Raw genomic sequence first — 144,179 nt, forward strand, 5'->3', positions numbered from 1 at the left:
CATGATGTTAACTTCACATAACATGAATCCACAAGTAGCAATGAACACTTTGCAAACAACAAACTGATCTAGAAAAACATGAAGTATTTTTGGTTGATGCCAAATTGCTCCAAGACCCAAGATGCTCCTACATCACTAGAGTTTCCCTAGTTAATAAAATATGGTGTTACAAGTTACTTTTTTTTTGTGGCTATGTTTATTGTTCAGTATATTTAGCTTACTTTCTTATGCAAGTTATAAAGTTATTAAAGATATCTAGTTTTAGGAAAAAGTTTTTGAAATACTGATTCACCCTCCCACCCGTCTTAGTATTTCCTATTTCTAATAGGTTCATTAATATGATATCTCTTAAGAGTAATATCCTCATCATATGAGTCTTTAGGGGTTCCAAAAACAATAAAGTTCTTGGATCAATTTTATGCATTTTTTTTGTGTTCTGACCTTTATTTTTATGTTAGCCGCAATAGTGATCATTTTTCCACCACTTAGGTTTTACCTTAGGTTCATAAGGTCTAGAGTTGTATGGTAAAGTGATGATATTATTTATAACTAAGGTATTGAGTACCACATTATATTAGTCTCCCAAAGGTGTAAATTTACTCTTAGGTTTAAAGGAAGAAAATGAATGATTGCTTGAAGAGCTAGAATATGTAGACCTAGAAGAAGAGGATGAATGTGGTCTTGAAGAAGATGAGTCATGAGTATATTGAGGACTTGTGGAAAATTCATGTGATGTTTTCATTCATTTTTTTTTCACTTCTTTGAATTGTGCTTGTAAATTTATCATATTCTTGGTGAAATAAAGGAAATAAGGGCCATCTACCCTTGTCATCTCTTTTAATTCTTCATAATAGGAGCACAAGTCTTAAATATTCTTAAGGTCATCAAGGATTTGTAGATCATCTAGTCTTAGTTGAGGTTTGGTAGAAAAATAATTGAATCCCATAGTTTTGGATGAAAACTCAAACACAAAGGAGAATAGAAGAAGTTGATAGGAGAACTAGAGCATCCTTGATTTCCAAACAAGGTAAGCAAAGTGCCCACTTGTCCAAAGTGAAAAAACATGAAATAGATAACAAAGATAACTTGTCACAAGATGCCCAAGTTGTGGGCTAGAATTCCTTATGTATGACACCTGTGAACAAGAAAAGATAAGATAAAAAGTATCCAAAATAAATAATAATCCAAGATGGACAAGTGAGCAACTCACTTAGCAAGAGTGTAGTCAAGTAGCTCAAGCTAACTTTTTAGCAAAATATAATGCTAGCATGTTGAGACAAGACCAAAGGACAAAAAGAGCTAAGGATGTGGTGAAAAAGTTATGTTGACAATGTTTAAGCTCTGTTTGGGAAGTTTGACCCCAACGTTCATTTAACCTGTTGTTGTGATGGTTGACTATTTTAGACATCTTGAACAAGAGGAAAATGTTCAAATTTCTTTTGGTTTTTAAAATTTTATGGGATTTTTGGGTAAAAATACATAATGAAAACATGTAACGAGAAAATTCCTAGGCTCAATTTGGTTGATATGTCCCATTTTGTTCTAAGTGAGGAAGTGTTTAAACATTCAAGCATATCAAACACATCAACAACCTATTAGATTTCTACTAAGATGTATAAGCTCAACTAGGGGATGTCCTCAATATATACAAGGTACTTGAGGCCCAAATTCATAGATGAAAGAATACTGCCAAACAACTAGGAGAAAATAGCAACCCAATCTCCACATTCACTTCCCAAAGGTACAAAGTTCTTTGGGCCTTTCCCAAGATTGACAATATTACTACTTCCAAGAGGTTTGTCCTTAAATTCAAGCCCCTATACTTATACTCCATTGGAATATGGGAGGTGATGTCATCCCCTAGAGTGATCACTTCTCTAGGTAGGCCCCCTAAAAAGAAATGACAAGATCCCATATTTAAATTACCCTAAAATCCCTTTAAAAGGATGTAAGAAGAAAACATAAATAAGAAAACCTTGGGGATTAAAAGACAAATGGGTACCTAATTTGTAAGCCCAAATCCAAATGTGAATGGTTACTTTTAAGTCATTTTTCAATGTTGGGAAGACATACCATACAAGTTGACATTAAGAAAGATATCATTTTACAACAAAAAATAGACAATGATCACTATTTACAATACAAATAAGAATATTTTGAATGTGTGCACCTTGATTTCGTGCTTCCCATTTTTTCCCATTTTTTGCTCCCTTGACCTCCAAGTTGCCATTACAAACTATAATCAAGTGCATGAAATCATGAAAAAAGTGACAATTCAAACAAATACACTGAAATAGTTGATTCCATACAAAATGGCAATCCATATCATTCATTGGATCATGTGTAAATAAAGTGAAAGCTAATCACCAAATGATCTTTTTTTGTTTTTTTGCTTTTGACCCAATCAACAAGATTAGAATTGTATGATATGATTCAGCCCCTAAAAGGAAATGTTGAGAAGAAAGCCTTGTTAAAAATAGAGAGATTTCAAAAAATGCAGGAATTTTAGAATCTCTTGATTTGTGCCCCAGGGACCCATTTTTCCAAAATAGACTAGTTTTCCTAAATCAAGTTTTTGAGCTATATTATTGCATCTTAATTATAAAATCAAATAAGAAATCCTAATAGAATTCTCACAACTTTTCAAAAATGGAACATTTAAAAAGCAAATTGCTGATTTGTAACCAAAAATAAGTTTTTATGAAAAATAGAAAACACTATGACTCACAAAAAATAGATCAGAAAAATCTAAATTTTAGATTGAGTCATATGTTGAGATTATGTGTGTTGCACACATTTATAGTATTGTTATATTGTATTTTTTAATTTAATTGTATAATGTTGCATCTAGATGGATGTGCAACAAGTAAAGATTCCCATGGAATATAATTGTTGAGTTGTATTGTAACATTGTGATAATATTTGATGTAATTATTTAATATTGAAGAAAATATGAAATGTCCAATTTTAAATGTGGGGTCAATGGGTTACATAGCACATGGTTCTAGCACATGATTTATGTAATACCACTTGGTGGTTTTATGAGACTTTCTATTATATAAGCAATGGAAAAGATAGTTGTAGAGATAAGACAAAAAGACAAAAGACAAAAAGGCAAGAGTCGAGCAAAACAAGTCTTGACATTGTGATGTGAATATCAGGATTTAACTGTGTGATTTTTGAGTCAAACTCGATGACCCATGTTTCATGAGTAGTGATTCAACATGAATCCATCTCTCATGAGAATAAATGGAACACTTAACACTCATTGGATCTAGGTGATGCTCACAGGGGTGAAGCACCGGGACTTCCCGGGAGGTCACCCATCCCAGTACTACTCCAGCCTGAGCGCGCTTAACTACTTATCAATTGATGAGCTTAAGGGGCTTTCTAATGAATGGTTCATAAGGCACAACACTTGGTGAAGGTTTTGCAAATGGGGTTGCAAGCTTTGGGTTTAACTGTGAAGGAAACTCCGCAGTTAAGCGCGCTCAGGCTGGAGTAGTACTGGGATGGGTGACCTCCCGGGAAGTCCCGGTGCTTCACCCCTGTGAGCATCACCTAGATCCAATGAGTGTTAAGTGTTCCATTTATTCTCATGAGAGATGGATTCATGTTGAATCACTACTCATGAAACATGGGTCATCGAGTTTGACTCAAAAATCACACAGTTAAATCCTGATATTCACATCACAATTTGACTAGCTGTGGAAATCATCTCCTACTTATCAAGTCTTGACATGTTAACTAAGGGAGCATTTGTGAAGGTTGGAAGCATGATATGGGATGTGTGGATTCATGCTTGTTCACATGGATTGTTTGGTGGTGGTTATGGCTTTGAAGACTTCCATAGTTATATTACAATGGTGTTTTTGTTGAATAATGCATGGTGGTGGATGTTTTTGGAGGCTAGGTTTCCCAGAGTATATCTTGTGTCACATTTTTGTGGGTATATTATCTATTATCTTAATGTGGATTTCAATTGCGTATTTATTTTAGATATATTATGGGTATGATTATATTTTTTCTTGCAAGTTTTCTTATAATTGGTATCATAGTTATGGTTTTGTTGTTGTAACCTTAGGTTGAATTCATGGGAATGTATGAGAGGATAAAATAAAGGGCAATATATACGAGTTTTGTAAATTGTTTACTGCAAATTTAAAGGTTTTGGGTTTGTTGTTATGATGGGATGTTAGCAAATTTTGGGCATGTGAAATTGTTGGCCAAATAGATTTTTTGGATGTTTCATTTAAATGAGGGTTTTAAGGGGAGCTTGCAGAAATGACCTCTTGGACAAAAATAGACCTCACCATTGGATCTAGGTTGGCCTTTCCATAAATTTTGATATATAATGGGCCCTAGTTTGGCTATGTTGATAGAAGAATACAAAGGATTTTAGTTTCAACCTATGACAACTGTCAAATTTAATCCTGTTTGAATTTTCATCACCAAAAAAATCGTAGTGAAAATTGAAAATAATATTGCCTTGGTAAAATGACCATAACTTTCTTTCAGGATATCAGATTTTGGACTTCTTATAGTCATTGGAAAGCTAATTCATAGCACTACAACTTGGTGCAGGTTTGATTTTGTAATTGTGATAGTATATTAGGTTTTAAGAGCTCAAAAGTTAGATGTTGTTATTTTGAGCACTGACTAGGGCATAACTTGGGCATACAGAGTCAAGATTTGGACTTTGAGTAGTTAACATAAAGATATTGGAGAGCTTTATCCATTGGTTCAAATTTGGTATAGGTTTGAATGATTTATTTGATGATATATTGATCTAAATGGTTTAAGATATATATTGGCTATGGTAACATTGTGAGTTTATGACATTGTATATTTTGGAAATTTGAGATTTGATGTCATCGTATACTCGTCTTATATTTTAGATTGGTCTCATGATGATATGTTTATCAATGTTTGATTTGGATATGTATGATGTTTTGTTGGGCCTACAAGTTATGCAGTGTTGTAAGCGGTTTATACTTACAAGTTGCATTTATGGCTTGGATATGAGTTATCTTTTTCCATTAATCTTTCTTTATTGATGCATCTTCAGATTGGTGACTTAGAGTTGGGTTGTCTATGCCCTTAGTCACATGATTTGTTGATTTATCTTCATGTAGAAGGGATGAGATGTTGTTACTAGGTACAATCATGGTGGAGGATTGTGGTTGACTATTTTATGTTGACAAGTTGGACACTTTGAGAGTTAGTTGCTCAATTCATGGATGTGATCATGGTACCATGGATTTTGGCATGACATGATTGGATATACAAGTTCATCCTTGATGTCCATTGGTTTGGATTTTTGATTTGTTTATGATGATATAACTTTTTGGTTGAGGATCATTATCATTTGGTTTCTTTTTAAGAGATCATGATGTGCACTTTGATTTATTTTGATGCTTCGATGCATTAGTTGATTCTTATGGTTAGAGGATGGTTTTTCATCATGATGTCATAGATAACTTGGATACATGGTTTAGTGGGAACTTGTAACAATGATGAGGTGGCAGTGCAACATTAGTTTTTGGTTTGCTTTGTATCTTCTTGGTTTGGAGATCTTGGTTTCACTTGTTACTAACACTTTAGTTGTGTGTGTGTGTAGACCTAAATGATCTTCATGTAGGAGATGGATTTTATGATGTCATAGGTGACCCAGTCCCATTGTTGAGTGGGAGATCTTGGCATTGATATATTTATCGAGTGCTTGTAAATGTTGGAGGATGTCTTAGATCTTGTTGTTGTAGAAGCATCTTTGACATTTGTACTGTGCACTTGTTATCTTTGTGGTGTGTGGAGATGGTTCTTCATGGTGTATGGAGATGGTTGGATATTGAGGACTCATGGGGTTCTTGGTTATCTTCATGGCGTGTGGAGATGGTTTCACCTCGAGGACTCATGGGGTTCTTGGTAAAGATCTGATTTATGCTTTCATTTGACATGTTATCCTTGGTGGTAGGATAGTTTCATTGTTATATCATGGTGTACTCTTGATACACATTTAGAGTTTTGACATGTTATGGTATGCTCATATGGAGAATGTTATCTCTTTGGTCGAGATGGTTAGATCATGTTGTCATGTTTATGTTCCTAAGGCCATGGTTGGAGCTTTGACATTGATCTTGGCTTAGTTTCTTTGTATTGAGTACATTGATAATTTGCTAAATACTTCATGATATTGCTATGTTGCATTTGGAGTTGTCATATATTGATCTATTATAGGTGCTCGTGGATACTTAGAAATAGTGGTGATGTTGATTTCTCTTGGATTAGAGAAGTATTTGTCGAGACGGTTGACAATTTCAACAAGAACTTCAATGGGTATTCACCTAATATGGACTTGAGAGGAGATTGTTCTTAGATGAGTCTTGGTTGGAGAATTGGATATCTTCATGAGCATTCTCATTCCCCACTCTTGGTCTACTCGGCAATTTACTACTTGAGAGGTATAACCCATTCTTTCTCTCAAGTGCTTTATATTTATGCTTATCTTTCATGCATTTGGATCTCAAGTTACGATACATGGATTAGGTCTAAAGTGTTCATTTGAGAGATGGTTTAGCATTGGTTATCTCCTTGTGCATAGGTTGTTATGTTGATTGAGTTTAGGAGATGGTTTTATATTGGGCATATTCCTCAGATTAGGAATGGTTATTCCTTGAGTTGGGAATGATTTATAATTTTGATCTTCTTAGTACAAGCTTACATCCATAATTAGTTATATGGTATGGTATGGGTATTGTTGTGGCTTCTTGGTTGGGGTTTTATGAAGGAGATCTTACTTGGCACAATTTACATCTAGAGATGTGTGTGTAGAAGGACATGATACAAGTTATGATTTGCATGGTTTCTCTTTAGTTTTGGTTATTTTTTAGATGCTTGGTTTCACCTACGTTGGATTTGTGTTTGGTTGGAGATTGTGATCACTAGTCTGTGTTCATGTATGTCACATGAGAGATGGCACAATTATTCCTTTATCTCTTTTCTTTGTTGGTTATGGAGAACTTGGGAGAGTGTTGGAAATTTGTGACAAGAGTTATTCTTGTAGGTTATTGATTTATGTACTGTGGATGTCCTTGATACTACATGGATTCACTTCTTTGAGATGTTGTGAGTGGATTGGTTATAAATTTAACATTATCTTTTACAATGGGAGTTTCCTGGTGTATATGTGGCAGGTATTTCTCTTGAGACTTGTGATTGTATGTGTTAATGATGTGAGATTCACTTGGTATAACATTGGAGGTATGGATAGTTGGATGGGTTAACACTTACTATGTGTGTTATTTCAACTATGGAAACATGTGATTACCTTTGGATTAGATGTTTATGCTTGAGATTTTTAGTCGATACATGATTTTATGATCTTCTCATGTGACAGGTTGGATGACTCCTATGTACGTCTGGTGGTAGTGGCATAATAAGAGGTGTCTTCATTCATATTTGAGATGTTGGATACTTTGATTTTGTTGTAGGTATTAGGATGGAACACATGGTGTACTTTGATCCATGATGGTGGCTGTGCTACGAGAGATTGTTCCATTATTCATTTATGTGGCTATGGATTGACCCTATGCATTATATACAACAAGTGGGAGATTGTTGAGATTATGTGCATTGCACACATTGTATTATATTTTTATATTGTGTTATTTTATTTTATTATGTAATGTTGTATATAGATAGATATGCAACATGTAAAGATTCTCATGGAATATACTTGATGAGTTTTATTATAACATTGTGATAATATTTGATGTAATTATTTAATATTAGACATTTAATATGGAGAAAATATTAAATGTCCAATATTAAATGTGGGGTCAATGGGTTGGGTAGCACATGGTTTATGTGATACCATCTGGTGGTTTTGTGGGACTTGCTATTACGTAAGCAACCACAAAGGTAGTTGTAGATGTAAAACAAAATGACAAAAGGTGAAAAGGCAAGAGTCGAGTAAGACAAGGCTTGACAGGTTAGCAAAGAAAGCATTTGTGAAGGTTGGAAGCATGACATGGGATGTATGTATTCATGCTTGTTCACATGGATTGCTTAGTGGTGGCTATAGCTTTGAAGGCTTCCATGATTGTATTGCAATGGTGTTTTTGTTGAATAATACATGGTGATGGATGCTTTTGGAGGCTGCTTGTTTTCTCCTTCAATGAGGGTTTCCCAAGGTATATCTTGCATCACATTTTTGTGGGTATATTGTCTATTCTCTTGCATGTGGATTTCAATTTCTTATTTATTTCAGATATATTTTGGGTTATGTAGAAATGATTATATTCTTGGTTACAAGTTTCCTTACATCATATCCAGTCCATCTCCAACCTACAAAAAATATTTCAGACCCAATTACAAATATGTTTGGAAGATATGATCGATTCTTTCAAAACCTAAGGCTTTTGCCTTCAAGTCAATATGTACAAGAGTTAGCCTTAAAAATCAAAGTTAGAACCCTATAAAACTACTTTACTAGATCTAATAAGTGGTTGTGAAAAACAATACATGAGAAATTAAACTAACATGAAATCAAATTAAACTACTAAACTCAAAAAATGTATGCACAAAATATAATACACTTCTATAAATTCTTATACTCAAATGATCTCATGGAAAGAGAGACTTGAGAGGTGGGTTATAGTTTCCTATCTATGACATGCAAGAATCAAACATATGTGATGGGTCAACTCTCAAGATGAACCTAGTAGTGACTGTTGCAAGGTGCACCATAGACCAAAAGGTTCAACAACAAAAGCAATGATGCTAGTATCCAAGAATAAGTGAATGTAAATGCAATGCAAGGTAATCTAAGATGAGAATTCAAGATAATTTAAATGATATGAGAGTACAAGAAAATAAATCTAATGTAAGTACAATGAAAGTAAAAGACTAAACTACCATGTAAGAGCTAAGATATAATTATCACTAAACCAAGATTAGTGCAAAAATGCTTCAACAATGCAAGAATGCCAAGAGTGTGGTGAGTGCTCCAATGTAAATTCTGAAACATAACGATAACATGAGAGTCTAAGATTATGAAAGAGTCTCCTTATAAAGGAAAATTGATGATAAAGATTATGAGGCAAAATCCATGGTGGAGAACAAGTTTGATGTTGGCTTTGGTCCATAAGAATTTTGAGAGGAAAGATCACTAGTTATGTTTAAGAGGCAAAAGATGTATGGAGGAGAATAAGAGGGCAAAAGAAAGATTCCATTACCTTGGAAAATGCGCATTCATGTGTAGAAAATGCCTCTTCTTTTATTTTTAAGATAACTAATTCCTTTTATGTGCACACATAGGAGTAAAGTGAGATTTGTTAATTTTATTTAATTAAAAAGGGACACATTATTGTTATAAATAAAGACTTGGGATAAGAGGACCAAACCATAGATTTGATCAAAGATAAGTGATTGATAAATATGCAAAAATCGATAAAAATGGGTCTCATGTTCTAGATGGCCATTTTTGGGTGATTAGAATGATCAAATTAGACATAATAATTTATCTACATGCATATCCTACAATCACATCCTCTAACTCTCAAAATCCCACCTGAACCAAATTGATTTATCAAATTGCCATGTACTCTTCTTTCATACTTAGATAACTATACGCATTAGGTCTTCTAGTAAACTAAATTTAAAACATTTTCAAGAGTATATGAAGTAGTTACCATCAACGACAAGATACCATATCCTATCACTCTTGCCAACATGAATTATATGTTGTACATCTTGTACAGTATTCATAATGCATTACTTTGTTATTATGTGCATGATATTCCCAGGGCAACCTAGACGTATGTAAATATTTAGGAATATAATTTTAAGGGCCACTTCACATGTTGTACTGCAACATCGAAACTATATTCAATGTGGGATTCACATATTTTTTTGTAAGTGCCTAGTAAACTTTTTAAATGTGACTGGTGATACTGATATGATATGCCTTCAAAATCCACATGAGACACTTTTGGTCTAGAGCTATAAACTAGCGAGGCCACAAATGGTGGACATCATTCCCTCATTACAAAAAAATGTTCCTAATCACACTGGATCAACAAGGGCATAAGACTAGGGTGACAATGACCCAACGAGGGTTTGAACTTGGATGAGGACAACATCACCACCACTAGTTAACCAACACACTAAGTGATGAGCCCATGTGGGTTCAAAATTGGGATATTATATTGTATTGATTTATTATTAGGGAAAGTACCTTTATATAGTGAAAATCTATACCAAATATTAAATATGAGGTGGCAATAGTTTGTAATGCCATAGTACTAGTTAGTTAGTTTTATGTAAGACCACTTGTTTATTTTGTGGGAGTGTTTTTCTATAAAAGCAACCACAAGGGTAGTTGTTTAAGTTTGGTTAGTTGTTTATTTTATGTGCAAGGCTAAAAGCATCTATGAGGGTTTGAAGCATGACATGGGATGTTTGGTTACATGTTTGTTCACATGGAGTATTTGTTATTAAGAGATGTTCATGTCTCTATTGTAATCTTGCATTATTGAATAGTACATGGTGGATTAATACTTTTGGAGCTTGGATTTGTCCCTCAAGACAATTTCCAAGGGCATATCTTGTGTCACTTTTGATATGTATATTTTCTATTCTTTTGCATATAGATAACGAGCACTTTCGTGCTATTTTTCTCATTGCTTTTAACTAAATGTTCTTCTCATTATATGGTTACATATTTTCCATAGAGAGACCTTTTTATTTCTTTCCTCTCTCTCTTGATTTCTTTGTGTTTTTTTTGATAATTTTGTTTGCTCTTTTATAAATTATATTGAACATAAATATATATTAAATATTTATATAATAATTAATCTCATTCTAGATCAAAATATCATATGTAATAATAAATAAATACATTTAATTATTCACATTCAAATTCTAATATGATTTCATCAATTATTCTCAACCAATTGAACTATAATCATTTGCAACCAATTAAACTGTAATCGTTTCCTTTTTCTATGTTGTTCTCTACTAGCTTTATTTTCTACATTAGTTCCTCTTTTTTCCCCTTCTCCCTCTAAATTAATTTTAATGACATTCTTCTTCAAAATATTTATTACATGATATAAAATTGTATATAAAATAAATTGATAATAAAGAATCTAAAATAGAAAATACTATTGATAAACAAATACTAAAACTAATACATATTACCTAATAAAAAATATATTATTAAAATCAAAAGAAATAAGAGAAAAATAAATGTATATAAGAAAGAAGATTTTTTTTTTATAAAAATAATATATATTATATTCAATAAAAATAATATTATTAAAATTAACTCAAAGAAACAAATTATTTATAAATGTTTCTAAAAATGAACTAAAAAATATCAAGAAAATAGGAGATATCTTCCATAATATCAAATATTTATTAATTATATTAATAAGATATAAATATTTAATAATAAATGAAAGAGATCTATTCAATAATTAATAACATAATTGTGATAAAAAATAAATTATAATAAATTATATTAGATGTAAATTTTCAATAATAATAATAATATGGTTTTTGTGTTAGTTCAAATGATTGATAAGGTTGTGTAATAATGTGTAAGATTCAAATTCTAGTTTCAAAAGTCTATAAAATAATTTTAACCAATCAATTAAAGAAACTCTATGATCAAGAGTGTCTTAGTTGAAGTAATATTTAGATAGATGATCTTTCAAGAAGCTGGATGCTTCACTGTTGTGAGCATCACCTATATACAATTAGTAGAAAGTGTTTTGTTCATTCTCCTAAAGAGAGTTCTTCTAATGTACTATTCATGTCAATGAGTTTGCAAAGAGTGTTACATTCTATTCATTTTCATGAGATAAATTCTTGTGAACAATGATATGAATCAACATTTGATTAAAAAATTTCAAAATAATTTTTAGAATAAAACAACCATTGTTATAAAGTAGATTGAACCCAAGATCTCCCCATGAGAGGTTCTCAATTTACCAATGCATTCTAGGCTCTTGCCTTAAATAATAAATCTTTTAGCAATAAAACAATCATTAAATTATAACATCTTTGAATTTTATAAATTTTTTTTTTTTTGGGTAAATAATTAATGATGAAAATTAATATTAGGTCCTTCGAGGAGTAAAGGAAAACCGTGCAAACTCCGTGATTTTCCAAGGTACTAATAAAACCATGGAAAGAAAAAGATAAGGGCAGATAACATCTCTGTTCTTAATTATTGTCATGGTCGCTGACTCACATTCTTTCAAATTAGCTTTCGCTCGATTCTGGCTGGCCGACCAAACTATTCAGGCCTGCGGGTGGTTAAGCTACTTAAAAACTCTATTTCCAGCCACTGGGTTAATTTTATCCAAAGCCCTAGCTGCTAGGGTTTTAGTGTTGAAACCTAAATCAGTACAATGAGTGCTGCTTCACAAGATCCTATCTTGGAATTGCTTCAGCTTTTGCAGCCAAAGCTAGACGCCTTCAACAATTCTTTACCTGAACTTCGCAGAGAGAACAGCAACAAACCCGAAATCCTCGCGCTATGCAACGACATCCAAGCATACTTCAGTAAGCGCCACAAAGATCTTCTCTCCAGGTATGAAATCCTAAAGCCAAAAGAAAAAAATGAAAATACTATTAAAGAGGAACCCAGGATTGAGCCCAAGATGAAAGAACCAAGGAAGGAAGATGAAGACAATGAAGAAGCAAAGAAAGGAAAAGATGAATTTTGTGGATATTGGATACCTAAAATATTGCCAGTTACAGTCCCCAAAAAGATGCTTGCGCTCTGCAGGGGCTACGGGCAAGGGCTTCTAAAGTACCTCATCACCCACAAGAAAGAACACGGCAAGTTACGTAAACAGTTGCCCGCAGCCCTGGCCACGGTCAACCACGGAGCGTCTACTGTTCTTCGTGCAATGAAGGACTACGATTTCTCCAAGAGCGATACAATTCTCAATGATAGTAGGAAAACAATCAACAAAAAGATGTGCATTTCTATGTTGGAATGCCTTTTTCCTGTTTTGGGAAGCGACGAGAATGCGCCGGTTGGGACGTATGTCCAGGACATGGCGAGAGATATGGCCAAGGCATGGAGGGAAAAAATGGGGCTTGAGAAGAGCGTGGAGGGTGCGAGTAAGTTGGACATACAGGCATTTTTGCAGCTTTTGGCGACGTTTCGGATCGGAAAGGATTTTGAACAGGATGAGCTTTGTGAAATGTTGTTGCAGATTGTGTCCCTCAAAGAAAGTCCTGCGCTGGCATTGTTTCTTGGATTGTCTCCCAGAATGCCGGGTAAGTAGTAAAACTGCGCTCGATTTTGAACAAATTTTTTTATTTACAAGGGGTCTGATGGATGATCATGAAATAATGCACGTGAGATAGGTATGTCCTTGAGATTACTAATTTATAGTCCAACCCTCTCTTGGCCTTTCTGCCAAAATATCTGTAGACGTGGATCATGCTTCGTTGTACTCCATTGTATTATAACTTGACCTTACCTTTTCTTTGGATGGTTTGCAACCCTTTCTGTACAGTGTAGGTAATTTAAATTCATATGGATTAAGACAATTGTTAAATTGCAGCGTTCTTGGAAAAGTAATGGCTGTTTTTCAAGTCACATTGAAGCTAGATGCCGAAGTGGAGTATGGGATCCTTTTGATGTGTGCTTACAAGGGAGGGAAGATCCTTTCCAGTTACATTTTAGAATTTGTTTAAATTTTGTAATCTAAGATTTTATTCTTTTATCAATCTTGGGAGTATACCGACCTTGCCAATGTGAATATATCTGGAGTAAGTCAACCTTGTTATTAATGTTGGAGTTCACTGACCTTGCCTATCTACTTACAGTGCAATCGAAAAATCTGATTGATGTAGAGCACATTATGTTTGGTTACAAAATAATATTTGGCAACAATGATAGTCAAATGTTGAATAAATGAGTTATATTTGTCTTTTCCCGATTCATTTCTCTTGTGAGGTTAATGGCAGCCTTTGCTATAGTTTTGAGGAAGGCAAGATTATATTCACAAGACTTGTAAAGTCATGCCATTTTCCAATGTTATTCTAATGGTTATATGGAAACCTTGCTGCACATTTTGCCATTGCAAAATCTGGGCCTTTGCTATCTACTTTCTTTACAATGAGCCAGATTTGAACTTAGGTTTCTCTCTTTAGCCAAATAGGGAGTTACGACATATAGATGAGAACCCCATGATGGCCTATATTTTCACCATTCCAATTTTTTTGAAAAAATATTGTTAAAATCAGGTAGATATATGCAATTAGGGTTTTCATGTATTCTGTTGCAAAGTTTTTAGTAGAGAAACCCTAAATTGATTAGCCCATGCCTTAGGTTGTTTTAAAACTTGTATTCTTTTATGACTTAAGATTATGTTAAATGCTTGAACTATATTATTCAACTAGCCAAAAACATTTTATCCTATGGTTGACACTTTATCATTTCCTATGTCTTATATTTGAGCGGGAAGTCATAAGTCATAATAGGAATATTCCTTGTTCTTCCTTGATCTCCCGACTAAGTGTGAAGCGTAGAGTCGTAAAGGCTATGAACCACGTGTCTCAACTTTACACCTAAGACTCAAGCGTATCACCGCAAGTCTGTTTTGGTAAAGGTGGAAGTGTTTCCCGATCATACATTCCAAGAATTGAGCGTAAGGTCATAAGTCAAGATTCTTATGTCTATAAGTGAGTCCCGATAATACGAATAAAGGGAAAGTGTAAATACTTAAGTTGTGTTGCAAGAGTCATCCGATGATATGGCTAGGGTTAAAGCATAAATGTGTAAAAGGTAATTCTCATAGGGCATGAATTCATCTGATGTTACGATTAAAGGTTAAACGTAAGATCGTAAGGTAAATTTCAAGGTCTTTTGAAGCTATGACTAAAGTGAAGCATAAGATCAGAGGACCACTTTCAGGGGTAACATAAACAATTTTGATGCTACTATGAAATGATATTAACCGCTAATTGTAAGTTCGCGACTTCAAGGAAGATATTACAATTAGGGTCTCTGATTATAAGATAGACTGTGGAATGTAAGATCAGAAGGCTATGGTATCAAGGTTCATAGGGTTACGATGAAAGTAAGATTTCAATGAAGCGCAAGGTCAGAACCCTAACAAAACAAAAGTGCGTAAAGTGATTGCGCCAAATTGAGAAAGGACAAGGGTTTCTAACCAATCATAAATTTTGGCATAAAATAAGACGGCTTAGTTGGCTGTAAACATTGCCAAAATTCTGAAGTGACACTCCTATTGTAAATTTTGAATCCTCCTGCATCCAGACATTTAGTGGAGTAAAGGAAGTTGATGAAGCATGCGCATACATAAAGACATTCTCTGTGATCAAGAAAAATACTAGTTGTCGAAGTTAGAGAAATCGTTGAGTTGTAGAGTGTGTAGGCCATCAAATTGCTGAATTATTTCTTGTGAGTTTTAGAGTCCAAGGTTTATTTGTAGAAAAATTTTTGAAATGGGAGGTGAATAGGGACAATCCAAGGACGCGGAAGTAGTCCAAACATCAGCTTCAAAAACAGGCAAAACCAGATAGACAAAGTTGAACAAATATGTTGAAGAATGGGCTCAGTTATTACTTGTGTCATTGAATGCTATTTTAGAAAATGATCATGATTTCAGAGACCCATTTATGTATTGCAAAGATGCCATATGGTCAGACACAAATGGTACGAACTCTTCATGTTCTTTTACAGCAATAGATTTAAGAAGTTGCCAGCATCAAACCCATGGCAGAGGAATTTGGCAAAGCTCATATTCCTAGAGGCATATGTTGAGGTAGACTTGTTGAAGGCCCTTATAGCATCCTATAACCTTGCAACAAAATCCTTTCAAAAGCAGGATAGGAGCGTATTGAAGCTTTTGGGCTTGAAGGTTAGATGAATGTAGAGGTTGACATCCAAGATTTTCAGAAGAAGTTTGAAAGAAATGTTAGGTTTTATATTAGCAAAGTGATGATCCACCATATTCCATATGAGCTCAAGTCAGTTGGAGACATCCCAAATAAGGTGGATAAGATGCTACCAATAAACAAGTTTTGTAATTATATGCATAATACAATCTATGGCTTGCATAAGGCACTCGGGAGTGATGGTTCAGATATGGTGTATGTAGGACCTTACCTCATGGCTATGAATATTCAAGACCCATTCACAAATATTGAGTATGATTATGTGAAATATATCATTGAGAAAATGCAAGAACAAATTGGAGTTGCCCACAAGGGAGAATTTGGAAATTTCAAATTCCACCATTACTCACTGTTGATGCATATGATTCTATACAAGAACATTGGCTACTTTAGCACAAACTTCATGGATCAGGACTTCAGATTTTAATGGAGATTTGCCAGTGCAACTTTGGACCCAGGTATGGGACAGGCATTATCCTTACTCTAGCTCTCTGTCATTTTTCAATAATTTCAATTCTGTTGTTATGAAAATGTTAGGTGCCCAACAAGATAGGATTCCAAATAGTGTAAAGAGAGTATTGAGGCCTGCTTTTTCAAAGGATGATGCTAAATTAGATCATAATTGGTGAGATGCATTTTTAAATTTTTTTTTTTCTATTTTGAGACTTTATGATTGCCCCCAACCCCTACATATATTGGCAAGATATATACCTACTAGATTGGGGATAATGGAATTCTTGTGGTAACTCATCACGATGGATAGGGAGTATCTAGGCCCTAAGTTTCACAAAGGAACCTTCCTATGTAGATGTTTTAAGATTGGTGACTTTACAATTGGGAAGGAAGCCATTGACCAAATTCATGAATATTTGGGACATTATAATTTGTCTTCTGCTCCATATAGAATATATGCTCTTGAGAATGTAGTCAGGTCTGCCTTAAAGTAAATAAGAAATTACACTTTCCCTAACAACAAAGAAATGCCTCAGGAGGACATAATTAGAAATAATTTGATTGAGAGTGATGTAGAGGAGAGATTGAGAAAATTTGAAGATATTCAAAGGGTAGAGAGGGAGTTGAAGAAGAGTGACCTTGATTTTAAGGGTTTTTGCTTGGAAATTGCCTATCCTTTTAGGTTGAAAAGCTACTACAAAATTATTATTATATTATGTTTCAAATGCCACAGGACCCATTAGGAGAAGAAGACAGTAAACCTAGATTCTCCTGAGCCAGATGTAGTTCTAGAAGAAACAAAAGATCAGCCTGAGACATCTGTATGGGTAGCAAAGGGCAACAAGAGGCAAAAAATTGCCCATATGTGTGGAAAGATTAAAGACATGACATTGCAACTAATGCCTGGTAAGAGCCGATATTTTGCTGACATGAGGTAGAGTTTCCTACAAGAGAGAGTAAAGGCAGTTGAAAGTTCCTTGACAGAGTTGCAATTGGTTGTAGCAAGGTTGGATGATAGGATCATTCAAGTAGAAAAATCTTTAGAAGATGATGAATTTATAAATCAAAATAATTTAAAAGCTTTTGTACAAGGTTAAGCAAAGTGAATTGACACTTACATTGAAGCCAGGGGAGTCAGAGGAGAAAACCAAAGAACTCAATGAGAAATTGCTGGCATATGATCTTGACAGTGAAACCATGTCAGTAAGTGAGGCAAGAGACTTTGTACAAAGGAGTGGTATACTATTGGTGCTTGGATGGGATTTGGGAACAACATTTGTGTTGAATTAGATAAGAAGGTAGGAAAAATCAATTTCCTATGAAGCTTTTGGTGCACAGGGTTTACAAAGAGGCTTTGGTTTTAATATTGACAATAAGACTTTTAATATTGGCTGTGTGGAGCTTTGCTCTTGAAACAAATAAGCCTTGATTGATGGATGTACAAGATACAACTTAGGGCAGTGCAATAATATGGACATTGGATTCAACCATTGGTAGTGAGATCTCAAGTGCTTTGAAGCACTTTTGTTTCGTGGACGAGGCCAAGTTTGGACAGATTGAAGATCAACTTGCCCAAACTTTCAGAGAATACATTGATACTAGAAAATTGTAAAAAGAGTTGGAGGGCAGAGTACAAGAATTAGGAGAAAATTGCCTCTTTGAAGGAGCAACTCAAAGATCAAGAGGAAAGTAGAACTGAGATGAGGGCTGAAGATTTAGAAAAAAACAAATGAGCAAATTGCGCCAATGACTAAAGATAAAACAATAGAGATTGAACATGCAGTTGCTTTAGTGGAGACCGAAGCTCCACGATAGAATGATTTGTTGAAAGTGGACGTGCTGAAGGGAATGCTATACCACAGATTGGAAATATTGAAAAAGATATCCCAACAAGTTCACAGTGTTTTCATCTCCTTGCAAAGTGCAGAGTATGTGTGCAATGAAGCCTTGACATGGCTCTCCCCTATTTTTAATCAATGGGGTCCATACATCCAATTCTTTGATAGATTAATTATTTTGATGGCTAAAAAGTTAGAGTTCCTTGACAAATCTTAACAGTAAAAGAAGCCTTAGAAATGGTGAAAGAATTGATTGGTTTCTTTACAAGCAAGTCATAGGTAATCCAAGGTAAAGTGAAGATAATGAATGAAGGCATTGATATTTTAATTCTCCCCATTGATGATAATGAGAATAAGTTGAAGGATTGGCAAGAGTGGTCAACATCCTTTGTTCACATCATGACATTGGAAAAGGTTGCGACTATTTTTGATGGGGATGTGGATGACAACTTGTTCTATGATCTGATTGATTCTTTGTTCAAAATTGAAGTGGATATGAACATATTTGTAACAAAATCAAAGGCCATCACGAATGCCAGATGGAATAAATTTATTAATAATCTTGAAGTTGTTAGAGGAACTGAGTGGTCAACTAAGAGTGAAGTTTATGTGTGGGAAGCAGTTGTTAAAATCAAAGCCTTGCCCATGAGAAGTAGTTAGAACACAATTGATGAAGGTAGATAAAGATAAAATAGAGGAAGGACAAGAATCGTATCAGGGTATCTTACCTTTGCATTCACTTGTTGCGGATGCACCTACACTACAAACAAAGGCTATACCTGATAGGAAGATGCCAGCTGCCAAATTTTGAGCTACTTCCCAAATCAGTCTAGTTGTAGAGAATGTTTGTAAAACGGTATTTTGTCTTCTCAGTAACTTGTTTTTGAGTCATGTGATGACACGTGCCTTCCTAGATCTAAAGCTTGTTGCAATACTTATTCTATAAAAGGATTTCCAAGATTGGGAAGAAGGGTTTGAATTCTAACTATGTGGTAAATATTATCATTTTGAGTCGGTCTAGTATTCTGTGTTAAGTCTTGAAGTGTTTAAGCTTGTTTTCTATAGAAGTTTGGAGTTAATGAAAGACTGGTTTTAGTCTCACATTTTGTCATAAGTCTCATATGAGAAATATGTATCATTCTCAAAGAGATTAAAACAAGGAACGTTGTAGGATATCTATGTCGCAAAATTCTATCTCCATTTTCATGCTTTTATGATTTTGAGAATGAATGAACAAGTTTCATTTTATTCAAATGCAATTCAAGTGAGTTGTATATCATTTCAGTGTTGCTTTTAGTTCAAGGAATTAAGTAAATGCTTTTGTGGAATGATAGGTTCATTTTAAGTATGATAGGGATATCGTGAGTAGAGAATTTAGAGGTCAACTGTTGATACATTTAATTGCAATGGATTAAAGGCACTGGTCATTTAGTTGAAGAATCAAGCAAATCAGTTTTAGCTTAGCATGAATTAAATTTTACAAATCAAAATCATTAAATATTGTTGTTAAATCTTATTTGTTGTTCTCTCGTATTAATTTTAAATTTGTTAAATCAAAAACCAACACCCCATCTCAGTTCCATGAATTGAAAATTTATTGTTGTACACAAATGATTCTCATTTAGACACTTTCTTAAGATCTCTAAATTTGGGTAAAAGTCCAATTGTAATCATTAAACCACAACCTCACTACATGTTTGTTATACCGTGGAATTCATTAGAGTGAGAGGATCCGTATCTAGGTGCTAATGACTTAATTATATACCTTACCTCTACATAAAAGTAAGATGTTTCCAAAGATGCAATGTAAAAATACTGTGAACAATATTTTATAGCTGGCTTATTTGAATTGGCTATGCAATTCATGTTTGGTCACAAGGACAAGACATGGGGTACAAAATGTGATAGAAAGATATATATCTTTCTTGTTCTAACAAGGAGGTCTGAAATTGAGGAGCTCGTTGTGAGGTTTTTACACCATCGCTCCATTGGAGATGGGGACCCCTTGTTTTTTGTTTGGTATCAGTGGTAGCGGTCTTAATCGGCCTTGTTAGCGGTTCCTTGAATCTTTGAGCTAGAGAGAGGTAAGTTTGAGCAACTTTTGCCTTCTAATCAAACCAATGCATCTCCTAAGTGTAATATCCATTTCTTAGTCCTAGTAGCAAGAGGGTTTGAGATGGATATTTAGAGCTAGTTTGAGTTGTAAACCAAGGTCAACTATGTTGGTAAACATATTGTCCTTTTGATTTAACTCTTAAACGCCCAAATTTGTGAACAACATCTAGTTACAACAATCGAAAAGTTGTTTTAAAATGACTAACTTTCCTCTGAATTCCTAGGTAAAACTCCTTGTTGCATTGTGATTTGCAATGAATTTTGTTTTGCTTCTAAATATAAAATGGGGTGCGTTCTTAACCCGAGAACAGGAGAGGTAAACCAAGCTAGGCCTAAACAAGAACTAACTTAGGCAAGAGTTGTTATTTTAAGATTAGTTAAGTCTATGAATTCACACATCTTATGAACCCGTAAGGCTTAACGATTCAATAATGCATGCTAACTAAAACTAAACTTATATCGGCAAGAAACTAACCCCAGAGATGAAAGACTGACTTGAAAGAAAACACAAAAAGGATTTCTCTTGAACCTATGATAACAATACTATTATCTTCGGTTTGCTGCTTCGAAATAGGGAGTGAAACTCTGTTCATTTCTTGATTAAATTCAGATGAAGAGAAAACATAAAACTAACCTAAAACAGAATGGAACAGAAAATAATTGACACAAAATACCATTCAATTGTCTCTGCAACATCAAGTATTTCACACCAAAAATTAGCCGACCCCTTATTAATCTTTCAATCTAGTACATATAGGATTCCGAGATGACCATTATAAAAGGAACTTAAATCGGTTCATCTCCTTAGAAATGACAAATGGCAAGGAGCTAATTGGTCCATTACAATCATTACATCAAAATATGAAAGGGGCAGAATATGAATCACTTTGCCTTCTTTCCCTTTTTTGACTTTGCCTTATAGGCCTTGGTGGCGACAATGATTGGAATCAATTCTTCATGCCTATGAACATCTACATTAGTATATCTTAAGAGCCACTTAAAATGCTCACTGGCTAAATCTTTGACAACATTTAACTGATCTTGTATCTCCTCCATGGCCAAATGTACACACCCACCAAGTTTGTGGAGCTTGGAAACTCTATTTCGATGATTAGAAGATATCCTTGTCAAACCATCTAAGTAATTGGAGAAGTTATTTTGCATGACGGCTACTCTAATGATTCCCTTTCCTTGTCCACTACTCTGGGAATCCGTGTGTAGACCTCTTAAGAGTTCATAGTCTCTGTCTTGATCCTTTTTCACTTTGGCTTTTGTTTCTTTAAGTCCTTCCTTTGCCACCAGGATCATCTTAGACTTCAATTGCATGCTCTGAAGCCACTCAAATAAAGGCTCATCTCCCTTAGGCAAGATCTTTGCTTCCATAACCTCCTTAGCCTTCATATGGATAATCATCTTCAGAAAAGAGACACAATCTTCACTCTTAACTTTTTGTGGTGCCGGGGTAGCTCTATTTGTTGAAATGTTGTCCTCTGTTTCGAGCCTTAGTATCACATTGTCGATCTGTTCTATAATGGCGAGTCCCTCTAACTTGAGTTTCCCGCTCTACTCTCTACCGATTTGCTCGAAATGTTTATTTTCTTGGAGCTGAGAGATGAGTGCTTGGACATCAGTAGTAGTAGGATCACTAGTAATTGACATTCTGGAGATGCTTGCCAACAGGGTGACCAGTTGCTTGATAAAGCCATTAAGTTCATGGATTTCCGCATTCATTTTGACTTTTAATAATTTAAGGCTTTCAAGTTGTCCCTCTATTACATCATTTGTTGATTTCTATTAGCCAACCTTGGTGTCATGTCTGACCTCCCCGAGATCCACAGAATGTAGGGCAAAATCACTTGCAAACATATCTTCGATTCTTCATTCCTTTGTGGGCTTGGCAATTTCCATTGTCAAATGCCCTGTTTCAGGATCTTGTCTAAGAATGGACAAGGTCTTCTGCTTTTTGACTTTGCTCAGTGCTAATTCAGAGTGGATAGCTAGAGATGAAGTCTCTTTGTTAGGAGCTCCTTCATCTCTCCTCTTTCTTTCTCTGTCCAAGGTGTCCTCTAGCCATGAATTTGTGTCGATCACCTTGGAAGCAGTCCTAAGAGCCTCTATACTAAACATCTTTGTCTTGACCGGGGTGAGTATTTTTGTGGCCGAAGAGAAAGGATTCTTCGAGGCCTGTGAGATGAGCCTTGAAGAATTCGGGCCCTTCTCTGCCTTTGAAGTTCTTCTTTGTTGCCTCATTAGATTCAGTTGACTCACTCTCATTACTTCCACCATCGCCAAGATCTACTACTTGCACTTGAGGACTACTCGGAAGGAGTAGTACAACACTTACAGATAGGATTTAATTGCTATGAGGCGAGAGGGCAAGAGTGATTGCACTATCTTTTAATTCCTTCGCCTTCTTCTTAGCCTCTGTTGGAGTTCTGATCATCAGAAGGGAGCCGTCTTGACAAGTTCTAGCTAGCGGAATGCTTTAGTTGGGAGGTTGATCACCTCCATCTGATGGTTGAGCTGGACCTTGGGTAATGGCCAAGGTTGCACCTGATGTGCCACCCTGGGAGGAAGAAGCCGCTACAACCTTTAGGGAGGCTTGAGTGGATGTGCTTTTGCTCTAACTCCTAACTGTGGTCCATTTGACCCATTTTCTAGTCCTTTTGTAGATTTGAGCCATCATTATATCTAGCTCTTCCTCAGAATCTTCATAAGACTCCGAGCTTATTGGATTTCCTCTTAGCTTAGTTAGGTAAGTATTGCTATACATGTTTTGACCATCATCCTCTAGTCCTTCCACATCAATATTGACTTTTTACATTTTCACCTAATTGATTGTTAGTTTGGCGAAGGCTCAATCATAGCTCTCGAACTCGTTCTTGCAATCGGCCTAGTAGTCCTCAATGGTGGTAATGTGCTTGATTACGCTTCTAGTTTGCAAAACATCCCTTGCGTACCCATTTGGGTCGAACATGGGCCTCAAGACTTCGTACATCTCCAATTTATACTTCATTTCAAACACCCTCAACATGTTCTTGGCATCCGAATGGGTGTCACAGCTGAAACCCCCCACCTTCATGGGGAATTCGTACCCTTTCTTCTTCAGATTCCCACTCAACATGTTCACTTGAATGGCCTGTCACATGATCTCGATCAGCACGATCAAGGATATCTTGGTAACTTCAAGGGGAAACCATTGAAAACTGCAAGATGCAAATAAGAAAAGGATGAGAATTAGATGAACTAACTCTTAAATTGTCTGATGGTTGCCATGGCTTCAGGATTGAATCTCCTTTCTGGACATCCCTGTAGGTCCTTGCAAATCCTCATAGTGAATGCATCATTAACTTTTACATACTTTTCCAATTGTAAGCATGGATAAAACTCATAAGATTTCACATCATCAAGAAAATTTTCCGCTCTTGGGAGGCCTAGCTATAGTTGTAATGAGGCCAACATATAGATGAGGAGAGAGGACATATAGAATGTATTGTAAAATTTTGCAGCACGGAGAGCATTAGACAAAATTTCGCTTACCTCACGAGCCCAATCAATATATTAGGTGTCAGAGCAGATGACTTGCACTAAAAAGAAATATTGCTCAAAGAAATTCAAAGCTTCTACCTCACCTTTCAATCTATGTAGGAGGACCAAGATATCAATGATCTTTGGTTTGAGGTTGGTCCCAAACAAGGTCTTAGGAACCTTACTCTTGGCACTCCGTGGTTTTTGGAACCATGTTTGCATGATTTCTTTCCTCCAGATCATCTTCTTTGTGGAGAACCTGGAAACGACTCCTCTGAAGGTTAAATCTGAGAATTCCTCTCGTTTTGGTACTCTTAGGCAATTCACCACAGTTTGCCTGTCGATTGAAATCAACACTGTGTTATCCGATAGTGCAATCTTCCTTGTCTTTGGGTTGTAATGGTGTATACATTTAGAGATCAACTCCGGGGCTTAAACTACAATCGAAAAACCAGCTGTCTTGACCAACCCATATCCTCAAAGCTTCTCAGTGATGGAATGAATCCATTCAGACTAAACTCTCTTTTGAAAATCCTCCATGTCGTAGAAACGAAGAGAGGTATCTACAAAATTTTGCAATTGAGATTTGATTCTGTCTAACCTGTCAAATCCCGCAAATCTGGTTGCCATTGTTTTGAGAATGAGATTTGAATTAAGAAAGTGAAAGGAATGGCTAATGCAACAAATACTGGCCTTTTGAAAAAGTTATGCACATTAATAGGATAGCAGTTCAAAGAAAAAGCGGTATTTATTCAATTGTTTATGTTTCCATATATATTTTAGCCTCGATTCATCTGTTAATCTTCAGAATTTGCACCACATGAATGAATTGAAGGAGATATCTGTTGAAATAGTAAATGCGAGGGTTTAATGGATAACTAGGGGTCTTTTCATTGTTCCGTTGGCTCAACGGTAACTTTATATCTCCCCATAACTTACTTTCCTGTTTTCCTTCAAGTTTCGGGAAGTTCCCAATAGAGTACTCCGTGTGAAAATGGCCGCTAAGTTGAATTATGATCATTAACTCTTTTTCATAATGGTTAGATTCTTTTTATTATCATTCTGAGACATTTTATGCACAAATTGGGGATCCAACTTTATCATCGACTTGATTTTCTTTGGAATTCGGGAAATTGTGTTCATGGGCTGAAAACTCGCCTAGGAGAAGACAATTTCTATTTCTCCGCCAACGTTTCCTTTCTTAATTGAACTTTAGACCATTGTCCTTCTTGGGATCGGAAATGTCTAAGTGAGGTGCATAGATTCTGTAGGAGCCCGCTTATCGCTTCTTTTCGCTCTAAATTGCCATTTTGGAAAGCCCACTTATCGTTTCTTTTCACTCTAAACTGCCATTTTGGAAAACCAACTTCATGGGTTGAAAACTCGCCGAGGAGAAGTTTGTTCTGAGTTTTCCGTCGGGGACAATTATGATAGCCATGACGAATCTTAACATTTTCTGAAGTCATAATCGCAAAGTGAGCATTGATTTGCCACAAGATACCTTGCTATTTTCGTGTTTTTGATCCATGTGTGTCATTTAGTGCCTTTTGTGGGAAATCATCTTCATGAGTTAGAAACCCGCCGAGAAGTTGATTTCCGATTTTTCGCAAGCTTCTGTTTCTTTTGAAAAAGTGATAGGCCGAAAGCAGCTATAACATGTAATTGATCATTGAATGAATAACATGAATCTCCATCAGACTAGGCACTAACCTCTACTAGTAAGATCACTTCGACAAAATGAAGAAGCACCTGTCTATGAAATGGGGAGAAGGGGAAAAGGAGAAATCCGATGGAGACTTGTTCCACCTAAGAGGGATTAGACCTAGACTCAAACACGACCAAGAACTCGCTCATCTCACTATAACACAAGTATTCACTTTTCACTTTTGCTAATTGATTTAGAGAATGAAAAGTGGGGCAACAAACTAATAAAGATTCTTGGGTTCAATTGGGTGTGTTTGTTATTTCAGATGGTTGGAAAGATTGTAGAAACCGTCCATGGATCAATGTTGTTGTTGTATGCCCTAAGGGGGCAATGTTCTTGAAGGCAGTTGATTGTGGAGGGCAAGTGAAAGGTTCATAATTTATTTCACGCATTTTCATTGATGCCATAAAGTTAGTGGGTCCTGATAATGTTGTCCAAGTGGTCACGAATAATGCAAAAGTTTGTAGGGCTGCAGGGATAATTGTAGAGTCTAGATATGATCATATCTTTTGGACACCATGCATCGTTCACTCTCTCAATTTGGTGATGAAATCAATTGGCACTGAAATAGATTGGGTGAAAAAGATATATGAGGAAGTTGAAGAGATTCAAATGTTTGTGACAAATCACCACATGTTAGAAGCAACTTTTAGGAGTTTCTTGAACTTGGAATTATTGAAGGTAAATTTATAAATTTAATATTCACTTATATGTTGTTTACGTTAACATGTGTTAATTTTAAAATGTATTACTAACTTGAGTTTAACATGTTCTTAGGTTGCTGAAACCCACTTTCCCTCTCACACAGTCTTCTTGAGACGACTTGTGAAGGTAAAGGGAGCATTGAAATAGATGGTCATTAGCACCCAATGGGGCATTTGGAAGAATTCCAATATAACAAGGGCCTTAAATGTGAGAAGAATGATACTAGATGAGGATTGGTGGGGTCTTGTGACTTATGTGTTGGAAATCATTGATCCAATAATGACAATGCTTCGCTTTGCAGACAGTAATGAGCCATGCCTTCAAGATATATATGATTCCACGAACACTATGTTGGAAAAGGTTAAAATGGTAAGTTCTATGCTCTTTTACAATTGTTTATTTGAGAGAGATCTAGATTCTAAAGTTTAAATTGAAATCATCACTAATTGTAATCATTATTCATATCTCATATCCCAAGTCATACAGAGGAGGGAGAATGATCCTCTAGACACCTTTTACAAGATGATGGAAGCAATTGTTCATCATTGATGGAACAAGATGACCACACCTTTGCACTTCCTCGCATATGCTCTATCCACGAGGTACTGTAATGCTTATCAAATGCTTGTGTTTATGTTATCCAATGTTTGTGCAATTGATAATTGATAATGTTCAATTGTATTACGTTATCCCCGTGTACTATAGTGCAGATATACTTCGCCTTCCAGGTAGAGTTCCACTATTTAGAGATGCAGAGGTTGCAAATGGGTATAAGAGGGTATTAGCTAAAATATTCCAAGATCCAGAAATTGGGGCAGTTGTGAGGAATGAATTTGCTACCTTTATCTCAGGTTATAATTTTCACTCTATTGCTATAGAAGACCAAAGCAGGATGGATGCCATTAAATGGTGGCACCTTCATGGGCAAGACTTTAGGTACCTCCAACCTCTTGTCAAAAAGATCCTATCCCAAGTAAGTTTGCAAAATTTAACACCTAAAGTTGATTTCTTAAGCTTAAAGTTAGCATTTTCAATTCCTTGAATTTATCTTGATTGTTGTATTGATATTTTTTAAGTTTTTCTAGGTTGCTAGCTCCTCTGTAGCTGAGCGGAATTGGAGTACTTACTCCTAAGTTTGTAAAATTTAACACCTAAAGTTGATTTCTTAAGCTTAAAGTTAACATTCTCAATTCCTTGAATTTATCTTGATTGTTGTATTGATATTTTTTAAGTTTCTCTAGGTTGCCAGCTCTTCTGTAGTTAAGTGGAATTGGAGTACTTACTCCTTTATCCATTCGGTCAAACACAACTGGTTGGCTGCAAAAAAAGTAGATGACCTTGTGTTCATTCACAACAATTTGCGCTTGTTGTCACGGAAGGATCCTAAGTACAGGAAGGGGCCTAAAAAGATTTGGGGTGTAGCACCCGAGACTCTTGATTTAGATATGACCATCCAGGATCTTGCTAGATCCACTTTGCTTGATGTGGATGATGAGGAGGAGGATTATGAGATCACAATCCCCTCTAATACTAGCGGAGCTGGTTTAGGTTCCTCTGGTGATACAGATATGGAACTTGAATCTCATCAGTACCCCTCTTATGCGGATTTTCTTGAAAATCCATTTGATTATCAAAGAAAAACCTTTAGTCGTAGATTCTTGACTCTTTGACTCTTTTATGAGTAAATCATGTTACAAACTTTAAGTTTAATAATCTATACTTTGAATGTTACAAACTTTCACTTTTAGTAATTCAATGTGAATGTGTTGATTTTCTTTATAATCATGAAAATAGATCATCAGGTATACTAGATTCATAGATGCGTACTAGAATCATAGATTCATACTATGAAACGATTTAGTTTTAGAATTATGTATATTTCTTTTTTTTTTTTTGGTATGTGTGTACACACACCCACACCCACACACACACACACACACACGAATCCTCCACAAACCATAATTGGGAAAACAAAAAAATCTCGAATCCACGGATCCAATTCACGTGCCCGAATCGGATTCGTTTCGCGAATCGGCAACTAAGTCATTAACAAGTTGTGCAGGATACACTGTGTTATGAAATGACAGATCAAAATGCTGATTGGTATTGTTTTGGGGCATGTCTCATGTAGAGCCGTGTCCCTACGTGAATCAAGTTCATGCATAGACATGTCTCTGTGAGAGGCATGCCTCTACATGAGTATATGTAATGATCTGAAATGTATCTTGGAATACACAAATGGACAAGTGTTATTACAAGTTACAGCAGAGATATATATCATACCTTCTCAAGTGGAAACCAATATATCCTTCCTTTGGCAACATTGTTCTCTCATATAGATCTACTTCATTACATAGATATTCACATTAGTTATAAAGCGACTAGAGTATCTCATCAAATGCTACTCTAGTTTTATCAGTAGGAATTGGGCTCATCATACATCTAGGAAAGAAAAAATAAAATTAAAATCGTTCAATCCAAAATTTGATCTATATTTAACAACATGCTTATAGAAAAAGTTCCCACCAAAGGCTCCAAGTTTCATGCATGAAATGACATCTAATATTGAAATGTAAATAGTAGACATATGAGAATTTTATAACTGAGCTACTAAATAGTAAACAGTAAACATAGAAGTCCAATTCCATAATCAGTTGTCCATAATAATCATTATATCAAGCAACCCAACAATAGGAAAGGAGAAAAGAATGGGAAAAAGTTTAAACAGCAAGAGATAATGGAAAATGGGCATGGCTGCAAAACGGGAAGGCCCATGTTAATGACAAAATAACATAGGATAAATAGGAACTATTGCCCACCCAAGACTTCTTAACTGTTGTTAGCTGGAATTGTAGAGGATACGTGGAGGAGAGGACCTGGGTTAGGGTCCATAGCAGGGGACAAAGACATTATCCTACTCACAGAGACACATGAACACGATGGCTGCAAGGTTCAGGAGTTTGAAGGTTATAGGAAAATCTCAGTGTGGAATGAAAGGACAGAAAGTGGTAAAGGGCACAGAGGCATCACCATTTTGATTAAAGAAGCACGGGGCAGATTTATTAGCACAGAGAAAGAAGTTGCAAACAACCAATACATCTGGATAAAAATAACAGAAAATCAGGTTTCTATTCTGGTGGCAACATGCTACTTTGCACCTAAAGGATCACATTTCTACAAGAAGAAGCACCTAGATCACGAAGACCCGTTTGCCTTGCTCAAAAAGGACATTTCTACATTTAGCGCCTTAGGAAGATGACTCTAATGCTAGGATAGCAAATAATCAGATTCTCAATCTTGAAAGAGGGTACAGAGAAAATAATGATCCGATATGGCTAGAAGAAGAGGGGCCCCAACATTGGGAGAGGTCATCGCAGGATGACAAAGGCAAGGTCAATCACTTTGGGGCATAATTACTGGGTGTCTGCTGCCTTCACAACATGGTCATTTGCAATGGGGTGAGGTAATGGCCTAATTCACGATGCATCACTTGCAAAACCTACAATGGACAAAGTGTAGTGGATTACATCATTCGCTCTCAAATTACACCTCAAAGATATTGGAGTTTGAGATAGGGTAATGCCCACTCGGCCTAAACTCGGACCACAATCCGATTTCTCTCAAGCTGGCACCTCACATAAAAGATCAACAAAATGTTCGACAAGTGTACAAGGAAAGAAAAGATCCTTCGGCTGGTAGGATCCTAATGAAACAAGAAAATCAGGAAATTTTCAGAAACTCTCGCAGTAGGATATCTACCAATCAGCAAAAGAACTCAAATACTACCACACAACATCATGTGGACAAGGATAACCTTGTTCTGATTATCAACAAGGCTCTCGAGGAATGTAAAAGATCTAAATCCAAAAGAGGCACTAAGAATACATTTTCGATTAACCCGTGGTTTCATGATGAATGTAAGAGAGCAAAAGGCAAAAGGATAATGAAAAAAATAAGGAGTATATCAAGTTGCTAAGACGAAGGAAGGAACAATATGTGATCTTAAGATGACTTGAACTGATTAACCTCGGGAAAAATGGCCCCAAAAAGTAATGGAATGAGCTTAGACAGAAAAAGAAGCAGTTAGAGAATAACATAACCGGAACACAATGGCTGGAATATGCCAAAGCGCTCTATGAACGCAAGCAAGAGCAACATGATACCCTAGTAACTATGCACATGGAAGATCTATTTAGCATTGATGATATCATTCAAGGCATAAGGAGGTTAGCAATAGGTAAAGCGATGGACATTGATGGGCTTCAAGCTGAATATTTAAAATGGGGGGCTGATTTGCTTGCACCTCATATGAACTGCACCTTTAGGCTTTAACAACGCCAATGAGGAGGGCTTCCCCTAAAATTGGATGACCAGTGTAGTGGTCCTGATCCACAAAAGCGGAGGCACAAACAACTCCTCTAACTATCGGACCATCATGATTAACCCTCTTCTCTGTTAGCTATTTGGAAGCATGGTAGAACGAAAAATCAGCAAATGGGCTGAAATAGAGGAAAAAATAGCAAAGGGACCAGTGGGCTTTATACCGAAACACTCCACTATTGATCACGGGGCGACTCTTAGATACTTAGTTGAGAAAATATGGGATACCCTAGGGGATGAGGCTTTTTGTTGTTTTGTGGACTTCAAAAAAGCCTTCGACACAGTACCTCATCACAAACTTTGGAAACGAATGGAAGAGCTGGGAATACCTATGGTGCGAAGGACAGCAGTACACAGATTATGAGCTGGTTAAGGCCAAAAGCAGAACTATGGATGGATTAGCAGAATGCTTTGGCAACGACATAGGGGTCAAACAATGGTGCCCACTATCATTGACAAGTTGGAAGCATGGTTAGATAGCACTAGTGGCGAGGGGGTCCAGCTAGCCAGTTATGTAATAAAATTACTGTTATATGCGGATGACCTCATCATTATTGCCAAGACAACCAATGGTTTGAGAGAGCACTTGAAGGTGTTAGAAAGCTTTTGCCAGGAGGTGGGTATGGAAGTTAACACTAGCTAAACCAAAGTTATGATCTTCTCATTGAAAAGAAACAAAAGACCCCCAGACACTTTTCTCTTTAAGGATAACCCTTTAGAGATTGTGAGTGAATACAAGTACTTGGGAATAGACTTCCAGAACAAACTCAGCTGGGAAATGTGCAGATCCAAGAGGATTCAAGGAGGTTAGAAGCCGCTGTAATCTTTACAGAATAAATGTAGGAATGCAAAACTTTGGGATTGGAAGACAAAGAAAATATTATTTGTGTTGCTTGTCACACCAGTGATCTTGTATGGATCAGAAATGGAGACAAGTTGAAAGAATACAAAAGCACCTTAACTTCAGCAGCCTTAAAATCAAAACCTCGGTGCCTTACGAGATATTATTAGCTGAAGTGGGTGCCTTCCCTTTGGAAGTTGTTGCAATGATCCGACTGTTATGTTACTTAAAGAAAACACAGAGCATGGAAAATCATTGCTGGCCTAAGCTAGTCACTGAAGAAAAGTTAGAAAAGAGAAAAAACACATGGATGAAGGAAAACAATAAATGGATGCAAAAATGGGATGTCAACATTCATAGTTGCCCAGATGGTACGGAAGAAATCAAGAAGTTTGTTCGCGAAACATTCCGTAACATCATGTGGACAAGGCACATGGGGAGGAAAAAAGTTCACTATATTAAGGAATTTAACCCCAACGCATGTCACAAGGAAAAGGTGTATCTATTCGCAACCATTAAGTGGAAGGCCAAAATGCTTATAGCCCAGCTTAGAACTAGCTCCCATGAACTGAGATGCGAGACGGGTAGATGGAAAGTGCCAAAAGAAGAATGGGAAGATAGGACATGCCTATTCTGTGACATGGGGGCAATTGAGACAGAACATCACTTTGTCATGGACTGCCTGACATACAGCGACATCAGATCCAAATACTTAGAGATGCTGGAAAACAACAGTATGGGCCACCTCTTTGATGAAAAGCAACTAAATAAGACAGCAAATCTGATCATCAAAATAGACCAAAGAAGAGAAAAATTAGTCAAAGGACTACAGTTGGAGTAGGCTAGTTGTTAGCAGTCACATAGGCTGCTTTGGCCTCGTCAACGTTATTAAAATCCTTCATTCATTCATTCAAGCTATAAGTAAATATATGCTGTCCATAAACAACACATGATAGGTCTAGGAATCTTAATCCAAATTAGAACTAGACTAGAATATGAGTTACTGCTAGGTTGAGAACTTCCTCGACCAATGGAGCCCCAAGCAATCTTGGAGGTGTGTCATCTTCCTTAATCTGCATAGCATCTCTGGGATTGACATCCCAACATAAGGCACTGCCCCAATAATACAGACTCAGCAAGAATTCTATCTGTTTTGTTAAACCTCAGAATTTGCAGAAGGATCCAATGGTGGTGGCACATTTCCAGAACTGGGTGCAATATTCCATATTCTTCTTTGAAATCCTTGATTGTTTCCTCTAAAACCTTGCTTTCTTTGATTTCCAGCTTGATATGCTTGATTGTTGTTATTTTGATTATTGTTTTGGTATCTTTGGTTACTTCTTTGCATGCTGTGGATTTGGTTATTTTGATTCTGCAAGTATGTGACCTTGGTTGATAATTTTTTGACTTGCTTAATCAATTCCTTCATCTCTCCTTCTTTTTCTTGAGTTTTTGTGATGCTTTGCAGATGAACTGGTTCTGATGATTGTGCTTGCAGAAGAGGTGCTCCAGGATGTACCACTATATGATTGCCAAGATCTGGATAGGATTTATCACTGGAGTGTGACCAGCCAGTGCCTGATTGATTCTTGTTGTTTGATTTGGCATTGCTGTGTTTCCTAAATGATCGAGTTATCCAGTAATATTTATGCCTAAATCTGTATTGAATTTTATAGCTTTGGCATAAGCTCCTTTCAAGTCAGTTGGAGCTAGGTTGGCTATTCTTACAAACATGGATGTGAGACTATCCAAGGCTGCATAATAACTGAGTGAGCTTCTGTGTCATCCAAGTGATATGGATCATGTAGTCACATGTAAGCCTTGTGAACTTGTTGTTAAAGGAACTGATTGGTTCATTTTTCTGTCTCTTTTATTCAACACATTGTATATATAGTTCAGCTGGGCTAGTAGGCAATCTGAACCTGGCTAGGAAGGCATCCTTTATTTGTTGCCAATCTTGAATTGAATTTATCAGTAAGTACATACCAATTATATGCTTCTTCTCCTAAAGAGTAAGGAATTATTTGACTAGTAACATCTTCATGCTGAATATTTATTTTTTGGAGTATATCTTCGAAAATTTTGATTTGTTTGTCGACAATCTGATTGATATCACCAACCTAAAATTTGGAACAAAAATGTTCCAGATTCTTGGGCATGTTATAATAATTGGTGATCATTGTAAGAGATGCATTTTATGGATGCCATTGTGCCATTTGTTACGTTGGCTTGAGGTCCTACACTGGGTTGAAGTAGAACTTGATTGAGTTGCTACATGGATTAGAATTCTGGGTGGTTGAAGTGGGTATAAATTGGAAATTTCTTTTCCACTTGGTGTCTCTTCGCTTGATGATTCTGTTTCTTTGTTTGAAGGAACTGTCTTCTTCTTTTACACAGGCTTGGTAGGTAATTCCAATTACACAAATTCTTTTGATGAGCTTGGAGCTGATCTAGTGACTTTGCAAAATTCATCTGGTGAAAAGGAATAGATATGATCCAGTGTGTTTTTCGTCAATTTTGCTGAGGCTGTGCAGGAGTTGCCTGAGGAACATGATTTCTTTGTAAAACAAGTGCCCAAGGAAAAGCATCTTGAAGGCATTACACTTTCTCATTTTTGTCTAGAGGGAACTGAATTTGCATATGCTCAATTTTGCATTGTGGATGTTGAATTTGTAGCTGCGATAGAGGCTTCACACATACCCGTGACTATGTTGGTAGTTTGTGACTTCATGGCATCCCATTCACTTCTTCATAATTATCGAGTTGTAGCTTCTTTCATATGGCACGTCTTCATGTATTTGCTCTTCTGTTTGTTTTGATGACATGGACATACTTTCTTATGCCTCAGTTGCTACTTCATCACTTGTACGAGTGCTTTGCGACACCGTTATTCTTCCTTCAGTTGACAGCTCATAATGTGTAACGGCTTCAAGCATTACCGTGGTGTGTTATTTAGTGGCTTTGTATCATTTTGCAGGCGTCATTTTCTTTCTTTTATTTGCCGTACGTGGCATTGATTCTTATTATGGTTGCCTTGTAAGGTGTTGGCAATCTTATGGTTGCCGTGTGAGGTGTTGGCTATCTTATTGTTGCCGTGTATGATTGCTCACGGAGATCAGTTCATTTTCTTTTCTTCGGTTGGTGACCTTTCTAGCTGCTTTATCTATTGAGTGCTGGAGATTGTCTTGTCGGTTTTTTTTATATGAGCAGCTTGATGTTATCTTTTACATACTGTTAGTATTGCAGAGATATTGTTGGTAGTAGAACAGACGATCAAGCTTGATGTTGATACAAAGAGTCTGGGGGACTACTGCCTTTGTTGTAAGGGGAGTTACATTGATTCTTTTGTGTAAAGCTCGAGTTTTGAGCTTTGTACTAAGACAATTATTATCTAAATAAAGTGCAGCTTTTTCAGGTGTGGCTGGGTTTTTCCCTCAAGTAGGAGGGTTTCCCAGGGTAAATAATGGTGTCGTCTGTTCGTATGCTTATCTGATTTTTTGTATATTGCATTCTTATATTCAGGTTCGAAAACATTAACAGTGGAGTTAGGAATACACTGGAAAATTTCTTCTCCCCTTGCGCCTCTTTGCTAGATGAAATTGTTTCTTTATTTGAAGGAGCTATCTTTTACTTTTGCATAGCCTTGGTAGGGAATTCTAATTCTCATGTCTATTTCTCATGAAAGAACCGCTTTAGCATGATATGAAATTGCATAACCAATTCCGACTTAAAATCCAAACAGCCCTGTGAGATCCGAAGCCTGCTGTAATAAATCATGGCCTTGTTCAATAAATCTTTATGTATTGATTAGCTGGGGGAAGCTGCAAGTACAGGGACATTAATGTCTGTATGTTTCTGAGACTGGAAGGCTTATCTCTTGGCAGTGTACCTTCTAGCTTGCTAATCATTATTTGAATGAGGGAATAGTATCATATTCTCATTTAATAACCCCTTAAGGAATGGGGAAACTTGTTCTATAAAGCAGAAATCTGTGATTACCATGATTGTGGAATGGGTACATTGATGATCATCAAGAACAGCTGAGTGAGGCTGAGATAAAAAATGTAAATCATGGAGTCATGTACCTGTGTGGGAATGTCCTGCAAGTTTGAGAAATCATGTTAGTAATAATATAAAGAAGGAAAGTAAAGCTAAGTCTGAAAGATATAACCTAGTCAGGTCATGATTGTTCATTGAGGAATGTTTTGTTTGTTGAGTTGAGCGGTGGGTGATGGGGCAAACAATGTCCATGTAAATCCCTGGCTAGGGTAGGATTAGTGGCAATTGTTGCTGCTGTGATCACTAGAGGGTAGAATAGCCACCGGTCGGATGGATATGCTGTTAGGAGGGGATCCAGGGTCTAGCCGGCTGAGTCGTTGACACTCTAACACCAGGATGCTCAAGTGGCAGGAGGTGATGTTGTTCCATTCGCAGTTGAAATTGAGAGGGGATAAACTAGGTCCATGGTTGGGTGGTTAAGCCTCTGTCATTGTTTTTCCTCTTCACCAATGCCAAGACTTGCAGAAGACAGATCCAGATTTCATTCTTAGCCTAATGCGGTTAATGGGTATCTTATTCTTTTCCATGTGTATTGAAATTCAATTAAAAGTGTAATTAATTATGTTGCTGTTGCACTAATTTTCTTTTAATAAATGAAAAGATAAAGTGCATCAACTAGTTAATGATCCTTCTATTTCATGTTCGCAACAGTTAGTTTTCAATTTCTCTTTACCATTTGTTAGTTATGATATTTCCAGGGAACAGTTGCTCTGTTATAACAGCTAATTCCCGTGCTTATGAACATGCAATTTGCTCATTCATGAATAATAATAGAAGTCAAATAAAGGATAGGAATTTGGGTCATAACACCTGTAGTGATTCTTTCTATGAAATAGATCATCCATGGTTCAAATGGAGAAGCCTGAGGACTTCCCATAACTCTTTTGAGAAGTAAGATGATATCTCCATACTTCTCTCTGAAGTGTGTTCAGAAAAGCTTTTTGGGTATCTTGCTATGATAAGCTCTAGGCTTGTGCAACCACTGTTTATTGATGGTTTCTGAACAGCAATCAGAATTTGCTTGAAAAATCTTGGTGGCTTTAATGTGGTTAACGGGATCTTATTCTTTTCAATGTGTATCTAAATTCAATTAAAAGTGTAATTAATTACGTTGCTGTTGCACTATTTTCCTTCCAATAAATGAAAAGATATGTAAGTGTATCAACTAGTTAATGATATTACTAGTGATTAAGTGTTTATGACCCTCTCTCTCTCCACCCACAGTTTGTCATGCTGCCTGCCTCCAAGCCATGCACCCGTAAAGGACAACCGCCTTGACCAGCAAACGAAAGAGAGTTTTCTCTGTCTTCCATTCACAAAGCTTGGTTTTTCTACATTTGTTTTGCATTAGATAGGATACCTTCCACGCTCCCTGTATCCTTTTTGCTCTACAAGTCTCCCAACAGAGTCTATAATAGAAGTCAATCCACAAATATTTGTATTCTTTCACAATTTCTAATGAGAAAAGAAAGTCCATATGTTCCTCCTTTTTGTAAATGAAAAATAAAAGAAAAAGCAAACTTCCTAAAAATAGAAAGCTGTCAGAATTGACCCTAAGCAATATTGATTTTCGCCCTTTGGCAGTTGTGAACACTTTTGTTATATCAAAGTTCACTTTTTGTTATGCTTTTTTTAAAACTTTTTGATGATACTTTCTGTACTCAGAGACTGATCTTGACAACCCTAAACTCCTGAACTTTTGCTTGACAAAGACCAGAGATTAAAACAAAATACTGACATCTAAAACTCTAAAAGCAACAAAAGTGGAAGTCCCCATTTGCATTGGGATACATGCTAAAATGGGGTCAGATTAAATGAAAATTACACAGTGATGCAATTTTATGACAGTACACAAAGCAATGGGCAGCTCAAAGGGTTTTAAAAGTGTTGAGTGCAACTGCATTTTCTGTCCTCACCTCTAATACTATCTCCTCGATTATACTCAAAGAACACCTCTTCATTCGAAGCTGTTGGAAAATGATTTCTTTTATTTGCTCATCTGTCTGATGATATTGTGCATTTGTGTCACTGCTTTCTTCGCTATTCTACATTTGTTTTTGCTTTCACTACATTTCTTACCAAAATGCTGTTTAAACTCATGTGGAGTAGGCACCCTATACCTTTTTTTAACAAATGCCAATGGTGTGAGCAAATGTTTCCCATATAGGAAGGCTATTTTAGAACCAAAGTTTTCCTTAAGCCATTGCTTGTATTTGTTCAAGCTGTACCTCGAAGCAGAGGTGACGAATCTTGACATGTTTTATGGAACAAAACAATCTTCTGATTGGATATCACTGGAGCTTGATGAAGTGAATGTGCCGCAAATCTTTAGACAATGAATGGAGGCCACAATCATGTCACATTTGTTCTCTATTTTGTGTTGTCAGGATTCAGTACTGCTGTAATGGTTGTGTTTGTCCTCATCATTTTTTGTTCCATTAATGTAAGAGCTACATTCATCTCTTGTTCTCTCTCAGACTTACCAATTTGACACAATTTCACGTTCAACTAGCAATGCATCCAAGGTGGTACTTTAACTGATTGGTGCCTACACATATCTATAGCCCCCAATAGTTGCAATTAACAATTACTGTAGGAAGAACAACGTTTCTGTTCTATAAACCCTTTCTTAACTAAATAAAACATTGTATAAATGTAAAACAATACTAGAAATGTCTAAAAAATAACAGAAATAAAATGAAAACTGGAAATTGGAGAAAAATTGCTTTTTGAATTGCCTTCAATTGCTCAAGGAAGATTGCAGATGCTTTGCAAGAAGAATGCAGGTTGGATTGAGGTTTTAAAGACCAAACGACTGTTTTTCTTATGTTCAGGCCACATTCTGTATTTTGCCATCCTAGGTCGGCCTGACCTACAGATTCAGCAAGTAGCTCGCTGTGAGATTACATTATGAACCTGCATTATCTTGGTGGTTAGTTCATCTCAAGGTTTCCCAGCTGGCATTTTAACATGTGAGAACTTGATGTCTCTGGGATCTCTGGGACTTCTTGAACTATTCTACAGACCATAAAATGTATGTAAACCTTAGGCTTTTATAAAAGCTCTGTGATCAGTTTCTCTTAGCATTTTAAAGAAAATATTTTTTATGAACTCCAAGTGGGGTGCTTAGATGGTATCTTGGATAAAGTTCTGATAAAGGATTTTGACAAACGTTGCCATTTCAAAAATTCTGTAACTTATTTCATTTTAAAGATTGTGTCCGGTCACTTGAAAACTAATTTATGCAGTCCATCTACAAGATCCATTATGTTTGTTCTTGCAAATGATAGAGGTTTGGTATTTGTGCAGATTTTGTGGACAAGCTTTCAAAAAGTGGCAAGTGGATAGAGGCCATCAGATATGCTCATGCATTTGGTGTAATGGATAAAATAAAACCGGCAGATTTGTTGAAAGCATATTTGGAAGATAGACAGAAAGCTATAGAGGACATGGCGAAGAAGGGAGAGAAAAACCCATCTTATCTGGTTTGTTTTTCTCATCTTGGGTTTTAACGATTGGAAAGGGATCACTGCTTAATCTTAAATTCTGCGAGATGGCAAATTGTTTTCTTTATGTATGACTTCTCTTTTATGGACTTCCATTTGCAGCTTAATTCAACAACTGAGGAGATTATTGCCATAAATTCAGTCATCAAGGTTGTCAAAGAGTATAATTTGGAAGATATATGTCGACTTGCTGGTTTACAAAATAAACTTGAGAGTTTGCAAAATGAACTTGAGAGGTTGCGAAAATTTAAAGAGATGGGAATGGATATAGGGGAAAACTGTTTGTCCGAGAATCAGAAAAATGAAGTCAATAAGAAAGCTGCCTCATCTACGCAAGAGAAGATAATGGTAAGTACACTAGAGGAGAACAAAGCTTCTGCATCTGCACCAGAGAAGAAGATGATGGTAACTACACCAGAGGAGAAGGCGGCTTCTGATGCTAGGTCTGTGAAGGAAGATTATACCATAGAAAAGGAACCCGATTTCAAGGGAAATAACAATAGAATTTCAAAAGGAAGCTCCAGCAACAACAGTGACAACAAAGGAAATAAAAAGAAAGGACCAGCTACAGGCTGTTTCGTTTGTGGTGGAGACCACTATGCCAGCAAGTGTCCTAGTAAGGGCACATCCAACCAGCAAACGCGTCCGAAAGCTTCTGCATCTGCACCAGAGAAGAAGATGATGGTAACTACACCAGAGGAGAAGAAAGCTGCTGATGCTAAGTCTGTGAAGGAAGACTATACCATAGAAAAGGAACCTGATTTCAAGGGAAATAACAGTAGAGATTTAAAAGGAAACTCCGGGAACAACAATGACAACAAAGTAAATAAAAAGAAAGGACCACCTACAGGCTGTTTTGATTGTGGTGGAGACCACTATGTCAACAAGTGTCCTAGAAGGGGCACATCAAACCAGAAAATGCATCCTCGCTTACGACCTCATCAACCCATTTTCCAGCATAGGATTCATGCAGCCCTGGACAACCATCAAGTAGAGCAGCAACTAGGTCCCATAGAAACCCTGGGTAAGATATGTGGAAATCCCATTTCTATATTAATTGACATTAGAGCTGCAAAGTGTTTTATATCTCCAAAATTATTAAGTAGATTTCTGAAAAGAAGCAATGTCTTTTTGAGGCTTAGGTAGACTTTAGTAACTTCTCTATTGAGGTTAACTTGTACGTAGCACCTCTGGGGTCCTATGATAGTATCATAGGGATAGATTAGCAGAGCGAGTATAAGGCAAAAGTGGTTGTCTATCAAGGTTGTTACATCCCCTATTTTGTTTAATTTTAAAATATTCTTTATAGTTGTTGAGACGTCATGCAAAGTTGAGTTGAGTTATGATTCATGAGAATTACAAATATTGGTTACTTGTTATGATCTTATGTTAAGATGACTATTTGATTTTGATTAAATGATTGAGAATATGTTATTACCATGGTAAGTTTTCTTTTGTAGAAATGTGATGAAGGGGGGAAGCATTGCCAAGGAGCGAATTGGGTACGAGAACACCAACCTGCCATCGAGCCAACATGTATGAATCCTAACCACCTTGACCAAGGAAATGAACTAGGCAAGCAAGGGTATACCAAGTGACCACCATGAGCTAACTGGGTCAACGCATTTAATAAAATAATAAAAGTATCTACTTGAGCATGAATCAAACTAAGAACAATTGTTACCTTAAAGAAACGGTATGGCAGACATGTTCTAGTAAAATGGTTACCATGGTACTTATTATTCATACATGTGCATACATGTATATGTATTTATGCGTATATTCAAATATGACATACTTTTATGTATACGTATACTTAAAATTCAGTGTATACACAAAATATGTATATTTGGAATATTACGTGTATGTATTTATGTGTTTGTTACACATACAAATGTATGTAAATACAATAAGTATCATTATAGTAAAACATAAGGAGTAAAATTATTATTTCCATCGACCTTTTATTTGTGGTTTTTGAATTTTCAATCAAGAATGTAACTTATGATTGCCACCTTTCTAGTCATCTTGCACATGACTCCTTTTGGGAGATTATATCTTGTAAACTAATCATGCTTAATAAATCAGTAAACCATTTCTTGTTCTGCGATAATTTTTTCTACCCGCAATTTATCTCTTATAGCAACAACAAGCCATTCCAAGCTTTCCATTATTTCTCTCTCATACCTGCAATTTATCTCTTATAACCAGTGATTATAGCCACAGCAGAGGATTGGATTTTTACAATTGAGGAGCCGAGCTTGGCCATTCGCAGTCAAGGTTGATGTACCTTCATTATTGCAAGCCAAGTCATGCGTCTTTCTGCACTTTACCTATCTCAGTTTTATGTTTCGTAAGCTCTGAGAATCGAGCATCTTGCATGAATGATATTAATAATGTCAAGATGGATTAGGATCTGTGTCTGAATAATTGTTTATATATGATACACGTTGTGCAATATGATTGCTCTATGCACTTGCCATTGGTCTACTTTTTCAAAGATTGATTTACCTGTTGTACAATATCTTGTTTTCATTTCAGAACTTAGAATAATTGGGGGAAGTAAACCAAATTTGTGCCTTCTTATAGAGGGGTTTAAACAATATGCCTCTGAGATAAGAAGAGGTACTCACAATGAGTTAACAGTATTGTTTTGAATTGCTATGAGGCCTTTTCTAATATCCACTATAGGCCGAGGTTGAGCAGATAAATCTAGACTGTGGTAGACATAAATTATCCAAGATTTATGGACATCCATCCACAATGTGTTTCATAAATGATGACCAGCAAGGTCGAAATGAAAGGTGTAGACTGATAACAATTGAATTGTGGGAAATACCTGCAAGAGAAGAGATGGAATCAGTAACAAACTAAATAATAAATGAACATAAGCAAACATGTTAAACTGAGTCAGCTCATGGTGGTCATAGTTATAAGTCTTGTTTGTCAAGTTGACCGGTGGGTGATCGGCAACAAAGCGCCCACACAAATCCTTGGCAAAGGCAGGTTAGTGGCAATACTTCTTGTTGTGATCATTAGAGGTCAAGGTAGCTTGCAGATGGATAGATAGGCTGATGGGAAGGACTCCATAGCCTAGGCGGTTGTATAGTTGACACTCTTAACATTAGGATTCTTAGGTGGCAGGAGAAATAGTATTCCATGCCTCGTCCCGCGTAGGAAGGACCTTTTTCAGTTGAGATTGTGTGGGGATAATTAGGGTCCGCGGTTGGGTGGTTGGGCCTCTAAAAATGCTTCTCCTCTCCACCAAATGCCAGGACTTGCATAAGACAACGTCAAGATCTACATTCTTAAGCCTTCATGATTATCAGGTATAATTCTTATTTTTGTATCAATCAAGTTCAATTAATTATGAAATTATAATTTGAATGATGCAAATATCTTTTTCAGTTTTAAATAGTATTGATCAGTTGAACTCAATAGAAAATGATCTTTCTTTCCATTAAGTAATGATTAGTTAAGATGACAACTATATATAGCATGCTCCTTTCAAATGTTAGTAAGATAATTTATTTGATATGTTATAACCAGTATAACACAGGGACTCACACCCCCCTCCCAAACCTCAAAGTACCCGTCCCCAAGATGCCCCACACCGGGTTCTTGTGTACCCAAGTATCCCCACCTTTGCCATTCCGCAACCATGCTGCTGCTAGGATGGGTACTTGAATTTTTATTTGAATTTAATTTTTTAATGTTACTATTGGGTATGTAATATGTTACTATGTTGAATGTTCAATGCTTCTAGTTCATGTTGCAATTTTGCCATGTTCAAGTATTTTAATTTCGTATGTCTACTGAAACATCATTTCATAACAAGCATTTCAAGTTCTATATGTGTACTATACAACACCCCTTGTTGCCCCATCCTCCCCTTGTCACCGTTCCATGACCGCCTCGCCACCGTCCAAAAAATGAGGCCCATTTTTCCCTCGTCCCGGAAACTCGTCCTGTCGTCCTGATGTACCCCAGTACTGGGGTTACAATGGTTATTACCATTAATCCTCTTCATATGATTACGCAAATTGTCTGTTATAACTGCCTTCTCATACTCTTGAATATGAAAAGTAACTGTGTTCAATAATATGTTAGTTGTTAGTTAAGATGGGGAAAAATAGTATGTTACATATGGTATCAAAGCTTTGGGTTTGGCACTAAACCTTGGGCTCATCACTATATGTAATGTTGAAAAGGGGCAAGATTAAAACCATAATCACACCTTGAAATGAACCTTGCCATCTTGTGTTCTTCTTTCTGATAAAGAACATGCCAAAATTTGATTACTCCTATTGTTCTGCACCTAAAGATGATGAGACTCTAGCCCATGCCTTGTTTCGGTTCAAGAAGGAAATCAGGTGGACCGTGCTAGGAAGGCAATTATGAGCACCCAACTTATCCAAATTTGGAATGTCAAGCAAACCAATGTACTCATGATTTATCATGTACCTTGTAAAGGGCAGGATAAGCCCAAGGAAGGGAACAAACATAATACCTAGGAATAGGGTGTCTGATTTTCATAAGAAGTTATGTTAAATTATCTCTTTATACCCTCGGAAGAGGGAGAGTTTTGTAAATAAGTATGGTTGCAATTGCAACAAGCAAATAGATCTTAATCTTGTTTATTGAAAATAATAAAAACTAATGGCTTTTAGTACCTAATCCATTTTGAGGAAACAATTACTATCGTATCTTCTTTCTTTCAGATAATAAACATATGTATGTAAGATAAGATAAGATAATTATATTAATGTCCACGAAAAAGCAACACGGTTTATGGGACTAAGCATAGAAATAGAAGAGCCGACCAAAGCAGAAGCACCAAACAGTGACTGAGAAGAAACAAAAGCAAGAAACAAAACAAGAAAGAATAGAAGGTAAGGACTGAGGGTTCTTCCTTGCCACAAAAAAATCAGTAATAGAGGGGTAAACCCATGAACGCTCCATAGTCTTAGAATGTTGTGTAGAACCGCTGTAGGACTGTTGTTGCTTGGAGAAACTGGTGCAGCGTCTGACCAATTTGGAATGAGAAGTACTGGAAGGCCTTTTCAGACCTCTAGAAGGAGACAAGGGAGAGAAAAAGGCAGTAATGAGCTGGCTAGAAGTACACCCTTGAGGTATAAAAGATTGTAGGGTAATCTCTCGAAGATGGGTGGCCTCCTGAAGATAAAGTGCAAGACACCGCTGATCAATATAGTTGAAGAACATCGAAAGAGAAGAACAGTCTTTGAAAAGGCAGTAAAATCTCCCTCTGATCTCATAGTAAAGAGGACATCGAAAGATGAAGTGGATCTTAGTCTCAACCTCTGCCAAAGTACACAACTGACATATCTGATAAGCCCGATCCATATGGTGGTCAAAGCTGGTGAGAACCAACTCTGAATGTAGGCATGATTCCAGCGCCGGTAGAGATAAGCAGGGTGAACAATAATACCATCCTGGATCTCAAGAAAATGCTCAGCATAGAAGGCCATCCTAGGTCGCAGACCTCTTGGGGGATTACTCCAGGTAGTGGTAATGCACTGTTTGTAAATATCTTGTCTGACATGCTCGTTCAAATCCTAATGTGAGGGGAGAAGATGAGTAGGAGCATTAAGTGAAAACTGGTAAGGAGGAAGACAATCTATCTCAATACCAATCGAACCCAACAAAGAGGTGGCCTGGGCGTACCAACAACGAGACTTAGTAGAGGTGTCAGATCTCAAAATCTCAACAAAAGAACAATATGCCAGATGAGAGTATCTGTGTTGGTCAACACCCGACTCCATAAAACCATGAAGCCGATGAAGAAACCAAATTAAGTAAAAGATGGCGGCAAGTTTGAGAGGATGAGCTCCAAACTCAGCTAAGACGATGCTGTGAGGGGTGAGTCTATGACATCTTATGATACACCATAACATCAGTGTTTGAACCCTCTCTATAGAAGCCCAATCAGAAGCAATAAGAGATGGCCCCCAAGCCATCGAGCCATAGAGAATTGTCAGACGAACCAAGGAGTTCAAAGGGGACAACTTGGACGAAATATCCTGGAAATGATGCTTGAAGCACTGTCTTTCCAGCAAAGCCAGGGAACCCATGCCCTTACTAACTTTGGATTGAATAATTGGCCTCAAGCTAAAGCGCGATCTTGAGAACTTCACACCGAGGTAATATAAGAGGAAGCAATCTCATCCTCCTGAACCTGAAAGAAGAAATGAGATGATAGGTTTTTAAACAGTTAAAGATGATAACCTGAGTCTTAGACAAATTGACCACAAGCTGCCGCTGATCACAAAAAGAAGCTAGACCATCCAAGAGTCTCTGCAAGTTGTCGGGAGAAGAGGCCAAGAGAACCACATCATCAACAAAAAGTAACATGGAGATCAAAACCTAATGCAAATAACACCTGTTGCCCAGTTGAGAGGAGTTCACAAGGAAATCCTCCAAACTCATCAATATACAAACCAGACAGTGTAGGAGAAAGAGGACAGCCTTGCTTCACCCCAATGGTGCTTTGAATCAGAACCGAAAAGCCCTCCAGATTCCTGAGCCTACCAGTTACCCTCCCATAAAGCCTCATAATAGTAGTCTGCAACATATCTGAGATCCCAGTCCCATGAAGTCTCTGAAATAAGGCCAATCTAGGAATAGAATCAAAAGCCTTACAGAAGTGCACATATCAACAATAGACCTTCTGAGAGCAGTGTCTAGCCTCCTCAGTGATAGCCCGCGGTGTGAAAATATGATCCATAGTTTGATAGTTTGCCCTAAAACCAACCTGCCCTTTAGCTCTACAACCTCTTCTATCAAGCTCACTAGATAACATAGTGTTCAAAGTAGTGGCATAAAGTTTGGCAAAAGTATGTTTGATCATAATAGTTCTATAGTTACTCAATTCGGAAGTAGGCCCAAACTTGTGAATAGGGTAAACCACATGTTTAGACCAGGATTCAGGAACCCAGTGCAAATCACTCTATTAAAGAGTGTAGGAAGGTAAGATCCAAGAACCAAGCACCAAGTTTGAAAAGTTTTGCCTGGAAACCCTATTCATTAGCTGCTCTGCTGCATCTCAACGATCTGATGGCCTCAATAACACTGGAGTAGGTGAACAAGTGGCAGTAAGGAGGTGGAGTGGAGTGGAGAGGTGGCTGCCCAGGAATGTCGTAAAGCTTAATGATATGGGAGGTTAGAGATTGGTAGTCAAGAGTGGAGGACGAGGGGAGCATTGAGGGAAAAGGGTACGCCAAAAGATCTGGGGATTTTGAAAAAGCATGATGCAAAGGGTTATGCACTGAAAGGAGGTAAAAGAACATTTCTTGTGGTGAAGAAAACAGGGGTATGAAAGGCGCAGATGGGTGAAGGCATGAGATTGAGTCTCAAAGGTGACTTGAACAGAGCGATGGAAAGCTTTGCAATCAATATCAAACCATTTATTCATAGGACAAGTATTTCGAATAGCTCTGAGAGAGGGAGGGGAACGGTGAGGAATAGAAAGGAGAGCAGAATCCCAGATGGAAGAGGCAAGTGAATCAAGCATGTCAGTGGTAGCAAGCGACTTATTAAAGCTAGCAAGTGTTAGAAGTCTCCTAAGGGGGTAAGTAAAAAGCTCACTATTGCTCTCCGGGTAATGAAAGAGAGTAGGAAAGGAGACGGTATCAGCCGGGCAATGAGAAGCCTAGAAGGAGTGTGAAGGGTGGGGTGAAATGCAAATAGAAATGCTAAGAAGAGCATGATCAGCCAAGGGGAAGATGTGAAATGGTGAAACTGCAAATGGAAGAAATGAAGGAATAAGAGGAAATGACGTATTCAACAACGCTCACACCTCCACAGTGCGGCTAGCAGGTAAAGAGGTCTGATCCAGGAAGGAAGGATAAACTGTTCAGAATCAACAATCCAGAAGACTCATAGAGCTGGAGGAGGTGATGACCATAACCTGAGAGCGGTCCAAAAACATCCTCCGAGGTGTGTTGCAAGCCCATAATAGTCGGATCTTATTTAGAAGTGTAGTTTGAATCAAAACCATGATCATGCAAAGGAATCTGAAGATCCCTGGTACGAGTGTTGAAGTCTCCAAGAATAATAATATCACCCAAAGCCTCAAACTCTGAAATGCTCTCCTGAAGGTCACAAAAAGGATCTCCATTCTCCAAGTCATGAATAGCATAAGGAGAGGAGGTTGGAGGAAATAACAAACATCAATAAAAATCTCTCTGTCGGTATTTTCGCTGACCAATCTGCACCCACATAAATTTGGCATAGGCATCAGAGTGAACAATTGAAGTGAAACCAAAAATATCGTCTCGAACCAAGCAAGCAACACTCCCAGACCCATAGACCCCACCAAAAGTCTAGACCTCATCTCTGCAAACTGACAACCCCTGATAACTAGGATAACCTGGAAGAGGGCTAATAGGGCTCTCGTGAGTCTCGGTAATGGCCAAAATATCTGAGGACCCACCGCATCTTAAAAAAGACCTGGTAATGACCATAAAGAGTCATTACCATTCTAGTAGTTGACAAGAAGAGAAGAGGGCTTCCTCTTGTTAGATTGCTGTCGGGACCGTCATGCCGGTTTGGAGGTGGTCCTCTCTACCCAACCAGTAGGAGGAGAATCACGAACCACAACTCTTAAGATTCCTTATAATAGCCTATTTCCCAGCACACCTAGCATATGCCACAATTCCTCGAGCATGTTTGAGTTCTATAACCTATGCCTTAGTAAGATCTTCGTCCAGATAAATTTTAGAGGGGAGAGAAAACAACTTTCTCTTCGCTCCAAGGGCATGAAGCCTATCTGGAAAAGAGAAGAATTTGATGAAAAGGGTGTCCCCTGTACCAAACCAACATCTATCCAAGGTAATATCTGAGATACCAAGCTGATCAGAGAGAGGAATGCCCAGCAGTAGTAGGATCAGAAGTGGGTGTAAGACCACGAACACGCAAGTTGAGCTCACGTGCATGCCGCACTTGCTCATCATCAATCTTACCTTGGACAATCTTGTCTATACTTAGCGTCAGGATAGTAGTATCTTTATTGGTGCAAAGCAAAGCCCATGATTTCACCTTTTTTGTTTCGTTTCCGCAATCAGAGAAGAGTGTATTGTTGCCATTTCGTTCTGCTGTTCTTTGATTTTGTCTAGCCTGCCCAGCTGTTCAATGACAGCCTCTATGTTGGATTTTAACCCAGCTGTTTCAGAGATGAAAGTATCTGAAAAATGTTGAATATTCAAGGTGTTCGATTCCGTGGACTGTTTAAGGTTCGCTATTTTTGTTGTCAATTCAGACACTCGTTCTTTTAGCAAGATGTTATCATTCTCTAGCTTTAAAGCACGATCGCATAAACGCTGGTATGTGATGGTTTGATTATCGCCTGTAGTCATTGTAACCGCTAGTATAGACCAGGTTTTGGAGCCGTAAGAAAACTCTAAGGTCAGCCGGATTCACAGCAAAAAGCCACCAGTAGGAGCAACTGGATTCACAGTAAACACTAGCGACAAAAACCCACCAACTGGAAGCACAACAAGCAGGAAAACCCACGGCCACGGAAGGAGAAATGGAGACAAATCATAGAACCAACGTTTCGGCTACAACAGTCGTCACAAATGAAGAAGCTCAGAAATGGTAGTCGTTCGCGGCAAGAGAAAAGACCCAATAACCCACAATCACGCAATCCGCAGTCAACAAAAAGACCGATTGATACACCTCGGCTGCGACAGGAAACACGACGATTAGGGCACGAATCGACAAAGAAGAGGGAGGGAGGGCCACGAGAAGCACGAAAAGGGAGGGCAACTGTAGTCGTGGGAGGACTATCGACGACCATGATCACAGGTCGCGAGTGCGGGAATGGTCGCGGGCATGGTGTAAACATAATATTGATAAATGAACCGATTGTATATTTTAGGAAAGCAAAACATACACTAAGGCAACCAACGAGAACAATGAACCGGAAAACGAGGTATCTAGTGAGGCAAACACAACAATGCTTGGAGTTCCATGGACCTGTTGGTCCAAGTCTTACGAGACACTCAAACCAGAATGGAAAATATGGAGATGAGGATGAATGATTTAGTGTTGAAGTTTAGCATCTATCAAAGTAATCATCAGATTATACGTACCTGTGCATATATATTTATATATATATATATGTATATACATATATATGTATATATATGCATATACATATATATGTATATATATGCATAGGAGCATATATATATATATATATATATATATATATATACACATATATATAAGTATTTGAGTTTTATGATTGCCTTCGATTCATATCGGGTTGGCTGATGACACTTGCTGTTATACCGATCAGGGATTGGGTTCTTATCATTGATCTTGCTGTCTCAACTTCATGCAAGCATCCGATAATGAATCGGGCTGTATATGATCTTAGACAAAGTTTAATTATAATCGCTGTGCATTTTGGATATATACAATGTTTGTATCACACCCGATAAGTATCGGGCTTGTTGTATTGTTGTGTATAACACTCGATAAGTATTGGGCTTGTTATTCTTAACTAATTAGAGCTTACGGTATGAATCATGACCATGTAGGGTCATGACTCTACGTGGCCTTTGACCACGTAGAGTCATGCCCCTACAGGGGCATGTCTCTTCTATATGATATATATGCTCACCGAACTTGGAGACAATGCCATATCAAGTACCAACATATTTGTAGTCCCAAGATCGTTCTTTAACCTGCAATTTCAAAGTACACATTGTCAACATTGGCCATTGAAGATTGAATCTGAAGATTTATACATCAGCATTAAGAAGGGTAAGACTGTAATTATCTTTACCAATATTTCTATTAGAGATCCTGTATGCAATTACATGGTATCAAAGCCATTCTGATAAGAAATTATTACTCAGTAATTACAGTCCTTTTGTTAAGAAGTAATTATTCAGAAATTGCACATATTATTTACAAAATTCAGAAAAAAAGATCTTCAATCTTCTCAAATCAAAATGACCAACCACATAAGGCTATAATATAGGTTGGAAGGGGCAACAAATTTTTCTTCATGCAAAAGTCGTGTTATGATTATTTTAAGAGACATGGAATTAGAAGAATATGTAAAAACAAATAAAGTCATTCTTGACAATAAGCAAGAGAAAACTACATGGAAAAGACATAATAACAAAGCTATGAAAATAATTATAGATCTTATGAAAGATCATATTCTCCTTTCAATCTGAAATCTTAATACAAAATTCGAAATGTTCTCTAAAATTAAAGATACTTTTGAGATTAACAATACTAGCAAACTGCTGACATTAAAACAAGATTTGTTATACATTAAAATGAACAATGGAGAATCTATAATGTCATATTTTCTAAGAATATTTGAACTAAAAGATCAACTTGCGACTATTGGTAATCAAGTTGATGAAAAAGAACTTTCCATGATTGCCCTAAGAGGTCGTCCCATATCTTGGGAAAACTAGATCAGAGGTCTAAGCTCCCGACTTGAGCTTCGCAAGTTTGAATCTCTCAAAAACTAATGCACTCAAGAAGAGTCGAGATTAATTATGAGAGGAATCATTTCAAATCAAGAGGGAGAATTTCAAGCGCTTCAAGCCAGTACCAATAATAAGAGAAAAAGAAAGGGAATTCATCAAGACAACAAGGAATTCAACAAATCATACAGGAAAAGAGATTGGTCCAAAGTACAATGCTTCAAATGTGAAAAATTTGGTCACTCATAACTTCTGTCCAGAACGAGAGAAAATTCAAGAAACCCTAGCAGAAGTTAAGTATGAAAAAGGTGAAAATCTTTCATTTTAAGTTTTTAACAAAGAGAAAATGGAACGAGAATCCCATAGTGAGGAATCAGAGGGAGAATGATACATTTCCAAAGTTTGAATACATAAGTGGCATATGCAATGTTGTTCTCAGATAAATCAGTTATCTATAAATTCAATTTTTGAATCAGAGATATGGTATATCAAGATTGATGAGCAATCAACATATATTCTTATAGAATCTCTGGCCAATATTAAATTGGAATATTTTAGAGGTAAACTTGATCAAATTGTAATTTTTGAATATTGAACTTAAGTTTCAATTTATATGTGTGTTTATTTCTCTATGGTTGTTTAGTTGCATTAGATATGTAATAAAAGGTGACGATCTTTCATTGACACATGCATTCAGAAGGTAATCTTTGTAAGGTGAAGATCTTACAAATGATAGGCCTGTTATTATGATAGTGTTATGATTTTGTCAGAAGTCATGAATAACAAAACAAGTTTTGATTACTCTAGATATTGTTTCGGACAATTAGAGATCATATCTTACGCTTGATATTGTTTATTGCATGAAAACTTAAATTATTTGATGAGTCTCTATTCTTAGAGTGGTAGTGTCAAATAATGTTTTAAGATTAGATATTCTAATATCCGGGTTATTACTTCTCCCTTGCTAAAGAGGGAGTGTTGAAGTTTAGCATTTGTCAAAGTAATCATCAGATTATATGTACCTGTGCATATATATATATATATATATGAGCATATGCATATTTACATATACACATATATAAGTATCTGTGAGTTTTATGATTGCCTCCGAATCGTATCGGGTTGGCTGATGACACTTGCTGTTATACCGATCAGGGATCGGGTTCTTATCATTGATCTTGCTATGTCTCAACTTCATGCAAGCATCCATATATATATATATGAGCATATGCATATTTACATATACACAAATATATAAGTATCTGAGTTTTATGATTGCCTCCGAATCGTATCGGGTTGGCTGATGACACTTGCTGTTATACCGATCAGGGATCGGGTTCTTATCATTGATCTTGCTATGTCTCAACTTCATGCAAGCATCCGATAATGAATCGGGCTGTATATGATCTTAGAGAAAGTCTAATTATAATTGCTGTGCATTTTGGATATATACAATGTTTGTATCACACTTGATAAGTATCGGGCTGCTTGTATTGCTGTGTATAACACCCGATAAGTATTGGGCTTGTTATCCTTAACTAATTAGAGCTTACGGTATGAATCATGATGACGTAGGGTCATGACTCTACATGGCCTTTAATCACGTAGAGTCATGCCCCTACGCGGACATGTCTCTTCTATATGATATATATGCTCACCAAACTTGCAAACAATGCAATATCAAGTACCAACATATTTGTAGTCCCAAGATCGTTCTTTAACCTACAGTTTCAAAGTACACATTGTCAGCATTGGCCATTGAAGATTGAATCTGAAGATTTATACACGAGCATTAAGAAGGTAAGACTATAATTATCTTTACCAATATTTTTATCAGAGATCCTATATGCAATAACATTTAGCAGCCCAACTTGGGTGAGGATAGGAAGATACTCACTTCTCACCTCATCCAAGAACTGAGCCAAATTATCTACTCACTATGGACAAGGAACCAAACCTCTTTTAACACCATTTGAAATGCAAAAGAAATAGGAAAGTCAATGATTTGCCCGTTGACATTAAGAAGATTAAACCCCCTAAATTTTTAGGATCTCAATCCGATGAAGCCGCTGAGGCATGTTGACTTAAATGGAGCAATATTTTGAAATAAGAAGTTTCTTTGAATCCTCCAAGGCGGTTTGGGGAATCTATCATCTTTCTCGGGAACAAACTACATGGTGGGGAAATGGAAAAATAGAATTGAACATTAAGACTACCAACATCACTTGGGATAGGTTTGTCACTATCTTCAAGAACCGATGGTTACCACAAACCTTTTTTGGTCAGAAACTATTTGACTTTCAAAACCTCAAACAAGGGGACTTGACAATGCACGAGTATTGGGAAAAATTCACTTGACTGTTGAAATATGTTGCTGCCTATAAGCAAGATAGGAATCTAAAGGTTAGGAAATTTGTCATGGGATTGAGTAATAGGATTGGGGGAGCAATAGATGTACTAGCACTGCAAACCATGGAAGAAGCTTTTGAAAGGGCATCCATCAGGAATAAAAGGTAAAGAAGATTGATTCCATTTGAGATAATAAAAGAAAGGCTAATTGGAGTGTATCTACTTTTGAATCAGGGGTTCACAAAAAGAATTTTAAGAACTTTAAGTCCAACAAATTTGATTTCAAAGGGAACAATGGTAAAGGCTCGAAGGGAAATTCTAGCTATAACAATGATAACAGGGGGAATAAGAGAAAGGGACCAGCCAAAGGTTGTTTCACTTGTGGTGGAGACCACTCCACCAATCAATGTCCTAACAAGAGCACCTCCACCCAGGAAACATGACCTCCCTTATCTCCTCAACAAGTCGTCTTTTAGCAAAAGATTCATCCAGCATTGGATAACTGCCAAGTAGAGCAGCAACTGGGCCCCATAGAAACCTTGGGTAAGATTTATGGAAACCCATTTCTATATTAATTGTACTGGAGCCACATATTGTTTTGTATTCCCAAAATTGTTGAGTAGATTTTTGGAAAGAACTGGATTTATGACAAACCCCTAAATTGTTGAATATGCAAATCAGCTTAAGGCTGATGTAGATCAAAGCCTATTTGAGGCTAGTAGACTTCCCAAATTTTTCTACTGAGGTTAACCTATATGTAGCAATTCTAGGGTCCTGTGACATCATCACGGGAATAAAGTGGTTTAGCGAGCATAAGGCGAAGGTGGATTGTCTTGCAAAGACAATAGAATGCCTAGGTGACCAAGGAAATCTTGTGAACATTCAAGGAATATTGTATGAAGTGAAACCATGCTAGATATTAACTATGCAACTTAAGAAATGTATAAGAAGGGGATGTGAAAATCTTTGTCGTAAAGATAGAAGATTTGAGAGAACCACGAAATACCACATATCAGGATGATTACATCTTAGAAGATGGGGAGGTTGGGGAAAGAATGAAAGGATTCTTTGAAGAAAGATACCCTTTTCTTAGGAACTATCGGGATGCAGTTCCAAAAGAACTGACTAGCTTACCCCCGTCTAGTGTATTTGATTTTGCCATAGACTTGGTACTTGGAGCAGAACCTATAGCAAGAGTACCATACAAAATGACCATTATCAAACTAATGGAATTATAAGTACAGTTACAAGAATTATTGGATAAGAAGCTCAAAATGACCCATTGCTATTGTTAAGAAAAATGATGGAACTATGAGGTTGTGCATAGACTATAAAATGATTAGCAAGGTCACCATAAAAAATAGATATCCACTTCCCTTTATTGATGATCTATTTAATCAAATAAGAGGAGCAACGATGTTTTCAAGAATTGATCTGAGGTCGGGTTACTACCAACTTTGGATTAAGGAGGAAGACATTTGTAAAATTGCTTGTAGGACCCGTTATGGACACTATGAGTTCACAATTCTTCCCTTCGAGCTGACTAATGCCCATGTAACTTTTATGAATCTCATGTATAGCATATCCATGATTGTTTAGACAAGTTTGTGTTGGTTTTCGTTGATGACGTTCTTATCTACTCTCAGAATGAGGAGCGCCAAAAATACCTTGAGATAGTTTAATTGAGATTGCGTGAGCATAAGTTGTATGGGAAGTTATCTAAGTGCTCCTTTTATCGAAAAGATATCCAGTATCTAGGGCATATTATATTAACAAAAGGAATTGCAGTAGGCCTCGCCAAGGTCAAGGCAATCAAAGAGTGGTTGATACCTAGGAATGTGTCAGAGGTCAGAAGCTTCATGGATTTAGTTGGTTTTACAAGAAATTTGTTGGAGACCTCTTGGATAGAACACACCATATCACTGTGTTGCAAAGGAAGGGGAAGAAGTTTATCTGTTCCGAAAAATGTCAAACAACATTTGAATATTTAAAAGAGAAGCCAACTACTGTACTAATACTTAAAGAGTACCAAATCTTGAGGGTCACTTTGTGGCCATTACAGATGCGTTGGGAGGACGTCGGGGTGTTTTGATGCAAGAAAATCGAGTCATTGCATATGAATCCATGAAATTGAAGAACTATGCAGATAATTATGCACCACATGACCTATTAGCTATCATCCATGCTCTACATATCGTCCATGCTCTACAAATATGGAGACACTACCTGATGGGGAAACCATTTGAGCTTAGATCATATCATCATGGATATGAAGTACATATTCACTCAACCCAATTTTGACGCTCACCAAAGGAGGTGATTAAAGTTTTTAATAGAGTATGATTTTGAGATCAATTATATCAAGGGTAAGGAAAACCAAGTAGTTGACACCTTATGCAGGCGAAGACATATTTCGGCTATTGTAGCAATAAATACTATACTTAGGGAGGAAGTACTTCAGTGTCTACCAAGAGACGGATTCTATAACGAAGTACATCAAGCACTCTAGAGGGATCCATATCAATTGGAAAAGGATGGACTCCTAAGATATAAGGACAGGATGTACGTGTCGAAGGACTCGTAAATTCGGAAAATGATTTTGGGAGACTACCATGTCACTCCTTACTTGGAGCACCCTGGAGTGACTAAAATGACCAACATGAAACTGTTATATTTTTAGAAAGGTATGAAGAAGGAAACATCGGAGTATGTGACAACTTGTCTCGAGTGTCAGAGGGTCAATTTTGAGAATAAATATTTAGTTGGGCTGTTACACCCAAATGAAGTTCCAAAATGGAAATTGGAAATAATCACTATGGATTTTATCCAAGGATTACCTATGACCAGAAATAGGCATATTACCATCCTCGTAGTAGTGGATTAATTAACAGAGGTAGCACATTTTATTCTAGGAAACTTAACTAATCAGGTGCCAAAGATTGCCCATAAGTTTGTAAGAGAGATTTTCAGACTTCAAGGAGTTCCAGAAAAGATTCTATCAGATAGAGATGCTAGAATAACCTCTAGAGTTTGGCAAACATTATTTTTTGCCTTGGGGACAAAACTGAATATCAGTTCAGCCTACCACCTAGAAACTGATGACCAGACAAAAAGAATAAACCAGGTACTAGATCGCTTGAGAGCAGAGTAATGTGAATTGCCGTGATTCAAGCGATTCGCGTGATTTCGTGATTTGACATAAGGCATGCGATTCATGGTGAGTTGGTGAATTGGCTAACCGATTCATGTGCCAAAAATTGCTTGAAATTGCAAAATCAGCCCCAGGAAATCGCCAGAAATCACCAATTTTAAAATCTTTGAATTTTAGGGCTTTTTTCACCTTGCTGATTTGTAGCCAATTCATAAGCAATTCACGATTCAAGTAGGCCTTGCTGATTCTGATCCGATTCTGATTTTTGGTTCTTAGTTGAGAGTATATTGCATGGATCAACAATATCTATGGGAGATGTATCTTCCCCTGGTTCAATTTGCTTACAACAACTCGTATCAACCTGCCTTTAAGATGACACCTTTTGAAGCTTTGTAAGTGTAGAACTCCTATAAGTTGGAACAGGATTGAGGATTGAATTATTGTTGGCACTGAGATGCTTGTAGAGATGGAGGAACAAGTAGTTCAAATCTGTCAGAAGTTGAAGGAGGGAAATGATTGAGAAAAGAGTTATGCAGATGCAAAAATGACTCCTAGAGTATTTTCAGTGGGAGAAAAGGTTCACTTGAAAGTAAAACCCCAAAAAAGTATCATCAAGTTTGTTAGAAATGCCAAGTTAGCCTCGAGATATGTGGGACCCTTTAAGGTGTTGGAAGTCATAAATCCTGTGATCTACATAATTTCCCTACCCCTAGCCTTATAATGCATAATGTGTTTCATGTATCTTATCTAAAGAAATATATGGCCAACCATGAACATATTTTTCATTGGAATCACTTGCAGGTACGAGATCTAGGGGTGGTGGAAATAGAACCACTTAGAATACTAGAGGTGTGTAAGTCCTTAGTGCAAGGTTGAGTGGGACTGGTATGTTGAAGAGAATGCCACTTGGGAAGATTATGATGAAATCTAAGTAAAATCTCCACATCTTTTTCCAAAAACTTGACCATAGATTGAAATGAATAAATTGTGATTCAAATTGGAATGTAATGATTTCATGCTACTATATTTATAAGCTATATATTTTTCTTTTGAATATTCTTTTAGTAATTCAAAATTGCAAAGTTCATTGAGGATGATGAAACACAAGAGGGGGAGTGTATGTTGATTGGTTAAATTAGTTAATTCGTTATGGTTTCATGTGAAGTTGAAATGGTGGTTATTTGTTATGATTCATGAGATTTAGAAATATAGGTTACTTGTTATGATGTTATACTAAGATGACTATTTGATTTTGATTAAATGATTGGAAATATGTTATTACCATGGAAAATTTCCTTTTGCAGGAATGCGATGAAGGGGGGAAGCATTACCAGAGAGGGAATTGGGTACGAGGACACCAACTTGCCATCGAGCCAATAGGTATGAGTCATAACGACGATGACTAAGGAAATGAACTAGGTAAGCAAGGGTATACCAAGTGACCACCATGAGCTGACCGGATCAACACATCTAATAAAATAATAGAAGTACCCACTTGAGCATGAATCGAACTAAGAATAATTGGCACCTTTAAGAAATGGTGTGGCAGACATGTTCTAGTATAATGATACCCCATAGTACTTACAAAACATTCGTACATATACATACATGTATATGTATGTATGCATATATTCAAATATGACATACATGTATGTATACATATACTTAAAATACAACATGTACACAAATACATATATTTGGAATATAACTTGTATTTATGTATGTGTATGTTACACATACAAATGTATGTAAATACAATAGTATCATTATAGTAAAACATTAGGAATAAAATTACAATTTCCATCTTAATTCAATGTTTTAATATTATTTCCATTGGCCTTGTATTATTATTTACATTGGCCTTTTATTTGTGGCTTTTGAATTTTCAATCAAGAATGTAACTTATGATTGCCACCTTTCTAGTCACCTTGCACCTAACTCCTTTCGGGAGATTATAACTTGTCAATTGAGCATGCATAAGAAATTAGTAAGCCATTTCTTGTTCTGTGATAATCTTTCCACTTGCGATTTATCTCTTACAACAACAAGCCATTCCAAGCTTTCCATTATTTCTCTTTCATACCTGCGAATTTTCTCTTAGAGCAACAACAAGACATTCCAGGATCTAACATAACGGCAATAGAGGATTGGATTTATACAACTCGGGAGCCAAGCACAACCATTCATAGTCAAGGTTGATGTACCTCCATTTTTGCTTGCTAGGCCGTACATCTTTCTGCACTTTACCTTTCTCATTTGTTATGTTTTGAAATCTTTGAGAATTGAGCATGTTGCATGAATGATATTATCAATGCTAGATGGATTAAAATCTATGTCTGAATAAACACATATGATACATGCTGTCCAATATGTTTGCTCTATGTACACGCAATTGGTGATTTTTCAAAGATTGATTTACCTGTTGTACAATATTTTGTTATCATTTCAGCACTTAAAATAATTCAGGGAAGAAAACCAAATTTTTGCCTTGTTTTATAGGGGTATAAACAATATGCCTTTGAGATAAGAAGAGGTATAATCACAATGAGTTAACAATATTGTTTTGAATTACCATGAGGCCTTTTCTAATGTCCACTATAGGCCCAAGTTGGGGAAAGAAATCTTGATTGTGGTAAACAGAAATTATCCAAGATATATGCACAACCACATTGTGTTTCATCAAGGATGACAAACAAGGTCAAGATGAAAGGTGTGAGCTAATAACAATTGAATTGTGGGAAATACCTGCAAGACAAGAGGTCGAATTGGTAACAAACTAGACAGTAAATGAACATAAGCAAACATATTAAACTGTGTCAACTCATGGTGGTAATAGGTATAAGTCTTTTTGGTCAAGTGAGCAGTGTGTGATTGGGTATTGAGTGCCCACACAAATTCTTGGCCAAGGTACATTAGTGGCAATACTTGCTGCTATGATCACTAGAGGTCAAGGTAGCTTGTAGGCAGATAGATGGGCTTATGGGAAGGACTCCATAGCCTAGCTGATTATATAGATGACAATCTAACACCAGGATGCTCAATTGGCAGGACAAGAGGCGACCCATGCCTAATTTCACACTAGGAGGGCCTTTCTCAGTTGAGATTGTGTGGGGATACTTGGGGTCCGCATTTGGGAGGTTAAGCCTTTGACAATGCTTGTCCTTTCCACCAAATGCCAGAACTTGCACAAGACAAAGACAAGATTTGCATTCTTAAGTCTACACGGTTATTGGGTATAATTCTTATTTTTGTATTAATCAAGTTCAGTTAATTATGAAATTATCACATTAATGATGCAAATATCTTTTTCACTTTTATATATTATTGATCAGTCAAAACTTAGTAGAAAATGATCTTTCTTTCCATTAAGTAATGATTAGTTTCGATGACAGTTATAAATTACGTGCTCTTTTCAAATGTTAGTAATCCTCTTCATATGATTATGCCAGTTGTCTGTTATAACTGCATTCTCATATTCTTGAATATGGAAAGTAATTGTGTTCAATACTATGATAGTTAGGATGAGGAGAAATAGTATGTTAGAAAGGGAATAGAATGCCTAGATTACCAGGGAATTCCTGTAAGCATTCAAGGAATATTACATGAAGTAAAACCATGTTAATTATCAGCCATGCAACTTAAGAAATGTAGGTGAAAAGTGTGTAAAATCTATGCAGAGAGAATAGAGGATCAAAAGGAAACCTAGAAAAAAGTATATCAAGACGATTACATTTTTGAGGATGGTGGCTTATTTGCCCTTGTGTCTCTCCTTGGGGAGCCCTAGTGTTATTTGTTAAGAAAAAGGATGTTAAGAAAAAGGATGGAACCATGAGACTGTTCATAGCCTATAGGATGCTCAACAAGGTTACATAAAAAACAAATATGTTCCTTCCTCGAAATGACGATTTGGTTGACCTGTTGAGAGGAGTATCGATATTTCTAAGATTGATCTTAGATTGGGTGACTACCAACTTAGGATTAAGGAGGAAGATAGTCATAAAACTGCTTTTAGAACCTGTTATGGACATTATGAGTTCACAGTTCTTCCTTTCGGGTTGACTAATGCCCCTGCAACCTTTATGAATCTTATGAATAGTGTATTCTAAGATCCTCTGGACAAGTTTGTGTTAGTGTTCATTGATGATATCCTTATTTATTCTCGGAATGAGGAGCACCAAAAATACTTTGAGATAGTTCTACAGAGGTTGCATGAGTACAACTTGTACAAGAAATTAACAAAGTGCTCTTTTTATCAAAAGAAAATCTAGTATCTAGGGCATATTTTATCAGCAAAAGGAATTGCAGAGATCTCGCTAACATCAAGGCAATCAAGGAGTGGTCGGTACCTAGGAATGTGTCAGAGGTCAGAAGCTTCATGGATTTAGCTTGTTTCTACATGAAATTTCTCAAGGACTTCTCACATATAGCATATCCTATAACCATATTATAGTGAAAGGGTAAGGAGTTTCTCTGGTCGGAAAAATGCCAAGCAACGTTCGAATATTTGAAGGAGAAACTTGCTACTGCACCAATACTCAGAGTACTAGATCGTGAGGGTCACTTCGTGGTTATCATCGTCGCATTGGGAGAAGGGTTGGGGGCATCATGATGCAAGAAGATCAAGTCATTGCATATGAGTCCAGGAAGATAAAGAACTAGAGCAAAATTATTTACCACATGACATAGAATTAGCAGCCATCGTTCATGTTGTACAAATGTGGAGACATTACCTGATTGGAAAACCATTTGAACTCAGAGCATCATAGATTGAAGTACATATTTAGTCAAACCAATCTTAATGCCTGCTAAGAAGGTGGTTAGAATTCTTAGTTGACTATGATTTTGAGATCAGCTATATCAAGGGGAAGGAAAACTGAGTAGCTAACACCTTGAGTAGGCAAAGGCATATCTCCGCTATAATAATAGTAAACCCTGGGCTTAGGGAGCAAGTGCTTTAAAATCTACTGAGAGATGATTTCTTTAATCAAGTGCGCTAAGCCCTCCGAAAGGACCCTCATGACATTAGATACGAAGGTTATCAATTGGAAACATATGGAGTCTTGAGATATAAGGGAAGGATGTACATACCTAAGAATTCTGAAATCCAAAAAATGATTTTGAGGGAAATTCATGCTACCCAATACTCAAGACTTTTGTGAGTAACAAAAATGCTAGCCAATATGAAATTGCTATACTTTTTGAAGGGCATGAAGTGGGAAATTGTTGCAGGTTGCTTCGAATGTTAGAAGGTCAAGGCTGAACATAGGAAGCTAGCTGAGTTATTACACTCAAATGAAGTTCCAGAATGAAAATGGCAGATAATCACCATGGATTTTATCTAATGATTGCCTATGACCAAAAACAAGCATAGCACTATCCTTGTGGTAGTAGATCGATTAACCAAGGTAGCCTATTTTATTCTAGGAAATTTAACTGATGGAGCATTAGAAATTCCCCACAAGTTTGTAAAATGACAAAGATACTAGAATGACATCTAGGTTTTGCCAAATCCTGTTTTCAACACTTGGGACAAAATTGAATATCAACTCAGCTTATTATCCAGAAACTTATGACTAGATAGAAAGGGCGAACTAGGTAGTAGAAGACCTTCCAAGGGTATACTACATGGATCAACAATACTGTTGGGAGATGTATCTCCCCTTGGTTGAATTTGCCTACAATAACTCATACCAGTCTGCTATTAAGATGACACCATTTGAAGCCTTGTATGGGTGTAAGTATAGGACACGTATGAGTTGGAAAAGAATTGAAAATCGAATTATTGTTGGCCCTGAGATGCTTTTAGAAATGGAAGAATAGGTATTTCAAATTCGTCAGAGGTTAAAAGTGGCAAACGATCGACATAAGAGTTATGTAGATGCTAAGAGGACTCCTAGACAATGGAAAGTGGGAGAAAAGGTTCTCCTTAAAGTAAAACCCTAGAAAAGTACTATCAAGTTCGGCAAGAATACCAAGCTAGCCCCAAGATATGTGGGACCCTTTGAAGTTTTGGAGGTCGTAAATCTTGCGGCGTACAAAATTGCCCTACCTCTAGCCCTTGCTTGGATGCATAATGTGTTTCATGTCTCATATCTCAAAAGGTATATAGTCAATAACGAACATGTTATTGATTTGATTCTCTTGTAGGTACAAGACTCAAGGGTAGTGGAAACATAGCTACTCAGAATACTCGAGGTGCGTAAGCTCCGCTTACAAAATTGAGACGTCACTCAATGCAAAGTATAGTGCAACTAATATGCTGAAGAGAATGCTACTTGGGAAGATTATGACGATATCTTCCCAAAATTTCCCCCACTTTTTTCCAAGAACATAAACTAGAGTTGCTATTATTATTTTGTGATTTTGAAACATTGTGACATGATACTATTTGAGATTGTATGACAGCTGTTTCTTTCATTATGTGAAATATAAAGGTGGGGGGGATGTTACATCACCTATTTTGTTGATTTTGAATAATTCATTTAACCGTTGATATTTCAAGTAGTTAAATCAGTTACTAATTTCAGTTGATTGTTGTGGAAGTATGCTTTACCATGCTAATTCTTCTTGCAGGTATTGTGGTGATAGGGGGAAGCATTGTAAGAGAGGGAATTGGGTACAAGAGCACCATCTTGCTACCAAAGTTAACAGGTAGGAATCGAAACCACCATGGTCAGGGAATGTAGGCTAGGACAAACTAGACACGTGTCAAGTGACCACCATGAGCTAACTAGGTCAACAAGCTTAATAAGGTATATAAACATTCATTTATGTAATAAAGCGAATTTAAAAACAAATGTTACCTTTGAGAAATGAGTCAATCTCAAATCCTTCTTGTAATATTAGACATGTTCCAGTATAATGGTACCATAGCATTTACATCTTTACATGTTACATATGTATGCGTATGTTTAAATATGTTGTATACGTATACACAAAAATTTAAAATACAACATGTGCATAAAATTACGTATATTTGGTATATTACGTGTGTATGTATTTGTGTGCAACACATCCAAATATATGTAAATAAAATAGGTATCATCATAGTAAAACATGGGAAGTAATTTATTATTTCCATCTTATGTCAATGAGTTTTTATTTAGAGCCCATTGGCTATATTGTTTTTACTCATTATTTTGGCCATGCATTTTAATTCAAGATTGTAACTCCTGATTCACCAACTTGCACTTTCTTTCCATGCGTGTAAGTCTTTTGATCGGGCTCATATTTTCAAGTAACCAAGCCTCATTCTATAAGATGCTCGATCGCAACCATTCAGAGGTTGCTTCTAAGTGAGTACACTTGCATTACCACACTTATTCTGCAAATATTACCTTGTCAGTATGATATCACCTTAGTGGCAGTATCATCAGGAGATCAGAGAGCATTTTATTGGTATTGCATTTCTGAGTGATTGCCGCTAGAGCAGCTCACAGTTGGAGCATTCACATCATATCTTCAGCGTTTCATACTCATTGGGTTGCATCTGAGACTGCTTGTAATGCTCTAAATTGATATTTATGTTTGATCTATTTGAAAGTTAGTTATCGAGCCTGCAAATGCTATTAAATTTTACATGACTATTTCTCATGAAAGAACTGCTTTGCCATGATATGTAATTGCATAACTAATTCTGACATAATATCCGAACAACCCTGTGAGAGCTGAAGCCTGCTGTAATAAGTCATGGCCTTGTTCAATAAATCTTTATGTATTGATTAGCCGGGGGAAGCCGCAAATACAGGGACATTAATGTCTGTATGTCTCTGAGACTGGAAGGTTTACTTCTTGGCAGCGTACTTCTAGCTTGTTAGTCATGATTTGAATTAGGGAATAGTATCATAATCTTATTTAATAACCCTTTACGGAATGGGGAAACTTATTCTATGAAGCAGAAATCTGTGATTACCATGATTGTTGAATGGGTGCATCAATGATCATCAAGGACAACCAAGCGATGCTGAGATGAAAGATGTAAATCATGGAGTCATGGATTGTGTGGGAATGGCCTGCAATTTTGAGAAATCATGTTAGTAATAATATAAAGAAGGAAAGTAAAGCTAAGTCTAGAAAATATAACCTAGTCAGCTCATGGTGATTCATTGAAAAATGTCCTGTTTGTTGAGTTGATCAGTGGGTGATCGGGCACATAGTGTCCATGTAAATCCCTGGCCAGGGTTGGATTAGTGGAAATTCTTGCTGCTATGATGTAGAGGTCAAAATAGCCACTAGTCGGATGGATAGGCTGTTAGGAGGGAATCTAGGGTCTAGCCGGCTCAGTGGTTGACACTCTATGCTTAGGTGGCAGGACTTGATGGTGTTTTTGTGCTCTTTCTGTGTAGGGTAGTGCCATTCTCAGTTGAATGTGAGGGGATACACTAGGTCCGTGGTTAGGTGGTTAAGCCTCTGTCAATGCATTTCCTCTCCACCAATGCTAGTACTTGCACAAAACAGATCAGGATTTCATTGTTAGCCTAATGTGGTTAATGGGTATCTTTTTCTTTTCCATGTGTATCTAAATTCAATTAAATGCGTGATTAATTATGTTGCTGTTTCATTATTTTCCTTTCAATAAATAAAAAGATATTTGAGTGTATCAACTAGTTAATGATCTTTCTATTTCGTGTTCACGACGGCTAGTTTTCAGTTCCTCTTTACCATTTGTTAGTTATGATATTTCCGACGAACAGTAACTTTGTTATAACAGCTAATTCCCTGGCTTATGAACATGCAATTTACTCATCATGAATAAAAGTAGAAGTCAAATAAAGGATAGGAATTTGGGTCATTACACCAGGCAATGTTTTCTTTGAAATAGAACTTCCATGGCTCGAATGGAGAAGCCTGAGGACTTCCCATAACTCTCTCAAGAAAGAAGATATCTCCATACTTCTCCTTGAAGTCTATTCAGAAAAGCTTCTTGGGCATCTTGCTAAGATGAGCTCTAAGCTTGTGCAACCACTGTATATTGATGGTTTCTGAACAGGAATCAGAATTTTCTTGAAAAGATCTTGGTGGCTTTATCTGCAATTTTGTAAATAGTTGAATGGTATTCAGGAATATTAAATGCTTCTCTGCTAGTCACTTCTCCAAGATAGGCTAGGACATTTCCATCAGGTGCTATGATCTGTCTGTCCGTGATATTATAATGACTGGCACATTCTACAAGTGATTCGTTGCACTGCATTGCTGATGGAAATCCAGCTGCTTGAATAAGTCCATTTCTCATTAAGGCTGCTGTAGGAACAGTTCCATCAAGCCAGTACACTCTTTTCTTGAAATCTTCAAGATCTACATCGCAAGGTTGGTGTCTCCAACTTTCCTGCACTTTGATGAAATCTTGGAGTTGAACTGCAATGCTTTATACTGGAACATCGTTTGGATTTTCCTTTATATTTCTCCTAGAGCTGCCATCTGTCTCCGGTAAAAAAAACTTAAGTTAGAAAGGATTTTTATATTTTTCTTAAATTGAATTCTTATTCTAGTCGTTTTTTATTTCAAGATATTTAATCAATTCTTGAGAAGTGTAATGTTTAACCAAGAATTAGTATGAAAACACAAAAAAGCAAGAAAAGAACTTGAACATGTGGACAAATTCATCGAATCTGGCTTAATGAGAATTTTGGAGTGATACCTTGAAACTTTATAAGTAATTCATTTCAAGGCATGTGTAAAATTGCCACATATCTGTCAAAAGCACAAGAACACAAGAAATGGCTATGGATTGCCTTAAAACTTACAAAAAAGTTTCTCTTCATCTCAGAATTTCAACTCTCTACTCAGCTTTGTGAATAATGAATGGCTTCACCCTTTATTTATAGGGAATTAGGGCTAAAGAGGATTGATCCCAGCCCCGTGTTCTTCTATTTTATTTTTTGATTTTTGTAATTTAATTTTTTGTCGGATTATCCTCTCCTTCATGGTTAAAACTGCTAGAAGAAAGCACTTCTGCTTTTTCATTCTTCTTTCCTCTTTAAAATTCTCATTTGCTTTTCAGGGATGAAAAATTAATGCTTTTTATTTTTATTTTTTGATATTTTCTATTTGAAATGCTTCATAGGAGAAAAGCTTTTTTTTTTTTTTTTTTTTTTTTTTGTATTTTGCCGGCTTTTCCCTTATCACAATATCTCTCCTTGGATTGAATATAGGAATTTTGATTTAATTGTTTCTTTTGCAGTATATTTGGTTTAAAAAAAAAGATTACTTCCGTCTTCTTTTATTTTCAATTTCCTTCATTCATCTTAGCAACACTTCTAATTTGGATTAAACTTCATCTTGGTTTGTTTTTTCCATTTTTTGCACTCTCTCTTGCAGATTGAACTCTTGTGGTTTCATAGGTTTCATCCTTCATCATTTGCAGATTGAATTTCAGTGAGACCTGTGGGAGATTGTACTTTATAAGAATCATGTATTTTATTTTCAGAATCTTATGTTCTTTTTGAAATTCAACTTGGTCATGTTGAGGATCAGAATTTGTGAGCTTTCATGGACTGTTGTATTAGAATTTCACGTTTTCAACAAATTTCTGCTTTTGAGTGGACTTCATTCCCGATCAAGTCTTTTTTGTTTTTAATCAAGATGAAACTTTTGCACAATCTCAATAAATTTACAACTTCCATCTTCTTGCAACCAATTTTCCATGTTTGGAAATCCTTCTTTCTCCACCCAATTGGGCTTGATCATGAAGTTTTGAAAATTCTTTCTTTTATTCCTTAAATCAGTTGAAGGATGATTATGTATTTTCCTTACTCTGCAATTGTTTTTCCTTCTACTGGGTTTGGATTTGTTCATGTTTCCAGAATTCCCTGCTTTCTTTCCTTTTCAAGATAAGAGTTTTATAGTTTGTCCTCAAAACTTCATGTTTGAAACTTTATTCGCAGATCAAACTCTACCTGTTTGTCCACAGATTTTCTTTCTGAAAACACCCTTTCCTTTCAAGTTGGACTGCATGACCCTAAGGAAACCTCCATGACTCTCTCTCCCAAGATCTGATTTTGGGCGGACTTCACAGTGATTCATGGAGAGTTTCATACCTAAAAATTTCATCTCTCCCTCAAGATATAATATTTGATGGATTTAGTGGTTTCATGATATAACCTTCAATTTTTCTTCTAAATCCCTTCTCTAAACCTTTTTCTTTCATGAATTTTCACATACTTGAGATTTTTTCAAAACTTCTGCACAATCTTTCCCACTTTCTTGCTTTCTGAATAATGATTTTGGTTTTGAAAATAAGGATTTTCACACAGACAAATTTTACATTAAAAAAAAAAAAAAAATTCCCAAACATAGAAATTTTGAAATAAGCAAAGACCAAGAAAAAATCAGATTAAGGAAGCCTTAATTAGCCCTTCAACATAAAATATTCGACTTTTGAAAAAATGAACGAATGAAGATTTTTAATGACATCCACGAGACCATCGGTCTAAGTGCCCACTAGTAAAAAGCTTAAACTAACTCCATAATCTTTTCCAAATCAGAGGTCCTGCTATGAATGTTGACAAACATATTAGCAGTCTGCCTCATCATATCCTCAAATAAATTATGCATTCTTATGCCAGCCTCCAAGATGATCCTGCACTGGGCCTGGATGTCTTCAAATGCTGTGCACTCAATGAGAAAGTGCCATTCAGTCTTAATCACACCTTTTATGCAGAACCTGCAGATTCTCTTCTCCCACTTATCTTTGGGCCTTTTCCATCTTCCCATCTTGCATCTTTAGATGATGTAAACTGGTCCTCAATTGAGTTGCTAACACCCTAGCGTTATACATTTAATAGCTGTCCCTAGGTAAGCTTGATCCACATGTCCCAAGAAGGGTTGAGCACTTCAATATAAGTGTAAGAATTTGCCTTAGGGCAAAATTCACCAAGGAACTAACAACTCAAACACAAGCACATCTGTAGATCAGAAAGAGTATGATCAGAATGAAGGTATATTCATTCAATATGCCTTAAGAGTACATTAGGAGTGCTTGTATATAAAGGCCTCTGAGATGCATCTAGAATGTCTCGGAATCAGCTACATGATAAGTCATACAATCAGGCACATGTCCACCAGATATGAGTTATCCTCTATTAAGCACGGAAGTAAGTGCGATGATGAGAGGATAAGCCTACAAGGGTGTAACACACAAATCAATGTTGCAGACATGTGCTAAAAAGGGAGTGCAAATAACTATGTTGTCTACGTGACAACTCAGTGAATAATGCAAACTCCAGTGTTGTAGACACCATGTGCTGAAATAGAGTTGCGTACTTCTGTGTTGTCAACATGACAACTCAAAAAGGTGCGCAAACTCCTGAGTGTTTCACAAAATAAAATAATAAAATAATGCATTAACCTAAGTAAACTTAAGTGTAAATAATAAATACGTATTTACATCAACACCCCCCCATAAGTGCAACTTAAGGGAATACCCTTAAGCTTACGAAAACTAGGATGAAATGCATAATGGGTCCCGACTGGTAGGCCATGTTAGGTACCCATGTACATAATGAAATGCAACCTCTCATAAAGCGAAGAAAGAGGGAAAACCTCATGGGGAAAACCCTTTCCCAAAAAGAGATTAATAGGGATGCATGGATGGATGGAGTAATCAAGACCCCCCCATTACGACATACATCCAGTATATACAAAAGTGAAGAATGAGAAGAACTAAACCTCATAAGAGGAAAAAGTCCCCCCCCCCAAGAAAGAAGAGGAAGAGAGACAAGGGAAAAGGTACAATCCTGAAGATGTATGGTGGCCTTGAAACCTACTCAAGTATCCCTGTGCTGATGCTGATGTTCGCCCCTTCCAACTGTGCTGAAAAGAACAAAGGTAGATTTGGCAAGGATGTCTGTTGAACCTATTCCAATGAACCAACTCTTTCCTCAACTAACACAAAGACCTTCGACAACTGCTGTTCATAAGGATCCACAATCACGCCAATTTGTAAAGATTGATCATTTAGAGAATGGACACGAGGGTCAGAGTGAGCCCTCACAACAACTGTAGAAGGATCATCATCATCAATGAGAAGATGTAAGTCCTCAAGGTTGTCTGCCAAGTTTGCGGTGTGTGACTCTACAAACAAACCTGCAATGTCTTCCATGTAGTCATCTTCTGATGCTGGAGCTAGAAGACAATATGTACCATGCTGTGCTTGACCTTTCACTATGGCAATATAAGCATGTGGACTATACTGATGATGTGACCTCTCACTGCAATTGTTGATAGAACCCCACGTGTCTGAATCTGTTGAAGCACTATCATTGGTGTCATTATCAATTTCCACTGTGCATGAAGTGCGGAGAGGATTAAAGGATAAGTTGGGTGAACTTTCCTCAAAGTGTACATCCTTCTCCACAAGAATCTCGTGTGTCTCTGAATCCATAAGTCTATAAGCCTTCACAATTTCTTTATATCCTATGAAAGTACAAGGCCTAGGTGCTTGTGCCTTGCATCCTCTGGAATATAGGTTTGCTCATGCTGGATAATCGAAGACTCTGAAGTGACTCACAACTGGTTTTTTGCCGCACCATGCCTCAAAAGGAGTCTTCCCGTCTAGGGCATAATGAGGAGACCTGTTAAGTATATGAGTAGCATTGCTAATGGCTTCAACTTCAAGTGTAGGATCAAGAGACTTGGCTTTAATCATGCAACTTGCCATGGACTTAAGAGTTCTAATCCTCATAGCTGCAACATCTGTCTTGTGTGGACTGAATGTTGGTGGATTCTAAAGATCAATTCCCTCAAGTTTGCAAAAGTCTCCAAGTCTTCTATCCACATATTTGTTCTCATTGTCCACCCGTAGAACCTTGATGGCTTTCCTTGATTTGTGTTCAACATGAATCTTAAAGGCTGGAAGCTTATGAACCACTTTATTCTTGTGATAAAGGAAGTAGACCCATGTGAATCGTGAAAAGTCATCAACAAAAGTAAGGATGTAGCGGCCTTGGCTGATTGAAGTCACTGCAAAAGGACCTGCTAAAACTATGTGAACCAACTAGAGCTCTAGAAGACTTCCCTTTATCATACTTCTCGAGATGCATATCCACTGAACATGAACACTCTCCCTTAGAAAAGTTCATGTTAGGTAGACCTTTGACTATGTTTTTTGAGCAAAGTTGTTGAAGAGAGCGGAAGTCAAGATGACCTAACCGCTCATGCCATAGTGTAGTTTGTGAATTAGAGTGAGTCAACAAGGCTTAAGGAGACTTGGGCACAAAGTGGGAGAAGGAATAAAGCCTCTTGTCATCATTGACTTTCCCCACTGCAACCAATGAATCATCTCTAAGACTGCGCACCATCACTGAATCTGGAAGGAACTCAACTTTATGACCATCTCCAAGGTGAGTGATTTGGTAAACTGATAGGAGATTGGAGCTAAGGTTTGGAACGCAGAGAACATCTTTGAAGTCCCTATTGTTCATTTCCACATGTCCTTTCCCTTCAACTTCCATTTTAGTATCATCTCCCACGAAGATGTGTGGTACCTTTGACTGCTTCAATGAAGAAAAGTCTCCCTTTGAAGAACCCATATGATAGGAGACACCTGACTCAAGCATCCATTCCGAAGAAGAACTTGTGATAGCCATAAGTGCTTGCCCTTTTCCCTTTGAAGAGGTTGGAGTTGAATCCTTGGAAGTACTTGGCACTTGAATCTTGTTCTTCCTGAGTAGATTTTCTAACTCATCGATTCTTTTAGTCTTGCAATGATGCTCGTCATGATTTGGCTTTTTGCAATATGCACAAAAAAGTTTGTCCTTCTTTTCATTACTTCCCTTCTTGTTGGAAGAAGAATTGCCTTGCTGTGAGGAGGATTGTTGTGTCTTAGATTGTGATTTCTGCTTCCACTGCTTCTTTTTGTTGCTATAACTTTTCCCTCCTTTACTTGATTGGTGCTCATCACTAGCCATCAAGGCATTGGTCTTTGATGTCTTGAGAAGTGCTAAATCCATCAAGTGAGATTGTTCGACAATCAACATCTCTGCAAATGCATCAAATCTAAGCTTCTGGTAAGCAGTTCCCATGGTCAACTTGTAAGTATTAAAACTCGAAACAAATGAAGCATACTCAGAAGGTAGCCTCTTCAGGATGTGATGAATCAACTTTTCATCCTTCATGGGATTTCCACAATCTTTAAGTAGTTCCCTATACTCATTGGTTTTGTTGATGTAATCTTGAATTTTGTCAAAGTTCTTTGGATCCAAGAGAAGTAGATTGTCTTGAATTTGAAATCCCTTTTCCTCATCCACCTTACCATACAATGATTCATGTTTGTCCCAAGCTGATTTGGATTTTGTACAACTGGCAATGTGAAAGAGGAGATCTCTATGTACACAACTCTTGATAATTCCCATGGTTACCAGGAGACCCGTCTCCCCCCTAAAAGTGGCGTCTCGGAGACCGAGACGCGTCTCGGAGACTTTTCGCGTCTCCGGAGACCTCAAAAAAGGTTGGAGACTTCATGACGAAGTCTCCTGAAGTCTCCCCGTCTCCTAATCCAAAAAGTGAAGTCTCCCCGAAGTCTCCTGATAAAATATAAATGATATTAAATAATTTTATATATTTTAGCCCTCATTTAAATGTTTTTAATGCAAAAATCTAAGGTACTACATGAATTCCGTAAAACTGCTTGGTGATGTACGTCACCTACAGGAACACGATACAAGTCTAAGACAACATATTGGAAGCTGTACAGGATTGCAGTAAAGATCCCAAATCACATAAATTTATGCGGCTGAGGAATTAGGGTGCAAAAACTGTTGTTAGTGCATTAGAAGATAGTATTACGTATGTTACAAAAATCTGATATGCAAATGCTTGATAATAGTATTATTCCTCATGAAAACCAAGCATCTATTTGCTGATAAAAACTCAGCGATAACAGTGATAGACTAGAGGTTTTATGTATGTTAAAATGAATGTATTTGGTCCCATATTTCTGTTTTTTCAAGAGGATATCATGTTTCAGTTTGATGTATAAGTCGTATTTGTTATTCGTACCTGTTTATCTGCTGTTGGCAATATCCTAGTACCAATATAGGAATCTTTGTTAGTTGAATCTGTGTAACTGGAAAAAAAACACTATTACAAAATGATTTACTCCCTTTTAAACTAAGCAATCCTAACTCTTAGTTAGAAAATAGAAATCCTAAGTGTGTCTCTATGCATGCATCAATGTTGAATAATTCAATAATTTTCACAAATTTTTTGTAGCAATGCCAATTTGTCAGGTTTTAAAATCTATTTCAGTAATGTACTTCTGTATCTGACCGCTTATTATTATTATAATCTTTGACAGTTTGACTCTATAAATCTATTTTAATTTTTAATGTGACAACACTAGTATTATTAATTTGTTATTTACTTTAGTCTTTTAGTCTTACGGTATTACTATTTTGAAATTTTGAAATTTTGTATTTACTTTTAGTATTAGACTCTTTAAGTTTAAACTATTAAAAATTTATTTTAAAAAAAATAAAAAATTGCCGTCTCCAAGTACCCCCGTCTCCTATTTGAAAAATTGCCGTACCGGTACCAGTACCAGTACTGGAGACCTCAAAGTCTCCCCGTCTCCCGGTGACCTTGATAATTCCTAAAGCCTATTGGTCTTTTTTTTCCATTCAATGAGTTCTTTAGCATTAGTAGGTTTGGTAATTGTACCATCAATATAAAGACTATAACCTTTTTCCATTAATCTACTCCATGCAATATCTTTCCATGTAGAATAATTACGTGAAGTTAGAGGTGGACATTTAAATGAACCCATGATGCAGAAAATGAAAAGAGCACAAAAGAGAGACACAAAACACAGTACACCCTCCCCGTTTTCACTCAATCAAAAGACCCCCCCTGAAAAAGATGCTTTTGGCACTTTATAAGTAGTGCATGTACAATGGGCCACTTGTCAAAATGAAAAAAGTGGGCTTTCTGATTTTTCTTTTTACAACTGTCTTTTGAGGCCCAAATCTGTCACTAAGCACTATAGCTCAGAGGTACAACAATTCTAAAAAGTAATGAAAGCGTTACAATGCAGAAAAGCCTTAATTTTGAAAGTGAGAATTTTGTCCACACAACCCTAGAATCTGACCATAGATCTGGAAAGTAGATGAAAAATAACGCACTTTAAAAGAAAAAAGGAACCTGTTTTCGTGTCCAGAGGAGCCCATACGAAGCGTTTGAAGTTGCAAAATGCAGGATTAAGCAGGTATAGTCGCCAAAAAACGCAATTTTTGAAAATTCCTTGCACCAAAACCAGAAAAGAACACCACCACTGGAAAGTTCAGGAAATTCTACCCAATTTCAAAAAAAATTGCACCTGAATTGGAGTCCGGATGACCAAGTCATGGGCTCGCAAAGTCATGCTACCAGATCAAAAATCAATCTGGAGAGGGGTCTAGCAAGAAAACTGCTATCTTAAATTTGATAGTCAAACAACCATCGCCACAGTTCAAAATTGCCTAGGAATGATAGTCAAATAGTCGTCAAATTTTTCCTATGTAATGACGATGTTAGCAAAAAATCAGCAACCTAGTGACGTGGCAGATGACATCAGCTGTACGACTGATGACCTTGACATGTACATAACTGTACGGATGGGTCTGGCAAAAAATGACATGTCTTGCTGACTTGTCTACTGACTGGATTGTATGGATTTGATGTGGCACAGTATGGTGATGACACATGTTTGATGACGTGGGTACAGTAGGTGGTATGGCTGGACGCCTGCGTGTCACTTAATCAGTTGCTGATGTGGCAGAGTTGGGAGTACCACGTGTCTGGGCGTCGGCCTATGTGGCAGTCGAGTTGTAGGTTTGCCACGTGGCGGCGTAAAAAGTTGTCCACGTGTTTCTGCTGTGTTCAAACACTGGACTGAACTCTGTTGCCGGTTTAGTTTACGCGACATCGGAAATCTGAATGCGAGTAGGAGAAATTGGATGCGGGCCGGAAGACGAAAGCGCGGGACTGGAAAACTTCAATTGCGTGTTGGATTTGTTAAATCTTTATCCCACATTGGTGGGGGTGTAGGATCCACAGCCAATTAAATAGAGAAGTCTCCGGCTGTTAAAACACAAAAAGAAAGGCCGTTGGTTGATGGAGGGCTGGCCGGAGTATGCTTGCTGCACTGTAATGTTGTGAGTGGGTTAGATTTGTAAGGGCCGCGGCCGGTTTAGGATATGTGGCCAGAATTCGACTGTGATGCATCCGTACTATAATAAATCCACCAAATGGAATATAACCTGTGTAGGGCCAGGAGCTGACAGCCCGGTTCTGCAAAAAAAAATTTCTCTGCTAGTTGCCCGAAGGGCAAAATTTTTTTCGAAATAATACAGTTGAAAATAAAATTGCAAAGAATAAAAAATGCAGATCTGAATAATAAATTAATGAGATCTGCAAATGACCATAACTGAATTGCAAATCGGGGCCTCCGTGTGCTGATTTGCAAAATTTTTTTGCTTCACGGTCGACTTTGGGCTAAGGTAGTTGAGTTTATAGTCGATCTTCACCGAATCAACGTTCCGGACTCAATGGGGAGGTCAGATCTAGATTTAGACGCTCCCAATTTCTGCAGTACTTCGGACTCGAGCCAAGGTGATGAAGTAACAATGGTCTCAAACGGCTATGTGATGAGAAAATCTCCAAGCTCTGATACCATGTAAGAATTTGCCTCAGGGCAAAATTCATCCAGTAACTAAGAACTCAAACACAAGCACAATTGTAGATCAGAAAGATAGAGTATGATCAAAATGATGATATATTCATTCAATATGCCTTAAGAGTACAGTAGGAGTGCTTGTACATAAAAGCCTCTGAAATACATCTAGAATGCCTCAGAATTAGCTACATGATAAGTCATACAACCAGGCACATGTCCACCAGATATGGGTTATCCTCCATTAAGCACGAAAGTAAATGCGATAATGAGAGGATAAGCCTACAAGGGTGTAACACGAAAATTAGTGTTGTAGACAGCATGTGCTAAAAAGGGAGTGCGAATAACTATGTTGTAAATTCAGTGAATGATGCAAACTCCAGTGTTGTAGACACCCTGTGTTGAAATAGAGTTGCGTACTTCTGTGTTGTCAACATGACAACTCAAAAAGGTGCGCAAACTCCTAAGTATCTCACAAAATGAAATAATAACATAATGCATTAACCTAAGTAAAGTAAGTGTAAATAGTAAATACGTATTTACACCAACAATAATGCATCTTTTTCTGACCCATATTATGAGACCACATGGCAGTTTTAAATTTTCCCATCACAATCTTCTTTATTTCCCCATTATTGGAAGGACAACCTCGTAACTTGATGCTCACGTGCTCAACCACTTTATATTTTGTTTCATCCAAGTCTTTTTTCCGGGAGCCAAACCCTCTTTCATTGCAATTTTGGGCCAGCATTGGTTATCCATGTTTTCAAGATTTTTTAAATAGCTTATTCACCGTGTTATTGCTGCCGCCAACAATGGGTACATACTGGCTTCCGCTAATAGAATTTCATATGGCACTAAGGTCTGGACTTTGATATTGCTAGTGATTAAGTGTTTCTGGATCCTCTCTAACTCTCTCCACCCACACTTTGTCAATCCCCTCTCCCCCCCCCAACACCCAAACCAGGCACCCACATAGAACAACCGCCGTGACCAGCAAACTCAAGAGAGTTTTCTTGGTCTTCCAATCCCAAAGCTCAGCTTTTCTACATTTTTTTGCATTAGATAGGATACCTTCCACCCTTCCTGTATCCTTTTTGTTCTACAAGTCCCCCAGCTGAGCCTATAATGGAAGTCAATCCGCACATATTTGTATTCTTTCACAATTTCTAACGAGCTGCCTTCAAAAAGAAGGTCCATATGTTTCTCGTTTCTTGTCAAAGAAAAATAAAAGAAAAAGAAAAAAGAAGGAAACTTCCTAAAAATAGAATGCTGTCAGAGTCGACTCTAAGCAATATTGGTTTTCGTCCTTCGGCTGTTCTGAACACTTTTGTGATATCAAAATTCATTTTTGGTTATGCTTTTTTAAAACTTTTTGATGACACTTTCTGTACTTGGAAACTGATCTTGATTACCCTAATCTACTGAACTTTAGCTTGAGGAAGACCAGAGATTAAAACAAAACACTGACTCCTAAACTCTAAAAGTAACAAAAGCGGAGGTCCCCATTGGCGATGGGATACATACTAGAATGGGGTCAGACTAAATGAAAATTACATAGCGATGCAATTTTAGGACAGTACACAAAGCAATGGGCAGCTCAAAGGGTTTTAAAAGTGTTCTATACTCACCTCTAGTACTACTTTTTCCATCCTCACCTCGAATACTATCTTCTCTAACACAACTACATTTTCTATCCTCACCTTAAATACTATCTCCTCGAACATTATACTCAAAGAACACCACCTCTTCATTTGAAGCTGTTGGAAAGTGATTTCTTTTATTTGTTCATCCATCTGATGGTATGGTGCATCTGCACTACTGCTTTCTTTGCTATTCTACGTTTGTTTTTGCTTTCACTACATTTCTGACCAAAAAGCTGTTTAAAATCATGTGGAGTAGGCACCCTGTACCTTTTTTAACTGCGAAGGCTTTGAGTACATACTTCCCTTATAGGAAGGCTATTTTAGAACCAAAGTTTTTCTTAAGCCATTGGTTATATTTGTTTCAAGCTTTACCTTGAAGCAGAGGTGACAATCTTGAAATGTTTCATGGAACAAAACAATCTTCTGATTGGATAGTACTGGAGCTTGATGAAGTGAACGTGCTACGAATTCTTGGACTATGAATGGAGACCACAATCATGTCATATCTTCCTCTATGTTTGTGTTGTCAGGATTCATTACTGCTGTAATGGTTGTATTTATCCTCATCATTTTTTGTTCCATCAATGTAAGAGCTGCATTCATCTCCTGTTCCCTCAGACTTACCATCTTGACACAATTTCACATTCCAATAGGAATGCATGCAAGGTGGTACTTCAAGTGATTGGTGCCTACACATATCCCCCCAATCGTTGCAATTGACAATGACTGTAGGAAGAACACTTTCTATTCTATAAATCCTTTCTTAACTAAGTAAAACATTGTATAAATATAAAACAATACTAGAAATGTCTGAAAGATAACATAAATAAAATGAATACTGGAAAACTGGAGTAAAAATGCTTTTTGAATTGCCTTCAATTGCTCAAGGAAGATTGCAGATGCTTTGCAAGAAGAATGCAGGTTGGATTGAGGTTTTAAAGACCAAACGACTGTTTTTCTTATGTTCAGGCCACATTCTGTATTTTACCATCCTAGGTCGGCCTGACCTGGAGATTCAGCAAGTATCTTGCTGTGAGATTGCATAATGAACCTGCACTATCTCGGTGATGAGTTAGTTTCAAGGTTTCCCAGCTGGCATTTTAACATGTGAGAACTTGCTTTCTGGGATCTCTGGGACTTCCTGAACTATTCTACAGACCATAAAATGTATGTAAACCTTAGGCTTTTATAAAAGCTCTGTGATTAGTTTCTCTTAGCATTTTAAAGAAAAGATTTTTTATGAACTCCAAGTGGGGTGCTTAGATGGTATCTTGGGATAAGGTTCTGATATAGGATTTTGACAAATGTTGCCATTTCAAAAATTCTGTAACTTATTTCATTTTAAAGATTGTGTCAGGTCACTTGAACACTAACTTATGCAGTCCATCTACAAGATCCATTAGGTTTGTTCTTGCGAATGATAAAGGTTTGGTATTTGTGCAGATTTTGTGGACAAACTTTCAAAAAGTGGCGAGTGGATAGAGGCCATCAGATATGCTCATGCATTTGGTGTAATGGATAAAATAAAACCAGCAGATTTGTTGAAAGCATATTTGAAAGATACAGAGAAAGCTATAGAGGACATGGCGAAGAAGGGAGGGAAAAACCCATCTTACCTGGTTTGTTTTGCTCATCTTGGGGATTACTGGTTGGAAAGGCATCACTTCTTAATCTTAAATTCTGTGAGATGGCGAATTTGTTTTCTTTATTTATGACTTCTCTTTTTTGGATTTCTGTTTGCAGCTTAATTCAACAACTAAGGAGATTACTGCGATAAATTTAGTCATCAAGGTTGTCAAAGAGTATAATCTGGAAGATATGTTTCCACTTGCTGGTTTACAAAATAAACTTGAGAGTTTGCAAAAGGAACTTGAGAGGTTGCAAAAAGTTAAAGAGATGAGAATGGGTACAGGGGAACACAATTTATCCCAGAATCAGAGAAATAAAGTTAATAAGAAAGCTGCCCCATCTACACAAGAGAGGATGATGGTAACTACACCAGAGGAGAAGAAAGCTGCTGATGCTAAGTCTGACAAGGAAGATTATGCCACAGAGAAGGAACGGCTTAAAAGGCCACGTTCTTCTGATTATATCAGAGGCAATGCAGAATTATTTGAGACTCAGGGTCCGGCAGATTTAGGGCTATATAGGTCATCACAGAGAGTAAAATATGCTTCAGAAAGGGAAATGCGTAGTACTACTGATGCTAGGTCTCACAAGCAAGATTATGCCATTGAAATGGAACGGCTTGAAAGGCCAAGTTCTTCTCAGCCTGTCAGAGGCAATGCAGAATTATTTGAGACTCACGGTCCAGCAGATTTAGGGCTATATAGGCTATCACAGAGAGTAAAATATGCTTCAGAAAGAGAAATGACTAGTACTTCTGGTGATAAGGAGGTGGTCCCTCATAATGCTGTTTTATTTCAGAATATTCATGGGATTTATCAGGATGATCGCAACCTATCATCGTATCATGGTGATAGTGGAAGTGCTCTTTGGCCATCAATGTATGGAAGTGGTAATCCTGGTACTTTTGTGACACCACCACCCACTGTCACCCAAACCAATGAGAGAAGAGGTTCCGATGGCTACCCCTCAGCATCTTGTTACAGTAATATAAACCTTGTAGGATCATCATTTTATGAATCGGCACAAATTAATTATGAAGGTAGAGGTCTTCCAAGTTATACACCAACATTTGGTGGTGTGGATAGAAGTTCAGGTGGATCGTCCCCATATGATATTGATGCCGTGGCAAACGCCTCAGGCAATCCGCTGAAACATGGTTATGGGAGGGGAGCTGAATCTAACATCTCAACTCTTGGTGGTGATAATTTGAGTAACATTAGTTCATCAATCTATGGTTCTAATCGGTCCTCCGATCCAAATAATTCGAATGGCAGAAGAGGCCTTGATCAGTATATGTTAAATCTAGGGGCAGCTAACACACGTTCCAGCAATTCATCAGTATATGACTTGGGTGCATCTGCAGTGCCATCATCCAATGTACATGGCCCTGGACAGGTGCAGCAGAATTCAGGTTTTGCTAGTACTACATTCAATTATGGATCTGTGGCTTCTGCTACTGGTGTCTCCGGGCAATCCGCAATAAATAGGTATCAGTTCAATAGTGACCTAAGATTTTGATACAGTTCTACCGAACATTCAGTCTTATGAAGTGTATGCTGTGGAGAGCATTCTGAACTTGAAGACCGAAAATCAGCCTGAAGATGTGACATTAAACAGTTCTATTTCTGAACTTTTGCGGTGCACAAATATTATGTTGGGTTCAAAAATTAGATATGGATGCTTCTCGATTTTGTTTGTGGTTGCAAATTTTATAGTCAATTCAATCTTAATTTATAACCAGAGCTGTTACAACTTTGTTTGCTAACCTATCTACAAGCAGCATTTACTGTCTACGTGAAAGAATTTGATTCAATAGAAAATGTCAAATATCTTTGTTAATGGGAATAATCCAAGTAACTTCAACCAATATAAATTTGTGTATTGAAAGTCCCGGCTTTTATGAAAGGACCAAGGAACTAGCAACAATGTTGTTTTATCCTTTATTGTATGCCCTTCCTTTGATAAGATATCTTTTGCCAATTTTATCTGTTAATCAAAATATGTCCGTTGGCGCCAGTTAAAATGGCAGGGAGATAATTGTGGCTCTTGTTGAGAAGTTATTCATCTTGAAGCTTTGTTGATTATTCCATGTGTAAAGTTTCTGGGCTCTTCGTTTGAGCATATTCAATAAATTGTATATACAAAACTAGAAACTTATTTGGAAATGCTGTTTGCTGTTGGGATCTCAGCCATAGTCGACAATCTTTTAACTGAGGCTCCATCCAAGAAAGAACAAGTTATGGATGCTCGATCTTAATATGTTTATTGAGAACATTCGGTATAGCTGATTTTGACATTTTTTATTCACCTAGACTGTATTACCCATGTTCAATGAGAATTTACTATATTGATGGTCATAGGGGTGGAATTGTGGCAGAACTGTGGACATGGACAGACGAAAAGTGTAAAACTATATGCATTTGTGAGGGAAACAATTAATTGTCTAAAAACATGTATGTCATATAGTGTTAATTTAAGCATGTGATATCAATGAAACCGCACAAGCATTAATAATTGTGGGCTTTAAACCAATGTTGAAGAAATAGAATCTAAATAAAGTTCAAGATTTGACTTCTTATTACAATTTGTGTACAATAAAAATGTAAATCAAAGAGATGAAAACAACAATGACATCACTTAAATTTTAGTGTCCTTTTGGAAAAGCTACAACTTTTTGATATCCTTGTAGCTCTTTAATGCCTATTCTAGATTCACTTGTACATATACATGTACACATAGTTCGATTGTGTTTTAATTTAAAAAGAAATATATAAATGGATATATTTACCTTAATAATGTGCACAAAGTGATCACCAATCAGAATAAGAATATTATTTCAAGTTCCATTGGATCATTAGTTATTGTTAATCAACAATTATGGACAGCAATTTCATAAATCTAATATTTTGTATAATTATTCAAAAGAAATCACATTAGACATAATAGATGTTTAAGAGGAATTGAGATTTTAACCGAATGACGCAAAACTTGGCTCTTTACAAGGTGAGTGTGTACATAACCTCTTAGGCAATGAACATCAAAACCTTGTCCACATCACAAGAAAATTGATAGTTGAACTCAACCTATGTTGTCTAGAATAATAGCCAAGACCAGACATGCTAACACTCATGGGTTAGAGGTTTAAGGTCTATTGTGTTACTCAAATATGACATAATGTTGGCTATCTTAAAGGCATCATGTTTGATTTTCTTTCACTATGCAAGTAGAGTGTTGAATTCACCATGGCTTCCAATTTAATGGGGCAATCCAAAATAGCATGCTTAATGCATTCAATCATTTCCTCACCCAAAAATTAAGTTCACTTATTTTAGTAGGTGCGTTTATAAGAATAAAAATAGTTTCATTTAGATCTCAGGTTCTATGAGGCTCCCATAAATGAACATTTGACTTAAAGTTTATTGGTATAACATAGAACACAAATATTTGTAAAGATCAGGTAAAAAGAGCAATAGCATTACCATTATGCTATGTTTCTCTACAATCACAGATTAATGACTCAATAATCATTCAAGAGGTAGAAAAGTAAGTTGTGATGCCATAACTATGACAGATTGGTCGTCGCAATTGCGACACCATAATTGTGATGAACATGCCATCGCAATTTGGGTGCAAATGTAGTATTTTTCGAATGCCCACTTAATTGCAATTGTTCAAAATTTATATCAAGTAGCTCTTAAATTTTCAAGCCTGGCATAATAACTAATAAAGTAATAATAAAAATATATGCTTGCCTATTTTGGTTTACATTGTTTCACATAATCAATTAGAGAATTTTAAATGAAGTTGATACCATTACTAATTAAGGTGGAAAATTCATGTTTTTGTATTTTTTAAGCTTATGAGAACTAAGTCCAATCATTCTATTGTCATATTACAAACAATGTTCTGCAAACAAGGTGAATCAACAACATAGACAAAATTTTGTTGAATGTTGCAAAACATCCAAAATGAAAAACCATGGCAAGTGGATTGACAACTCTTGATGGTCCAAACAAACCATTTACACCAACTAAAAATTAACAATTCGTTATCTTAGTGTATTTTTTTGCTACCAATGAATTGGTCAAGCTATACAACTAAATTATGCTAGGATTGTTGAATTGTCCAATGTCATTAAGTTTGACAACAAACATTAGGAGCACAATGGAAAATACAACTTATCATGATGAACAAATCAAAAAATAAGTTCTACTTTTGAGTTCATAAATTGTCCAAATGACCTACTAGATGGCTAGCCAAAGGGAGTTGTTTAGAAAGGCAAGATTTTAAATAGAATTTATGGTCACACCTATTATTAGTCATATAGTTCACTGCAATCTTTCACCTTGGGGATGAAGATATAATGCTTTTTACACTCTCTAAAAGTATTCGACATAAAGGCAATAGGTTGAGGTAGATTATCTTTATTTCATTCTTTATCTAATACACCTAGCATTGTTTGGTTTAGTTTATCTATGTATGGAAAGTCCTTTAATATATATGGATTGAATGGTAATGAAAAATAACATTAATATATCTTATAAGATTTAGGAGAAGTTTTATATTGTATTAGATTAAAAATCACTGAAAATTTATTAATTTCGCTTCAATATATTATCCAAGTATATCTTCCTATCAACATAACCATTGAACTTGTTGGATGTGAAGTCCAACTGTTATGTCTATTCATTTCATATTCCTCATATTTGTGTCTTTATCTTCTCATGGAGGCTAATGTATAAATATAAGGGAAAAGCCATGTGTATGCAAGCTATAATGACTAAATAATAATATTTAGCTCTGATCTCAATCTAGACGTAGCCACATTTATGGTGAACTAGGATAAATTATGTGTCTCTTTCTCTATTTTATGATTTGTAATTTGTCTTTTAAAATAACAATTGATATCAGAGTGTATAAGATCGAAGAGATCAAAGCAGAAGATAACGACGCTTAGGTAAGATGAAGCTCAATGAAAAGAAGTCTATAAAGGAAACAAAATATCAATTTTGTTGAATACGACGAATACAATTTATTGATGTCCTAATTTATTACCATTTGGGTTTGATAGCATGTATAAAATTGTAGGCAAATGGAGAATTTATGGATGACGGAGGAAGGTGTTGATGTGAGAATTACCCCTATAGATTTTTAAACAAGTTGGGGTTTGTTCCAGTGCGTTGTCCCCAGAAACAATTTACTTTACTTGCATTTTTGTGTGATGAAGACATAGTTTTTTTTATCGATAAAGTGGTTTTGGCCAATTATTATTGCTCTTGCGTCATAGTTGTGTAAGTTCATTACATATTAAATGATTTAACCCCCTTTGATGGTTGTTTGTGATGAGGAATGGTTCTTCCTTGCGTTCCATCACCTACTGTGATGACAAAACAACGCTTACAAAACTTGTTGTTTTCAAGAAAGAAGTCTTTGTTTGAATTTGGAAATGTAAAAAGAAAAATATTAGTGCAAAACAAAGCAGAACTCATAGCATTATTTCTGCCAACAGGAATCATATTTTGGCATTTGTAGTTAGTAAAGGATTAGCAGAAGATATGTCATCTTCCAATAAGAAGGCAAAGGGTCATAAAGTTCGAACATTTTTTAAAAATTGATTAGACTGTGAATGATAAGGTTAAGAAATGACATGGCTAGGGGATGAGAAATGCGATGCTTACTCCTAGTTTTGAGAAAATAAATTCCCTTCTCACGAGCTATGAAAATAGAGCATGTGGTTTTTGAGAAATGTTTAGTCTTAGATTGAAGCTAATATGGAGTCTTTTGGGGGGCATAGATAAGGAGACAACTTTTGGGTCTCTGTTGTTGTTTATTTTGGAAATTTTTTACTGTTGGCAATATTGATAATGGTGTTGTTTGATTGGTTCATTGTGGAGAAATCACAACTTCAAGTATCACTGTTTAGTGTGATCTTTGGTATCATTTTTTTTTTCAAATTTTGTTTTTGATATCATAAATAGCTCGATGTCACACTACAGTGGGATTTTTAACAATTTTTTCCTATCATGAGATGGTTCCTGTTGGCTATTTTTGCCCCCATTCAACCCATAATTGGTAACCGATGTGACATATATTCAAGGGGATGGATTCTTTGCAATGGGTTAACATGCTAAAGTTGGTGGCTAACATTTTGTGTTGGCTCGGTTCTTCACTTTTTCAAGTTATCTCATGTAGTTCTCTAACTGAGTTAGCTCAGTTAACTCTTCTCCCGAGTGGCTTAGTTATTGGCTCAAATTTTTCTTTAACCAAGTAAACTCAGTTTCTTCTTTTGTTTAGTCATGTGTAATCCAATAGCTTTCATGTTTTTGTGAAACCTTTTTTTTCCTTTGCAAAGATGTGACAATCATTGGATTTAATCTTGTCTTGGAGATCTCTTTGTTGCATCTCAATTGTCCATTTAAAATAAAAGGATCTACATCAATGGTTGTGTTTTAATAATTCATTGTGGAGATTTTTGTAGCATCTAAGTCATCCATTTCAAATGGAAGATCTATATTGATGTTTCACCTTTCTTTTGGGCAGATCTAATCTTTTCCACATGGGTCAATTGTAGATGTGTACGTGGGTGGGTTAATGTTTGTGTTATCCCATCCCACATTTTTAGATAGCGGTACAAATTGATCTATTGTAGCAATGACACGTTACAAGGAAAATTTATTTAATGTTGAACAATATTTTGGGCCTTGTTTGCATGATGCCAATGCCGTCTGTGCCTCTTTTTCACTTGTAATGATAAAATCTTATGGGATTTGATCTCTTATGGCTAGGTGCATTCTCTTTTTCCCTTCTTGTCACTTCCAACAATAATTGCACTTCATAATCATATTTCTCTGATATCCAGTTATTGCTTCTTTGCAACTTTAACTCTAGTGGTTGCAGCTCAAACTTCATGGTTTAGATCCGAGTTATGCTTGAACTCTTTAAAATGAAAAGTTGTAAATAGTTTTAAAGTTTCTTCTCTGGTTCTCTTATAGCTGCTTATGCTCTGAAACTGTAAATTTTTTGTTTTGCCTTACATTAATAGAAACCCATGTTTCATCTTCTTACCATTTAACTATCTTTTGCATCTTTTGCCTTGTGTCAAATGTTTCTATTTTATCATTTAAGTTTGTATTTTGTGTTTATTTGCTCATGGGTTTTGTGTTGTGAAGTTCTTCTTCCTTCCAACATCTCATTTGTTCTAACTTGCATACGAGTCCTTGAAGAGTGAATTAGAGTTAAGATCTATGACTTTTGGGGATTTTTATTAATGTCATGTACATCTATAGGTAGAGTTGTAACTAAGCTTCAATTTGGTGCATCACCCACTTTCCCTTCAACATTTAATTTTTTGCATTCCTTCTCCCTTTTCCTCTCAAGTGGTAGTGTAGGTGCATCTTAATTGTAAGGAAACCAACCTTCAAGGATTCAACTTGAAAGTGCAAGCCCCACACTTGCAGTTCGTTTCCATGTTACACAAGGTCTCTTAAGGGTCATACCTCAAGCAAGGTTGCAAACTTTTGTGTCAACAATTTTTGGCACACTCGGTGGGACAAACAAATTCAACTACATAAGTCTGCTAGTAGCCATTTCAAGTTTATGCATTGAGAATTTGAGTGTTATTCTCAATGAAATTAGCCTTGGGAGGCATTCCATCAAACAACATGATGTGTAATGCCTACCTCTAGTTTACTTTTCATGTTGGATTACTAGTTTCTTTTAGGCTAGTTTTATGGTTATGTTTTTTGATTGTGGTACTTGGTTACCCATTTTGATTTAGATGTTATTTCATACTCAGTTGATATATTTGATGAGATACTTGATACTCAGTTATTTCATGTGTTTACGATTACTCTTTCAATGATGATACATGTATGCTCATATAGTGATTTCAGTTATTTCATGAAGATAGTTAGATGGATGATTTATATGTAGTTTCTATGGTTACCCATACTTGCATATGTATGGTGTACTTGTATGTTTTACCTTATGTTTGACGTTTCTGATGTGGTTGAGGGAGGGAGTCATAGTCACATGCTACTCAAGATCTACACGATGCACCACTCCTCGCCATTACCTATTTAGTTTAGATTTATATGTATATGTACATGCTCAAACTTTACGCAGATTGCAAGTACCAGGCATTGACTTCTCTGAATTACCAGGATGAGCGTGCCCTATCACAGTATCTCAATGTTAAAAGAGGGGAGATAATTCTTGAGTCAAAATTTTGACCCTGAGCCAATTGTCCTAGAAAGTAGGACAAATATCTGAGTTATTTGCCTTCTGAATTCATCTCGTGACGTGAATTTGTGATTTTGACCCTTGACTTTGATTTAGTACTTGGTCTTTCAGATGGGTTTTCTTATTTAGTTTTGTGGGTCTGTTGTGATTTTGAGTTATAATTAAATCAAATTAAGAGAATATTAAATGATTTAATTTAATAAAAATTAATAAAGAAAAATTAATATTTAATTATATTTAATTAATTGAGAAATTAATTATATAAAAGAATTAAATTTAAAGATTTAATTAAAGTTCTAATTTTGGCATAATTATATTTTTTAATTTAATGATAATTTATTTAAGAGTCATTTTTTTATAATAAACTCTAAATATTATTATTAGATAAATTAATAAATACTTCATTAAAGATGTCTTCTGATTTAATACAAGAGAGAAAGAATTAATTTAGTAAAGTTTAGTCTAATTAAAATGCAAAAAAATTGCACATGAAATTAAAATAAAATAAAATAATAAAGAAAAAGGTTTCACGTGATTGCAAAACTAAAACCCTAAGAGGAGAAAGCTCTTTATTAGGAAATGAGAGCCCATTTCTCCATACACAGGTTTGGAGGAGCCAATTTCCAAGAAAGAGGGTTTTCAAAAGAATGGGAAGTTCTTGCAAGCTCTAAGCATCCAATCGTTTAGCATCGAATTTAGGTAGGATCTTGTTGAGTTTTGCACAGTAATTTCCTCTTTGAAATCTCTATCTTCTCTGTGTCTGAATGGATTTATTTTCAGGATTTATTCGAGTTGAAGCCCTCGTGTTGAAAGTTTTTGTTCTTTATTTCTTGAAAACATCTGTGAATAATTTTAATATTTGAAACCAGGGATAACTTTAAGGAACCCCCCCTCCCAAAATTTATAAAATTGTGGCGAATCACATGTCATTTGGGTGAAAAAAAATTTAATAGTGTCGGCAAATTATGCGTCAATGGATGGATATTTGGTGGCAATTTTTTTAATAGTTTAAACAATTTTTATAAAATAATGGCGATTATAATTTAAAAAAAAAATAAAATTATTAATATTGATGGCAAATTATGTTTTGAAATATGGATATTGGTTGGCGAATATTTTAATAACCGATACCTTTTTAATAAAAAAGGTGGCAAAATTATTTTCCAAATAATTAAATTAATTTATTTGTTATGGCGAATGGTTTTCAGAAAGTTATAGTTGGTATAGCTATTTTCAAAAGATGGGAAATAAGTAGCCTAACCTAACATACCAACTTACATAAATTATTGGCCACTACCACTGTAATTATGTTAAATGTATTATTTGAGAACTCATATTGTCTGATGATCCAAGATCAATGGTTGAGGTTTAATTTTGGCCAACATTTCTTGAAGGAAGAAGAATTGTTGAGGTAGTCACCGGAATGTTGACACGTATCAAGGTAAGTTGTATGCGAAGTACAGTGCACCCAGAAAGAATTAAATGCCATGTCAGTGATAGCGACATTCTCTCGCTAGTATGTGAAGCCTCAACCTTGTTCAAGTGTCTGGAATGGTGACACGTTTCTGTCTAACATGTATCACTTAAGTTGCAAGAGATAGTATATTGATGTCTTGTCACTATTAATTACAATTTACAATTGGCCTTTTCCATCGACGAAGCAGCTTCGCACGCATTACAGGACATGCCACAGTCCACTAGCAGTAGTACTATTACTATTAGTCTTAATTACAATTGGCCTTTTCCATCGGTTAAGTGGCTTCACACGCATTACAGGACAATGAACAATATTATTGTTTAATTACAATTGGCCTTTTCGGAACGTACTTGCAATTATGTTCAAGATTTGAGAATATTTGCTAATTTAATTTAATTGAATTGGCAGTCGGACAGAAACAAACAAATAATCCTTGGCACCCTACTCGCCAAGCTTATTTATAGGCGTTTGAGCTAATTCTTTCATCATTGCTCATCTCATTTTTGGTAGTCGATAGGTCTAGTTTGTTAATTGTTTGGTGTTAATTTGAACTTTGCAGTAAAGATGGACAACCCTATTCGCCTGAGATGCATTTTGGAAGAGGAGCAGAAGGCCTTTCTAGGTCATGTTCCTGAGGAAAACCTCTTGTCAATTTGCAATGAGGTTGTTCCATGCTCTGGTGTGAAGTTTGTTATTGCTGCTGTCAAAATGGTTCTAGGGCATGAGTTTTTGAAGAATGAGAATCGGTATCGTGTCAACAGTGACATTACGTCACAATTTCTAGCCTCCTTGCTTAACCTCGGAGAAGCAAGGGCCGAAATTCTGCTGCTCCTGAGGATGATTTTTAAAGTAGTATATTTGGGCGATGACATTGAAATTGTTGCACATGCAGTTTCAGAAGTGGGGATCCCTTGGGCGGGTGAAGTCCACAAGCTTCTGGAACCTGGCCAGAATGTGGTCCTGCAACCATTTTTACTGGGCTTGACTGCTGGGCAGTTGCAGCACCATAGGAAATGCGCAAGAATTGGGTTGAATTTTCTTCGAAAATGGTTTTTCCTGGATGAAGTGGAAGATGGCAACAACTGGCTACACGAATTCGCAACCATGGTCAATTCTGGTGGTTTCTACAACTAATAGTACAGTACTTCTAGAGTCTAGGGTTTTCCCCCGATTTTGTAAATTTGTAAATTTCAAGAAATATCAATGAAATTTCTCGAGTTTTAGTTCCATATAAAATTGTATTTCATTGTTTTAACTTCTTATGCTTACTTATGCAACATTGCAATATTTTGCATTTTTTAATTTTCTATTGAATTGTTTATAAAAGCCTATGTGAATATAAAATATTATTAGTAAACTAATGGAATCACCTAGTTCCATATTAGTTCTATAATCTAAAGATATCATTGATATACCAATGTTTGCAAAAGGTTTATTAATTCGCATATCAAATATTGGTTAAAATAAATACAAAAATTTACTAATTTTAACTTCAATTAAAATAAATTCTAATTAGGTACAAAATAATTTAAATATTTAATTAGAATATATATAATTATACAAATATACATTTAAAATAGTTTACTAAATTATTTAATTTTAATTTTTAATAACCAAGTTAGTGAAGAAGGTTCTAACCAATCCTTCTCTAGATTTAAAATTGTATAATTTATAGATTATTGCATATCAAAATGTTATCAGAATCACCTAGCTTAGGATTAACCCAATAAACTCTTTTTTCTTGAATTATTAATTTTTTTAATAATATAATTATTTCTTATTCAATTTACAAATTGTGATATTGAAATCTATGTAAAAGAAAATTTATGTCAAAAAGTATGCGAGAATCTAGCCAAAAATAAATGAACATGGAGGTAGCCTCCGAGAAAAGAGGTCTTATAACACTAAATAAAAAGAACCAATTATCATTCAGATAAATAGTATAGATAATATATGAGAATAATAAATTTATATAAAAACTTTAGAAATATTTGATAAAAAGAAAAATAGTTCATTTTCATTGGTTGGTTGATTCTAAACTAATTCACTTATTGTGCAAACAGAATGCAATAGTACTAGCCTACCGACAAGTACAATAATATACTAACTATACTCGTAATTTAATGGGAGTGGGATCTACGACCCACGAGGCCACCACACCATTCACCGATGTCGTTGGATGTTTATAGATCAACGACCGAAGTTGAGTTTTGGGATGAAAGGAAAAAGAAATCCTGTCATTTCAAATGCGTCCCAGAAACATGACACATGTCACTAAACTCTTCGGTCGACCAACAAATAACAATGTAGTTTCAATTTGGTGATGACGTGACACTGACACGTCTGACTTGTGATGTGAGTCATCCTAATACCTGACTACCTTAGTTAATGGGAGTGAGACCCACGACCCATAGGGCCACCACACCATTCACTGGTGTCGTTGGATGTTTATAGATCAACGACCGAAATTGAGTTTCGGGATGAAAGGAAAAAGAAACCCTGTCATTTCGAACGCATCCCGAAAACATGACACGTGTCACTAAACTCCTCGATCGACCAACAAATAACAATGTAGTTTCAATTTGGTGATGACGTGACACTGACATGTCTAACTCGTGATGTGAGTCATCCTGATACTTGACTACCATAGTTAATGGGAGTGGGACCCACGACCCACGGGGCCACCACACCATTCACCGATGTCGTTGGATGTTAATAGATCAACAACCAAAGTTGAGTTTTGGGATGAAAAGGAAAAAGAAACCCTGCCATTTCAACTGCGTCCCGAAAACATGACACGTGTCACTGCTCAGTTAACACATTCACATAATCACATTCCACTTGCAGTTAACAGTGACGTTATGAATGACATTAATACATTATGACGGGTTAGGTAACACTAGTGGTCCACGATTCCACTCACATTTATATTGAAAGTGTACTGTGACAAGTGTATCAACTATAGACTATAGAGTACAGATTGTACAATTTTGGCGAGTTAAGTTTCTTTAATTTTGCAGTTATACGTTGTCTGCAGATTTAGAAATTAGAAAGGGGTTACAAATTACAATTTACAAAGTTACAACACAACAAAGTTACGGATTCTTAATTTCTGGGTTGAGGATTGTGGTCCGAGGAAAGCAACAAACTACAGTCTCTAGACTCTCAACTCTTTGGAAAAATTGAAACTAAGGGCAACGTGAATGTGAACGGGTAAGTGTAACTACTAAAATCTTGAAAAATTACGTCTTGCATTTTAAATTTTACAACTTTACTATTTATATTATATAAAAAAATTTAGTCTGTAAGGTTTTAATTTTGAATCACCCCTGTAGGCTTGTAGCTGTGTTTAAATATTTACCACGATGGGCAAAAAAAATACCAAGAATAACATGGGAAAAATAACAGAATTCCACAATATGCTTAAAACACCAAGTTTCAGTGATTTATTCCATGATATGCATGATCCTGTTATTCATGGAAATAAGGGTATAATGGAGATAAGATTTGCACTTGAAAACAAGTGGAACGATCCAAATAAGGCTTCAAAATTTTGTTCATTTAACCCTAGTGTAAATACAACTGCAAATAAAATTGCACCATGGCTAGCTGGGTGGGTGTTACCTCAAGTATTCCCTTGCCCAGAAATTGTTATGCTCTGCGCCGAAAATTATGATGAAAATAGAAAAGCAATTGTGAATAAAATTACTCAGGAGGAAATTTTGTCCATAACTGAGAGTGAATTTGCTAGTTTGTTGAGCCTAGGGTTTCAACAACAACATTCAAATGTACATATTGACCTGGGAAAGCTGGCAGATGATTATGAAAAATTAGATGCAGAACAGAGAGATTCTTATATCGGAGGAATAACAAGCAGTTGTAGGCTAAGTCCAAATCACATGCCTCCTTATGATTTTGAATTTTTTGCGCCATGGGCACAGGACAGTATTTCCTTGCTAGCATTTTGTTTGGGATTGGATAGTAACAAACAAGTGGATGCCAGCATTCTTGAAATGCTTTATCATATTCATTTTAAAAAAGAACTAGTAAGATATCGTTTTATTGAGCACATTGTTCATTGCATGCAAGATCAATTACTAATGATTCAAAGAGGTTCAGAGAAGACATTTAGATTCACAACCTACTTGTGCTATCTTCTCCTAGCAAAGCATCGTGCATTATTTGAGGCAAACAAGCTTTGCAGTCAGATTGAAGGCCAAAATCCAATATATGAGTGGACACCTCATATAAGGATGATTGATAACAGAAGGAACTACAACAATTTTGTAGACTTCTTTTTGGCACCAATGTACCATAAAATTACAGGCACTCCAATGCCCAGATTACCTGTTACTTGTAGAAATTGCATTCAACTCGGAAGTGAACTACAATTGGCTGACTAGTACTTAATGGAAGAGAACACTGTGTTAAGGTTTTACGGTTCATGGGTAGAACCCTACAAACTTCCAATACATGTAACAGAGAGGGTATTTGCATTGGAATATGTACGACAAATGGAGAGCACAGATGTACTCTTTCATGGTCAGCAAAAGAAAATGATATTTCCCTCCTTGCCATTCTCCTTTGGAGGGTTCACATTTGAGAGAAGAGGATTCAAAGTGGCAGAAGCCTTTTTTTTCAATTTTTCGATTTGATGTTGACAGTCACTGGCAGCATGATCCACTGAACATAATTGGAGCAAGGCTTAAGGGCATTGGGACTTCTGCAAGCAAATATCAACATGAAAGTATGCCTTTGATTGAACATTTTAAAAACATGGACTCCTGGGAGGAGGTCAAAAAACAGATGGAGAAATATGCTGCTGAAAATAATATGTCAATGAAACAGAAAGGAAAAGTGCAGGGCATGACATCATCCAATTTCTACAAGAAAGCTGATAAACCATCTACAAAACCTATTCCAAAAGAGCTAATGAATGATTGTATAGATGCTGGATGGAGTTGAAGCAAAATTTATCAATTTTGGGAAATGAGGAAGAATCTCGGTGAGCCAAAGACCTCTTTGGATCGTGATGAGGCTAAAGAGGATAGAATATTTGACGAATTGTGGAATAAGGAGCATCCAACTGAAGCACATCACAGTGATACTAATGATGATTACGATGACCAAGATTCTTTGAATCCCTCATGTAGTACACAAATTCAAAGAGGAGTTGACGCATCCACCAAAATTCTATATAGCAAAGGGGTAGAAATTGTAGAAAAAATGGGCTACCAAGGTTTTGGTGGTCTAGGTCCCAGTGGAGAAGGGTTTTGGTTACCACCTCAACCACCAGCTGTAGCACCAAAACATGGTCAAAAACTAGGCCTTGGGCATGGAGATCAATCATCAACTCAGTCAATTCCATCCACATTGGATTCATCTCAATTAATTAAATTTGTTCCTGCTTCATTTATAGTTCCACTTCCAAGCACTCAGATTCAATCCGAATCAATTATCACTCCCACAGCTGTAGATATCATGGGTACAACTACAACTAGTGGTCCAAAAAGGACATTGTATATAGATGCAAAAAAAAATGGTCCTGGAGATCAAGAAAGTGTAAAGAAGCAGAAGGTTATGACAAGTATTAGTAGTACTACTAGTACAACAACGCCAATGGTGACTGTGAGTCCAACAATTGCCCATCCTTCAAGAAAAAACCCTCAAAATAGTCCACAAACCCCACTAATGGGTCTAGGTGTTGGTTATCCTCATGGTATTGGTGGAAGCTCATACATTAGAGAAAGTGCTACTGCTATTTCACCATTCAAACATTCAATTGTATCACAAAATCTTGATTTTCGTTATAATGAATTTGTAACTAGCTATGAAAAATCAAAAAACAAGAATAGACAAAATAGTAAGACAATGAAGATGGAAGCAATTGCTGCAACTCGTGATGCAGAACCTGCAACCAACAGGCTATTGCCCACATATGACCCAGATAAAGATATGATGGAATTCATGGTTGTTATGCCCCCAGCTAGAGATAACAATCCACCAGAGAGTTAGTTAGATCCATCTGAATTTCAAGTCAGCACCCTCCAAATGGATTTATCCAAAATTAAAAATGTGGACAAGATAAATGTGTCCAAAATGACCAACCAAGTGGTCTACAGTTTAGTGATGAAGTTGGAGAGAGAGAAAGGAAAGCTTCAGGGCACAATAGATAAGTTAAAGGCAAACCTGGCAAATGTAAAGGCAAGTGAGAAAGCAACAGTAAACAGATGCAAAGAATTAGAGAAAAGGATAAAAAATTCATCCTCTGGCTCTAAATAAGCAATTGAATAGCAAGAACAAATGGACGCAGAACTGAAAACTCTGAGGGAAAATTTGGAAAAAATGGGAAAAAAACTCTAGGATGAAAAAGAATCTTCAACAAAGTTATACAGAAACTTGGAGAATGCTGCAAATGTAAACAATAAGTTAAGTAAAGAATTGGAAAATGAGAGGGTAAAAACAAAAGAGTGGGAAGAGAAAGAAAAAGGGTGGGAAAATAAAGCAGAGCAAATAAGAAAACATAGTGAGCACCAGTACTCAGAAATGAAAGAAGACCTAAAGAAGGCAAATGATACTATTAAAAAATATGAAATTGGCTTGAATGACCATGTAAATAATATAGTAAAGCAAATAAAAAATTACTTCTGGGGGGACATAAGACTTCTGCTGATAGGTTGTGTGATTGGTTCGAACTCTACGAAGCTCTTATAGATGTTTTTGGGAAGCTGAAAGAGCAACTTGAGGAGAACAAAAGTTTTGGTCAGAGACAGAAAATTGCAAAGCGGATTATGGAAGAAATCAACAGCACTGCTGACAGGCATTTGGCAAGCAAGGGAATTCAGGACCGCATTGGTTCAATAATAAAGGCGACCTCTGTATTTGATAAATGTCAAAAACTAACAGAAGCAGAAGAAGTTCTTGCTTTATTTGGGCCAAAGCTTGCCAAGATGAACAATAAAACAACAAAATTGATATCTCTTGGTTTACCGAGTCTTGGACCTGATTTCTCAACAACGAGTTTCGTTGGAAGAGAAGTTTACAAACAAAAGTTGGAGGACCAAATAACCTCTGATTTAGGCAACCTTCCTCAGGACAGAACTCATGAACGCATTGCAAAGTGCATCAAAACATTCACAAATTTGCATGCACTAGTGGAACGAACATTGCTTGAAACTCGCTCTTCCAAGTATGGAATGCTAACGAGAATGCAGGTCATTTACCATAACATCAAAAATTTTTCCCTTCCAATCGAAGAAGAATGGAGCATACTACAGAAACTTATAGTCTGTATGTGAAAGTACTTTCAGTTTCAATCATCTCTATATCTTTACTGTATATGAATATCTTTCATATTATCCTACATACTACAGTCTAGACTCTAGAATTGAGTTTAAAGTAACAAGTTTGAACTTTGTTTTTTGAATAGGATCAATGTTGCAGTCTTGCAGATGCTATTGCCTATGCTAAAATTGCTAATTTACTAAACCGGCCTATCAAATGCAGAAATGTACAACTAAAGTTGTAGAGATGTTTTAGACTTGTAGATGTCTTACTGATTTAGATTTTGAGACTTCACATTAGGCAAATCGACCTGAAGCTGTTTTTGCTCCCTTTTTCCTATAAAAGGGAATTCAGGGTCATTGGCTTACAAGAATTGTACCATATTAGCTGAATATTGCAAATGAAAACCATTAATAATTATTAATTGTGGAATTGAATCTATGATTCTATCTAATTTTCATGTTTTCCAATTCAATGTATGTTGAATAAATGAATAAAATAGAAAACAAAATTTCATTCAGGAATTTCAAATTCAAATATGAATGATCATTGATGACATTATATAAACTACACTCTACAGTAATAATACTCTTTGTTCTCAAATTTTAATGATGAAACATAATACATTCTAATTTCTTGCTTTTCTAAAATGAACATTGAATGATAGGATATCATATAGTAGTTAATAAGTTCAAAAAATACCTATTGGTTGCCACTGCTAATTTAGCAAAAATTTCCTAAATTTTCCAATTCATCTCTATGTCGTCATCATCATCCAGTTCTGGCAGTCCAGTTGCTTCATTGTTCTCTTCATTTTCGTTTGTGTCTTCTTCAAGTTCAAGTTCACTCTGACCTCCACTTCTATGACTCAGACTCCCAATCCCATGGCCAGTGCCACTGCCAACTATACTTGTCCCACTTGGAGTCGCTGTAGGAGATTGACTAATGGTGTTGCCCAGTCCCACCCTTCTTCTTTTGCATCTTTTCTTCTATATTTCTATTGCTTTTTGAAAAGAAAAAGTATTGACATTATACCTAGATGTGTATACCCTCAAGCATGATTCCAAATTCTTGTTTAGTTTGTTTCTTAGCTTTGATTTTAGGAAGCCCAAAGCACTGAAAACTCTCTCATCCTCCACTGAACCCAATATCATGGTTTGACATAGATCAGCAAGCTTGAAGTACTCTGAAATTTCTTCACGCAACAATGTGCTCTGTTTTAGTTTTGTCCAAAGCTTTGTTGCCGAGCCCTCTTCATGTGGGTTACACATTAATTGATATTGATGCTTCATGGTCCTTGCAAAGGTGCCTGATTGCTGTCTAAGAAGACCCTCATCTAATATTTCGTTGATGGTCACTCCATTGAATTCTATAGATTTGCAAAATTCCTTTATCAAAATCAACAGCCTTCTACGATAATCTTCCTTATTGTTGAAGGACCAATATTGAGGAAACACAATTGCCATGGCCTCAAGCAGTTGATCATATGGGAATCATGATATTATTTCAGAGGAAACTCTATAGGCTATGTCCCTTGCAGTAGATGCTATAGACTCGATGATCTTGGTAAACTCTTCCCTTGTAACTCTTGTAGCTTGCTTCTTTGGGGCGCTGTAGTACATTGGTATCTGAAATCCCCTTACACAAACACATAAATCTCCATTTTCAATGATCTTTAAATAATTATAAGGATCATCCAAATCTGTTAGTTTTCGCCAGTGATTAAATCTATCATCGCATAAATTTAGGTTAGTACGATAGAGACTATCGAGGGCTCGGCATGACATTTTACGCAACTGAGCATATTCTACAATATACATGGCTCTTTGCTGGGCTTTTTTCATAATTAACCTCATTTCTTCTAGCATGGGAAGAAGAGATGCCAAAGTCAAAAGTGTCTCTATATTGCTTAACCTCCGAAGCAGGTCGCCACATCTTTGATTTTTTGCATTGTCCCAATTTTCGTACATCAGTCCAATCAAAGATTGATATTCGAAAAATACTCAATGCGCTGGTCCATCCAAAGAGATCCATTTGGTATCAACATCTTTTAGAAGCTTGTTTCCATCGGTAATTCCATCAGCAAAGTGTTGAAATTCCCTAAAATGCTTGGGACTTCGACAAAAATATGCATACAACTCTCTTACTAAATCTTCAACCTTGTTTACTGAAGGAAACTTCTTCACAACTCTAAAAGAAAGATTCATCCTATGGGCCATACAATGAATGACAACAACATATGGTGAACAAGAAGCCTGCATCTTTGTGCAAAGACCATTCCTTTGACCTTGCATTACTGAAGCTCCATCCACTCCAACATAGACCAACTTCTTCGCTATTGTCAATTCATCCATAGCTCCATATTCAATTAAATTGCTCTTTACTAACTGAAATAAAGTTTTTGCTGTCGCATTGTCTCTCAATTTAGCAACAGCTAGTAGATGTGGTCGGCGGACATTATTCTGTATAGTATAAACATGCATGCATACCCATGACGTATTATCTATTTCCGTAACTTCGTCTAAGGACAATGCAATAAAGCTTGACTCTTTTATTTTTCTTTGTACATCCTCTATTTCAACCTGTGCAATACAACTTGCCCATTCCCATCCACTGTTTATTGACCAATGACTGACAGGATAGTTAGGAACTTTCAGAAAGTGTAAAAAACCACTCATTTTTGGATAGTCTGTCATTGGACGCCCTCTGCTCAAAATATAGAAAACATTACTTAATTGAACAACTTTTCCATGTTCTTCTACTTCACTTGCTTTTGCAAAAATAGCATTAATAGAACCTTGAACTTCACTAGGCTTCGTCTGAAATTTCTGAAACATGTAATATTCTTCAGCATTCCTTTTATGTTGACATTGCTCCTTTGTTTTATATCTTACCACTTTTATTTCCTTACCATCTATAGTTGAGGTTTCATAAATCTTACCAACATGTTTCTCTATGGTGTCTAGTTTAAGCTGCAACCGCTTTTCCTTTTTATACTTCCAACTACAAATTGCACATCTGCATTCTACTGGTGGCTCACCTACAATTGGATTGTCCACGGGCTCAATGAATGGATACTTTGCTGCCCAATCAAATTTAAATCTCCTGGCCATTTTCCACTGACGATCAATTTTTTCTTTCGATTTTCCTCTCCCTTTAGTGTCACTGTTACTATTAATTGCACCATCATCATCACCGAAGTCGATTGATTTGTCCTGGTACTGGTTATTTACTGGATATTCTTCTTCAAGGTCATCTTCATTAGAGATATCAGGTTCTGCAACTCTGTCACCAGATTTATTAGGCTCCCTAATTTGTTGAATGGACTCCTGTGTAGGTTGAGATTGTACAGGCTCCTCTGATGATGTACCTTCCTTACTTTGACCAACATTGTTGCGTCTACCCCTGCCAAAGTATGAAGATATAGTTTTGCATTTCGTTGGCCTCTCTTGGACATCTCCACCTTCATTAGTCCTACTCCTCTTCCTATTTAAATTTGACTGTGACATCTCCATCAAATTAAGGCTGCAATAAAATACTATGGACTTGTAGTCATAGTCATTCCAGTTCTCTACTGATCGCAATACTATGAAGAAGGCTCCTTTCGGCATGTTTCAATAATGAAACTCATGTCTTAAATAGACAACTACAAATAAACCGTTTTCATTTTGGCGAATGGGCCGACCGTTACATATGATAATAACTAATATTTGGCGAAGCCTGCGTAATTTCAAGTAATCGAGTGGGCGAATATGGTAGGAATTTGGGACCCCATTGTGTGTGATGCATGGTGAATTGGGTCCTAGGACAAATAAAAATTTCACATAGGAAAATGGGAATTTGGCGAATGATGATCGTCGAAAGAGACACTCAATTAATTTCGTGGTGAATAAGAGTAAACATTAAAGAGAAATATGGGTGAAGAACCTGACTAACAAACTGAAATTACGTAATAATAATGGCAAATGTTCCGACCACTATATGAGTATTTTATAAAATCTGGGCGAACCGGTCAACTAGTATATGGTGTTTTTTTTTTGCCAATTTCTATAGCCCGATCAGGACATATTCGCCATTTGGTGACTAATCGCCACTAAAAAAATCCCTATTTGAAACCCTTGTTTGAGAACCTTGTTTTCATAATTAGATTGTTTTGGAAAAACTATGCATTCGGGATGGGGTTTGAAAAATGAATATCAAATTAAATATGAAATTGATAATTTTGCAATTATTTTCCTACCAGATCTATTGTTAAATTAAATTTTAAAATAATATATAAATATATTTTTTCCATAGTAATAATATATTACTGTGGTAATGATAATATTTTAAAGAAAAATATGATACTATGTTATACATTTTTGGGAATACAAAACTAGGGTTTTATGTTTATATAATTAAAAATATATATATTATTGGGTGGGTGGTGGCCACCACCCCCACCCACTTCTCCTTTCCTCCCCATCACATGGTTGCGATGGCATCCAAGGCTGTCGTGCAGTCCTTGGCTATTGCGACAGTCGAGGATGCTAAAGCAGCTAGTCACACGTAGGCCTAGGGCCGTACAACAGCTACCCCATGTTAGGGCTTTTAAAAATATGGTTTGGTTTTAAATTTTATTTTTATTCTTAATTATTATAATAATTATTAAATGTATTAATTATTATTTATAATAATTTTCTAATATTATTATTACATTAATAATAATTATTATGTTATTAATTATTGTTAATATTAAATTAATAAATATTATTTATTGATATTTTAATAATTATTTTTATAAATAATTTGATAATTATTTTAGATTTAGTAATATAAATTATTAGAGGTTTAGTTATGTAGTTTTGTTTTAAGGAATATACAGGTATTAAAGTTATAATAGTAATTTCTGATTTATAAATTTGGAAATTGTAATTGAACTATATTTTTGAGAGAATTGTCTAGACCTGTTATATGATTCGAATTTGGTTAAATGATTTAGTTCTTATGAAGTGTTTGTATGCTAAAAAAATCTATTAATAATTGTGAATTTGAGAAAACGTTGTTAGATAAAATACTTGAATAAATGAAAATGTGAACCCTGTTTGTAAATCAAAATCTTATATTTTGAAAAAAAAAATGAACTATGGAAATATTTGTTATATACTTGATGTGATGTATGATTTACTAGGCTTAACTTTGGGTTTTGACTTAGTATGTTGACCAATCAGGATATTTGCTAGAGGCTTGGGGGTTTTTATTCTGTAATGATGTTATAGTTATTACTTGGTCACCATCTTTTATACTTGACCATGGTGATGTATGATGTATCTCTATGATGAGTTTTGATTAGATGTTTGTTAGTGCTTTCTAGTTACATGTATAGAACTGAGGTGATTATGTGACTTTCTTGTTGTAACCTTTGAGTTTTCAATCGGTTATCTTTTGGTGCTTTCTAGTTGCTTGTTTAGGACTAAGGTGGTTATTGTGATTGGTCTTTAGGTGCTTTCTAGTTGCTTGTAAAGGACTGAGGTGAAAATTATGATTTTATGCATTGTACATTTTATGAGCCTAGGTTAGGTAATCTATGTATGTTGGGAATTGGCTTGCAATGGAGGTTGAAGCCCTAAAGAGGCTACCTAGGTAACCCATTGTTGTTGGAAATTACAATGGGAAAGTAAACTATGAGGGTGGGGGGGGTGGTTGGTGGGGGGTGGGGGGCGTTGAATCAACACTTCAAAACTTTAACCATAAAATATTCACCACTCATCCATCTCATAATTTAGCATGTAAATTGAAATAACTAACTACACATGTTCATCCATAACATGAAACAAATAACACATAACACAATAATTTTTTTAACCTAGAAACCCTCCAATGAGAAGGTAAAACTAGGGTGGGGATGACACCCACACATATTCAAGACTGCATTTATAAAGTGTAGCCAATTATGGTTACAATAAGCTTGATCATAACCTATGATCTAGCCTGTGAGGGGCCTGCCCTATTAAAGGTTTACAAAGACTACTAGGTCTCACCCTATTAAAGGATTTCAAAACAATACTAAAAGTGTTCCTTATTAGAGGACTTAAACTTACAATAAAGTAAGCACTCGGTTAAGAGATTTACAAAAGTATGTTAAAACTACTCTGTTTGGAGATCTACTCTGTATCACCTATCAAAATGATTCAACACCATGATCCTTCTGTTAGCACTCTATTGCTAGATGTCAGATCTTCTCTTTCCTGATGTATGCTTGATCCTTTTGATCAAATATGTCTCCTTTGTCTCTCTCTTCTTTCCTCAATTCTCTCTAACTGATTCTGCAATTCATAAGATTATCACAACCTCCATAGGCACCATGAATGCTCTCTTTGCACTTAGCATTCATCTCCTTTCATGCATTCACTCATCATACAAACTCCTTAAGGTTTTCATCCTTAGGTAAACATAGATGGGCTAGGGTTAGGTAGGAATCAATGGCTGTGGTTGATCCATATTGCCACTTAGAACATCCCTCGACTTGATTGGTTGCATGTACTACATAAGAATTTGTAATATTCCTCCAAACATATCTTTTAGAATTGTAAAATAATCGTTCTGTCAGCCTAAAAATGGTTCACATAGAAGTTTGTGCCATTACAAAGAACTATGTACAAAATTTTTCACTCAGCAGCTAAAGGCTCTAATGCTAGGCTATCACTATATTCACAATGTTGTAAATCGGCTCCTAAATGACTCAACATACTCTGTTTACTCAGCTCCTAAGTCACTCGACATGTATAGTCCACTCGACTCATGAGTGACTTAGTACATACTAGGTATATTACTCGACATGTATTGTCTAGGACTTAATGCTCGACATGCTTTGATCACTTAGCTCACACTGTAATACTGATAGATAATGACTTAAGTGTTTTGTCACTGCCTTATCAAAACTGATATGATATTAACAATCTCTCCCTTTGACATGAGTGGCAAAAACACATTGTCATGCATATACAATCCTTATTATGAGCATAATTCATACAACATATATTTGTGGCTCAACTCTCATACAAAATTTTAAAACTTCAAAATTTTGCAAAATGGATGACTGTCATACCTTATTTCTCCATTTCTCAACTACCCCCCTAAGTGAATATCTCCTTTCTGTATTTGAATCGGATACTCCTATTGAGTATATTTATTGTTCCCTGTTTCTACCTTATTACTCCCCCTTACTCAAAACTTCATAATCACATCCATTTCCCCCTTTTTGGACACTTATGTCATTGGTGGTACACTGATAGTGTGCTTATCCAAAAATGATTTATGGATCTCCATTATGATTTTCAGGGCTGCATCCCAATTGTTGTATGCCACCTCTAGAGATTGATACTAAAAATCTAGCTAGGTAGCAAGGTCAACTAAGCCATCATGAGTAGAAAGTTGGTTATCTTTATTCATTAATGTCTTAGCATAGGTTAGTTCCTTATGCAAAACTTCCATGTGTGAGGTCAACATAGATTTAATATTGATCGAGGTAGCTAAAATGTTTGCATCTTGTGATTTCAGCTCAACAAGCATACCTTGAGTGGATAGTAGTCTCTGAAAATGAGACTAACTTTTACCAGGGGATAGTTTCAAAGTATTACATGTAAGCTTTAGATCTCCCTTTAGTTGGTCAACATCCCTCTAAACTTCCTGTGTGAATAGTTTTACATCACATAGCTTGGTGTAGAGAGAGAAACAATTCTCTAACACCTTCACACTCTCCATTTTGGTTGCTAGATCAACTTGTCTTAGTGCAATAACACTAGATATCTTCTTAAGTACCATAGTGTGAAATTTCCTTTTAGATCATTCTAAAAGTTTAACATTGGTGTCCAAATTGTCATCCTCTATTTTTTCAACAATAGTGACAAGTTGTTTAATGATGGGCTTGTCTTCAGTCATCTCAGTGAGACTGAAAACATTGCAATATATGTCTTTTATCTCATGCAATACTTTTTTTTCCCTTATACTCCCTTCTCATAATTTCTTGTGTCTTCTTTCTCTACAAAACTTCCTTTAGAATGTTCATCTCTTTAATTGTGATTGTTTCCAAATCAAACTTGGGCAACTCAATCACCTCATCTAAACTAACATCTCCAAAAGATGTGTCATCTGTGCTCCTTGATGTACTAGCACTTGGTCTTGAAATTTGCAATGGTGTTACATGTGTGCTCAACCTTTGAAGAGCCTGACTATTGGGAGGAGTAATAGAAATTGGTAGGGTAACTTGAGTTTGTATGGAAATTTTTTCCTCTAGTGTGCTAGTCACCCCCAACTCTTCAGGCATATCATACTTACTCACTTCTTGTTGTGCTTCAACTTGTGTTTGTGGTGTAGGTACAAACTTGCTTCCTAATCTAATCTTATTTCAGTTCCATCTTTCTCAATTGTTACCAAAGCTTGTAAACCAGAGCTATTGAGACTTGGCATTGATGGTGTGACATTTTGCACTTCTGCCTCTTGCAATGTAAACACAATAGTAGGAATAATAGATGTATGCCTAAAATGTGAGCACACTTCTATGAGTCATTATATCCAAGATTACTCAAGAATGAGGTCTCGAATGGTAGCTCATAGCCCTCTATTCATGGAGTGCAAGAGTTTGTGATGGAGGCCCTCAGTTTGACCTAATTTGTGCCCATGCAAGTACACCATAAAATGGGAGATTCAAAGATCAAAACATGAATGCAAATGAAGATGCAAACCAATATAAATGATGACACTGAAAAGCAATGCAAGAAAGGAAATCTAATCTATGAAAGGAAATAACAATGCAATACTAATCTATGAAAGCAAATATGGATCTAAGCTAATATGAAAATGCAAGGATGGATCATGATGATGGAAGCCATGGGTGCATGAGAGAAGAAGACGAGAATAATATAAAATTTCTCCACAAAAAGCTTTAATGCTCAAACTCCTCCAAAAATCACTCTCCAAACTTGCAGCATAACAATAGCATAATCGTGGATGTCCAAAAATGAGGAGAGAGGCTCTCCCTTATAAAGAAGAATAGATGATTAAGATTAAGAGGCAATAATATTTAATCAAGAGTGGAGAAAGAATGATCTGTGTGAGACAACATTCCACCAATGAGAAAAGAGGAGGAAAACTAAATGGAATCCCACTTAGAAATATGTGCATTTAAGTGTAGAGAATATAATGATAAAAAAGATTTATTTATTTTTTATTTAATTTATTTCCTTTTTGTTTTCAAGTGGGATTTTATTTATTTAATTAAAAGAGGGATTTTCTTTTAATTCAAAGGGGATTTTATTTAATTAAAAGGGAGCAAGTTCTTTTAATTAAATAGGAAATATTTAATTAAATTAAAAGAGGATTTTTTCTCTTAATTAATTAAATATGGATTAATTATTTAATTAAAAGAGAGGTTCTCTTTTAATTAAATAAGACTTAGGATAATATGATCAAACCTTTAGAAAATATTGAAATAATTAAATTAATTATAATTTGATCAAAGAAATTGATTTGAATTGATTTAATAAAATATTGCAAACCATTGATTTAGGAAATTTGATAAATTGAATAATGGGGGCCCATAGTCTAGGTGACCATTTTAGGGTGCATACATTTGCCCCTCTTTGACTAATGTGTGATCGATTTGGGAACACATGTAGTCAAAGAAAGAAATTGAAGTGTGAGATCGATTTGGGATCACAAAACAACTCAGATGTGTGGTTGATTGTCATGACCCCTCTTAAAGAGAATCCTATAATTATGGGATAAAATATAATAATAATTCATATACTATTCCTAAAGAAATAATATTGATAAACTATAAATATTTATGATCTATTTTACTTAATTATTTATATTATTTATAATGAAATTATTATTCATAATAATAATATCAATATATATAAGGAATAAACATTATAATTACAATGTAAATCAATAAGACGATAATATATCTAATTATTATCACATTTAAATTATAATAAATAAGATAAATAATATTAAATATACATGATATATATATATATATATATATATATATATATATATATATATATATATATATATATATATATATATATATACGTATAATAATATATGATTATTTAATATAATGATCTTAGGGTATGTTTAATAATGATATAGTTATAATTTATCATAATATCTAAGATTACATAATATTGTAATACTCTTTACATAATTTATACAATATAGTTAATATAATAATATAGTTTATAATCATTAAAAATAATATATAATTAATAAAATAATAAAATACCTTATTAATATAATTAATATTAATTTGAAAGGACACGACTCTATGTATATACTCATATATATAATATATCAATGCATTGGAAAATACATCAGAGAAAAGATATGGAAAAAAGGGGATACAATTTTTTTTTTAAAAGTCATTACAAATGGAAGGAACTAGGAGAAAACATATTTACAGTAAGAAACCCTAATGTACCAAAAAGGGTCATTACAAATGGTATCAGAGCTAGCATCCTGCCAACCTGTGAAATTTGAAGAAGAGCGAAGATTACCATTGAAAGTATTTCACTCTCCTTTTACCAGCAACAAAAGAGAATATTATACACCAGTAGAATTTTATTAGTCTTCATCGCATATGAGGACTGCAAGCCCACATGAAGAGAATAAGACAAGAGGTTTTAGAGTATGCAGAGCAAAGGAAAGTCATCCAAACCCATCAAGGTTGGAAATGTGTAGTGCCATCCATAAGCAGATCAAATATTTTTTATTACAAATTTAAATCAATGAGTTACAAAAATAAGAAAACTTTACCTGAAAACCCGCTCGGAAGCACTTCTTGTAGCATAGAGAATAATCTTATCTGGATTATCTAATAATGAAACAAAATTTAGCACCGCCGTTACAATCTCAAGATGTCCTCCATGGATGACTGCAATCAGACTTGTGGTTGCCCTTCTATTTTCAATACTAGCTTTATCTGCTCACATTTGCATAACCTAAAATCAATATATTTATTTATAGTACAAAAAAATACAATTCAATATGTACTGCAAATGATGTATAAATTTACTTTCATATCCAAGAAGTAAACAACTCAATAAACTGATCAGAGAGCCAAGTAACCGATGACAAGAATTAGAGTACAGAGGGACTTTTGATTTATCAAGTATCGTAGTCACTATATCTACCACATATTCACATTGCCCATAGTTAGTAACTTAGGAGGCAATCTACAAATATAATATTTCATACACAACACAAAAAAAAAAATAGTGGGAACTGACCTGAATATCCCATGTAACCTGCCAATCTAAGACACTACTGCATCTCCATTATGTCAATATATTCTTTGGCTTCACACAAGAGTTTGAATGTTTCTACATGACCATACTTGCAAGCTATTACCATGGCTGTTTCCCCGAACTTATTGTAACAGTAGGCAAACTTTCTCCTCTTGTCAAGGAGATGTTCGAATAGTTCTGGATTAACACATTTAGCAGCTTCATGCAGTGGAGTATTGTTATCATTGTTCTTCAAAAATCCATACAAGATTGCTCACAAAGAATCCATTTAACAATAGACATATGGCCTTCCCTCGCAGCAATATGCAAAGGAGTATCTCCCTCAAAAGTAACTTCACATAGAACTTTCCTGTCTAACCCTTTAATTAAGGAGGCATTACCAGTTTTCAGAATGAGGAAGAGTTCCAAATTCATTTTATTATCTCTTCTTGTGCTCGCCTACAATTTGATCTCAACAAAAACATAAAGAACAATTGCTACAGTAGTAAGCAGATCATACATCTGTAAATGATAATGTTCAATACCCAATGAAAGACTACACATTCAATTAATAGAATCACATCACACCTGCATTACTTCCAATGCTCAGAAAAAAGTATTATCCAGCTATACGTGATACAGAGATAATCCCCTAAAAAATGACTCTATAGGATGTTGTTCATCTCATAGTGGTAACAGACGCTTATAATTCCATAGTGGTGACAGACGCTTAGGAATATCCTTGGATGTAGACTACCATAAGATGAACTGATTCATAATCAATAAGGTACACTAGTTGGCATCAGTTACTGAAAATGGGCTGAGTGAAAGATTCCTTATTCCTTTAATTGAATGATATAAAGTGATAGAATCAGATGAAAAAGACAACAAACATTCAGTCAAGCATCATCCACCACTAACAATTGAGAAAATAAAATATTATATCCAAAGTCTTTGTTACAACACTACATTTTTTCCAACTTGATCGGTACTGATATCGATAAGGTACATTCATGGGTAATGGAAGGAAGTAGTGGAGAATATTACAAAGCTGGTGTGAATTCATACTGCATATAAATGACATGCAACACCATCTTCTGTCTGCGTTATTGTCGAGACTTTTTATATGCTCAATCATGTTTCACTTGCATTATATGTAATATATATCAACATTTATAGGATATCTACTCTAGGCATCCATTCTTGTACACATTGTAGGTTTTTGCAAGTATGCTAAAAGGACTGTTGCATTAGCATTTTCTAGCTACTCTCAGATAGTTAATTCTACTTCTACCAACAGTGAATGATCTTAACTTAGAATGTTATGTTATAGTCATATGAGGGCTTCAATACTAAAAGAAAAAGTTGAAACAATTGTAAGCATGTTTTCAACTGATAATTGGAATACAAAGCCACTATTTATATGTGACAACTCAGGCACGAGGTTTTTAGAAAACCCAAAATCGTTATTGGTGACTTATATGCTTACTCTCATTTGATGTGGTTGATAGACATGCAGAGAATTATGAGAAGAAATATTTTTTAAATGAACTTGATGTATTATAGGAGTAGCGTGATTTGAGTATTCCTCAAGATGACATATAAATGTCAAATAGTATTACATAACTAATATGAGGCTATTAATGAGACAAGATGGAAAAATCTATATTGATGGATAAAATTATCATCAAAGAGATGGATTAAAAGGAGATACGAGTTGTAAGGAAGAATATGCCATTTTGCTTCCGTGGATGACATGAGCAAAAGTCTTGACCACATCTAATCACATTTGATAACACAATAATGTGGTGACTAGCATTATTGATTGACCACTGATTACTTGACAATAACCCATGATTTGATTCTACATGGAACTCATTTGAAGTATCCTTTCACTATTATTCTCCTTACTAAAAGTATTCTTGTCAATTGACACATTTCTCCATTACAGTAGTGGAAATAATAAGCTAGACAACTAGGAAGATTTGAAGAGAACATATTGCTCATTTCCTCATCCAATCAAGCAGTAGCCGTAAGATGGACATTAAGTAGCTTAGAAGGAGTGGAAATCAACTTCAAATTCATCCAATGATAGAAAGGAATTAATAAGCTTTGTATCAAATAACAACTTCCTGATAGAGACCATCGATATTGAATAAATAAAAGTTACAAAGAATTGCATTAGGATGCTGATAAGTCCTCAGAAGCAGCAATCTTATGGGGGGGCTGTTCGTATTAAGAAATGGTTAAACATTGTGTTAGAAATAAGTCTACCATGAAGTTATATGGAAGTGATTGAAACAAATGTTCATTAGTAAAACAAATATAAAGACATATATCAACAACAATATTGAATAGATAAATTAAAGTGAAATTATTGGAAAGTGACTTAATCACTGTTGACCGAGTAGTCACAAGGCATCCACATCATTTGACGAAGAGAAAGGTTGTTCCTGTGAACAAGGTAAAGATGCAAAAATTTCCCAAATTGCAACCAATGGCTTCTACTCACCAAGTGGCATTTATAAAGGTAAATCAACATTAAGGAAAAAAGTTTGATTATACAATCCTCATGCCAAAGGTAGTACCGATGAGAAAGACCTATAATAAGGCCTTGATAAAGCAAAGTCAGAAGAGGAGTTTCATTGGCTCGACTAAATTAAGAGACTTCAATATGGAAAATGGATATGAAGGTTACTTTGTGCCTATAATCACCACATCAACACATAAGGGTAATGAGGTAAGATATATATTTTGTGCATATATTTCTATGAAATAATTGATAATGTCTTTCTTATCAAGAATATTGTGAAGAATATTGAATAGTCTATCAATGATTCTAGTTACAAAGAAATGAAATCAGAATATATGAAAAATGAAATATAAATGGAAAATATATATAGAAAAAATGAAAAAAAATGAAATATAAATATGTTGATTTAAGGAAAATATAGTAATTAGAATACATTTCAATTATAGTACAGAGAGTCTACCTCTCATCCAAATTACATAATCTTAGATAGGGAGTTGGTGGGGGGAAAGGCGAAGTAATTTTGAGCACTTGTCAGATATGCTTGGAGCTTTTTTCACGTGCCCTCTGCACCGTCATTCTACCATCAAGATGATTGTAACAAGGAGAGAGAAAGTTGATTGTGTACTCTAAGAAAAAATCATTCAAATGAACTAAGTAAATTAAATTTAATACTCATCTTCTCATCCACATTATGATATCCTAAGGTAGGGAGTTGGTGGAGGGAGAGGCGGAGTAATTTTGAGCACTTGTTGGATACGCTTGGAGCTTGTTTCACACACCCTCTGCACCGTAAATCTACCATCTTATGATAATCGTAATAAGGAAAGGGAGAAAGATTCTTTCCAAAGGATTATGCAAATAAGAAAAGGGAACCCTACCACTTTCCTATGGAGTTTGCAATCAGGAGAAAACACCCTATTGTAGTGCTAGTTAAGGGAAAGATAGTAACGACTCCTTTTCACAAGAACATTTCTAGCCAAACAAGCAATCCATTACGTAGACCATCTCATGTGGATGACTAACACCTACCACCAGGGCCAAGGGGGCCAAAGTCTGCTCTTGGGCTTAGTATGGAATTGGCTTGGATTAACTTATTATTATTCAAATTTCTTTGAAGTTTATATATATTTATATGCATGTACTGATGCTTATTTTGTGGTTGCAGGGCTCATAAGTCTAATGAAGAAGTATAGTCATTGTGCATTGTTAAGTTTAGGATCTAATCAAGGTTATGTATGATGTGTTTGCATCGTGTTTGCTCCATGTCTTCATCTGTCTACATCGTGTCTACTTCATGCCTTCATGCATCATCTATTTTCATCGTGTATGCTTTGTGTTTACATGTGTCTACTTCATGCATGCTTCGTGTTTGCTTTGTTTCTTCATACATTCATGTGTATACTTTGCATTCAGATGCATACTACATATGTGACTCTTTTATAGAATAAACGAAGTAATATTACTAGTAAAAATTTGAATAGGATATAGTAGTCAATTTCGTTATATAAGGTGAAACAAATATGAAAATGAATATTGCTTGAGGACAAGCAAATTCAAGAGGGGCGGACTTGTTATGACCCCTCTTAAAGAGAATACTATAATTATGGGATAAAATATAATAATAATTCATATACTATTCCTAAAGAAATAATATTGATAAACTATAAATATTTATGTTCTATTTTACTTAATTATTTATATTATTTATAATGAAATTATTATTCATAATAATAATATCAATATATATAAGGAATAAACATTATAATTACAATGTAAATCAATAAGACGATAACATATCTAATTATTATCACATTTAAATTATAATAAATAAGATAAATAATATTAAATATACGTGATATATATATATATATATAGTATATATCTAAATACGTATAATAATATATCATTATTTAATATAATGATCTTAGGGTATGTTTAATAATGATATAGTTATAATTTATCATAATATCTAAGATTACATAATATTGTCATAGTCTTTACATAATTTATATAATATAGTTAATATAATAATATAGTTAATATAATAATATAGTTTATAATCATTAAAAATAATATATAATTAATAAAATAATAAAATACCTTATTAATATAATTAATATTAATTTGAAAGGACATGACTCTATGTATATACTCATATATATAATATATCAACGCATTGGAAAATACATCAAAGAAAAGATATGGAAAAAGGGGATACAATTTTTTTTTTTAAAAGTCATTACAAATGGAAGGACCCGGGAGAAAACATATATATAGTAAGAAACCCTAATGTCCCAAAAAGGGTCATTACATTGATTCAGGAACACATCAGGAAAAAGAATACAAATAAATTTTGACTTTAAAAATTCAAGGATAAAATTGATAAAATTGAAGCAAGGATTGAAGTTGATAGGTACTACCCCCTCTTGATTGAAATCAAAATGAGATAGAGGAGAAACAAAAAATTGATAAATTTGATCAAATTGAACTAAAGATAAGGTTCTTGATGTAAGATGAAAGATATAAGAATCACAAAACCAAGGTAGATTATCAAGCATGAAATATTATGCCCCAAAGGTGAATTAGAAGAAAAGAATTGGGGTAAAAGCAAATTGAAGATAGAAATTTGGAAGATATGGAAAGAAAAAAAGAATTTTTTTTGTAATAAATAGAATGCACCAAAATCAATCAACAACTTAAGATAGAAATTTTGATTGAGATCATGAAAGAAGATAAGGAAATGAAGATCAAAACATGACCATGGTTGATTAAAAGTCCATAAGAAAGATGAAGGGAAAACCCTCTCAAACTCATAATGCAACCTACAAATGCAAACTAACATGAAGTCTAATAATGCAAGCTACATGAAAATGAAAAGGTGTACTTGTAATAGAGCAATTGTAACATAGAATTTTGTGTTCATCATTCATTAGAGAAATTTTTTTTTAAAAATTTCTTCATTGGGCCATTATTAATGGACATTGAAACATCACGCAATCATCACTAGTCACAAGCACAACTATGAAGATATGAATGTGATTTATATTGGATTGAAATGTGAAAAGATTCTAACATAAGCATCAAGGACATAAAGGTCAAGGTGACTTCGATGTTAGCTTATTAATGTAGCAAAACCATGCCTGCATCAAGGCATAAATGCCAAGATGACCATAAAAATGGTTGTGCAAAAACAATCAAGGATGATGTCTCAAATCTCCTAAGTGTTTCAAGGGGACAACAAGAGACACTCTAGAGTTTCCAAACCACACCCACAAGCTAAAAACAAATAAAAACATGCCCCATGCCCCAAGTCCTCTAGCTATGCATCCTGGAGAGACTTATTAGACAAGGACACTCAACGAAAATCAATAACAGATAGCACACAAAGAAAAAATCATGACATAGGTCAGGCATTAAGTGGTTGTGTTTAAAAATTTAAGTGTGTTAACTGATACTGAGTTCCAAGGATAAGGATTGAATGCTTGCAAGTAGGTAAGATCACATGATGAAACTAGGTAAGACCAAATTGATAAGTGTTGAAAAACACTCGATGTCAGGGGTTGTATTGAAAAATATAGTTGGGGTGGTGTTGAAAAACACTGTTTGTGAGGTGTCCTAAAGAATAACGTAGCCAAGAGACCAAAGCTAACATAGTTATTCCCCCTAGATAAAGACCAATTCCAAACCAAGGCAACAAGGACAAGGCATGATGGAGAAAGTCCAAGCATTGAGGACACACGTTAAGAAATAGGGGTGCAAAGGCCTCAAGTAGCACCCATTTCTAGGTTTTCACCACTTGGATTTTTTTTTATAATATATAACTTTTTTGGAGAGACATCAAAGTGCTTATTACTAAGATGATCATTTTTTAAGGACATTTTCCAATTTGTAGAATTTTGACAATATATCATTTTTTTGGATTTTTGAAATGTATCATTTTCTTGTATTTTTTTCAGGATCAATAATTATGTACAAAGATGCCCCTTGATAGAATGGTCATCATGGATAGAACTTCTTTAGGTGCAAGACATTGATAGGATCAAGGAGATGCTCTCCCTCAGCTGTAGACAGTAAATAGGCACCAGACCCAAAAGTTGCTGTAATAATGCAAGGTCCAAGCCAATTAGGTTTAAATTTACCCTTTTGATCTCTATTCTATTGATTCTTAGGATTTTCATGTAGGATAAGATCTCCCACCTGGAATTCTCTAGGGTGAACCTTTTTGTTGAATGCTTTTGACATGTGCTTTTGATAGACCCTCATATGGTCAAATGATGCTTGGTGTTTCTCATCCAGGAGTTCTAACTCTTGAAGTCTCATGGCATGCTAGTCTTCATTTGTATCTTTGATGAAAACTCTGAGTGAAGGAATCTCAACCTCTAAAGGTAACACTACTTCAACACCATATGTAAGGGAAAAAGGAGTAGCCCTAGTAGGAGTATGAATACTCATTCTATAGGCCCACAAAGCCAAATTTATTTGTAAGTGCTAATCCCTACCATTCTTATGAACTATTCTATGTAAGATTTTGAGAATGGTTTTATTTGATGCTTCTTCTTGACCATTTCCTTGCAGGAAGTAAATGGGGGACCAATGTTGTTTTATCTTGAATTTTTTACAAAGTTGTTTAAGGTCCTTATTTTAAAATTGGCCTCCATTTCAGTGATAATCTTGGAAGGAACTCCATATCTACAAATAATATGATTCAGAATAAACAGAGAAACTGTCTTGCCTGAGGCAATAGAAAGTGGGACAACTTCTACCCATTTGGTGAAGTAATTAGTAGAAGTGATAATAAACTTGTGTCCACCTGATGAGTTGGGATGAATCTACCCAACAAGATAAAAAAAACAACGCTGAAATGACCAATGAGAGATAGAAGGAATGAGTTCCCTACTTGGAGCATGTATCAGGTTACCATATTTTGACACTTTTCACATGACTTTGCAAAAGCTATTGCATCAATCTGCATCTTGGGCCAATAGTATCCCACCCTAAGCAATCATTGAGCCATGGAAAGACCATTGGAATGTCCCCCACAGATGCCCTCATGGATGTCAACTAACACTTGATTCGATTCTTCCTTTTCTAAGCATCTAAGAAGTGTTCCATCTAGACCCCTCCTATACAAATCTCTAGAGATAAGGGAATGACGAGAGGCATTTCAAATAAGGTTTCTACATTCAGATTAGTTAAAGGTATTAGGTATAATTCCATCATGAAGGTATGAATAAATGACACTATAATGGGATGACTTATGACCAACAAGGGTACAAATAACATGACTTTCTTGGGAATCATAGATAGGGTGATGTAGCTCTTCCACTAGGAATTCAAATCTTGATTCATGTTGCTCTAATCGAAGAAGTGAAGCAAGTGAAGCCATATCATCAACTACTTTGTTTTCTATTCTAGGGATTTTTTGAAATGAGACAAATGTGAAGTAGTATCTCAAAGAATCAACCATTTTCTTGTAAGGTACCAATTTCTCATTTTTTGTTAAATAATTGTCATTGACTTAGTTGATTATCAGCGATGAATGCCCATAGATGTGTAACTCTCTAATTTTCCATTCTATAACCATCTTAAGTCTATTTGTTAAAGCTTCACACTCAAAAATGTTATTTGTAAATGGAAATAATAACTTGTAAGATTTAGGAATCGTGTACACATGAGGAGGAAAAAACAACACACCAGCTCTAGAATGATTTTGCATAAAGGATCCATCAAAGAATATCTTCCATGTTCTTTCAGTCATATACATGAAGTGCTCTTCTAGGAAATCAACTTGAATAGGTGCATCATCTTGTAGTGGGAAATCAACCAATTGATTTTCTATGGCTTTCCCTTTGATTTCTTTACGCTCAACGTACTCTATGTCAAACTCTGAAAGGATCATCATCCATTTAGAAAGTCAACCCATGAGGGCAGCCTTGCCTAGTAAATATTTAAGTGGATCAATTTTTGCTATGAGTTGTATAGTGTGCTCAAGCATATAATGCCACAAATTTTGGGAAGCAAACACAACTGTGATGGAAGCTTTCTCAATATTGGTGTAATTAACCTCATATGAAACAATAGTCCAACTAATGTAGTATATGCCTCTTTCTTTCCCATGTTCATCCAGTTGAGCTAATAATGCCCCCAAGGAAAACTCTGTCTCTGAAATGTATAGAATATGTGGTTTCCTTGGGATAGGAGGCATTAAAATAGGAGGATTTGCCAAGTATTTCTTGATTTGATCTATGCTCTTTTGACACTCTTCATTCCATATGCATTTGACTCCTTTATGTAAGTTCTTGTTGAAAGTTTGAGCTCTATCAGCCAAATGTGAAATAAACCTCCTTATAGGTTTAAGACACCCTTGAAGACTAGGCATCTAAATTTTTCTTCCTTCTTAGCTTGTTCCTCTAGAAGGGCTTTTCTCTCATGCTCAAACACTTTGAGTCTACCACTCGCATAACCTAAAGGTGTCATGAGCGGTGTACATGGTCTTGACTATCTAAATTGGGTACCAGTAAATGTTGCATTCACACGAGTGCTAGAAGGCTCACTAATTTGATCATCATATTGGGATTTCTCATCATGATAGGAATAATGCTTACCTTTCTCAGCCCTTTGGTGTGCATCCAAATATCTATCCTCAATATGGGGTGAGGTTGGCCTATTTTCATGAGTGGGACCACCACTCAAAAGGTCAACATAGTATTCACCACTTTGATTCTTCTTTTGTGGAGCCATTATAAAATCCATATCCATATCCAAGTGAGGTGATGCTAAGGGTGTATTCAACTCAATAAGGTCACTACTAGGGTCAAACAAAGCTTGTGGAATATTCTCAGGCAATTGAATAAACACAAGTTCTTTTCCCTTACCTCTTTGAAAAGTTTGAACTAAAAGTAATTGTTTAAAGACAAATTGAGGTTTCTTTCCTTGATCTACTTGATATCTTGTTGTAATCAGCATGAAAGAAAATGTACTAGGTGATAGGATAACCCTAAGAAATGTTGGTACAAAACTAGGATAGTAAAAGCACTCACTTATCCAAAAGAGATGTGATAAGATATAATTTTTCAATAGGAATAAACCAACATTGCCACAGAGGTACCCAAAACTTTGGGTGAATACCCTAGCACATATGGACCAGGAGGATGATTTACCCAAATTATAAATAATTAAAATTGACTTTTTATGAAAGTGGATGGACAAGAAATTACTAAAAATCTCCAAGCATAATATCAAAGAATCCAAAGGTATATCTTTCTCAACAAGGACAGTCTCTAACTCACCGACTCCAAACAAGGTCACTTGTGAAATCAAAGCTCACTAAATCAAGGGGTCAAAGCATAATAACCCAAGGTTATAAACTTCTAACAATGGGGTAAGCAGCCTAATTTGAATTGGATCAACCTAGGGAGACTAGAAATAATAGGATAGTAAAGTAGTTTGATCATAAAGTCTTGATTCAAGAACTCAAATTTTATTTGTTTTAAATATCGAACTAGGTGTGATAAATTTTGAATCATAAACCAAGCACGCAAGACAATAGTTAGGAATTTCAAGCAAACATCTTCAAACAATGAGCAAGGGACAAAGAAGCCTTGCACATAAACAAAAATAGTGTCATAGTATCAGTCTAATCCCTAGAAACACCACTGTGTATGTTTTCAAAATATTTTCCAAACACACACATAGTCCTAGAAAATAAATTTTGGTAGCACTATGGTTCTTAGTAATGTTCAACTCTGTAGCTTTTGCAATCTAGAGTGGGCAAAATCCAATCCTGGTGCACCAGGGTTTTGACATATTCTAAGAATTTAATCAATTAGAGATACTAAGGAGATCCGACAACCCAACAAAAGACTACACTCGTGAAGATTTCCCCCACAAGGACATTTATATAGCACTTTCTACTACCACGTCAAAAATGGTTATTACTGTTTGAGGTTCCATCTATGTAGTTGACCCAATAAAGGGAATGTCCCCTACAGTTAACCCTCTCTAATCAAGGAAGACTCACAAAGTTGTACCACATGGGAAATTGGTTTGAATTCAAGTGTTCGAAGTTTCTAATGTGCCCAAAAGGGAACAAAGCATACTTCTCTAGCCTCTTCACCTTACCCAAACATAGCAAACAAGATTCTTTGAAATACTAATTTGAAATCACCTCACTAATATTTTTGGAAAAACTAACAAAAAACACTACCAATCTCAAAAGAGAAAGTACTAATGAATGTTGAGGACAAACCCAAGCGGAATAGTGAGATAATAACAAATATCCTTCCCTATCTACAAGGGGATCTATCATCAAGAAGAGCTTCGCATGTAAGGAAAGTGAATGAAGCACATTCCCTCAAGAACTCCACAAATAATGTTCATAGGGCCTAATTAGTATGTGAAACATATATGTGTGAAAGTAAATCTAGATCCAATTTTAGAGCACCAAATGAAGTGTGAATCTATGAAAGCATGTAAAAGCACTCAAGCCAAACACATGAGAGGGTTCATTTTATTTCCAAATCCAAATGTTATAGAAATCTAAAAAAATACTTGGTAATCTTTGCAACACATCTTTTCTCTATTGCACCTTTCATTTATGCTTGAACGCTTGCTTGCAATGAACAAAACAAGAAGCAAAACAAGCAAACACAAGATATGCAATATATATCCAACTTATGCAAAACTAGGGTTAGATCTAAAATTCTAATTTTAAAAAGTGATAATAACCAGCAAAGAACCCAAATTAAAGCTCACATCATGCATTGATCCATGTGAAAATCAAATGCAAGCTATTCATTAAATGCCCTTTTTTAATATTGATTTTTGACCTGGTCAACAAGATTGGACCTATATGATATGAATTCAAATCCAAAAACCTGAATATAGAAAAGAGACCCCTATAAAAATTAAGAAAATTTCCAAAAATGTTAAAATTTTGAAAAGATCTTTTCATTTGTGCCTTAGAGAGCCATTTTGTCAAAATACACTAATTTTTGCAAATCAAATTATTGAGCATTAATATGATCTCTATAATCAAAATACAAAGAACCAACCCTATTTAGAATTTAGAGACCTTTCCAAAAATGTAGACTTTTCCAAAAAATTGCTAATTTCTGCCCTAAAAAATCTTTTTTTATGAAAAATTAAGAAAAAATTATAAAAATTTGAAAATACCTCAGACAAATCTAAAAATTTCACTGGAGCTTCTTTGATATTGTTAGTTTGTGATGACTTATCAGGGAAGCACTATGCATACTTCATAAATTCTTTGGTGACTTATCCAGGAACTCTTTTCTTTGGGCCAACATGTAATTATTAAGTATAACCCTAAAATGGTAAAAATACTTGTATAAAAGGGCTTAGGGTTAGGGATTGGTTGATTGTTGTGATGTGAATGTGGTTCTTGCAGTGGTATTGAGCTATAAGGGATTAAAAATTGTAATTAGGTTGTAATCACTAGATCATAATAATATCAGACTTGCTATTTGGTGGATGTAGCCCAAGGATTGGGTGAACCATGTTAAATCTTGGTGTCTTGTGTTTTTTTTTTCTGTGTGATCTATTATTTTATGATATTGTTTATATTTTCATGTAGCTATTATTTCTATCTATGGTTTAATCCTAACACATATGTTGCCGACCTACAAAAAAATATTTAGATGAAAAAACCAAGACGTTTGAGAGATATGATCAAATTTTTCAGATCTAGGGTTTTTTGTCTCCAAACAAATATGAATAAGGGGTTAGCTCCAAAAAAAATCTAAAACCAACAAGTAAAGGTGGATTTCCCCACGGTGGGTGCCAAAAATGTATGCTTAAAATGTGATTACACTTCTATGAGTCATATATCCAAGATTTCTCAAGAATGAGGTCTCAAACGGTGGCTCATAGCTCTTTATTCATGGAGTGCAAGGGTTTGTGATGGAGGCCCTCAATTTGACCTAGTTTGTGCCCATGCAAGTACACCATAAAATGAGAGATTCAAAGATCAAAATATGAATGCAAATGAAGATGCAAACTAATCTAAATGATGACATTGCAAAGCAATGCAAGAAAGGAAATCTAATCTATGAAAGGAAATAACAATGCAATATTAATCTATGAAAACAAATATGGATCTAAGCTAATATGAAAATGCAACAATGGATCATGATGATGGAAGCCATGGATGCATGAGAGAAGAAGACAAGAAGATAGAAGTTCTCCACAAAAAGCTTTAATGCTAAACCTCCTCCAAAAATTGTTCTCCAAACCTGCAACATAACAATAGCATAATCATGGATATCCAAAAAATGAGGAGAGGGCTTTCTCTTATAAAGAAGAATAGATGATTAAGTTTAAGAGGCAATAAGGTTTAATCAAGGGTGGAGAAAGAATGATCTGTGTGAGACAAAATTCTACCAATGAGAAAAGAGAAGGAATATTAAATGGAATCCCACTTAGAAATATGTGCAATTAATAATAATAATAAAAGATTTATTTGATTTATTTCCTTTTTTCCAAGTGAGATTTTATTTATTTAATTAAAAGAGGGATTTTCTTTTAATTCAAAGGGGATTTTATTTAATTAAAAGGGAGCAAGTTCTTTTAATTAAATAGGAAATATTTAATTAAATTAAAAGAGGGGTTTTTCTCTTAATTAATTACATGTGGATTAATTATTTAATTAAAAGAGAGGTTTTCTGTTAATAAAATAAGAGCTAGGATAAAATGATGAAACCTTTAGAAAATATTGAAATAATTAAATTAATTACAATTTGATCAAAGAAATTGATTTAATAAAATATTGCAAACCATTGATTCAGGAAATTTGATAAATTGAATAATGGCGACCCATAGTCTAGGTGACCATTTTAGGGTGCATGTAATAGATAGTACTTGGTGTGTTGCATCCTATTGTCCTTGGTTTACACTTTGATTTGCATGTTTATCTTGTGAATCTGCCTCATTCACCTTAGTAGATTGAGGGGGCACATTGGATGTTTCTTGTGATTTCTTTGCTATAGATGCAAGTTCTTCCTTCTCAATCTCATCTGTTCTCACCAATATAGGATTAGTTCATAATTGTGTTGCCATGGTGGAATCCGTCAATATCTTCTTCAAATCTTCCTTAGTCAAGGGATTGATGTTTTGAGCTAAATTATCAAGAACATCCTTGATTTGCACTAAGTCCTGGTGACTCTCTTGGTCTATATGTGGAGAACTAGTACTTGACACTTGTTCATCCTGAACATCTTGTGTATCTTGTTGTTGTTCCTCGGCTATGGCCTCTTCTGCTACTATCTCCTCAGTACCTTCCACATTACCATCCCTGATAGGAACCTCTTTTGTAGTATCTATTGCCTCTTGTTCACTTTGCTTAGGGTTTTGCACTTCTTGCTCACCTTTTTCTTTGATTGCTAGGGTAGATGATCTATATATTGATCTCCAAATTATTGTGCTTTTTTTAACCACATCCTCAATATTCTTATTCAAGATATGGAAAGTTCTATATTTGGGGGAAAATTTAGATTTGTGCTTTTCCATAGCTTTAACAATCTTCCTTTTTTACAATTCTGGCATAACTTGGGCTAGAGTTGATTCCCTAATTTTTCTTTTAGTTTGCAAGTTATATTGCCATTTCTTCTCAACTCAGTCATATGGACTCTAGGGTAGCGAGTTTTAAATTTCTAGAGGAGTTGATCAAATGTAGCCATAATGACATATATGGCTTTCTCAACAATATTATGTTCAACTTTCCCTAGCTTATCAAAGTCAATGTGTGTAAAAACAAACAAATCTACATTTGATTTAATATTATCACAAAAATTGTCCAAATTAGAGGAGGGATTGTGGCTTACCACCTTTAATTGGATCATGTCATTTGACTCTATCTCCTCATTTGAATTTGGTTTAGGCTTTGATTTCTTCTTCAATCTCTTGTATGTTTTCTTAATAGGATCACTCAGCTTTGTTGTGTCAAATATCCTCTTGCCTTTAGGCTTATCAACTTCTTTTTCTTGAACAGTGGCTACCCTTGTGCTAGACCTAGTAGTAGGTTGTAGTGCCTCTCCCATTTGACTTTTGTAAATCGTCCTGATGGATGCAACCTTGCTGATCTTTTGTTGTGATAGATCATGAGGTGTTTGGATTTATATTTTTTTGTATCAGTTGCGTTGATTATGCTTTTGTCTGATCTTTGAGATTATGATGTGATTTTTGGTTCACTGAGGTTTCTGCCAGTGGTTACTAGGATCGATGTGGTATCATGAGCTTGTTCTATGATTACCCTGAGATGTGTGCAGAGATTGCACTATGTTCTTTTTACCATGCTACACTGGACTAGGTTCCTGTAGCAATGGTTAGTCATGTTTACGACTGTGTTTTCTTATGTGTTTTAAATGCCTTTTTAATGCAGAGTAATCAATCCTTATTAAATGCATTAATGATTAGAAATGGATTATTCTTGTTGGATTCTTTGGTTATGTGTTGCGGACATTTACCTTGTTATATTTCTGATTAGAGAGATATTTGTTACTCATGTTATGTTTACATTTGAGAGGACCCGAGGGTCAGATGTTACTCTTTGATTCTAGTATCATAGATATTAGACTACTATGTTGTTCAGTTAATCATATTGCATGATGATGCCATTTTGAGATGACAGTGTGTTTTATGATGATATCTGGTTATCTGGTATTTGGACATACATCTGATTATGTTCTGTGATGGATTTAATGCTATGGTTATTTAATTCATTCCTACGTCGTTATGCTTTATGCGAACATGAGTGATGTAAATAGATTATTTTAATATAATTAAATAAATGGTTAAATTAGGTGATTTAATGCATTTATTGCTTCGGGTATGTTATTATATGCAATTGCACTTGATCGTGTTGTTTAGTGTGCAGGATTTATATCCCTGGCAGTGGCACATGGAGTTAGTGATTCAGCCGTTCATATTTTACCAATGTCGCCCTTGTATGGTCGACGTATCCTTAATTAAATGTTTAATTTAAACTTTTCGATGATTATTAAATCCGAACTCATTTGCATTATGTGATTAGACCAGTAAGTGTGTCTGTGCATTTAGAGTTTCTCTTTGTCGTGAAAGTTGTTCAGGAGATTTATGTGTTTTTGGATTTTCGGGCTTTTTAATTGATTTATTTTAATTTTTGGCAGCTTTGCCATAGATGAATTTCTATTTATAGAAATAGCCTATTTTCGTTTGGGTCGATTCGGGGTTTAACTAGATTGGCTGGTTAAATGTCCTAATCGATTATTCACCCAAAAAGTGAATAAGTATCCAAAGAGGAATTTAATTCCTCACTTCTCACTTTCAAATTGGAAAGTTGGAGAGTAAAACCCAAAAATCCTCTTCATGAGGATTTACTGTTTTGTTCGTTGTGGGAGCTATGGGCGTGGGATCGTTGCGAGGTTGGGCTCGTTGGATCCAGCTCGGGGAAACCTTGGATTGCCGCAATTTTCAGCCACTTCTGCAGTCGTTTTATTTTTTGGTTCAGCTTTCCGTTTTGCCCTTTTGGCTATGAGGTAGGGCTTTCCTGTTTTATTGTTTTTGCTCTGTTTCTACTTCTGTTTTTGGTAGCCATTTGTTTAGAGGCCGAGAACTAGTTTTCCCCTCCATTTCTGTATGCTAGTTCTACCCGATTGGGCGGGTATGAACATTTCTCTATTTTTTGGGATGAGGGTTTGGGATTTTACGCCATTATGCTGGCCGTTTTTGCATACGGTGTCCGATTTCATTTATTTTTGGATTTTTGGGGTTTTTGAACCCAAAGGCCAAATGGGTTTTAATTTTGAAGTTTTCCAAATTTTTGGAATTTTTACCTCGTTTTGCATGCCGCCCTGTTTTCTCAAGTTTTCTTGGCACAATGTGGGTCGTGGACCTGGATGATCCATTTGGATATCAGTCAGACCACTATTGCACTTTTATGTTTCATTGGGATGCGTGTTGCATTCGTACTACCGACGTTGTGATCGGTTGAGTGGATTTATACTAGTTATGGTTTCCTTTAGACCTTTGCTTTTGTTTCGTGAATGCTAGGATTCGTGTAGAATCCATACTCTCGGATTGAGGCCGATTGAGTGAGTTCATGATGTTTGGTCTTGTTACATCATTGGGATTCATGTAGAATCCATACTCTCGGATTGAGGCCGGTTGAGTGATTTCATGATGTATGATTTTATTGGCTTTGGGATTCGTGTAGAATCTGTCCTTCCCGTGTTGCTTTCAGTTGGGTGTTTTCTTTGCATTGCATTCTCATTCCTGTCCTTGTGTTATGATCTTCGTGATGGTGGTGCGCCACACACGAGTACGTGCGTGTACATTTGTTGGGTGACTTGCGAGGCCCAATCTTCCGTGAATTTGCCAGAAGTTATGATCATTGGGGTTGGGATGGGAGTATGCATGCCCACGGGCACTTGTTGTAGGATGAGCATGGGTAGGGTAGGGTAGCATCTGGAGGGGGCTTCTATCTCGCAGCTCGACGATCATGGCGTCATGGGTTGGCAGAGGAAGCTTTATATAAGTGATAATTAAATAAAATGTGTGATTACTGATAAAACTTAAGATAAGTAAAATGTGTGAGCACCCAATTAAGTTCGAGGACACAATGTGTGAGCACCTGATTAAGTTTGAGGACACATGATCCGAGCTTGGGCTTTTTGATGCCAAGCGACTCTCCAAGATGTTAGCCCCTACATAGTAGCCTATTGAGTGTCTGACCAGGACCTGTACTCCTTGCATTGTCTTAGGTTCTTGGTTGCAGCCATCATACTGTCTGGCGTGAGTGTTAGCCATGGATGTTCTTTTGTGTGTTTTTGGTTGGATCATTATCTCCATCAACACGGCGGGTGTGGACCTACGGGTGTCACGTGGTTGGAAAGTGTAGCTACCTTCACCACTGCTAGGGAGCAGTGTACAGAGACGATCTTTTGTCCTAGTGCGACCATTGCTGGATGTCTTCACTTGGTACTTCGGGTTTCGGAGTATGCTTTCTTGTGATTTATGCTTTCATTGGGATGCTTGTATATCATGTTTAGATGATGTCATTTTATTTGGCGCATTCCCTTATTATGATGTTTAGCATATGATTAGATGATGTGATTTGCTTTAGCAGTATATCTGTTGCTTACTATTGTTTAGCATGTGAGAGGTGATGTTATCTACTGTAGGATTGTCTTATGCGTTATCACTAGCATGTTAGATTTTCTTATGCTGTTATTATGCATGTTTTTAGTAGTGACGTCCCTATTACGATAGTACCGACGATCTGGTCGGTGGCTTGGGATGTTACGCGCAGGGGATGGCTAGGATCCACGATGGTCTTATGATGCTATTGACGGTTGGGAGGAACCGCGTACTTAGTTTGGTTGTTTTGTTCCTGAGATGTATTTCTGTACATTGCGATGTTGCTTTTGTTCTTTGCAATGCTTACTTTCAGTGTGTTCTTTGCTGTTGTAGTTTAGATGGTTTGATGTTCTTCATTCTGGGTTGTTCTTGCACTCGAGTGTTCATTCCTCGAGCCTTTGTGGATCCGGTACTCCCCGGTGTGGAGGTTCTTTTGTTGGTTTTTCCCCTTTTTGAGTTTTGGAAGTGTTTTTACTTTCCATGGGCGACATTTGTTCAGCATTGTGCGACACTAATAAAGTATCGCACGCCCATAGAAAGAATGTCGCACGAGACTGTAAAGTGTCGCACGCATTACTAGAGAAGTGTCGTACGATACTAGAAGAGTGTCGCACGACTTTATGAGAAATTTTGCGCGATACTTTTCCAGTATTGCACGCCTTCTTGAGAAGTGTCGCACTCAGTAAGGGAGAAGTGTTGCCCTCCCTTAGTAAAAAGTGTCGCACGATTTTTGTGAAAAACCTACGCGTGCCATCAGCGGGCACTTTTCTTCATGATCTGATCTTTTTGAGAGTGGTTTTGGATACCCTTTTGGGCGTTCTTCGAGCCTATGTTATTGCCTTTTGAATTCAGGAGGTTTCTTTTGAAATTCAGTTTAAGTATAAGTTGACGTATATTTAATTCCTTATACTTAAGATATATTTTAATATATGCAACAAATCATTTGAGATAGGTTTCAGACCTCTCAGAGATAAGTTATGGATTCTAGGAAATTTCAGGGCTTCAGAAATCCAGACTTAGCCAATTTTCAGGGCTTCAGGATTTCAGGCTTAGCCAAATTTTGAGATTCTGCATATTACCCCAGCTTGGTGTTTTGTTGATGAGTGGTCATTTCTTGTGCCCTCATCTTGTTGTGGTGTTTGTTGGCTTTTGTTTTGGGTAGTGGCGTTCAGAGATTCGTTGGTTGTCGGGTTGTGTTGAAGTCTTCCGTTGTGATCTTTGTGATCCATGTATGATGTTGTCTTGTGCATTCATACTTGTAAAAAAAATAAAATATCTTGGCTTGATTTGAATCCTTGTTTCCAAGGATCTCCGGGCAGGGCATTACATAGGTACTGCAGGCTTCTATTATGGATTCTTCACTATTTTTTCCTTGGCTTTCCTATTCTTCTTAGCTAGTTGAGGTGCTTCCTCAACTTCTTCTCCCTAACACCTTCTACATCTTCTTATAGATCCTCTCCTTGACCTTGAGTTAATGCAAATGGGGTTTGGCCTCATTGTTCCTCTTCTTCATCATCTCCTTCTTCTTCTTCTCCCCCTTTACCAAATCTCTCCTTCAACTTTTTAACAAATTTTTTCTTCTTCCTACGAACTGTAGGTATTTTCAAATCAATATTTATCCTTGATTTAGCTTCCTCATAGTTCCCAAATGAGGTGGCATTCTTATTAATGTCTTTTTCCAATAAAGATATAATTACTGCAAAGTCCTCATCTACATTTATCTCATATGGCAAGGGCTTAAGCCATCTGACCCTAGGTATAGCTGCCTACACATATGTGTGGTCAACATCCACTAAGAAACAAATATCATCATATTGTTTCTCCACTAAGTATAGAGGGATCCTTAAACTCTGTTTCATGGATTTCTTAAAATCCTCAAAATAGCTTTTCATCACTGAATCAAAGTTATCACCTAGCTGCTCAATGAATTCTAAAATCTGTACTACAATAGACCTATTGGTCTTCCAAGAAACTTTTCCAAATGTAGGGAATGTGTTTTGCACATAGAAGAATATGCAGACTAATAAAGAGCCAACTTTGCATGATGCACTCTTTACTTTCCTTATAGCCTCCAAGTTTTCTGATAGTTGTTGTAGTTGAAACTCGACAAGGTCATAGGAATGGTCCATCTTTACTATCTTAAATCCCAAACCAAGAAACATACAAGAAAAAATATCTAGTTGGCTAGACTGAAAGAAAATGTGAGTTATCACTCTTATTGCAAAGGCAATTAGGGGATCTTAAATTGTGTCAATAGTCATCCCTCATTTGTTCCACATTGCACCTATTTTTTCTCAATCACCTTCTTTGCATCACTTCTTATTCTCTTAAGTCTATCAAGGGTAGGATACCCTGATACTTAGTTAATGATCCTCTTTGTGATCTTAATTAGTCCATTCTCCAATTAGATGTGATGGTCATGTATGCAACTCAAAACAATTCTAATCCATTCTATCTTAAAAGCTTGGGGAAAATCTAGGGCATAGGTTAATACTTTTTCTTTCAATGATTTTATACTCTTCCCTCAAGAATCTATTATTACAGAGTTGGTTATATGCATTATGTATTTCCATGTAACCTACTTCACCTATCTTTCCCATGTAACAACCCCTTACATCTTGAATCATGAGAACTTTTGGTCGTATCATTGACAATGCACCAGATAGGTCTCATTTATATGTTATTTCAGGTATTGCTTAGAAAGATGGTTGTCTTACATTATTACTTATCAATTGCACATTGAAAACCTCCTTTCCCTCTTTCCTAACACTTTCAGATGAGCTAGACACCATTTCAAATAACTAGGGTTTACAAAAATTCAAACAATGAACCTTTCCAATATGATGAATGTGTCTAGTTGCAGCTAAATCTAGTTCACAAATGCTAGAATCTCTTTTTCCAATTTTCTTTCATACTCTTCATCCTATCTTCAGTTGTTGATGAATGCAAATGAGTCAAAAAAATGACTATATAACCCTTCATATTTGGAAATAAATGCTTAGTGCTTACACAGTTGTAAGCCCAACTATCATAGGAATTCCCACTCACTTGACTTATACATGATTTCTAGTATGCTCATCTAACATAGGGAGCTCGACCAATACTAAATACAATTCCATCACTCGGTAATAATTGTGAAACTTTCCATGCTAAAAAACAACATGGAACCCAAAAAAAAATATAGATTTCTTTGAGGTTATAACCAATACATTTCATCTTAATTCATGCATATATAATCTTTATAGATCTTATATTCTTGGAACTAATGTATAATATTAATTTTGAAATATCAGTCCAATACATACCTCTTGATTTCCTAGTTGGGGGTGATGTTGCTCACCTGATTCATTGGATGAAGTGACCTCATCCGAGCTTGATGTGTTGCAATCTTCCTTATTCTTCCATGTCATGTCCATCTACACTTTGACCTTCTCAACATTAACTTTTCATTGCCTTTATTATTTCCATTACTTGACATGTAGTCTCACTCAACCATCTATTGTACTTGCCTTTGAAATGTGTTCTAATGCAATTCTCAGGATCATATCCATACTCTTGTAAATAGTAACAATTGTACCTTGTTTTGTAATCTCAATTATAGGATTTTCCATTTTTTTGTACCTTTGTCTACTTGTTTGATATCCACTTGGCATTAGATCTACATTCATATTCTTTATGTCCATACTTCGACTCACAATTGTGACAATATCCTTCAAATATCTATGTGCTTAAGGTATTGGTCTTGCATTGATGTGCCTAATGTCTTGCTTGTTGCACTTATGGCAGTAACCCTTGAATTTCTACTTAGGGCTCTAATTTGCATTATTGCTCATAGAAACATTTGTTATATGACTTAACTTTCCACAATTATGACAAGTAGGTTTTTAGTTCTTACTTTTTCTATTTCTTTGTTTACCACTTTTAGATGATTCTCCTTCCTCAGTATTGGTGTATCCCAATTCAATAGTATCATTGATAGATCTTGGAGATCTCATCAGTTTCTCAAAGTATTTGATAATTTCAATAGATTTGTTAAAACTTTCAACAAATTCCTTTTCTACTCTTAGTTCATTCTGTAATTTCAAGGTTGTGATCTCAATGTCCTTTTCATTCAATTGATTATTTTCAATCATCAAATGATTCATTATATCTAGTTGCATGTTAGCAATCTTTGCACATCTCATGTCTTCTCTTCTAGTCTATTATTCAGTGCTCTTTTTTCATCTTGAATGATGACTTTGTCTTCCTTGGCTTTATTTTTCTATTTGGTCACTTCATATAGTAATACTAATTCAAATTATTGTTCTATATTAATATTTTTTACCTCTTTAGTTAAGGAACCATTCTTTTCCATTAGATTTGGAACAGTTGCATCAAACTCACTTGAGTTTCCATTCTGAAACAATTCAATAGTGTCTTCTTCTTGGTAATGAGTGTCATTTTTCTCAAAAGACAATTCCTTTCTTCTCTTCAATGAACACTGCAGTTCATCTCTTGCTTCATTGAGTTGGTGTAGGGAATGTTGTGCTTCAATCTTCTAGTTCTCAATAACCTTTCCCAACTTGTAGACTTCCATCTTCAAGATCTTCCCTCCAAAGTTGTAAAAATTTTCTTTCTAGAGAACAAAGCTCTAATACCAATTGTTGGAAATTACTGTTAGAATTACAAGTGGAAAGAGTACACTTTTGGGGAGGGGGTATGGGGATGAATCAATAATTTAACCTTGGACCCATAAAACTTTCACCATTCATTCATCACATGCATTAACAAGTAAGCTGAAATAACATGTAAAGCATATGCATCTAAAACATATAACCATGTAAGCATTCACACACATAACACCAGATATGATTACCCAGAAACCCTCCAAGTGAGAAGGTAAAACAGGGGTGGAGATGACACCCACAAATCTTCACTACTACAATAATAAAGTATATCCAATGAAGGTTATAATGTTCTGACCATGAAACATGATCTACTTTGTGAAAGGTTTGCCCTGTTAAAGGCTTACAAAGATTGTTAGGTCTCACCTTGTTAGAGGATTTCAACATGCTATTAGAAGTGTGCCTTGTTAGAGGACTTCAACTTACAACTAAGTAAGCAACCTGTTAAAGAATTTCATATAGCCTGTTAGGACTACTCTGCTTAAGAGATTTAACTGAAATCACTTGTTAAAATTTCTTAGCATAGATCCTGCAATTGTCAATTGCTTGCTTGATAAAAGATCACCTTTAAACAATATCTAATTGATCCTTCTCAATTAGATGTCTCAATGTTGTATCCTTTTCTTTTATCCTCTATTCTTCTCTCTAATTCACTCCTTTTTTTAAGTCACCTTGAATTCTCTACATGCAAACTATCTCGTTGGCTCCTTCAATTCCTCCCACATTCACTCTCCTCTATCATTAAAAGTTTAGGGCTTCAACCTACTTAAGAAGAGTTTGGTGGCTTAGGGTTAGGTATGAATGTATGGTTGAGATTCATCCATTTTTCCACTTAATCCTTCCCATTTTTTGATTGGTTGCATGTAATTGCATAGGGAATCCAAATAGAGATTCATCCTTATCTCCAAAATATCGAAATCTATCTTAAGTTGGCTCGAAAATGGTTTACATAGTTGTTTGTGCCATTACAAACAAATATGTCAAAACTGTGTCACTTGACATATGAAGTCTCTAATGCTTAACATGCATTGTTCTGTATATTGTGACTTAGCATCTGAATTACTTGACATCCACTATTTCCTCGGCTCCTAAATCACTCAGCATGGTTTATCTACTCAGCACTTGAGTGACTCAGTACATGAGTGACTTAGCACTCATTGCAACTCGGCATGGTCTAATATTTACATGTTGTGCTTGGCATGTATTACTAGTTTGGCATGAACTAAGTAAATGGCTTAAGTGTGTTGACACTCTCTTGTCAAAAATGATCTAAGATCAACAATCTCCCTGTTTGACATGAGTGTCAAAAACACTTAAATATACAATATTTTCCTTAATTCTTGAGCATAACATATCCATGACTCAACTTATATACAAAACTTCAAAATTTCAAAACTTTGTACTAACTTGTATACCTCAAAATTTTATAAGTCCCCTGAGTTAATATGTCTATATTTTATCCAAAAATCTATGCTCCTCTTTGATTAAATGTCTCTCTTGCTAATACACTTTGACTTCAATATGCTATGATATTGATACTCTTTCATTTGATATGCTCTCTCTTAGCTGATATCTATCCCTTTTTGTTGATTTTTCTAAAAAATGTATATCTTCCAAATGATATAACTCTACTCTATTATATTGTCTATTGCTATGCTCCCCCTTTCTTATTTTTCTTCCTTTTGTTCATACTCCCCCCTATTGTATGTCTCCCATATTATACTCCCCCTTTTTGACACTTATGCCAAATGGGTTATACACCTATGGTGTGTTTGTCCAAAAAGGATTTATGGACATCCATTATTATCCTTAGAGCTGCATCCCAGTTATCACATGCAACATCCAATGACTTAATTTGGATTGCAAGCTCAACATAAAGGTGTACTAGACCATCTAAAGTAGAAAGATTGGGGTCTTTCTTCAATAGAGTTTTAGCATAGCCTAGCTCCTTGTGCATTATCTCCATATGTGGGGTGACGGTAGCTTGAATGCTTGTCAGTTTGGCTCTAATATTAGCCTCATCTATTGATAAGACAACTATCTGACTCTGTGTCTGAAGTAATGTTCTAAAATTCTTCTTACTCTGAGTTGGATTTTATGGTAGTCTTGCACCTAATGTAGATATTTCACTTTCCAGACTCATAATGTGACTTCTGGTCTCTTGGGTGAAAAGTGTAGGATTGCATAGTTTTGCGTACAGTGAGAATATATTCTCAAGTACCTTCTTCACACCCTCAACTTTTGTTGCTAATGCAACTTGTTGTAGTGCTATCTCACTAGATATTTTCTCATTTACCTTACCTTGAAACTTCTTTTTACACCATTCTAAGAGTTTTACATTTGTATCAAGATCTTCATTGCTAACCTTTTTCACTATATTTGTCAGTTGTTCTATTAGTGGCTTGGTCTCTTTAGGAGTTTGTAGGCTAAATGCATCTAAAAAGATGTCCTTTATATCTTTAAGTGCTTGCTTTTGCCTCTGTTCTCTCCTAAGCATTTCTTGATGTTTCTTCCTTTCTAAGGCTTGTTGTAAAATGCCTATTTGTTACAATGTCATAGTATCATAGTCATACTTTGGAATAACAATGTCTTCATCAAGAGTTATATCTCCATAATGTATTATCGATTCTACCTTTGATGAGCTTGGGCTTTCCACTAAGATCTGCAATGAAATGGCTTCTATGCTCAGCTTCTGAAGAGCTTGTGTAGAAGGAGTGCTAGATGCTGGTGACACTACTAGTGCTTGGATGGCCACTTGTTCCTTCACCTTTGGTTCTGCCTCTTCAATATTTCCCTGGTCTATTACTATGACTTGGCTAGCACCTTGTTCTGATGTTGTAGGTACAGATGAATCTATCTGTCCTATTTCCTTTTGTTGACCTATAGTGGTGTCTTTCTCTTCTGTTTTCTTCTCAACATTATCAATTTTAACACTTCTATCAACCTTTGTGGATGTGTCTACTATTATTTGGATTAATGGTTGTACAAGAGTAACTAAAGGGATGATGGAAGGTGGTTCTTGTGGATTCAAATTTTCCCTTGTAACATCAGTTACTGCCTTCTACAATTCCTCTACATTAACCAAAATTGGATTTTCACAAAGTTTAGCTTGGAGTGTAGATTGATCTAGTATTTTCTTTAAATCTTCTGTAGTAAGTGGATTGATGTTCTGAGATGATGCATAAAAAACGTCCTTAACAGTTATTGTCTTAGTGGTTTTGGTTGTGTCATGGGGAGGATTGACACTCGACACTTGTGTGTCCTGCACACTCTGTTCATCTTGCTGCTGCTCAACTATTTCCTTGTCATCATCTTGCTTCTCTGTCTCTCCCCCAACTATATTATCTTTATCATCATCTTCCTTATCATCATATTTTTCATCATCTTTACCCTCTAAAGGGTTAGCTTCTCTTGGCTTGAAAATGGTCAACCCATAAATGAGTTTCCATATTTGTGTTGACTTTTTCACAACATCCACAATATCATTTTGGATAATGCTAAAGGCTTTGTATTTAGGTGTAAACCTAACTGAATATTTCTTGATAGCCTTAGCAATTTGTCCCTTAGTAAACTCTAGCATTACTTGGGCTAAAGTGGTTCCCTTGATTTTTCTTTACAAATTTAGAAAATAATGCCATTTTTGCTCAACAATATCATATAGGATTTTAGATATTGAGTTGGAAAATTCTAGTGGTGCGTTCTTAAACTTTGACATCATGGCATATAATGCCTCTTCCACTTGGTTTTCCTCTTCTTTTCCTAGTTTATCAAAATCAATATGTCTAAAACCTAATAAATCAACATTGCTCTTGACATTTTCACATAAGTTCTCAAGATCTGAGAGAGGATTGTGACTTACCACCTTGAATTGACTATTATCATCTGACTCTATCTTCTCTTCATTAGAATCTGGTGGAGCCACATACTTCCTTCTCTATCTTTTTTGTTCCTATCCTCCTCACTCTATCTACTTGGTCTTTTCTTTGGCATTTTGGGTAGTTGCACATGTGGTGGCTCTGGTGGTAGGTGTAGTGGGCTTGACTTGGCTAGGTTTGACAATTTTCTTTTCCTTAGACATTGGTTGTGCCTTTGCCTTTCTCTTCTTTGACTCGAAAGGAGAAGGTAATTCCTTAGCTTCTTTTCCCTCAGAACCTTCAATCTCCTCCACTTCTTTTTCTTCTCCCATGTCTTGAGTTAAAGCTAGAGGTTCTTGAGTTTGAGGTTCTTCTTCTTCTTCATCCTATTCTTCTTCTTCTTCTTCTTCCTCGACACCCTCTCCAAATTTGGCTTTTAATTTCTTCTCCAACGTATCCTTCTTCTTAATTGTAGAGGAAATTTTCAATTCCATGGCAATCTTTGATTTGACCATCTCATAATTTCCAAAGACTTTTGTAGTCTTATCTACTTCCTCTACAAGTAGAGCTGTGATGGTTATTGAGGCTTCATCTACATTTATCTCATATCCTAAGGGTCTCAACCATCTTACCCTTGGTGTGGTAGCTTGTATAAATGTGTACTCAACATCAACAAGAAAACATACACCATTATAATGTTTCTCCACAAAGGAAACTGGTATCTTCATCCTTTCCTTCATTGACTTCTTAAAATATTCAAAGTAACTTGTCATTATGGATTCAAAGTTTTCTCCTAGTTTCTCAAAGTACTCCCTAATTTGTACTACAACTAACCTGTTACTTTTCCATCCTACTATTCCAAATGAGGGAAATGTGTTCTGTACATAAACAAATATGCAAACTAGTATAGAACTAAACTTATATTGTGCACTCTTGGTTTTCCTTATTGCTCCAAGGTTCTCCATAAGTTGTTGTAATTGGAGTTTTGCCAGATCATAGTATGATCTTTCTTGACAATTTTATAACCAACCTCCATAGCTATGCAAGGTACACTATTCAATCTGCTAGATTGATAGAATTTATGTGAGATTACCCTTACAACAAAGTTTAGCAATGGATCAGTGATGGTATCTATAGTCATACCTCTTTTATTCCAGACTACTCCAGTATTCTTCTCAATTACTTCCTTTGAATCACTTCTAAGTGTCTTTGACCGATCTAGGGTTGGGTAGCCAATAACCCTATGAATTATTCTCTTGGTAATTTTGATTGGTCCCCCTTCTAGCCACAAGGAACCATCATGAATTCAGCTTAGTACAATATGTATCTACTCATTTTTTAATACATTTGGAAAATCTAGGGCTCGTGTTAAACCCTTTTTCTCAACAATTTTGTATTCCTCTTTCAAAACACCATTCTCACACAATTTGTTGTATGCATTTCTTATTTTCATGTCTCCTATGCTTCCTATCTTGCAATTGTCACATTTCCTTACATCTTGCACCATTATCACATTTGGCGAGATCATAGACAATGCACCAGACAAGTCTTGTTTGTAAGAAATGTTAGGAATGGCCTTAAATATAGGTTGCTTAGCTTCATTACTGACTAGTTGAAAATTTAAAACTGCCTTCCCTTCAACATTTGTCAAACTTGATGCCATTGTGATGAGCTAGGGTTTATAAAAATTTAAACTTGTGTAGCCAGGCTCTCGATAAATACCTTTGAAAATCTAATGAACTGGCAATGAATCGCTGCACAAATCCTCTGCAAACACTTTTGCTGAATTTCTAAGTCACTTCTAGCTCTTATTGCTCTTTCTCAATTTTGAAATGGTGAAAAATGAGCTCAAATTGATCATATACCCTTTGAAAACCTTGAATTTAATGCTAAGTTCTTACACAAGTGTAAGCTCATCAATAACTAATTTTTGGGTTCATTTAGCATCTATTGATATTTCCATCACTCAACAGCTACTATGAGCTTGACATCCACTAACTAGTCTAACAACTCGGCATCAACTAACATTCCACTCGACACATACAGGAAACTTTTTGTACTCGGCAACAACACAAAAAATTTAAAGATTTGTCTTGAATTTCTAATAACATCTTACATATTTACTTATGCTAATATATTCTTTTCAGTAGTATCTTCTTTTGGAAATGATGCATGATATAACCTTTAAATGTGAGTCCCACATACCTCTTGTTTTCCTAGTTTGATGAGGTGTGATTATTTGACCTATTGGGTGAAGTGATCCCTTCTCCATTTGATGTACTGCAAACATCTTTCTTTTTCCATGTCTTTTTTATCTCATCTCTGATGTGTTCAACATCTATCTTGCCTTCACCTTTATTAAATTCACAACTTGGTGCTTTTGACCTAGTTGGACAATATCTACTGATGTGACCAGCCTTCAAATAGCTAAAGCATGTAGTTTGACTCAACCATATTTTGTAATTGCCATTGAAGTGTGTCCTAATACAATTCTTAGGGATATGTCCATATTCTTGACAATAATGATAGCTATATCTTGTGTTATAATCCCAATTAGAAGAGTTACCATTGTTTCTTACCTTTTTTGGCTTGTTTCATGACCACATGAACTTGGATCTACATTCAAAATCTCTATGTCCATACTTCTGACAATTGTAGTAATATCCTTCAAATCTTTGTGTATGCTTGGTCTTGGTTCTGCATTCATATACATGATGACCTTGCTTGTTGCACTTATGATAATGAGTAATGTTCTTAGGCTTGAAATTCTAATTTGTAATCTTGCTCCTACACATATTAGGAGTATGTCCTTTCTTACCACAGTTATGACAAGTAGGTTTGGAGTTCTTACCTTTGTTCCTTTCTTCTACAACTTTGGATGATTCTCCTTCTTCAATGTTTGTGTAGCCCAATCCTGATGTATCATTATTAGATCTAGGGGATCTCAATAGTTTCTTAAAGTATTTGATGGCTTCATTTGGCTTGTTGAAATTTTCAACAAATTCCTATTCTCTCTTTAGGTCATTCTGCAGTTGTTTATTCTGCAACTTCAATGTAGTTATCTTAATGTCCTTGACATTCAATTCATAGTTGGCATTCATTGTTTGACTTAGAGTATCCAATTGCATGTTGAAAATCTTGGTTAGCTTTGTTGACTTCTCTTCCAGTCTGTTGGCCAGAATTCTTTTGTCTTCTTCAATCATTGCCTTACCTTCCATAGCTTTCTTCTTTTTTTTAGTCACCTCACATAGTAGTATAGCTTGTGATTCTTGTTCTAGCTTGAGATTTATGATTTCCTTAGCTTGGACTCTATTCTTTTCCATTAAATCTACAATTGCTACATCAAATTCATTGGTCATCATCTACAAATAGCTTGGTAGTGTCTATTTCTTTGTATAGTGTGTCATTTTCCACAATAGCAATCTCTTTCGTTCTCTTCAAGGATTTCTTTAGTTCCTCTCTTGCCTCATTTAGTTGATGTAGTATGAGATGTATTTCAATCTCCTGATTTTCAATAGTCTTTCCCAACTTGTAGACTTCCATTTTAAAATCTTTCCTCAAAGTTGCAAAGCTTCTCTTTTAGAGAACTAGGATCTGATACCAAGGGGGGGGGGGGGGGGGGGTGAATCGATAGCTTAACCTTGGACCCATAAAAATTTCACCATTAATGCATCACATACATTAATAAGTAAGCTAAAATAACATGTAAAACATATGCATCTAAAATATATAACCATGTAAGCATTCACACACATAACACTAGATATGATTACCCAAAAACCCTCCAAGTGAGAAGGTAAAACTGGGGTGGGGATGACACCAACAAATCTTACAATGTTTTGACCATGAAACATGATCTACCCTGTGAAAGGTCTACCCTATTAAAGACTTACAAATATTGTTAGGTCTCACCTTGTTAGAGGATTTCAACACCCTCTTATAAGTGTGCCTTGTTAGAGGACTTCAACTTACAACTAAGTAAGCACCCTATTAAAGGATTTCATATAGCCTATTAGGACTACTCTACTTAAGAGATTTAACTGAAATCACCTATTAAAATGTCTCACCATAGATCTTGTGATTGCCACTTACTTTCTCGATAACAGATCACCTCTAAACAATGTCTAACTGATCCTTCTCGATTAGATGTCTCAATGTTGTATCCTTTTCTTTTATACTCTATTCTTCTCTAACTAATCCTATAATTCACTCCTTCTTTAATTCACCTTGAATGCTCTGCATACAAAATATCTTATTCGCTCCTTCAATTCCTTCCACATTCACTCTCCTCTATCATTAAAAGTTTAGGGTTTCATCCTACTTAAGAAGACTTAGGTGGCTTAGGGTTAGGTATGAATCTATGGCTGAGATTCATCCATTTTACCACTTCATCCTTTCCATTTTTTGATTGGTTGTATGTAATTGCATAGGGAATCCAAATAGAGATTCATCCTTATCTCCAAAATATTGAAATATGTCTTTAAGTCAGCTCAAAAATGGTTTACATAGTTGTTTGTGCCATTACAAACAAATATGTCAAAACTCTGTCACTCAACATATGAAGTCTCTGATGCTTAGCATGCATTGTTCTATATACTATGACTTGGCATCTAAGTTACTCGACATCCACTATTTACTTGGCTCCTAAATCACTTGACATGGTTTCTCTACTCAATAGTTGAGTGACTCGACACTCATTACTACTCAGCATGGTCTAATATTTACATGTTGTGCTTAGCATGTATTACTAGTTTAGTATGAACTAAGTAAATGGCTTAAGTGTGTTGACACTCACTTGTCAAAACCAATCTGAGATCAAAAATTGCAATGAGAAAGTAAACTCTAAGGAGGAGGGGGGGTGAATCGACACTTCAAAACTTTAACCATAAAAAATTCACCACACATCCATCTCACAATTTAGCATGTAAACTAAAATAGATAATTGCACATGTTCATCCATAGCATGAAACAAATAACACATAATACAAGAAATTTGTTACCCAAAAACCCTTTAATAAGAAGGTAAAACTGGGGTGGGGATGACACCCACAGATCTTCACTACTGCAGTTGTAAAGTGTAGCCAATTATGGTTACAATAAGTTTGATCATAATCTATGATCCACTTGTGAGGGGTTTTCCCTATTAAAGGCTTACAAATACTATTAGGTTTCACCTTGTTAAAGGATTTCAACACCCTGCTAAAAGTGTACCTTGTTAGAGGACTTTCTTACAATACAACAACCACTCGGTTAAGATATTTACAAAATTTTATTAAGAATACTCTATTAGGATATTTACTCTCTATCGCCTATCAAAATGATTCAGGACCATGATCATTTGGTTAGCACTCAATTGCCAGATGTCAAATCTTCTCTTTCTTGATGTATCCTTGATCCTTCTAATCAGATATGTCTCCTCTATCATCTCTCTGCTTTCCTATATTCTCTCTAACTGATTCTACAATTCATAACATCATCACAACCTCCATAGCCACCATGAATTCTCTCTCTGCACTTAGCATTCGCCTCCTTCCATGCATTAACTTATCATACAAACTCCTTTGGGTTTGCCTCCTTAAGTAAATATAGGTGGGCTAGGTTTAGGTAGGAATCAATGACTATGGTTGATCCATATTACCACTTAGAACATCCCTCAACTTGATTGGTTTCATGTACTCCATAGGGATTCATAATATACCTCTATACATATCTTCTAGACTCGTAAAACAATCATTGGGTCAGCACAAAAATGGTTCATATAGAAGTTTGTACCATTAGAAAGAACTATGTACAAAATTGTTCACTTGACATCTAAAGGCTTTGATTCTTCACCATTACTATATTCATGATGTTATAACTCAGTTATTGAATGACTAAACATACTCTATTTACTTGGCTCCTGAGTCACTCGACATGTATAGCCTACTCGACTCACGAGTGACTCGACACATACTAGGTATATTACTCAACATGTATTATTTGGGAACTTATGCTCGACATGCTTTGATCACTCATATCACACTATAATACTAATAAATTGTAAGTCCCTTCCCCAATACCATATTATAAACCCTAAATAACATGAATATGATTAGAACTAGGAAGTGCAAGGAGGTGAGATGTCATGTCTTTGTCTCTTATGCATGGTATGTGAATTATAGATTGTTACCAGACACCTTATGATATAATGATGATAAGTAGGTTTCATAATTTATGTATGTCATGATTGGAATCCTTCTTATTAATATTGGACCTAAGATCTTATTAAGACTAATATACATTGTAGTCATTATTGTCATAAGTATCATATTTGAAATTTTATCAGGATGATAATCTAAGACCCTACGGAATAAAGACTTGAGATGTTATAACTTAGAAACTATGCCAATGGGTTTATAGTATGTTATGATTTATTAGGATAGTTGTTTTAGGTGACCATTGTGAAAAGATGAATTAACATCCACCCATGTAAGTACTAATAATAATTATAGACAAAAATTATTATTAATTTAGATAAAGGCCTACTTGGTAGAGCTCGACATGATGTAAATATAATAAATCAATTTTTGTAATAGTAGTATTGGGTGGATGGGCTACAGTGAATGATGATTAAGATGGAGAAATAATACACTGATTAATAGATATAACGGGTTTACCTAGTGACTAATTTTGAACCTATGAAAACATGATTATGTAAGCATCCTACTTTCCTAACATTAGTGATTTTAGAGACATATGCTTTATAATGTAATATCTCATTATGATAATGACATAGTGCTAGTAATCAAACTATATTGAATTGAATCAAAGAATACTAGTTGTGGGGGTTACGCTTAGGTGTTTTTGACCTAAGACCTATATAATCAGAACTAATTTTCATGTTGGCAAATTTAGAAATATAGATTCAACATTTTGTTATTATGATAGGAAATGAATTATGATGTGATGCAAAATGTTAAATTGATTATGATGACTTATGATTATATGTGATGTGTATATTTTGATATTTTAGCATTTTGAATGTCTTATTTGAAAAGAATTAAGTAAAGGAATTCCATTGAATTATGTCAATACGGATTTCGTGACATTTAAATTCATATGCATTAATGATATGTATTTTTTATGACCTCTTTGGACTACTAATGCTCGAGTTTAGTGTGCAGGAAGTGGAACCATGGAAATCTTTGGGGGAAATAAGGTCCAAACCTATGTGAACACGATTTAGCCAAGGTGAATCTTTGGAAGATTCAAAAGCCTCGTTGTGATGCATTTTATTTCGTAAATGTAAGCTTGTGTGTGTGTGTGTGAAATTTTTAACCCTAAAGATGCATTAGGGACATGCCATGATGATATGGGATGTGCTTTTATGTGTCACTTGACACTTGTGAATTTTGTGTGTTAATGACATGTCATCTAGGGTTTGGTCATGGTAGCATGTTACTCTAAAAATAATTACCTAGTTAGTGATTAAATAAACCCACTTGACAAGGGGTAGAATGGGTCACTATCACAAGGAAATTCGAATTTAGACTTGACCAAGGGTTTGAAGGGTCATTAGGTGGTCCCAAAGTGCCCCTTGTGTGAAAATAAGCTACCAATATGATAGTATAACATGTTAGAGGCCAAATTTTGACCATATTAATTCCTAGATAGCCTAGGGGGCCCTTTTACCAATGCATTCTTCCACTAATTCAAAAATGGAGTTGTCACATGAGCTCTTTCCCATGTTTCCACTAAGTCAAAAATAGAAAACTTAGGGGGAGACAAGTTTGTAAGAGGAAGTAGCTTGGTGTTTTTGCTAAAATAGTTAGTGGGAAGGCCTTTTTAGAGAGTCTTGGACGAACTAGTGGGTTGTTCACCCACTCTCTAAGTTTAGAGATAGTTAGGGTTTTGGAGGAAGCCGAAGGGAGCTCTTCATCAACTGTCATTACCATTAGCTTGGACCAAGGTAGGTGCTCAAACCATGACCATTTTGTTTTAGCATTGCATAATGAATCTACAAGTATGGAATTTTGTTTTGGAATCATGGACTTGTTATGGTAATCTTTGCTTTGTGTTGTGATTGTGAAATGAGTTTCATGCATTTTCTTGGTTTTCTTCCTTGATCTATTTGTGTTGTTTTAAATGTTGAATTTGTTCATGGGTGTGAAGGCTTCACTCACCCTTGGGAGGGAAGAGAAGCCTTGGTTGAAGGGGTTAGTTGGGATCAACATTGAAGTTTAGAGATTTTCCTCTTGGAGAGGGTTTTGTTGTTCATGGAGTATGGGCTCCATTGAAGCCATATGCCTTGTTTGATAGCCTTGAATTGTACTATGGGAGGTATAAGTGTATTGATGTAATGAGGAGGATGTATTTGATAGCCTTGAAGATGTATTATGCAATTGCAAATGTATATATGTATATGGATATGGTATTCTCCTCTTTGGAGAGCCCACCTTCACCCATTGTTTCATGATTCCAATGGTGAATCAATGTGCAAACCTTGGAAGGGATTGTTGTGTGTTGTGTTGTATGTTTTCATGCATTATCATATGTTGTATATGTGTATCCCATTTGGACTTGTTTCCCTTGCTTGGTGGGTGGCTTCATAGAAGCCTAGGATGGGAGGTGAGCCTCCATGGTTCTTGAGTAAATGTTTTTGTAGGTTTTGTGCTCTCTAGATTCAAAGAAGAAGTGTGGTGTCTTTCCATGTGTTGATGAGCAGTAAAGGGGTCATACCAGTTGAAAGAATGGAATCCTTCTTTATGTTATCATTGCCTTAGAAGAATAAGTTCTTCTTCTATGCCTTGGTGCATTGCATTGTAAACATGGACTCTTCATTGTGTGAACTTTGTTGTGGAAAATGAAGTTAAGATTCTTTCATATGTGCCTTGTAAGATTTAATAGTACGCTTAGTTGCGTTGAAATGTAACATTGAAGTATCATAACTAATGGAATACAAAGATTTTAATCCATTTAGACACTCTATTGCTCTTAAATTTCATAAAAAGGATTAGATATTGATTTGCATTATGTTCATTTTTAAATTTATGAATTGGTACATGTAGATGCAGTTCAATGCAATGGATCATATAAAAAAGAGAGAAAAAAGTTCATTATGCATTTAGATCAATATGGGAGTTCATGTGAAATCCCGTCATTGATGAGAGAGAAATATAATGGATTCATATTTGATTTTGATACAATGCATTTCATGTGTTAAACTATTATTGAAGTGCTTTTGGAATAGATTGAAAAATATATTCATGTGTAGAAAAGTGATAAATAATATTCAACTTAACACCAAACAAATCATTTTAATATCATATGGAAATAAAAGAAAATAAACAAAATATATGTAGTCCAAACTTCATAAGAAAACATATGTTGTGGATGCACATTCCCCTTCTCTGAATTTTGTTTGAGAAAGTGTAAAAATTCTTCCCCCTATGAAGACCAAATAATACAGGTCATTAAAATATTCAAAAAAAAAAAGAATATACCTTAGAATCCCCATATAAAATATTGATATGTAAGATAAGACTTAAGAAAATACCCTAAACAAACCCCTAGAAGGTCAAGACATGCATGATAAACCAAGAAAATATACAATGATAAATCATGTGCCTAGAGGAAGAGATGGTCCTTCAGACAAATACAAAAAAATAGAAGCCCTTTTAGTACTTTCCTAGAGATGAATCTATCTCATAAAGAATCCCATAACAAAGTCTTATGTTAACAAGTCACTTCAATGAATATATGTGTATTTAAATAAGGCTCCCTAGGGAATCAACATATATGAACCAAACAAGAAGGCTTCTAAAAATAAATTATATAATAAAGAAAATCGTATACCTATGTAAAGGGTTGACCCCTTGAAAATAGAGCCTATGTTAAAAAGATGTGACATTGCTCTTTCACATGGACCTATTCTACTCAAGCCCTAAAACACATAAACAATTAACTAATTTAGATGATCCATTGCCATTGATAGAGAAGGTGGTAATGTTTTAGAAGGGAAATATATATCCAAGGCTAATGTCATGATGTCAAGTCCAATCATCTCCCATTCGACATGACACTATGTACTTGGGAAAGAAATTAGATGGGATCACGTGATGGGCCCAACAGGCAATGTTCAAAGTAATTTGATTTACAAGGTGGTGAGTGGACCCACCTTTCCAAGTGCTCCTCCCCATTTGGCGCCTCCAAATACTCAAGCACCTGTCCCAAGGGACGTGTGACCAATGTACTACCCACCTCCACAATGGGTTTAGAGGGATCTTTGAGTCGCGTGAAGTGTGGATTAGAAGGGGGTGGCTTGAGATGTCCACGTGGCCTAGGCTAATGGGAAAAGTAGGAGTCACATCGTGGGGTTGGAAATTGAGGGTGAAAGTTTTGGGATGTGGCATAATTAATTTGAGAACATTAAAAAAAGTTAGGAGCTAGATTAGTGTAGGGGTTTAGATGGTAAATAGAAATGTTGGTGTATTTTGGATTTAGGTAGCAAATTAAAAGTATTTATAGGTAAGATGCACCATGTGTGAAGTGCACATATGAGGATTATGGGTAAGTTTAGTGTGTTGGCAACAATGAGCATATAATTAATATATTTATTAAATGATGAGAAACATATATGTAGCTATATATAATATATTTTAGTGAGTTATCACATATGGAATTTGCCCATATTAAAAAGGCATTGGAAATACGTTTGAAGGTAATAACCCAAAATATGTTAAGTATAAGGCACATTATAAATTTATTATCTAACTTCAAACAAATATTATATAGCACAATATGAATATAAAAAATTACAAAAAGTTTCATAATTATGTCATTAATGATAGAGGGGTTAGGGAGAAATACTCCTGTGGCATAAAGGATGTATTAGCAGATAAGCATATAAGAAATCCTATATAGTGAAGTGGAAGTTAGAGATGGCTTCAACATGAAAAAATTCGTATTTAATTCTTTTGGAAGAAAATTTAATATGGGAGTTTGTGTAATCACAATATCTACTTATAATCAAATGAAGAGTATTGGTACAATATAATGAGTTAGGATATCATGTTTTTACAAAGGCTCTAGTACATCAGAAACCACATCCTTATTCCATGATTAGTTAGAGGTAATTGGAATGGATAAAATGATGTGCAGATATGTGAAACCCTAGATTTTACCCTTAGAAAAAATATTAGTTGTGTTTTGCCTTGTAAATTTGGGCATGACATAAATAATGACTTAAGTGTTTTGTCACTACCTTGTCAAAACCAATATGAGATTAACAATTGTAAGTTGTTTGAATAAGTGATAACATTTCATTAAATGAGAGTAAAATGAATTAATAAGAGTCAGTGTTTTTCCTTGCCCATGCCTTGAATGCTAGTATAGGCTAGGATGAGAGTATAGAGGATGCTTGGTTATGATCTTTCTTCATTAGTATTCCTTGTCTGTTCGAAAGGATACTGATGCCACAGAAAGACACTAGGGGACTGGAGTCCAGAGAGGCTGCCAAGGTAACTTTAGATTTGGCTCATGCGATGACACTTTCCCACTTGCATAGTACATTTCCTACATGTTTGTTTCCTCTTGGATTAGATGATACTTTTATCTTCGTACCTTTGGGATAGATTGCTATCAGGTTTTCCTTGACCTAGATGTTGGTTGCAACTTTGGGATTGACATCCATTTGGGACTTGAGACTATCTCATCAACATGGTGGGAGTGGGCCATTTAGGTTCCATGAGGTTGGGTGGTAGTGTT

At 35.8% G+C, this 144,179-nt stretch overlaps 1 protein-coding gene across 2 annotated transcripts; it reads left to right on the forward strand.

The window, feature by feature from the left end:
* Nucleotides 1-12,155: 12,155 nt before the first annotated feature.
* LOC149541584 (uncharacterized) lies at nucleotides 12,156-80,013 on the forward strand. Of its 2 annotated transcripts, XM_089796780.1 has the most exons (6): nucleotides 12,156-13,299; nucleotides 38,885-39,060; nucleotides 39,184-40,105; nucleotides 62,629-62,706; nucleotides 77,791-77,966; nucleotides 78,091-80,013. In XM_089796780.1, the coding sequence occupies exons 1-6, from the start codon at nucleotides 12,420-12,422 to the stop codon at nucleotides 79,492-79,494; spliced, it is 3,636 nt and encodes a 1,211-aa protein (XP_089652906.1). In that variant the 5' UTR covers nucleotides 12,156-12,419; the 3' UTR covers nucleotides 79,495-80,013. The 2 variants fall into 2 exon arrangements, with proteins under 2 accessions (XP_089652906.1, XP_089652907.1); XM_089796781.1 differs by lacking the exon at nucleotides 62,629-62,706.
* The last annotated feature ends 64,166 nt before the right edge of the window (nucleotides 80,014-144,179 follow it).

Source organism: Cupressus sempervirens, chromosome 8 (genome assembly GCF_028749045.1).
Source record: "Cupressus sempervirens isolate cs-2001-9-10 chromosome 8, ASM2874904v1, whole genome shotgun sequence".
Classification (NCBI taxonomy): Eukaryota; Viridiplantae; Streptophyta; class Pinopsida; order Cupressales; family Cupressaceae; genus Cupressus; species Cupressus sempervirens.

Excerpts from the sequence above, each read along its gene's own strand:
- LOC149541584 (XM_089796780.1), top strand. The coding sequence starts at position 12,420 with ATGAGTGCTGCTTCACAAGATCCTATCTTGGAATTGCTTCAGCTTTTG. Across the intron at positions 40,106-62,628 it reads AGGTCCCATAGAAACCCTGG|GTATTGTGGTGATAGGGGGA; the intron begins GTAAGATATGTG and ends TTCTTCTTGCAG. Across the intron at positions 62,707-77,790 it reads CTTGCTACCAAAGTTAACAG|ATTTTGTGGACAAACTTTCA; the intron begins GTAGGAATCGAA and ends GTATTTGTGCAG.